This window comes from Scyliorhinus torazame, chromosome 2, assembly GCF_047496885.1.
Source record: "Scyliorhinus torazame isolate Kashiwa2021f chromosome 2, sScyTor2.1, whole genome shotgun sequence".
Classification (NCBI taxonomy): domain Eukaryota; kingdom Metazoa; phylum Chordata; class Chondrichthyes; order Carcharhiniformes; family Scyliorhinidae; genus Scyliorhinus; species Scyliorhinus torazame.
Window position 1 is genome coordinate 363,029,089 of NC_092708.1, and position 144,179 is coordinate 363,173,267.

Genomic DNA, 144,179 nt, shown 5'->3' on the forward strand with positions numbered 1-144,179 from the left:
GCCCTGCTCTGACAGTAGCCAACGCATCAAAAAAGTACCTAGAATTTATCGGTTATTGGCTTTAATCCCCCAACATGCAACACCTGTGGATTGCCAGGGAACTTAAATGAAGTAAAAGCCAGGTTTAGAGGCGGCCAAGTCGGGTACTTGTGAAAAGTACAGCACCAAGTTGGAGCAAGGGCAGATGGGAAGGGAAATGTGGGACCCATATTGTTTGGCAATGACAAGACCCCACCTCCCATAAAATACAGACCCGTTGGGACTGTTGGGATAATACTTGAACTACAGGTGTAAAATTAAAACATGCGTCAGATCTGGAAAATCAAAACCAACAGCAAGGACAAAAAATACACTGCAAGAGTTAGATCAAGGCATCTTTATTGTTAGAAGGAAAATCAGGTTTAAAAAAAGTTATTGGAAGATTGATATCTTAATTGTTGAGCATCAGTAGGCTATGTTTGCATTAGAAAAAGGAAGTTGGAAATCCATAAAAAGGCCAGATTTAAAACAATAAATTAAAAATAAATTACAAGGGTTAAGATGTCAATGTGAAAAAGTGAATAAAAGAATTACAAATTCCATTTTGCAAATTGAATTCCTGGAGCAAAGAGTACCAACCCATTGTTTTGCTGAAATTCCTTCTCAGTTATACACTTCAGCCCCATAGTTAACCAGAAATGTTTGGTTGAAATGGAATTTTTTAAAAAAAGTAGTTGAATTCCATTAGTTACAGTAGCCTGTATTTTGCAACAGTTATCAGCATTGGTTAAAAAACTGATATATTATACAACATACAGTATTGGGTATTAAATTTAGAAGTCTCCCCCCCAAATATTTAACTGTACAATTGTAGAAAAACATACTTGAATGTTATTCAATTAAGGACTTCAAAATTATGAATGCAACAAAAAAAAATAGCTGACTTATCACATGCTTAAAATTTGTTGGAATGGATTTATTTGTAGCTAACTAGCCTGCACGCGAAAGTTATCAAACTGAGCCAGTTCAAAGGTACGTGTTCCAATAGCTGCCCAGCCATTGTGCGGTTGGAGCACACGGACACCATTCCACAGCAGATTACCATTCAATAGTCCATATGCTGAATTGTCCTAGAGGGAGAATGAAATTAAAATGTGAACTATTGCCTCCTCACGGCAACCTTATAATAGGTGTAAATACAATTCCTGATTCATTATGAATACTGGTGATACATTTTAAATCAAACATTTGTAAAGTGAGAGTAGAATCCGACAAATGTCTAAACTTAAAAACCATGGTGATTTATTTCCTGCCAGAATAGCTCCAGATTTCTCATATCTCATTTCCATTGAACTGTTATGGCAGCATCTGCAAAATGGCAGTGACAGTAAATTCGCAAATAGCTCCAGAAAATCTATAATTGTTTAACTGTGTTGATCAGATAGGAACAAAGAGGGAAATACGGTATTGATAACTTCTTGATGTTGGCTGCTAGGTTTGCAATAGCAATTACTTAAACCGGAAGAGATGTTTTGGGAGGGGAAATAGTAGAAAGTAAATCACATTTTAAAAAAACATAGATTTTAGGCATGTTTGGGTTCGGGCAGGGATTTGTGGACTGGGTCCTGCTGTTATATCAGGCCCCAGTGGCAAATGTCAGAACCAACCGAACCCGGTCAGAATATTTTAATCTTGGGAGAGGGACAAGGCAGGGATTACTGTTTGCCCTGGCCAGAGCCTTTAGCAATGACCCTTAGAACATCGGGTGCATGGCGGGGAATAGTGGAGGGGGGGGGGGGGGGGGGGGCGGGGTGGAGCACAGGGTTTCTCTCTATGCGGATGATTTGCTTCTTTATGTTACAGATCCGGTGGGGGGACGGGGACTGAAATCATGGAGGTATTAAGAATTTGGCCGATTTTCAGGCTATAAGCTGAATATGGGAAAGAACGAGATGTTTGTGATCCAGGCACGGGGGCAGGAAAGGAGGCTGAGGGAGTTGTCTTTTAAAGTGGTGGCGGGGAGTTTCAGATATTTAGGGATTCAAGTGGCTAAAGAGTGGGGGCAGCTCCACAAGTTAAATCTGGGCAAAGCGGTCGACCAAATGAAAAGGGATTTCTACAGATGGGACATGCTCCCGCTGACGCTTGCGGGAAGGGTCCAGATGGTGAAGATGACCGTCCTCCCAAGACTGCTTTTCTTTTTTCAATGCCTTCCGATTTTTGTCCCAAAGGCTTTTTTTTAGAAAAATAAACGTGGTGGTTACAGGTTTTGTGTGGGCGGGGAAAACCCCGAGAGTAAAGAGGGCACTCCTGGAGCAGGGTCGCAAAGAGGGGAGCCTGGCCCTCCTGAGTTTTATTAATTATTACTGGACGGCCAACATATCGATGGTCAGGAAGTGGGTAGTGGGGGAGGAGTCGGCCTGGGAGAGAGTGGAAGCGGCATCCTGCAAAGGCACACGTTTGGAGGCTTTACCCTGCCGTTCTCGCCGGCTCGGTACTCTACAAGACCTGTGGTGGTGGCAGCCCCAAGGGTGTGGGGGCAATGGAGGCAGTGCATGGGATTGGAGGGGGTGTCAGTGTGGTCTCCGATTTGTAACAATTACCGGTTTGTCCCGGGGAGGCTGGATGGGGGCTTCATGAGGTGGCAGCAGGCAGGGATCGAGAAATTTGGGGAATATTTATCCAGGAGGGCTTTCCGACCTTGAAGGCACTAGAAGAGGAGTTTGAGCTATCGGGCGGGAATGGGTTATAATATCTTCAGGTCCTGGACTTTGTCCGGATGCAGGTTCCTGGCTTCTCTCGCCTCTCCTTGAGGGGACTACAGGATAAGGTGATGTCAAAAACTGGGGTTGGAGAGGGGAGGATTTTGGAGATATACAAGGAGTTGATGGAGTGGGAGGGGCCCCCGATCAGGGAGGTGAAGCGGAAGTGGGAAGAGGAGCTGGGAAGAGAGCTGGAAATGGAAAAGTGGGAAAAAGCCTTGGAGAGAGTCAATTCATCTTCGTCCTGTGCCAGACTTAGCCTGATCCATTTCAAAGTAGTCCACAGGGCCCACATGACAGTAGCCCGGATGAGCAGGTTCTTTGACAAGGTGGAGGACAGATGTGGGTGGTGTGAGTGTAGCCTGGCTAACCATGTACGTATGTTCTGGGCATGTCCAAAGTTGAGGGGATTCTGGCAGAGATTTACGGACGTTATGCCAGAAGTCCTGGAAGGGAGGGTAACCCCATGTTCAGAACTGGCAATATTTGGGATATCGGATGATCCGGGGAACAAGGGGGGAGCGAGGCCGATGTCCTGGCCTTCTCCACCCTGGTGGTCCGGAGACGGATTTTGCTGGGCTGAAGGGACCTGGAGCCCCCGAAGTCAGGCGTGTGGGTCAGCGATATGGCAGGGTTCCTCAGCCTGGAAAAAAATCAAGTTCGCCTTGAGAGGGTCAACTCAGGGGTTTGCCCGGAGATGGCAGCCGTTCATCCACTTCTTCAAAGAAAACTGAACGTCATCAGTAAGGGGGGGGGGGGGAGCGGAAAGAAAATAGGAGGCATGACAGTGTTAGATAAGGACAGGGAACTCAGTATACAGGTAATTAGGGAATAGGGCGTGGGCAGTAGGGGACGTTGTTTTTTAGGTTTTTGTGTGCGTTGGTCCACGCGGGTGTTTCTTTTAAGAAATGTTAATGTGTTAAACTATGAAAATTACAAATGCTTCAATAAAATATTTTCTAAAAAACAACAACTTTATTTTTAAACCTTCTCTCTTCCCTCTCTGCAATTTATGAATCACATAAGATACTGCAAAATTGAACAAATTAAAATGGTCTTGTGCGTGATAGCAACCATGGAAGTCAAACAAAATATTTGATGTTAGCAATCCTGTCATTTTGACAAAACAATTCCCGTAACAATTATTAAATTTGGCTGCTTAGAAACGTTAAAGCCTTAATGTTCTTCATTGCAAATACAAACTTGGTTATTAGATTGCCAGTTTAGAAGCAGAGAAGCGGTTACTGAATGTCAATATTGAGAGTGACAAGCTAAGAGTGTTAAAGTTGCTTAACAATGGTGAATCACCTCTGAATACTAAATATATAGGCCTGACGTTACTAAGATTCTGCAAATGCTTCAAGATAATTCTTAAGAGTTGGAACTAAAAAAAGAAATCTGTATTCTGCTCATCCTAGGTTTAATTTTCCTTTGAAAGACAAATAAAATTTGAAGTTGTGTTTATGATGCAGAACTCCATAAAGGAACAAACTCATTTAAAAAAAAAACCTATATTACCTTAATACTAAGGGTGAGAGTATGCCATGTTCCTGCACGTGTACCCGACAGACCTGAAGCCAACACTATTTTACCAGCTGCAAGATAAAAGTCATGTGTTAACTACCGACAAGAATGCAGCACTTGTCAGATATCAGCACCACATTAGTCTCAAGCCAGTTGAGACTCAAAGTTTTGTTTTATTAAAATGTTTCATGCTAAACCTTTCCAATAATGCTCATAGAAAAGTCTTTAGGTCGAGATGCAGATCGTTAGAATGAAAAGGGAATAATTCCCATTTTTCTCTTCATTATAGGTCAAGAATACAATGGGACGTTTTACTTCCATGCTTTTGTTAGTGGATCATTGTTAATGGAGGGGTAAAAAAGGCACTATTTTTTTGTTAAAAAGGAAATCCATTGCTTTAGTTCATTACCAGTCAGCAGCAAACATAATATGGGACATAGTTTCTCAGTAGGTTAGAAATATCCTCTCACCTCTCAAGTTAACGTCTAATCTGACTCTGACTGAGGAAGCAAATGCATGCAGTCCCAGATATTTTAAAATAAATTGTGCGAGTGAGAGATCACTTGAACAGTTGTACCCCTAGGTAAATAAAATTATAGGCAACAGTAGTGGCTGATGACTTAAATGGAAACATTTCAAGGTTGTAAGTAGGTCGTGTGAAAGGTTGTGAGAAAACTTCAGCGGCGGGATTCTTTGTTTCTGAGACTAAATGTTGAAGTATTGTAAGCTGTGAAGGGGACAGTGGAGAACTTCAAAAGAACATAGAAAAGTTGCTTGAGTGGGCAGATATATGACAGATGTAGTTTAATGTGGCAAGTGTTAGGTACTGCATTTTGGTAGGAAGAACATGGAGAAACAATACAAGATAAGGGGTAAAATACTTGCAGAAGTGCAGGAGCAGAGGGACCAGAGTGCATAACTACATAGATCAATGAGGTAGCAGAACAGATAGAAAAGCAGTTAATAAAGCACATCATATTCTGGGCTTTATTGACAGTGGCATAGAGTACGGGCACAAGGGAATCATCCTATACAGGCACTAATCAGACCTCATCATGACTGCTCTGCACGGTTCTGGGCACCGCATTATAGGAAGGCTGTGAATGCAATGGAGAGAGTGCAGAAGAGATTTACAAGATTGATTCCAGGGATCAGAAACTTCAGTAATGAGGATAGATCGGAAAAGTTGGGACTGTTCTCCTTGGAGAGAAGGCCGTGAAGAGGAGATTTGATAGAGATGTTCAAAATCATGAGGGGGCTGGACAGGGTAGATAGGGAGGAACCGCTCCCGCTTGTAAAAGGATCAAGAGCGAAAGAGCAGTTTTAAAGGTGTAAAAGGAGCAAATGTGATGTGACAAAAATCTTTTTCACACAAAGAGTGGTTTGGTCTGGAATGACTACCTGAAAATGTGGTGGAGGCAGGTTCAATCGAGGCATTCAAGAGGGCAATAGATGAATATCTGAATAGAAACAATGTGCAAGGGTAGGGGGAAAAGGGAGGGGAATGGCACCAAGTAATGATGGTCGTTTAGAGAACCAGTGTGGACACGCTGGGTCAAATGGCCTCCTTCTGTGCTGTAACAATTCTGCTAATGAAAGCTGCTGAATTCGGGGCATCTAATTTTGCTATAGATCTTGTTTAACAACAGATCCAGAATCTGAACTTCACAAACATCAAAGAGACCTTTATTTAAATTAACCTCTGGAGTTTGAGAAAAATAAAAAAAAGCACCCAAAAGATAGGAAACAATAGTAATAATGTGTCTGAAAATAAAACAAGAGAGTTACAGGTAGACAAAAAAGGACCATGCGAACATTAAAGTGTGACTAAAACCTAATCGATATCCACAACATTAATACCCGACCTTTGCTTCATATTAGGTTGCTGGGCCTGTTTTGCACTGCTAGTATTTTCTGAGTTGTTCTTTTAAAGTTTTTTGGGGGGGAACTGGAACTGATGATAATAATAATAATCGCTTGTCACGGAAAGAAAAGATGGCCAAGATGGTTATGAATAAAAATAGCCTAAAATGGCAAATTATGGTGGAAAGAATATCCTTGCCTGGTGACAGCAGGCATCTCGTTAAAAAAACTCAGAATATTGTGTTGTTCTGAATGGATTAAGGCCTATTCATTTATGCCATGGATATGGTGATACAGAAAAAAAAGGTTGTTGAACTGAAAAAAAGAGTTGAAGGATTTTTAAACTTTAGGAGCCACAAACATGAGTTATTCAGCACCTCATTTTCTTTTCCTGTGGAGAACGCTCCTACTGAACTACAAATGGAACTCCCCGATCTTCAATGTGACACGAAGCTGAAGGAAAAGTTTGCAAGGGTGAAAATCCAGGAGTTTTATGGCTACTTGGGAGTGAATTATATCCAAATGAAATTGTATGCCTCAAAAATACCATCACCTTTTGGCACAACATAAATTTTATGTGAGCAGCTTTTTCATTAAAGGATAGTAACAAATCCAAACTGTTCTAATTTGACTGACAAATCTTTGAACGCTGTACTAAAAGCTGCTTCCACTCAATCCTTGGACCTGGACACCGAGAAGTTGGTGATGGAAAAACGCAGTCAGTTGTCTGGTGCAGTCAGATCAACTTAATAGTCAATTTGTTACATTTGTCATCGATTCTTTCTTTGATAGTTAAATATTTCCTAATTTTATTTGCAATTCCAGAGCTATTGTAATGCACATACTCAGCGTGTTAAAGGTCTTAACTAGAATATCTGGGTCTCATGATCTACATCTTTAAGGATAACTCTTGTAAAACAGGGTCTGGCGTGCTACTGCTTGCCAAGAAATTTGGCCCTTTGCATCACTTGAGTTTGATATCCCTGATTCATGGAAGGAGGGTGTATGAACAGGGAAGCAATTTTCTTGAATGAGGTGATGAGGATTATAAACAAGCCCAACTAAACCAGAAGTTAAAGTGACTTACGGAGATCATTTGTAACTGTGTACTTCCCGTTTGCAAAGATCCAGAAGAATAAGCCTGGAGCATGTCGCACATCTTGGCCTCCTTCGTTTACCCTTCCAGCAACAAACACACCTCCCGTGTTGGCTTTCTCAATGAGTACGTCACAAGTTACATTCAGGTCTTTCCTAAAAAAAAGTTAGGTCACTGATTGCAGCAACACGGCAGTCAGATTTAAATATGTGTACTTATTATGGTTGCATCACGGGCACCAACAATTACAGTTACAGATTCTTTCTCAAGTACATGTGACAGCATTTTCTAAAAGATCATTAATATAATTCTGGTATCACCTCAAAAATATGCAGCTTTATACAGCTGCATACGTATACTTTAGTATATTCAGTGCAGCATGGTAGCACAGTGGTTAGCACTGTTGCTTCACAGCTCCAGGGTCCCAGGTTCGATTCCCGACTTGGGTCACTGTCTGGGCGGAGTCTGCACATTCTCCCCGTGCCTGTGTGCGTTTGCTCTGGTGCTCCAGTTTCCTCCCACAGTCCAAAGATGTGCAGGTTAGGTGGATTGGCCACGCTAAATTGCCTTTAGTGTCCAAGAAAGGTGGGGTTGCTGGGTTACAGGGATAGGGTAGAGATGTGGGCTTAAATGGGTACTCTTTCCAAACGCCGATTTGGTACAGACTCGATGGGTCGAATGGCCTCTTTCTGCACTGTAAATTCTGTGATTCTGTGCTTTTGACAATAGCAATAAACAGAACACAATTCTTTTTTTAAGCATCAGACTAAAAATCAAGTTGTACATGCGGTGGTAGTAAATTATTATTTATTGCATTGGCCTGCTCTTCACAGGGTATATAGGGTTACAATTAGTTACTACTCGCTATTTCTGCAGGTAGCAGAGAGTACATCAATTGCAAGTTGATGACTGCCCTCGTGCACAACAGGATTGTTTAATAAGGTGTCTGTTGAGTACACAGTCATGCTTGTAACTTTGTCCGTCAATGTCCCTAATGTAAGATGGGGCAATGCTAATTTCCAACAAACATAATTGCCTAAATATTGTAGAGTGTTGGATCAGGTGAGAAAAGCTATGTGAAAACCGCCAGCTTCAAAGACACCTTGTCTTACCTAATTTCACAGCACTCTGTGCAATTTCAAAGCGCTGATGAGGATCACAGCCAGCTGGAGGGGTGGGGGCTAAAGAAGCTGGTAATCTGAGATTGGGGTGCCATTTTTAAAGGGAGCACGAATTTCAAAGTTTAATTAAAGGACCCCCCAATCCCAAGGACATCTGCCGCCCATCCCAACCCCCACAGACATTGGATGCCCTTCCCTCCCCCTGGTTGGATAAGGGGAACACCCCCTATATGCAGAAGCGGACCCCCCCCCCCCCCCCCCCCCCCCCCCAATGGAGGAGGGTAATCCACCATTCCAGTGCCCTCTGGCATTACTCCTGGCAGTGCCAAGGTGTACTGCCAGGGTGCCATGCCCATACATGGCCCTCAACCCACAGGGGCTACAGGCACCTCTGTGCCCCGGGCATGGTCATCATTACTGACTGGTGTGCCGTCACGCCACCGTGGAGTTGAGGATACGTGGGTGTATGTTACGACGTCAAGTCTGATAATTATGTGCTAATATATTAAAATGTATGGAAATCAGGTTCATGCCTTTTCTGGGTGTGAACCTGATAACGTTACCAGAGGGGGAAGGTGGGGAAGATCTTAAAACTGAAATCACGCTGGCGGAAATCTAGTTTTTGGGTGCTGCTGCCATGATTTAGCAGCCATTACTTATGTTCTTATTACAGGATTTGCGATCAATGAGCTGGACGATTCCGCCTATTGAAACAAATCAATCGGCCAATTCAATTACAAACATTGTGGGGTTATTTACAATACTAATTTGTCAACGATATTTACGTAAAGTAATGCTGTTTTGAATCCTGCAAATGGTTGAGTATCTAAATGCAGTTTTGAGAAATACTTTCTTTCTGATGAATTATAGGCAGAAAGTAGACAGCCTGAGGCATTTAGGCATACAAATCGAATCAGACACATTAGAGTCTTTGGGATTTTTCTGTGCTGTAGACCTTTTTAGTCCAACACATCAGCATCAGTCAAAAACAACCAGCTAACCATTATAATCCCATTTTCCAGCACTTGGCCCATAACCTTCTACGCCTTGGCATCACAAGTGCACATCTTGAATGTTATGAGGGTCCCTGCCTCCACCACCCTTTTCAGGCAGTGAGTTCCAGACTCCTACCACTCTCTGGGTGAAAATGATTTTCCTCACATCCCTCTAAACCTCTTGCCCCTTACCTTAAATCTATGACCCCTGGCCATTGAGCCCTCCATAAATCAGAAAAGTTTCTTCCGGTCTACTCTATCTATGCCCCTCATAATGTCCCCCCATCTCAATCATGTCCCCCCTTAGTCTTGTTTGTTCCAAGGAAAACAATACAGGTCTATCCAATCTCTCTTCATAACTAAAACTCTCCAGCCCAGGCAACATCCTTTGCACCCTTTCCAGTGCTATCACATCCCTCTCATAATGTGGATTCCAGAACTGCACACATAGCTGTGGCCTAACCAACGTTTTATACAGTTACCTCCCTGCTCTCTAACTCTTTCAGCTAGTAATGGCAACTATACCATATGTCTTCTTAACCACTTTATCCACCTGCCCTGCTACTTTAAGGGACAAGTATACACGAACACTAACTCTGATCCTGTATTGTATTCCCTTGCCTTGTTTGTGCTGCCCAAGTGAACCACCTTACTGTACTGTAGATAATGACACCTATTATCCACCAATACCATTGTAATTCAATTTTACTACAATCACTTAACTGAGGTCCATCTGACAAATGGTATCCTCAATTCTCATTAATCATGATGATGCCTACTGGGGTTATTGAGCATGTAACTAACAGGATAGAAAAGGGTGAACTTTAGAGCCAGAAAGCTTTAGATAAAATCCCACATAAGAGGTTAGTATATAAACATTAAATTACATCCCCCCCAAAAAAAAAGGGCAGGTAGTCACTAGTGGGGGACCCTACTTATTCACAAATATACTTAGTCAGTGCTTGGACACTACTTATTCACAAATATACATCAATGATTTGGATGAGTGAACCAAAAATAATATTTCCAAGTTTGATGATGACACGAAACTTGGTGGGATGGTGAATAGTGAGGAGGATGTTAAGAGGCTTCAAGGTATTTAGCCAAGCTGAGTGAGTGGGCAAATATGTGATAGATGCAGTATAATGAGAATACATGTGAAGTTGTCCACGTTGGATGGAGAATCAGAATGGCAGAGTATTATTTAAAAGACGGTTTCTGATGGGGGGGGGGGGGGGGTGTCTCTGTAATAGCAGGCTCTGGTGGGGTGTCACGTCATGCTCGTTCTTGTTGGGGGGGGCGGTGACCAGAAAATCCCATGATGGGGGGGGTGGTGGGGGGGTTGAGAAATTCTATTGTGGAGACATTGGACATTGCTATTGGGCCGCCCACTCAAAATGAAGGCCCCATAGCGGGATTTGCGATGTAATCCCAATCATGCAATCCCTGCCGTGCATAAATCTGCATGGCAAGGGATAATGAATCGCCACTGGATTCTCACTCCCAGCGCGAGTGCAAATCAGAGGCGATTCATCTCCGGCGGAAGAACAATAGTCGTCCAAACGGAGAATTCCGGCCAGACAAAACTGTCCAGGTTTACATAGATTACATAGAACATACAGTGCAGAAGGAGGCCATTCGGCCCATCGAGTCTGCACCGACCCACATTAATCCCTCACTTCCATCCTATCCCCGCAACCCAATAACCCCTCCCAACCTTTATGGACACTACGGGTAATTTAGCATGGCCAATCCACCTAACCTGCACGTCTTTGGACTGTGGGAGGAAACCGGAGCACCCGGAGGAAACCCACGCGGACACGGGGAGAACGTGCAAACTCCGCACAGACAGTGACCCAGCGGGGAATCGAACCTGGGACCCTGGCGCTGTGAAGCCACAGTGATAATCACTTGTGCTACCGTGCTGCCCGTCGATTGTTGATAGTAGTAGATAGTTGTTGGATGAGCAAATCTGCTGACCCTCCATTGCACCAGGACAAGTCAATTCACTGAAATAGTGAGAGGCTTAAATAGATTGTTCAGGAATCGGAGCGCAATGAAAAGTTTAAGTGTCAACAGAATTTACCAATCAAAAAGATTATGCATGCAAAGAACGTTTTGTTCGTATTCATGTTTGGATATTTTAACAAAATTAAGCCTTACCATTTGTAGTCACCAATAATACTAATTGTTTGATCAGCATCACTTGCCCAAGTTATAGGTCTCTGCGTTACGACCTGGCGCAGGGTAAACACATGATCACCAGGATCTTGGTAGTTTATGAAGTATTCAAACACTCCTGTCTGGTCAGCAAAATTAGGTGCTTCACTGAATGGTGGAGTCTCTGAATCACAGGTAATTTGAACAAGATAAGGTTTATTTTTGAAATGCCATCCATATCAACATTCAGTATTTTAAAACCAAACTAGCTTCAAGCCAATTGAAAGTGATAAAATAATTGCTTGAAAGAAATGAAGAAAAACACAAAAGCACTGGCCTATGTTCTGCTGCATCTTGTATAAGTTCAAGACGCTAACCCAATACATCAGACCACTGGTCACACTTAAACAAGTGTTGTTAAACTTTTAACCATCACCAACTTGTTAACGTACATGGCAAGACCAGTCTCCATGTTTAAAAACAATTTTCTGAGTTCAGCCTCCAAGTTCCATATGCGTTTCTCAGTTGGATTTAGCAGTCTTATGAAATTAACTTGAAGTAAGCGAAAACTTAGACACCATTGTCTAAAATTACATTAAGATTAGTATGGCTGGAGACTACAGGCTATTTCCTCAGTTTATTTGTTCATGAGCAGAGGGATCATGATTAGCCTGTGCCTGGTCCCACTGAGGACTCATTTCACTGATATCAGTGTGCAGCCCAGCACCTATCACAATGCTGGCTAACTGCATGTTCAACAGTGGGCTCAGCAGTATGTGTAGTTAACATGCAGTTTAGCAAATCTGCAGCTCTTGAAGGCACCTCCTCAGTGCTTAGTCCTCCGAGGTGGTCGCTGAATTCCTGGTGGCAAGAGCTGCGCCCTCATGATAGCAAGGCTGTGGAGGATGCAGCAGATTATGACACCCTTGGACATCTATTCTGACGCACACTAGGGCCCTGAGCAGTCCAGGCAGCAGAACCTTTGCGTCAGTGCTCTGATGGTCTGTTGCACAATATTATTTTTGGCTGCCCAAAGTTGGTGTGGATGGCTGTCTGCCCCAGACAGGTATTGGGCTGCTGTCAGGGGTGTAGGTATTTCATCAACGTGATGATTGGTCTATGATTGCACACCAACAGTACATTGATGGAGTAGTAGGCAGAGAGCATTATCAGAGACCTCTCCCACCCAGGCATTGCCTTCTTCCAGATCCTTCCATCAGGCAGAAGGTACAGAAGTCTGAAGACCTGCACATCCAAACATAGGAACAGCTTCTTCCCCACAGCTACAAGACTCCTCAACGACTCCCCCTCAAACTGATCTGTTCCCTGTAAGAACACTATTCACGACGCCCTATGCTGCTCTTGTTCATGTATTTGCTTTGTTTGGCCCCTTGTTCTGCACTGTAACCAATCACTGTTTGTCGATGTACCATTTGTCAATGTAATCTGTTGATTATTCTTTTCGTCTACTATGTACGTATGGTGTATGTTCCCTCGGCCACAGAAAAATACTTTTCACTGTACTTCGGTACATGTGACAATAAATCAAATCAAATCAAAATAAACATCAAATCAGCTAAAGAGACCCTTTGATGTCACAATCTCCATATTCTGCAAGCCCATACCAGCGCACTCAAGCATGGTTACTGAGCAGGCTGCGCTAGTTGTGTCCAGACGTAGTGCACCTGCCAGTTTGATCTGCTCTAGCTTCCATAGCACTGGCTCCACTGAATTTTGCAGCCTTTGTTCCAAACCGTGGCAAGGAGAAACAGATCGCATGCCAAGACCAAAGACCCTTAAACTGGGAAGAAAAGAAGTGTTCACAACTGTACCGATCCTGCAACGTTATGTGAAGTGCTGGAAGAATGACGTGTGTGTGTGTGTGTACTAGGACTAGGTTTCGTTGGAAACTACCAAAATATGCCTAACTCCTAAAGTGTGCAGAGTACAAAATACTTCAATGTTTCAATTGTATTTATCTTGCTATACCAAAGTTGGGTACAGGCAACAAAAGATGGTTTAAAACCTTTGAAAATGTCCACTTACCAACATTAAAATCATCGCTATACTCTCTTGGAAATGGCTTGGAGGCTGGCGGCTCAGGAAAACTGCCTCGATTTCCTGTACTGATGGTGGTTATAGTGCAAATTTCATCCAACTTCAATTCCAGTGAAAACGATCCATTGACTAGCTGTCGAATTAGAGCAAACAACTTTAAAATCAAGAATTTCCCGAATTTGCAGTAAGTCTTAGAAAACAAGGATTTGGACATTCAACTGTGTACTTATCCCGGATTCTAGAAGGTAGACTGCTGAATATTTTACAAAATAAAATCCGAAGGGCAGGATTTTCCACCTCCACCCCCGCAGTGTGTTTTTTGCAGCAAGGTGTGGTGACTTATCATTGGCTACCAACGGGATCTTCCGATACTCTATGGTACTTTGCATGGTTCGCACCCTCCATCACTGGAGGGGGGGGGGGGGGGGTGGGGGGTGTTCTTAAAGTTGAGAAGGCAGTGGGACCGGATGAGATACAGCCAAGGATATTGAAGAAAGTGAGAATGGAAATTGTAGGGCTGCTGGTCATAATCTTCCAATCTTCTGTAGACTCAGGCAGGGTGCCCGAGGACTGGAGAATTGCAAACAATATACCGTTGTTCGAAAAAGGCTGTAAGGATAGTCCCAGCAATTACAGGCCAGTCAGTTTAACATCTGTGGTGGACAAGTCTCTAGAAACAGTTATTCGAGATAGAATAGTCACATGCAAAAACATAGGCTGATTACGACAGCCAGCATGGATTTCTAAAGGGAAGAAGGAACTGAGGGCCTTGTTGCTAAGTTTGCAGAAGATACAAAGATATATCGAGGAACAGGTTGTGTTGAGAAAGCAGAGAGGCTGCAGGAGGACCTGGCCTAGCTACGAGAGTGGGCAAAGAAGTGGCAGATGGAATACAATGTGGAAAAGTATGAGGTTATGCACTTTGATAGGAAGAATAGAGGTTAAGACTATTTTCTAAATGGGAAAAGGCTTCGGAAATCAGAAACACAAAGGGACTTGGGAGTCCTAGTTCAGGAATTCTCTTAAGGTTAACAGGTTCAGTTGGCAGTTAGGAAGGCAAATGCAATGCTAGCATTTATGTCGAGAGGGCTAGAATATGAGAGCAGGGGTGTACTGTTGAGGCCGTATAAGGCTCTGGTCACACCCCATTTGGAATAATATGAACAGTTTTGGACCCCGTATCTAAGGAAAGATATGCTGGCCTTTGAGAGGGTCCAGAGGAAGTTCACAAGAATGATTCCCGGAATGAAGAACTTTTTATAGGAGGAGCGGTTGAAGACTTTGGGTCTGTGTTCGATGAAGTTTAGAAGGATGAGGGGGTGAGGGGGATCTCATTGATCACTTGCCTCTTGTATGAGGCAAGTTTTTTTACACAGAGGGTAGTGGGTGCCTGGAACTCGCTGCCAGAGGTGGTGGTGGAAGCAGGGACAATAGTGACATTTAAGGGGCATCTTGACAAATACATGAATAGGATGGGAATAGAGGGATACGGACCCAGGAAGTGTAGAAGATTTTAGTTTAGGCAGGCAGCATGGTCGGCGCGGGCTTGGAGGGCCGAAGGGCCTGTTCCTGTGCTGTACTTTTCTTTGTTCTTTGAAACTTAAAGAATAGGCCTAGATAGAATGAAAGTGGAGAAGATGTTTCCACTAGTAGGAAAAATTAGAACCTGAGGGCACAGCTTCAGACTGAAGGGAGGATCTTTAAGACAGAGATTCTTTAAGACAGAGATTCTTTATTAATAAGGGGATCATGAGTTATGAGGAGGAGGCAAGAGAATGGGGAGGAGAAACAGATCAGCCATGATTGAATGGCGGAGCAGACACAAAGGGCCGAATGGCCTACGTCTGCTCCTTTATCTCATGGTCTTATAGACACAAAACCTGGACATCTCGTAACTGTGAAGAACCTCAAAAGGATATAGACAAGTTGCTGGAGTGGGCAGATAGGTGGCAGATGAAGTTCAAAGCAGAGAATTGGGACGCGATGTATTTTGTTAGGAAAAGCATGGGTAGATGATACAAACTAAGAGATAACATTTTTAAATGGGTGCAGGAACAGAAGGACCGGATTACAGGGCCTTGGCAGCACGGTGGCACAGTGGCAAGCACTGCTGCTTCACAGCGCCAGGGACCCAGGTTCAATCCCAACATTGGGTAACTGTCCGTGTGCAGTTTGTACATTCTACCCGTGCCTGCGTGGGTTTCCTCCGGAGCTCCACTTTCCTCACACAGTTCAAAGATGTGCAGGTTAGGTGGGTTGGCCATGCTGAATTACCTCTTAAGTGCCCAAAGACAATAGGTTTGGTGGGGTTACGAGGATAGGATTGGGACTTGGGCCTGGGTGGGGTGCTCCTTTGGAGGGCCGGTGCAGACTCGTTGGGCCACATGGGCTCTTTCTGCACTGTAGGGATTCTATGATTCTATATGTGCATAGGTCATTGAAAGTGGAAGGACAGGTGGATAGAGCAGTTACTAAAGCATTTCTGGGCTTTATTAATAGTGGCACCCATACAAGAGCAAGGAGATTTTGCTGAATTTATATAAGACACTAGTTCCTATTCTGGGCGCAATAGGAAGGATGTGAATGCATCGGAGAGTGAAGTGGAAGTTTACAAGAATGTTCCAGAGATGAGGAAATGCAGTTATGAGGATAGATTGGAGAGGTTGGGGGTGTTCTCCTAGGAGACAAGGTCAAAGCAGGTTTCATAAAGATGTTCAAAGTCAAAACAAGGTTGGACAGAACGGATGGGGATAAACTGCTCCTGCTCATAAAAGGATTAAGAACGAGAGGGCACAGATTTAAAGTGATTTGCAACAAAACCAAATGTGCTGGGGAGAAAAACCTTTTCACACAACGAGTGGTTCGGGTTTGGAATGCACTGCTTGGAATTGTGGTTCAATCAAGGCACTCAAGAGGGTATTGGAAGCTTATTTGAATAGAAACAGTGAGTAGAGGTACAGGGAAGATGAAGGAAAATGGCACAAAGCCACAATGCTCATTTGGCGAGCTGGTGCAGGAATGTTGGGCCCAATGGCCTCCTTATGAGCCGTAACAATTCTATGAATCATAGAATTTACAGTGGAGGAAGAGGCCATTTGACCCATCGAGTCTGCACCAGCCCTCGGAAAGAGCACCCTACCTAAGCCCACACCTCCACACTATCCCCGTAACCCAGTAACCCCACCCAGCCTTTTGTGGACACTAAGGGCAATTTACCATGGCCAATCCACCTAACCTGCACATCTTTGGACTGTGGGAGGAAACCGGAGCATCCGGAGGAAACCCACCCAGACACGGGGAGAACGTCTAGACTCCGCACAGTGACCCAAGCCGGGAATCAAACCTGGGACCCTGGAGCTGTGAAGCAATTGTGCTAATCACTGTGCTACCGTGCCACCCATGCTTTGTTGATTCTATGTTAATCATTCCTTTTAAAAAAAAATTTTGAGTACCCAATTCGTTTTTTCCAATTAAGGGGCAATTTAGCGTGGTCAATCCACCTACCCTGCACATCTGTGGATTGTGGGGGCGAAACCCACGCAAACACGGGGAGAATGGGCAAACTCCACACGGGCAGTGGCCCTGAGCTGGGATCGAACCTGGGACTTGGCGCCGTGAGGCAGCAGTGCTAACCACTGCACCACCGTGCTGCCCTTATGTTAATCGTTCCAACATAAATCATACTATAAAATCAGAACTTAAAAGTCTAGTATTAACTGTACAAGAACAGCAAACACATGAATTACCTTGATTTCATTCAGCTGCGTAAAGAAATTTGATGAATTCTTGAAAAAGTCAAATTTTGAATGCCATACTTTCAAAGTTTCAATGTGTTTCTGAAGGAAGTTACATGTACATTTAAATATAAATGCCAACATTCACAAGCTTAAACATCAAAAAATGCTACAAGAGAAAAAAAGTGATACTTCTCTTCTAAACTTGTTACTACAATCAAAAAAGTGATATTTCTCTTCTAAAGTTGTGACTACAATCCTAACAAAACTATTTTAAAACAAGTATTCCACTCCAAATGTAATAAGCAATGTAGGCTTAGGTCACGGATTATGCCTTAACCGTATTAATACTATCCCAGGAGTTCACTTCTCATTGAATGCATCGGTCTCTCATTTTGCCAGTTACACCTGTATCCTAAATCAGAACCCTGACTGAAAGCCATTAGGGGTGCAAGGGATCCTGTTATAATAACATGTTTTCACATTAGCACATCCTGCAATCCTGATCCATATGCCTTAAATGTGGCTACAAATTCGAAACATCCCAAAATGTTTCAATTTTGAGAAGTGTTAGAAAACCATACAATTTTGATTCATTTAAACTAAAATACATACATACAAAACAAATGCACTTTGTTAAATTTCCTCTTTTCATTGGTAACAGAACTGAGGAACGTTACTGGGAAGTAAGTTCCATTTCATTTACCTTCGTGAGAAACCAGCACATCCCCAATCTAGCAAATAGACCTATTTCTTTTTAGAGGAAGCGAGATTGGAACATATGAAATAGGAGCAGGGAAAAAAAAGCCATGCAGCCCTGAATCCAACTTATAAATCCAGGCACCTGCTCTGCCATTCAATAGGATTGTGGCTGACCTTGGACTTCAATTCAATTTTCCCACCCACTCCCTATGCCCCATGATTCCGACACACTAAAAATCTATCTACCCCCAACCTGAAATATATTCAATGGTGAAGCATCCAAAGCCCGTTAGGGTAGAGAATTCCAAAGAGTTGAGTGAAGTAGTGTTTCTTCATCTCAGTTCCAAACGATTGGAAATCATGAGACTTTTTAGAATTCCCTGACCAGCGGGAACAATCTCTCAGCATGCACTCTATCAAACCCTTTCAGAATTTTGTAGGGTTCAATGAGACCTCCTCTCATTCCTAAACTCCAGAAAATATAAATGCAATTTACTCAACCTTTCCTTATAGGACAACCCCCTCATCACACCGAGTAATTTAGTGAATCTTTGCTGCATCGCTTCCAATGCAAGTGTATCCTTTTTTAAATGTGGAGACCAACACTGCACACAGTACTCCAGATGCAGTCTCACCAAAACCATGTACAATTATAGTACAATTGTAGTAAGATGTTTTTACTCTTGTACTCCAATCTTCTTGTAATAAAGACCAGCATGTAATTTGTCTTCCTAAAGGCTTGGTGCACCCTGCATGCTTACTTTTAGCGTTCCTTGTACAAATACACCAAAGACTCTTTGAACATCAATACGTACAAGTTTCACACCATTTAAAAATAATTTGGCTTTTCTATTCTTGCAACCAAAGTGACTAACTTCCCTATACCCCTATATTTGTGCATTCTTGTTGCTCACTAATTTAACCTGTCTGCATCACTTTTCAGTCTCTCCTCCGCACAGCTTACCTTCCCACCTAGCTCAGTATCATTGGCAAACGTTGATATATTACTCCCTTGTCTCTTCATCCAAGTCATTAATATAGATTGTAAATAGCGGAGGGCACCAGCACTGACCCTTGCAGCACCCCACTATTCAACACTTGCCTTCTTGAAAAGCCCGGTTTATGTCCACCTGCTACTTTACATTTGTTAATCCTCTACCCATGCTAAAATATTACTCTCAACTACATGAACCCTTATCTTGCCCATTACCCTTTTGTGTGGCCTTTTGGAAATTCAGGTATACCACATCCATTGATTTCCCTTTACCCAGCCGACTAGTTACATCCTCAAAATTTCTAATACATTTGTCAAACAGGATTTCCCCAAGTAAAACCATGCTGATTTGTTGCGATCATACTTTACTTTTCCAAGCACATTGTTAAGACTTCCTTAATAGATTTCAGCATTTTCCCAACAACTGATGGTAGATTAACTAGATTGTAGTTCACTGGATTAGAGCTATTTTTCAGTAATATTTGTGACTTTGGGCACAAGTAGATTGAATCAGAATATTGCTGTCACTCACATTATTTTGTAACTTTCTCAAGATAATGATTTTCTACATCACATTTATAACCATTATTGAAATGGTAATGACAAAGTGTAACTTTCCACTCTCTCTCCCTCACATGCACAAAACAAACAACATGCATTGATTAACTATTGGTACTTACAAATGATCCTTGCAACATAAAAGTTACATTCTGCTGAGAGACATTGAAAGGTGGCAGTGTTGGCCGGATACATATTGAATGATCATGAGTCTAAATTTAGAAAAAAGACGCTTTAACATGCTGCACAATGTTAAAATGCATCAATTACATAAATGAGACAATGTGCAGAGAAATGTCTGAAACTTCAGGAGTCTAAATGCAGATTTATGAAGCGATCTCTATTATAAACTCAATCACTTAATTTTTCAGTATTATCACAGAAACAGGACATTCAGCCCAACAATTCTCTGCACGCAGCCAAACAAGTCCATGCCAATACATATACTCGACATGAGCCTCCTACCACCCTTCTTTATTTAACCTCATCAATGTATCCTTCTACTTCTTTCTCCCTCACGTTTCTATTTAGCTTCCACTTAAAAACACTTCCTCAGCTATTCCTTGTGGTACAGTTCCACATTCTAACCATTGGTTTGGGTAAGATTTCTCACCAATTCCCTGTAGGTTTTAAGAATGATTACTTTATACTTCTGACCGCAGTTCTGATCTCCCCTACGAGGGCAGATATCTTCTCTACGCCCATCCACTGAAACGTATTTTGCAATCTAACATTTATAAGATCACCCCTCAGCCTTTTATTTTGGACAAAGAAGAGCCCTAGCCTGTTCAATATTTCATGGTAAACATAGCCTTTCAGTTCTTTCACTGTCTTCAGTGCCCCCAAAGCCTTTTTGTAATATGGAAATCAGGTTTATTCAGAATACTATGAGCATGGTCGAAACCAAGCTTTTATACAAGTTTAATGTTTCTCTGCTTTCCAATTTGATCCATCTAGAAGTTACCCACGATGTCCATTTTGCAATTTTTTGTGCTTATTAATCTATGACCCTATCTCCAGTGATGTTTCTGGACCCCCAGATTGTTCTGTTCCTCTACTTCATTTAAACACTCATTCAAGGAGCGGCACGGTGGTACAGGCGTTAGCATTGCTACCTCACAGCGCCAGGGATCCGTCTTCAATTTCAACCTCAGGTGACTGTGTGGATTTTGCACCTTCACCCAATGTCTGCGTGGGCTTCCTTTGGGTGCTCCGGTTTCCTCCCACAGTCCAAAGGTATGCAGGTTAGGTGGATTTGCCATGCTAAATTGACTTTGTGTCCAAAGATGGCTATTGGGTTACAAGGATAGGACAGGAGAATGAGTATAGGTAGAGTGCTCTTTTGGAGCGTCGGTACAATCTTGGAAGGCCGAATGGCCTCCGTCTGCACTGTGATTCTAAGATTGTGATCTTCTTATTCTTTCTAAATTCTGAGAGAAAATCAAACCACCTCAATTAGAAATCAAACAGGGATCAAACTTACTAAATGAAACAATTAGTCAGATTTCAATCTGCAGAAAACGGCACCTGATTTTGAAGGAGCACCCTGATAATGTTTACAATTTCTACAGTGCAAAATGTCTGTTTCCAGTGGCAGGCCCTGTCAAGTCTTAATTGGATTGGATTTGTTTATTGTCACGTGTACCGAGGTACAGTGAAAAATATTTTTTTGCGTGCAGTTCCATCAGATTATTTAGTACATGAAAAGAAAATACGTAACAGGGTAACACCCAAACTTTATTAACTATCTGAACTATTCATATAGGTATCTCTAAATATGCAGGCTGGTTCCTTGTTACCCGACGGACACTAACTTTTCCAGCACCTATTATTGTGCAGAATGAAAAATGATGTCACCATTCTAATTTAAATTACAAACCTCAGTTTTAAAGAAGGGAAGTGAAATATGTAATATAGTTAATAATTACAGTTCAGATTTAGGTATCCAGTGCTTTGAAGTGATTTATAACATGATACAAGAAAATTTTTTGCGATAATTTTCATACAAATAAGGCAGTCATAAGTATAGATAAAAAGTTTTTTAAAATTATATTTTTATTAGAGTTTTTCCATTTTTACGAATAATGCAACAGACCCTCAAAACTGGTATGGTACAGTATAAATGCTACTGTATACACAAATACAGAAAAAGACACGAGAACGCCAACACAATTGGTTCAGCTCAATCGTTAAACTTGGTGTCTCCGGCTATATAATAAAAAAGAACAATGAGCAGATAAGGTAAGAATAGGGGAGAAGAGAATAAAGCCATGCAAACATGGGAGTGTGGCGCACACCATCTGGGATAGCAAGTTCAAGACGGTGCTATAAAACATATGGAAAACCAAGTCAGACATAGTGGAGCCTTTACATTTGAGATAAGGGTCTTTATACTTTTCGGAACACATTAGATTTAGAATAGAGCACGCAAGTTAGGAACTCCACAGGGATACACTCCATGATCAATTATGCTAATTCTGAATTGAAAGGTAATCGTCACTAATCCATGAACAAAGGATGTTCTTCCGTGCCGCAAAAGGATAATGGCCATGCCTTTCTGGTCCCTCTCTGGAGACAGAAATTCTTGACCATATAACTGCCCATCAGCACTGCCGCTAGCGGGCTTTTATAAAGCACCTGTATCCACTTAACATAGTCCCCTCCCAATGGCCTCCTACTGCACTGTAAAGTCTATGATCCTATGATTCTAACCCAAACATCTGCAGTGTATAAAATAAATAATTCCACTCTACCCGATCAAAAGCTTTCTCAGTATCTCAGGAGACTGCCACCACCCCCTGGGCTAGTGCACGGTCAATTCCAGGCCCACTTAACAGTAGTCATAACAGGAGTAAAATTCAATGTTATGTTTAAATACCTGAGGACCCTGGCTGAGCCCAATGAACTGCAGTCACCAGGTTTGTAAAGTTTAAATACAAGTAACCTTTTATTATGTACATTTTTAAACGGACACAAATCTAACTGACTTTTCTAACCCCCTCCCCCTTTCTAACTGCGCCCATTCTCTACAGCCACATACATGGACAAACAACAGAGTGAAAAGGGTGGTTGAGATGTAAAAAAAAATTAAAAGAAAAGGATCTTTGATGTAGTGGGATGACTTCCAGTTAGTGTCTTTCGGAAGTTCTGCTTTCATTTTGTTACTTCTTCCTTTTAGGCATGAGATTTTCTCTGTAGATTCAGCATAATTTCAAGTTAACAGCGAAGATGTGCCAGGCACTCACTGGTTTTAAAACAAGAAAGCAGTTCTTTACTTCGGTAGCAAAAGAGAGAGAGAATGAGAGATAGACAGTTCCTTTCACTTCCGAGGTCCAAACACTTCTGCCAAGCTCCCTCAAAAGTATCACGCAAGAACCAATCACTGACTGTTGTCAGGCAGAACACTGAGCCCGGCCATACCCCAACCTGCCAGTCAGCCAATGAAACCGACTTCCTCCAAAGCTGATTCCCAAGATCCACTCTGTGCCAAAGTGTCTGATTCCCCTCTTCAATACACAAAACCTGGAACAAAATGTCCTAACAAGCAAAGGCACATTCCGAATATGGATCCATGGACCAAAAATTATTAAATGGGAACAAAGGAAATAAACAGCAAGGACTCTTACAAAATCTCTATTCCACCCAACGCCTGTTTTGAAATACCGGAATAATATTCAGTAATCTCCTAACGAATACCGGCCCTTTATGAACCCAGTCTGATCGGCCTTCATGAGGAAAGGGAGAATTCCCTCCAGGCACTGTGTTAACCCTTAAGAAAAATTTCAAATCTACATTCAGGAGCAAAATTGACTTATAGGATACACACTTTTCAGGATTCTAGCCTGTCTTCAGAGTTAAGGAGATATCCGCTTCTTGAGAGTGTCTGCAGCAGACCTGCTTCAAATGAGTGACTATACATGCCAATCAGTGGGTCTATTAGCAAGTCTTTAAATTCACATATAAAATCATCAGTCCCCGAGGCCTGACCAGATTAAAGCTCCGCCAAGGCAAGAGCCACTTTCCCTTTAGGAATAGGAGCATTCAGGCCCACCCTTTGGTTCTCGGAGATTGCTGGGAGCTTAAAAGAGAAGAAGCGCTTCATTAGTGTCAGTGTATCACCAGACTGGTCGGATTTGTATAAATCGGTATAAAAAACCTTAAATGCTTTGCTGATATCCTCGGTTTTAATCAGTCTATTACTCTTGGAATCTAGAATAGAAGGAATAGCTGTAGAGTCAGCCTTCTTCCCAGTCAAAAAGGCCCGGTACCTACTTGTTTTGATCCAAATTCATATAACCGCTGTTTCACAAACGTTAAATTCCTCTCAGCCCACTGAGTCAGCAAGGAATCCAACGCAGTGCGAGTTGCACTAATTTCTTTCAACAACAAGCAGTTTAGGGATCCTGCCATACGCCCTCTGCGCTTCAGCAATTTTGCTTCCAACCGATGCTGCCGCTCGAGCAGTTTACACCTTCTGTTGGCCGTATATGAAATGACTAGCCCCCTAGTACAAGTCTTAAATGTTTCCCAGAGGATAGAGGGGCTCACATTAGAGAAGGAATTTACTGAGTTGAAGATTTTAGATTTAGATTTATTGTCATGTGTACAGCGGTATAGTGAAAGGTATTGTTCAGTGTACAGTCCAGGCAGATCGTTCCATACATGAAAAACATAGGACATATGATAAATACACAATTTAAAAGAGGTCAAATTCTGTCTTAATGTATGAGGTAAGAGAATTAACCCTGAGCAGAGACGCATCAAATCTTCACGACCTGGTTGTGGGGGTTGGCACACATCCAAGTATCCCACCTCCTTGCAAACCGATGCTAGTGCCCTTGCCTGTTGGGGGTCGGAGGAGGGGAGGGGGGGGTGTTGGTTTCTGGTTACTGGGCATTTGTCCATCAAGGGGCTAAGGTGACAATTGAAATCGTACCTATAAAGAAATTAGCCAATGCAAGTCAGCAGTATCTATGAAGACTTTTGTCACAAAATCAGGGGAATAATTTGGTGGATCAAACACATTCATTACAGAGACAAATTCCCCATATAAAAGTCCCTTTGCAATCACGTAACGACCCCCCTTATGCTTCACACAATTCTCTACTTTGAAGGCACATTTTTGTTGACTAATACTGCTACACTCAACTACTGGTTGAGAATGAGGCAAAAAAAACAAACAACTGCCCCACCCAGTTCCACCTCAACATTGGGTTCCTTGTCATCTAAATGAGTTTCCTGCAACAAAGCTATGTCAATTTCTGTTCTTTAAGGAATGACAATTGTTTTTCTCGCTTAATACGATTATGTATTCCCTGTACATTCTGGGTGCAAATTTTTAATGTTGCTAAAGCCATTGCTCAATCAGCCAGAGAAAATACAGGATAAAATTTTCACGTCACGTTCAGACGAGTACCAAAACATACCTCCCCCATCTCCAGTCGGGCATGACATACTCCAGATACAGTATAACATCTTTCTCTCAGAAAAAGACTGCATGCACCATTGCAGGATCCAGCTAACAATTCTTCTAAAAAATTTTTTTAGAGTACCCAATTCATTTTTTCCAATTAGGCGGCAATTTAGCATGACCAATCCACCGACCCTGCACATCTTTGGGTTGTGGGGGCGAAACCCATGCAAACACGGAGAATGTGCAAACTCCACACCCACAGTGATCCAGAGCCGGGATCGAACCTGGGACCTCGGCGCCATGAGGCAGCAATGCTAACCACTGCACCACCGTGTTACCCAGCCATCAATTCTTTAACCCAAAAACGAAAACATACAAAAAATTTGGTACACCACTAATTCTAAGGGAACCTTCCTGAACACTTGGGAGGACCTGTAGGGCTATCCCTACAACCATTCCTTCATTGCACTTAGGAGACAGACTCCCCAGAGAAGAGGAGAAAAGATATGCCAGAATGAGAATAGGAGCCAAATGCCCCTCTTGCATTTTGATGCCCCATGAAGACCTAAATCACTCGCCCAACTCACAGCAATGGTGCTATTCATACTTATCATGATTAAAGTAAGGAAGCATAAAGCATAGATTACCATGAAAAATGTATGGATAAGATGATGACGGATATCTATAATGCAGCTCCACTGTCATACCACCTACACAGCATATCCATTAGCTAGAAGGAGCACGTAAATGGCTGTTTTCTATTCAAGATAAATGGAAGTCCCCAAGATTTTCAAGGATAAAACCTTCAGTACAGTACTCAATTGGTAACATATCCCTGCTAACATGATAAATAGAAACATAAGATAAAGTAGGAAGCTTTGTAACCAAGGATAGAATCTGGATTTTACAGTGAGTTGCAGATTGTTACTCCCAAGTTTTGGCTTCCGTGGAATTCAGATAAGCAAAGGCCCAAGCCGGATTGTTGAATGTCTTTACGGAGTTATTGGATACCACCCTCATGGTTCGCATTATAAAGCAGGGCATAATTCACTCTCGTCAGCCTCAAGTCCCTTTCTAACTTCATTGAAGCCTCTACGCTTCGGTTGCGTTTCTGCTCAGAAATCTTGAAAGTAAAAGACCCTCACCCCCTCATTGAGTCAGGTCCGACATGCCACGCTTCTTCCAATACTCTTTGATGATCGCCGAAGTTATGAAAATGAAGAGTTATGGGTTGGGGAATGTTAACTGTCCCTCGGCTCAAAGATTCCAAGGGTTGCAAGCGGCCCTCAGCTGAGGAAGTTGTATTTTTGACAGTCAGGATTCTCTTCTCCATTTCATCGAGCATCTTATTTGTCTTCTGCAACTCAGTGTCTTGAGCACTAAAATTCTGTGCTAACAAGGCGAGTTTATCATCAATGACTTCACTGATATTCGCAGTCATCATCTGCAATGCCTTCGAGGGTGCCGGATCAAGAGCCCTCTCAAGGATCAGATCACCATATCGAGGAGTCAGCTTCACCCGAGTTGCATCTGATTGCTTCCTTTTGTGTTAGGATTCCTCAGCATTTTGTAGCCAATACTTAGCCAGAACTCTTCTAGGGACATACTATGGAGTATTCACTCCTGGATCAGGCAAGTATGTGCTGCGTAAACAGGATAAACGAGTGGATTGGAGGGTGCGTAGCGCCAGAACCCCCACGGAAACGCTGCTATTCCTGCACCTGCATCATGTGATCCCAACAAAATGTTTTAGATATGAAATAGAATCATCCTCTTATATATTCGTACCCAAAGTTTAAAGCAAAAGGCTCTCCATGAAAAAAATCTTAATATTTGTCCAGGCCACTCTTGTAGACCCAACATATGGGGTTTACATCACTGGACACAAATACAGTGACTGAGCAGCTACACAGAATCAGCAACATTTTGACTACAGATGCTGCCCAGCAGCTGTGACCTGCTGCTGGATTTCAAAATAGGTCAGTGCATTACATTCAGCAACACTGCTCTGTCAACTCTGTGTGGAGAACAATCAGAAATAGGGGGGAAAAAATGGTGTGAAAGAAAATGTCTGATTATGATGTCAAAGCAATGAATATGTAAAGATTCATACAAGAATACATTATGTAACATAAGAAAATGTAGATACCATTGTTTCTATGATAATGGTGATGTTCCCCTTCCCATCAGTAAGGGCCACATAACTGCCACCCTTCTGCAAGTGACCAACAGTCTTCAGGTAATGCCATCCTGGCTGAGTGAACTGTGTGGTATGTGCTGCAAAAGACAAAGGTGAATTTAGATAGCACTTCACACACTCAGCCCGGTTCCTTCAAGCTAACCAGGAAACTTGGAGTGAACATGCTCAGATCTGACAAAGCAATGAGTCACTCTTGAAAAACAGTGGTCAGTAGATTGGGTGGAATTTTCCCTTCCACATGCCCGCTGCGTTTATGGTGCAGGCGGCCTGCCGTAGGTTGATGGCGGGATCTTCCAGTCTTGCCGTTGTTCACCCTCACCCCCCCCCCCCCCCCCAAGTGCCCAGGGAACCCATGGCAGGTGGACTAGAAGATTCCGTCAGTGGGAACGGCTAGAAAATCCCACTCATGGAATTTAGCTGCTCATTGTTAAAAGACGTTGTTCCTTTTTATTTAAATTAAACGGTGTGAAAGAATGATATAATAAATCGAAAAGCTAACACATGGCTCATGCCAACAATATAAGTGTTGAAATGACTATTGAAATTTCTCAGGTATCTGATCTGTGGTGTCAGGTTTTCAATACGTTCATTAATGACTTGGCTGAATGGAGAGCCACTTATTCATGCTTGCTGATGGCACAAGGATAGGTAGCACAGATGGGAGTAGAAAGTCACGAAGTCAGATTGAATAAGTAAGACTCGCTGTGGTAGGTGGAGTTCAGTACAGCGAAGTAGCAACTTGCTGATTTTGGACCCAAGAAAGATAGATTATTTTCTAAATGGTGAGAAGTTAGAAGCAAAATCTATATAGCGTGAGTTAAGGAACAAAAAACAGATGCAATTACATTACTTGGTCTGCAGATCAACAACTAGTGTGAAGGATTAAGAAGAACAAATTTGTAAGGAAATTAGTGGTGCAGAAATTTGTTATGTTGTTCTTGGGAATTGAAGATAGAAGTGTTATCAACAGAAATTTAGATGAACTGGCCAGTACAGAGGTTTGGTTAGCTAACAGAAGCAGAGAGCAAGGATAAATAGTCCATTTTCAGATTGGCGAGCAGCAACTAGAGGAGTGCCACAGGGATCAATGCTGGGGCCTGAACTATTTACAATATACATCAATGGCCTGGAAGAAGGGATATAGTCTATGATTGCTAAATTTGCTGATGAAATAAAGATAGGTAGGAGTGGGTTTTAAAGATGATATAATGGACCTGCAAAGGGATATAGATAGGTTAAGTAAGCGGGCAAAATTTGGCAGATGGAATATAAATTCATGAAAATGTGAGGTTTCCCACTTCAGGATGAAGAATAAAAAAGCTGCATGTGACTTAAATGGAGAGAGATTGCAGAACTCTGCAGTACAGCTGGATCTGGGTGTCCTGGTGCATCAATCACAAAATGCTAGTATCCAGGAATAGCAAGTGATTAGGAAGGCAAATTGATGTTGTCATTCATTGCAAGAGGAATAGAGGAATGGAATATAAAGGTCGGGATGTTTTACTACAGTTTTTTAAAATAATCTTTGTCACAAGTAGGCTTACATTAACACTGCAATGGAGTTACTGTGAAAAGCCCCCAAGTTGCCACATTCCGGCACCTGTTCGGGTACACCGAGGGAGAATTTAGAATGCCCAATTCAACAAATAGCACGTCTTTCGTGACATGTGGAAGGAAACCGGAGCACCCGGAGGAAACCCACGCAGACCCGGGAAGAATGTGCGGACTCCACACAGACAGTGACCCAAGCCGGGAATCAAACCTAGGACCCTGGAGCCATGAAACAAAAGTGCTAACCACTGTGCTACCATGCTGCCCTGGTGTTGGTGAGACCACATTTGGAGTACTGCGTACAGTTTTGGCCTCCTTATTTGAGATAAATTACATCTGCATTTCAGAGAAGATTAACTCAAATGATTCCTGGGATGAAGGGGTTATCTTATGAAAAATATTGAACAATTTGGACCTGCATTCATTTGAGTTTCGAAGAATAGAAGGTGATCTTACTGAAACAAATAAAAGATACTGAGGGGTATTAACAGGTTGAATGCGAAGAGAATGTTAGGAGAATGTTGGGGCCGCACGGTAGCTCAGTGGTTAGCACAGTTGCATCACAGCTCCAGGGTCCTAGGTTCGATTCCCGGCTTGGTCACTGTCTGTGTGGAGTCTGCACATTCTCCCTGTGTCTGCGTGGATTTCCCCCGGGTGCTCCAGTTTCCGCGCACAGTCCAAAGATGTGCAGGTTAGGTGGATTGGCCATGCTAAATTGCCCTACGGTTAGGTGGGGTTACCGATTAATGGGGATAGGGTGGAGATGTGGGCTTAAGTGGGATGCTCTTTCCAAAAGCTGTGCAGACTCGATGGGCCGAATGGCCTCCTTTTGCACTGTAAATTCTGTTTCCCCTTTTGGGTGAGACTAGAACTAGGGAACTAAATGAGAAAAAACATTTTCTGTCGAAGGTCGTTAGTCTGTGGAGTTTTCTTCACCAGAAAACAGTGGGGAAGGTACATTGAATATCTTTAAGGCTGAGCTAGATAAATTCTTGATTGACAAGAGCAAAAATGGAAACAGGAAAGTAGAATTGAGGCCACAATTGGATCAATCATAAACTTGTCAAATGGTGGAGTAGGCTCAAGGAGCCGAATGGCCTATTCCTGCTCCTAATTTGCGTCGGGACAAGTGCAAAATACTGCAGATGCCAGAAACAGAATCAGAAAATGTTGGAAATACTCAGCAGGTTAGGCAGCATCTGTGGAGAGAAACAGAGTTAATTTCCTAAACAATGTTTAGGAAGCTGTATGCTTTTACAACTGCACTCTCAACTGGTTGTGCCACCTCCAATGACTTATGCAAATACCACCCAGGACCCTCTGCTCCTGCACTCCTTTTAGAACTGTACTGTTTGTTTTATATTGGTTCTCCAACTACCAGAAAGGGGAAAAACAGGAGGCATGAGGAGGATCTAGGAGAGGCAGAGAGAACAGTATTAAAAAGATGGAGGACAGTATAACATGAAGTGGAAATGATGGCTCAAGTTCACACTGGCAACTAAACTGTGCACATGAAAGGACATGGGAAAATCAGGCTTATGTAACATTGATTAGGAGTATATCCTTGCAATGTAGAATGAATAGAGAAGAGACGATAGGAGAGCGTACAGAGTTAAAGTCACGAGTCCTGTACTGGGTTAATGTTGATGGAGGAAGGTGGTGTCATCATGGAGTATGTTGCCCATTTCATACTTAACGCAGTTATATTTCCCCAAGTGTCGATCTGACTGGAGTTTTGTTCTGAAACAATGGACCTGAATTTCCGTGGACTGGCAATCAGGGTCAGATTGCCACTCCGTTCCTAGTTCCCTACCTGGAAATCCAGCAGCTCCTTTCTTACCTGATCTTGCGGGCAAAAAGTGTGCAGTGGTCGGCGGGGGATATCAGTACCATAGTTACCCAGGAGCTAGAAGGGGTTTTAATTCTTCCAACTTGCCCTGGGTAACTATCCTGGTAAACCAGTCAGAAGAATCCAAAGTTTGAATTTCTTGGGCAATCCGCCAGTCATTACTTACACTTGGGGAACGCTGGAAGATATCCCAAAAATGCACTGGGAAATCTCCCTTGGTTATGACGCTTGGAAGCTCAAAAGTTAAAGGCCATTATCTGTACTTTTTTTCAGATGCTGATAGGACCTATTCTGCATTTTATATATTTTTTAAATTTTGAGACTTTGTATTTGGTTCCTGACCAGGGATTGTGCATCAAGCGCATCATAGACTAATATTTTAAAACAATGCAAAAAATTTACAAAGCAATTGCATCAATTTGTAAATTCAGGTACGTTGGCAGCCTGGGCTTATTTTTGAGCTAATCTTTCAGACACCCTGGGCGAGATTCTCCGACCTCCCGCCGGGTCGGAGAATCGCCGGCAGCTGGCGTGAATCCCGCCCCCGCAGGTTGCTGAAGTCTCCGGCACCAGAGATTCGGCGGGGGCGGGAATCGCGCCGCGCCGGTTGGCGGGCCCCCCCCCCCCCCCCGCTCGATTCTCTGGGCCGAAGTCCCGCCGCTAAAATGCCTGTCCCGCGGGTGTAAATTAAACCACCTACCTTACCGGCGAGACAAGGCGGCACGGGCGGGCTCCGGGGTCCTGGGGGGGGGGGGGGCGGGCGCGGGGCGAACTGGCCCTGGGGGGTGCCTCCACGGTGGCCTGGCCCGCGATCGGGGCCCACCGATCCGCAGGCGGGCCTGTGCCGTGGGGGCAGTCTTTCCCTTCCGCCTCCGCCACGGTCTCCACCATGGTGGAGGCGGAAGAGACTCCCTCCACTGCGCAGGCGCGGGAATGCCGTCAGCGGCCGCTGACGCTCCTGCGCATGCGCCGCCCGGAGATGTCATTTCCGCGCCAGCTGGCAGGGCACCAAAGGCCTTTTCCGCCAGCTGGCGGGGCGGAAATTCGTCCGGCGCCGACCTAGCCCCTCAATGTTGGGGCTTGGCCCCCAAAGATGCGGAGCATTCCGCACCTTTGGGGCGTCTCGATGCCCGTCTGATTTGCGCCGTTTTGGGCGCCAGTCGGCGGACATCGCGCCTTTTCCGGAGAATTTCGCCACATGTCAGGATAATACATGCGGACATTGACACATCAAAATCTACAATCATACGAGTTTTAGCATTGTCATATTTAGGAGTAAACTGGGTAAGCACTGTGTTAACTGGGTTAGATGAAAAGGGTAGGATGACGTTTGAGTAGGATATAAACACGAGCCTAATATGCAAAATGGTCTATTTCTCTGCTATAAATTCTACACAGTTGATGACAAGATATGATTAACACTGGATGTTTGTCAGATTGCCTACCCTGTGACACCATTATTTGGTATACTGAGGACGCATGGTGCATGCTTAACTGCTCCATTATTATTGCATCTGCTATGTGCCACTAGAAACTCTTGGTGAGCTGTGCAATGTTTGTACAAGGTCATTTATCTTACCCGTTGATGATAAAGCTCGAATAATATGATTTACATAACCAGCTTGAGTTAAAATCTGAAGAAATAGTTTTTTTAAAATAAATTTACAGTACACAATTATTTTTTTTTCCAATTAAGGGGCAATTTAGCTTGGTCAATCGACTTAACCTGCACATCTTTGGGTTGTGGGGGTGAAACCCACGCAGACACGGGGAGAATGTGCAAACACCACACGGACAGCGACCCAGTCCCAGTGCTAACCAATGTGTTACGTGCCGCCCCTAGAAATATAGTTTATAACATCTCATTTAACAATTTCCTCAGCCCAAATGTTTTCCCAAAATAAGTTACATGATATAAGCATGTTCAACCAGTTAATAATCACCAATAGATGTATTTAGCTACAAGTAATAGAAATGAAAATGTATTCACCAACTTTTGACTTCTTATGAAAAAGAGCATTGAAATATTTCTCTGTGGATTATGTAGAAAATGTATCAATAAATGTACTCAACTATGTTGATTCAGCTATGTGGAAAACACCAGGGTGGTGGCACTAGGTAAATTGCTTCTACAGAGAGCCAGCACAGGCCCGGTAAGCCGAATGGACCCCTTCTGTGCTGCAACAATTCTGTGATTTTGTGATTAGGTTGGCTAAGCAGGATATACAATTTTTGGACACCATGTAGTTTGAATCTTAATGAATATTTATTTACCTGTAATCCAAATAGGTGACTGCACTTCATAATGTCCACTCCATGGTTCATCTGCAGTCATCAGTCCATCCCGACCAAATGGTAATTCTTTATAGTAACCTGCCACTAAGTTCCATGCGATAGTACTAGCAGAGGAAAATAAATGTATTTGAGACTGAATTTACCACAATCAGAGCCAAATTGACCACCACGACGAACACGGAATAAATTTTAACCTCATGAGATATGGCCATCTCCTCTTTAGGTCTGCGTATAGGCAACATCATAGTTTGGACAGCAAGTATCACATCGATTGCAACTTGAGAGCTTAACTTAACAGAGAAACATGAAAAACTAAGTTGAAAATTGCAAGACTTGGGCAACCTAAAAAATATTGAGAAAGCAGTTTACTTGTTTGGCCTCCCTGTCGTTGTGTGCAGTATCCACTTCTCCAAAACTGGCAACACTGACTGAAATTTATATCAACTTTCGCAACTCATTAAGATTACTTCAAGAGCATTACTCCTCTTGTAGTTTAGACAGGACAGTGAATGCCATGGAAACACACCAGCTCTAAGTTCCCCTCCAAATGATATGCCAAGCAAGTCTGGAGATCTATTGCCCGTCCTTCAGTGTCTCTTTGGACCCCCTCCGTAATAGCATCATGGCAACACCATCATCCCAGGAACTGCAATAATTTAAGAGGCAATACTTCAACACTACATCCGCAGAGCAACGAAGGATGAACAATAACTCCAGCCTTATTAGCATCTTTTACATCCCAAGAACAAATTTATTTCATATGTATTAGCGAGAGGCAGCACGGTTTTGTGAAGGGGAGGTCGTGTCTCACTAACTTGATAAGAGTTTTTCGAAGAGGTCACAAAGATGATTGATGCAGGTAGGGTAGTGGATGTTGTCTATATGGACTTCAGTAAGGCCTTTGACAAGGCCTCTCATGGCAGATTGGTACAAAAGGTGAAGTCACACAGGATCAGGGTGAGCTGGCAAGATGGATGCAGAACTGGCTAGGTTATAGACAGCAGAGAGTAGCAATGGAAGGATGTTTTTCTGATTGGAGGGTTGTGACTAGTGGTGTTCTGCAGGGATCAGTGCTAGGATCTTTGCTGTTCGCAGTATATATAAATGATTTGGAGGAAAATGTAACTGGTCTGATTAGTAAGTTTGCAGATGACACAAAGGTTGGTGGAATTGCGGATAGCGATGAGGACTGTCAGAGGATACGGCAGGATTTAGATCGTTTGGAGACTTGGGCGGAGAGATGGCAGATGGAGTTTAATCCGGACAAATGTGAGGTAATGCATTTTGGAAGGTCTAATGCAGGTAGGGAATATACAGTGAATGGTAGAACCCTCAAGTGTATTGACAGTCAGAGATTAGGTGTATAGGTCCACAGGTCACTGAAAGGGGCAACACAGGTGGAGAAGGTAGTCAAGAAGGCATACGGCATGCTTGCCTTCATTGGCCGGGGCACTGCATATAAGAATTGGCAAGTCATGTTGCAGCTGTATAGAACCTTAGTTAGGCCACACTTGGAGTATAGTGTTCAATTTTGGTCGCCACACTACCAGAAGGATGTGGAGGCTTTAGAGAGGGTGCAGAAGAGATTTACCAGGATGTTGCCTGGTATGGAGGGCATTAGCTATGAGGAGCGATTGAATAAACTCGGTTTGTTCTCACTGGAACGACAGAGGTTGAGGGGCGACCTGATAGAGGTCTACAAAATTATGAGGGGCATAGACAGAGTGGTTAGTCAGAGGCTTTTTCTCAGGGTAGAGGGGTCAATTACTAGGGAGCATAGGTTTAAGGTGCGAGAGGCAAGGTTTAGAGGAGGTGTACGAGGCAAGTTTTTTTTACTCAGAGGGTAGTGGGTGCCTGGAACTTGCTGCCGGAGGTGGTGGAAGCAGGGACGATAGTGACATTTAAGGGGCATCTTGACAAATACATGAATAGGATGGGAATAGAGGGATATGGACCCAGGAAGTGTAGAAGATTTTAGTTTAGAAGGGCAGCATGTTCGGCACAGGCATAGAGGGCCAAAGGGCCTGCTCCTGTGCTGTACTTTTCTTTGGTCTTTGTTCAGAATACTGCAGAGAGATATGCGGTTGATTTCTATTGGCCATATCCACGTATAGCACTTACGAAGTTATATTGCCATTGACATAATTCTGGTTAAGTATTCGAGCCCAGCAGCCGCCTCCAACGTTATCATTAACAGTACTGTAGTCTTCAGATGACCACAGCTTCTTCTGAGTCTTCTTAGCATTTGTGCTAGACAATGTACCAGGATAATGGGCCCTAAGATATAAAAATAAATATTTACAATAAACCCCCAAATTTTGTATTTCACTATTCATCTATTAAAAAAAAGGTTACATCTTCTCATTTGTTTTAAGAAGTAGGGAAACAAACTATTTTAAAAGCTAACAGCAATGTTGGTGTGCTATGAAAATCATGTCCCATCCCACCAATTGCAAGTTGAGAGCTAGACTTAACAGAGAAACATGAAAACTCTAGAAAAACTTTGAGTAATCCAAAACTTAAGCAAGCCAGAATCCAACATAGAAGAATTAAGCAAGTATGGCTCAACATACAATTTGGATTGGATTTATTACATTAAGGACAAAAATAATCACTAGATTACTTATAATCTTGTTTCCATTTCTTCCGACTTCAGCTGTGGACGAGGAAGATGCGCCTTCAGTGATCACTCGATAATGAGTTGTCCACCTAAGAGACGCCATGTTACTAGTCATGGGTTCTTGTGTGGCTGATGAGCCAGATCCTAGAGCCAAATCTTCGACTACACATTTGGCAGGTGTTTCCAGGAGGTGGGAACGATCCTTGGATTCTAGATCACTGGCATTCCTGTCTCAGGCTCCTTTTCCAGGCCTGCTCTTGCCACCGGGTGTCCTCGAAGAATTATGCCCCTTTAATCGGGCGATTCCTCCAATGAGGTCACTTTTGAGCAAGGGTCTCCTAGGCGTTGATGCTGCATTCCTCGAAGAAAGCTTTCAGGGTGTCTTTGGAGTGAATAATAATATAATAAGGGCAGCACGGTAGCACAGTGGTTAGCACTGTTGCTTCACAGCGCCAGGGACCCAGGTCTGACTCGGGTTACTATCTGTGCAGAGTCTGAACATTCTACCAGTGTCTGCGTGGGTTTCCTCCGGGTGCTCCGGTTTCCCCTCTCATGTCCTGAAAGACATGCTGGTTAGGCGAATTGGACATTCTGAATTCTCCCTCTGTGTACCCGACCAGGCACCGGAGTGTGGCGACTAGGGGGTTTTCAGAGTAATTCATTGCAGTGTTAATGTAAGCCTACTTGTGACACTAATAAAGATTATATTATAATCATCAAGAGCGATTGTCAGTGTTGTTTTCCTCTTGGATTTCAACCAGTGGAGATTGTACATTTTTCTGACCACCCTGTAGGTCAGCGGTTTTCAAACTCAGGGTCATGACCCACAGACAGGTTTCAGAGGGGGTTAGGGTGCGATTGGTCATGAGCTTTTAAAAATGCCAACCTCAACGGATCTCTGAGATTGCAAGCCATCCCACGCATGCGTGCCGGATCAAGCCATGCGCAGGCCCAGAGCCCAGTAGGGTGGACCGCCTCCTCCAGATGTCAGTGCGCTGTCCAGCTCCATTTCCCAGCAAACGACACACCCACCTGAAGAGGCGGCAGAGAGTAGGTTACACCGATGACACGTGTATTGGGTGCAAGAGAGATTCCTCCATTTTGCAGCTGCTAGCAGTGCTGGTGTTAACTCCAGCGTCTCCGGTAAACAGCCCATGAAGAAGGTGAACACAGGAACAAAGCAGCATAAAGATGATTACTTGAGGTAATTGTGCAAAGGCAAATCAGGATTCAAAGTTCATGTGTGTTATATGTAGAGAAGCACTGGCTAATGAAAGTTTAAAACCCTCAAAACTTCAAAGTCATTTGATGCCCAAGCATGGCAAGTTAGAGGACAAACCTCTTGATTTAAGATCTCACTGCGTCCATTGATAAAAAACATCAGTTGAAGTCATTATCAGAAATGTAACATTGAATAACAAAGCAGGTGGGATTGCGAGGACCAAGTAGGCTCACCTGTCACATTAAAGGCAAGTGAAAATGGTGGATCACGTAGGCCGACCGGTTGGTTAGTAAAAAAAATGGGTTCTGGGCAAAAAATACGGCTGTAGATATGTCCACTCCACTGGGAAGCTTGTTCTTGACAAGGTGAAGGATGGTGGTGATGCAGATGGGAGAAAAGCCTGGGGTCGAAGACACAATCGCTGCTTGACTTCGGTATTGATCACAAAGTTTTCTGTTTTATTTCAGTCAGTGAGGACTGTTGCCGACATCTTGTCGTGGAGTATTCGGAGGCTGTTGATGAATTCTTCTGGACAGCCGACCTTTGACAGGGTCTTCCATAGCATTTTCTGACTAACAGAATAAAAAGCCTTGGTCAGATCGTTGAAGTGGTTGATGTTGCTTCTGCCATTTTTCTTGAAGTTTCTGAGCAATGAAAATCATGTCCGCTGTTCCATGGTTTGGCAGGAAGCCACATGGAAGTAATTCTGGGAGAAGGTGGCCAGCAAGGATTCGGGCAATGATCTTCCCGGCGATGAAGAGTAGGCAGATGCCTTGGCAGTTCTCATGCTTTGTCTCCTTTCTTGAAGATGGTGGTGTTGACGACATTCTGGACGTCATCAGGAATTTCTTCTCTGTCCCAGATTTACAGGAACAGCTGATGGAGATGACAGGTGATCTCTTCTCTTCCCAAGTTTGAAAATCTTCGCTGGAATCCCATCCTGTACTATGGCTTTTCCATTCTTCAAGTGTTTAATGGCGGCTTCGACTTAGTTCAGGCTTGGTGGAAGCCCAAGACCATCTTTGATGGAGAGTTGGACAATTGGAGATTTTGAAGAAGACACTGTCGAAGTTTACTAGCATGCTCGTCTCTTGAAGCTGCTCAATGTTGATCTCTTTTCTGAGCAGTTTCTTCATTTTCCCCTGTTTCTAATGAAGTTTGATCGACATGGAGGAGATGATGAGTTACTGGTCTGTCCAGCAGTCATCTGAACTGGTCATGTCTTTGGTGATGAGGGCATTCTTCTGTTCTCCGGATCGGACGGTGACAAGAGTCTATCATGTGCCAGTGCTTTGATCGTGGATGTCTCCAGGAAGTCTTGAACTTGTCTTTTTTGCATAACAGTGCATGAATAATGACAAGCCAGTGTACCATGAATTTGAAAAGCAGGAGAAGTCCTTTGGAGCTGCAATTTCCAACTCTTTTTTCCCCCCAATTTCCTTTACAGAGTTTGCAGTGCTTTCCAATCCTGGCATTGAAGTCCCCAAGGAGGATGGTCATATTTTTCTTAGGAATGTTGGAGAGTATGGTGTCCAGGTTGGAATAGAAGTTTTCTTTGGACTCATCATGGCATCAAGAGTTGAGGCGTGGACACTCACGACTGTTGCCTGCTTGCTCTTGGCAAGTTGTAGACGGAGAGTCATGAGGCATTCTTTGATTCCGACAGGGAGCTCAGACAGTCAGTTGATGAATTTGTTCTTGATGGCAAAACCAATTCCATGCATCCTTGGCTGATCCTCGGGATTCCTGTCCAGAAAAATATGTAACCACCTCCATCAGCTACTCTTTGCCTGCTCGTCAAGTCTCTTGCAGGGCAGTGACGTCATTGTTGAAGCACTCGAGTACAGGGGCAACAAGTGCACTTCTCCTTTCCGGTCGATTGTTTTGCTCTTTATCCATGAACATAGAACATTACAGCGCAGTACAGGCCCTTCGGCCCTCGATGTTGCGCCGACCTGTGAAACCACTCTAAAGCCTATCTACACTATTCCCTTATCATCCATATGTCTATCCAATGACCATTTGAATGCCCTTAGTGTTGGCGAGTCCACTACTGTTGCAGGCAGGGCATTCCACACCCTTACTACTCTCTGAGTAAAGAACCTACCTCTGACATCTGTCCTATATCTATCTCCCCTCAATTTAAAGCTATGTCCTCTCGTGCTAGACATAACCATCCGAGGAAAAAGGCTCCACCCCATCCAATCCTCTGATCATCCTGTATGCCTCAATTAAGTCACCTCTTAACCTTCTTCTCGCTAACGAAAACAGCCTCAAGTCCCTCAGCCTTTCCTCATAAGATCTTCCCTCCATACCAGGCAACATTCTGGTAAATCTCCTCTGCACCCTTTCCAATGCTTCCACATCCTTCCTATAATGCGGTGACCAGAATTGCACTCAATACTCCAAATGTGGCGGCACCAGAGTTTTGTACAGCTGCAACATGACCTCATGGCTCCGAAACTCAATCCATCTGCCAATAAAAGCTAACACACCGTACGCCTTCTTAACAACACTCTCAACCTGGGTGGCAACATTCAGGGATCTATGTACATGGACACCGAGATCTCTCTGCTCATCCACACTGCCAAGAATCTTACCATTAGCCCAGTACTCTGTCTTCCTGTTATTCCTTCTAAAATGAGGGATGTACATTCCAGGTTAACTTTGATTTTTTCACTGCAGGAAGATGAGCCTGCTGGATTTGGTTTTCCAGCCAGGTTGGGGACGGGAAAGACCATTTTGAGGGCACCTTTTCCAGCCTTTTCCCCGTGCAGGCTGAGCAGAGTGGACCCTGAAGACGGCTGCTCAATTGTGAAAAAAATCTTCTGAAATGCTTGCCTTTTCCCAATACAATAGCGAGAAAACTGAATCAAATTCCACCGTCTATGTGCCGGTCCGAAACTAGGTACTTCCAAATCTCACGGCCCTGCCCCGTCACCTCTCGCCACAGGCTTACCTGTGTGCAAGGTGTGTTACTTTCCCCTCGGTAGATGCCTGGTGCAGGACATCTTTTAACATGGACATGCCGTTACACATAGTCCTTGACAGAGGGCAAATCCAGTTCAAATGACAAGTGAACCTCAATGACCTGGGGATGTCCCTACTGCTACAGCCTTCATCTCAGCTGTTGATAAAGAGTATCTTCTAACAGATCCACCATTCAGACCTTGTTTTGGATTGCATTTGTCTGGTTCCTCCCCTCTAAACCTGCCAGGAGTTTAAGACTTACGATGGCATTGCTCCAGGGAGCAACAGAGTGTCCCAAGTCGCCACACCATGGTGAGGTCGCAATCCAAATTTAAGCAAGCCAGAATCCTATGTAGAAGAATTAATAAGTATGGATCAACATACAATTTGGATTGGATTTACTACATTGTCAGAACACTCTGGGCTAGTGCATGGTCAATTCCAACCCAACTTGACCTGAGTTAAAACACAGATGAAATTTGATTTTATTTAAAATACCTGAGGTTCTTGGTTGAGCCTAATAAATTATAGTCACCAGGTTTGTAACTTTAAAACAGAAGTAGCCTTTATTATGTACAGTGTACAGTGTCATAATTAAACAGACAAAATGTAACTGACTATCTACTATCCTTTCCCAACACCCCCTCCTTCTAACACCCCACTCTCTACATACACACAGACAAAATCACGAGGGGAAAGGGTGACGGAAAGGGAAATAAAATATTAACAAAAATAAAAGGATAAGGATCTTTAATGCACTGAGATGGCTTCCAGTCAATGTCATTCTGAAGTTCAGGCTTTTGTTTTGGTACTTCATTTCTTCCATGCTCGAGATGATTTTCTCTGACAAGGTTGTCTCCCTTCTCTGTAAACTCAGCATCATTTCAGGTTCACAGCAAAGGGCGTGCTAGGCATTCACTGCTTTCAGAACAACGGAGTAATTACTTCACTTCAGCAAGCAGGAGAGAGAGAGAGAGAGAGAGGAACTGTTCCTTTCACTTCCAAGGTCAAATCACTTTTGCTAAGTTCTCTCAGAAAACCAATCAGTGACCAATGTCAGGTACAACAAGGTTCCTGGCCAAACCACTGGTTGCCAGTCAACCAATTAAACCGACTCCCTCCACAACCAGTTCCTAAGATCCACCTGGTGTTGAACAGTCTAGCCCTTCCTCTCCCAAACACAAAGCCTGGGAACACAGTGTCCTGACAAGCAGGCTGCTTCAACTTTGAGTCTTCTGTTTAATGTCACATCCCGACTATTAGCACACTGACAAAAAACATAAAATAAAAGAATTGGAAACAAAGGAAATAAACAGGAATAACTCTTATAACATTATAGACAAAAACAATCACCAGATCACTTAGCATCCTAATTTCTTCCCATTTCAGCTGTTGCTCAGCATGTCCAGGAAGATGTAAAGTAGGACTGCAGATGCACCCATTAACTGCACAAACGTGAGATAATTCAAACGTGAGATAATTCAAACGTCATATTTCAAATTCCAATATCAATAAAGGGACCACCCAAGCATGAAGAGACTGACTGTATTTTTTTTCTTCCCCAAAGTAGTATTTCATTAACGCTGTAAATCTAATAGATTTTAATACTATGTGAGAATGGAGCACATAAATGCCTACCCTATAATGTTGACCACATCATATAGTTCAGAATCCTGAAGCACAGACGAAGATATTGGTTCCCAAAGATTATCGCTGGCTATGATTTTCACCTGCTCTAGACCCATTTTGTCCATGGTGTATCTCAGCAGCTTGGAAGAAAAAGACAGAGAAAGTCATAGGAAATATTAATGTTTTATCATGCAGTTAAAGTTGAGAATGAAGAAAAGTTTCTAGGACAGAAAATCCAATTAGAAAGTGTCTGGCGATATTGGACTCCCATTTACAGCATTCAAATGTTCCAAAGATGTGGCATTTTGAACAACAATACAAGTGGTGTGAAGGTGCAATGTTCCTTTTCAAATTGATTACACTGCCGGGAAAATTCCCTGCAATGGCACTCACCCTTGTAATTTCAAGCAAAACTGCAAGCAGGTGCACAAGTACAAACAGCCCGAGGTCAGGCATGTTTCCATACGACAGAATGCTGAACACATCAGCATAGGAACAACAGATCAATTATAGCTTTAAAAAAAAAAACGATACATGCTGTCAAAGTTTTTTATCTTGCACTCATCAGGGCAGACACAAGAATGCTAAATTTCAAAGCGGACAGCAATTTATACTGCATAATAAAAGGGGTGCTGACTGGTTGGCAATCTGCGTTGATTCGTCATAACATCATGGCAAATGTACCAGGTAGCTATTACTCCCCCAAGTTTCTTTTTAATTTAAAAAAGGGTCAACGTCTGGATATATCCCTTTTGCCTGCATTTGAATATTCGTGGTGGATTTGGAACCATCCTGGATGTACTAAGAATTACGCCATCAACTAATTTAAGATTATTAGTCGGGCCCATAATGTAGCTCACTTTTCATTACGCTTGCTAGTAGGTACATATATTCATATGCAGGGACCTGTTCTCGGAGGCAAAAGGAATATATCTGGACACTGCACCTTTTATGAACAAATAAAAGCATGGAAGACAATAGCTACCTGGTGCATTCACCCTGGCAACACCTCTAAGAATTACAGCCAACTTGCCAATCAAGCAGCACCCCTTTCTCTTGAAGTTTGGTATTCATGCATCCATCCTGAGGAGTGCAAGGCAGAAGGTTTCGATAGTCTGTGTCTTCTTTTCTGCACTACTCTAGTTTTGTACTGCAAATGACTAGATCAATTATGGTAACTTGAAAGTTGGTAAGACATTCTTGCCTTCTGGAACAAACAAACATTTCTCTGGGGGTGTCCAGAGGCTGTTTACTTCATAGGTCTATTCTCAGCAAAGCACACTCCAAGACATCACACTGCCACTCCTCCCAACACAGATTTCAATGTTTAAGAACAAAGAACAATACAGCACAGGAACAGGCCCTTTGGCCCTCTAGGCCTGTACCAGTCATACCAACCTCGGCCAGAACCCTAAAGAACAAATATGTTCTCGCTCTTTCATCTTTAAACCCTTTATTCTCAACCTCTCTTTGGAAGTTTCCTTTCCCAGAACATAAACATCTTTCTTGTTTTTATGGCTACTACTGTTGGGAAAAATGAACATAATTACATTGCTTTAATCACTTATGACCACTGCCAGTTTTAAACATTCCTTTCATTTCTCTTTAGCAATTCAACAAGTCAACACAAACAAACTTTCTTTATCTTTTAATGCAAATTTCCATCCACGTTGTTTACTTCTCCCAGATCAGCTTTGCTCATTTCCATTTCAAAACACTTGCTTTTACATCTAACTATTTACTGATTTAAACTTGCAATCTGACTGCCTTCAGCTGAAATAAATTAATCTCACACACAAACATACATTGTTCTGTGCTGTTCTATGGCTTGATCTTGGATTCGGATAATGCTCGGCACAATATCGAGGGCCGAAGGGCATGTTCTGTGCTGTACTGTTCTATATATAGCCCCCAACGGCCCACCTCACAGTGAACCACAGTAAGGTTGGAAAAATTGATATTTCTTTACACATACTACTCTTTGAGTGATCCAAGGTAGCTCACAGACCAAAAACAATGGAGGACAGGGGGAAACATCAGTGGCAGTTCTTGGCCTCAGTATTTACCATAATAATAACTGAAATCATTTAGAAGTGAACAGGACACCTGCAATGCAACTAAACAGGTTAAAGAAAGAACACTACATCTAATTATGAAGAAGTATTCCATTTTGCTTTAGAAATTGCTAAGTAGACAAATCTAAAATCTCATAATATAAGCCTAACTCAAATCTTTTTTAAAAAAAAAAAACTGTTGGTCACAAAATTTCAACAATCTAGTTATATGCAAGGGTGTCAGTGGCATGGTAGTAATGTCATTGGACTAGTAATCTAGGGGCCAAGACTAATGGTCTGGGACAAGAATTCAAATTGGTGGAATTTAATTTGATTAATAAAATCTGGAATTGAAAGGTTATCTCAGTAATAGCGACCATGAACTATCAGCAATTGTCATAAAAGCCCATCACGGTGCACATCTGCTGTCCTTACCCAGTATGGCCTACAAGTGGCGAACATCATTATGGTTGACTCTCAACTAACTTCTGAAATGGCCTAGTAAGCTGCTCATCTCAGGCCAATTAGGAATTGGCAACAAATGCTTTGCCTTACCAGCGAAGCCAACATCCTATCAAATACAACAAATACAGGGTTGGCAGAACCATAACTGTTCTCATTTGAGAATATTAATCCAAAATACTTAACTTTGATGTTGTCGTTTGCAGCAATGGGACAGCGCACTCCACCAACCTCAGAAACGATGCCCACAAATATTTAGTGGGCTCTAGAGTGTTGAATTTTACATCCAGCGCGATTTTGAAACAGACACCCTCGGTAGGAGATCGGTGGCATCCCTCAAATATGAAATAATCAAGCAAGCTGATCAGAATGAGGATTCTCATAAAAAGCAAATCAAGATGGGATTTCCCGCTGTTCAGGCCAACAGGATATTCCCGTCCTGCTGACGGTGCACCCCCGACTTGGATTTCCCAGTGGTATGGGGTGGGTTCAATGGGAAGTTCAACTGACAGCGACAGGGCCTGAAGGCCCCCTCGGTGTGAACAGCTGGAAAATCCCCTCTTTGGTTTGCTGTTCGTGAGAATCACACTCCAAGAGGTAAAAAGCACAGATTACAACTAGTTTTTAATCGTTTTACAGGAAGCAGAATTATTGGGGGACACACAAGGCATTAAGATGCTACAATATCAAAAAACGTAGAAACATAAGACCATAAGACATAGGAGCAGAATTAGGCCACTTGGCCCATTGAGTCTGCTCCGCCATTCAATCATGGCTGATACTTTTCTCATCCCCATTCTCCTGCCTTCTCCCCACAACCCCTGATCCCCTTATTAATCAAGAAACAATTATAGAATAATGGAACTTTCAAATATTATGACAGAATAATTCTCCAGAATTGTAAATCTAGTTGCTCAGGGCCAGGACTTGTAATGTTTGCAATGGAACACCCTGTGGGGAAACAGGGCAACACTATTGGCACTTCCAGATTTCCACATTTAACTGCACATGTAGACAGACCAACGATGGTTCTCAACATTCCTCAGTTGGGAGTGGAAAATTGTTCCTCATCGAAATCTAGCCATCATGGAATTGTTCACACTTGACAGGATAGCAAGAAAAGATAAAAGGATCCGGTGTGATACTATGGAATTAATAGCCTGCTAGTGCTCATTATTGAAGTTCACATATAATGAACGGCCATTGGGCAAGTCAACATCTGTAGAAATCCTCTCCAAGAGGTCAATGGCCTCATACAACTGACAGGTAGGAAGAGGGGATCTGTAGCTGGGAAATCCTGTTGTAAGAGTTCCTTACAGGTCCCATCAAATTAATGGCAGGGCCAGTTTTAAATATTTTCTACTGGTTTCCTTTTCACAGCCAGCAAAATTATAGTTCACCTTGGAGCAGAGTTGCAATAAGTCCAACTTTTGGAAGTAAGCTTGGTTAGCTGAGGTGATGCACCTATGGCTCTCCTAGCTTACAGGGAATGGCCAGCTGCACCATATCCCAACAGCCAATCATGAGAAATACGAGTAGGTCATTTATCCCACCACGCTCTGTCATTGAATAAAATCATGGCTGATCTGATTGTGGAATTTACCATGCAACAGCCTGTCTTGCATTGTCCTCAAACTTCCTCATCAATCAAAAATCTAGCCTTGATAATATCCTCTCACATAACCCAGTTTCCACCGCTCCCGGAGGCTTACAAATCTCAGAAATACATTTTTAATTTCAATCTTCAAAAGGAGACCCCTTATTTTTTAAACTGTGGCACTAGTTCCAGAATTCCCAACGAGAAGAAACATCCTCTCACATCTGCCCAGTCACTTCTCCTCAAAATCTTACACGGCCCAGTTAGATAATCTCATTCTAAACTCCAATGCGTATAAGCCCAACCTGCTCAACTTTTTCTCCTAAGACAACTCCTTCATCCCAGGAATCAGTCCAGTGAACCTTCTCTGAACTGCTTTTAACACATGCATAGCCCACCACAAATCATTGGTATTTCTTCAGGGACTAAAATCTTTGGAAGGTTGCATTTTCCTTCTCATCGTTTGCAGTCCTGTTGGTTGTCAATCAGATCTATCCACGACCGGTAGATTCTCCCATAGAGGGAGCAGGTGAAAGTGTGGTCACTGCTGAGGGCATTTGGATCAATCATTCCCCTCCTGCTCTTTCATGTTGGCTCTTCACTCAGTCTCAAAAGGTGCCTGTAGCACTCATCATGCAGCATCTCCATGCATCACCATATACGGACTGTATTTGTCACTGGCGATGGTTGATGTGGTACACAGAGAGGAACTTCTTCAGGGAGCTCTTGAAACATTTGCTTGGGCCCCTCTGTTCTGTTTACCAGTGGTCAATTCTCTGTCCAAAACCATCTGGGGCAGATGATTGTTGTCCATCCAGGTAATGTCACCTGCCCAACGCAGTTGGGAGGTTGGCCTTAACACTGGTGATGTTGGCTATTTCCAGGACTTATTTGTGATGCAGTCCTGCCAGCAGATGGTGAAGTTGCTCTGGAGGTGTTGCTGATGAAACTGCTCTAGAAGGCGTACATGACTGCAATACAAGACCCATGATCAGTGCCATACAAAAGAGTGGTGAACACTAAGGTTTTGTACACTTTGAGTTTGGTCTGTGCTCTGAGGCTATGGTTGCTCCACATTCGCGTGTAGAGTTTGCCGAATGTGCTGTTTGCTTTCCTAAGTCTATTGTTCAAATCCTCGTCTATGGTGGCATCAAACAAGATGACGTTCCTCAAATGGGTAAACTGCTTGACGACATTCAGCTCTGTTTCCTCGATGACAATGCTTGGTGGTCTACATTCTCGGGGTGCAGGTTGATCAGGACTTCAGTTTTCTTTAAACTTACTTTTAGTCCAAAGCGTTGTGCCGCTTGGAAAAATATGTTGTTATATCTTGCAGGTCAGACTAACGGCAGGCCAGCAGAGCGCAGTAGTCAGCAAAAAGAAGTTAATGGATGAGTTTGGCTTGTGTCTTTGTGTGAGCCTGAAGACACCAGAGGTTGAAAAGACCAGGTCTCAGCTGGAGTGCTGTGCCTTATACAGCTGTGGGAAGACCTCCCTACTTTTATACTCCATTCCCCTCGCAATAAAGCAAACATTCCACAAATAAGATATAAAATGAATAAACTATGAGACAGCCCAATTCCCCGACATAATAAAACACAAATAACATGCAACCTGACAGCATGATTTTTGGACTTCAATACAAAATGTTGAATGCAGCCACATTTGTATTCTGTAAGTTAAGGAGGCCTGCATTTTGCAAAATATTGCAATTATTTGTACACTGAATTGTTCATGATTGTGAAATCAATTTATTACTATATACTTTATATTAATTTTAATGATAGTCTATAAATAGATCATGAATTATGATTACTTGTTTGATTTTAATCGTCATCACAATTCAGCATATGCCACTACAATGATTTTTGAATAAAGCAGTTATCTCTGTAACACTTCATTTGCCTTCCTAATTACTTGCAGTACCTGCATGTTAACTTTGTGATTCGTGTACAAGTTCACCCAGACCCCTCTGTACTGCAGCATTCTGCAATCTCTCTCGCCATTTATATAATACTGCTTTTCTTTTCTTTCTGCCAAAGTTGACAACCCTAAAATTTTCCACAATGCACTTCATCTGACAATTTCCTGCTCCCTCACTTAACCTAACTATATCCCTCTGCAGATCTTAGTATCTCCTCATACCTTGCTTCCATCTTCATAACTTGCTTTCCTCACTATTTTTGTGCATCAGCAAATATTGCTATGATATAGTCTATCCCTTCATCCAAGTCATTAACATAGAATGTAAATAGTTGAGGCTCCAGCACTGATCCCTGCAGTACTCCACTAGTTGCAGTTTGTAAACCTGAAAATTACCCAATTCTTTGTTTCTTGTTTGTTAGCCAAATCCTCTGTCCATGCTAATATGTCACCCACACCACCATGAGCTCTTTTCTTGTGCAGTAACCCTTTAAGAGGCAACTTAATGCTTTTTGGATATCCGAATAGACTGTGGGCATTATTCACGGAAACATTTCAAAGTACTGTTTTGGACGTATTTGTTGGGGTGTTTCTCGACAGCCGCACTGGCGAGATCGCAGCCTATATTCATCGGCACTTAGTGCCAAAAAATAAGCCCCCATGAGTTTTCACCATTACTGGCTCCCTTGCTGTCTGATTCCCCCGACTCGCGCCTCAGCAGCTCGCTGACCAGGGAGAGCTGCTTTTAATGTGCAGGGTAGGTGTATTGGCCATGCTAAATTGCCCCTTAATTGGAAAAAATAATTAGGTACTCTAAAACTTAGAAAAAAAAAAAAAAATTTGACCTCTGCTACGAAAACCACAAGTACCTAGCTTCACGAGCTGCTGAAAATTCATCTATTTGAGGGAGTTCTGCAACAATTTGGATATCTAACTACAGTTTTGTGACCCAGTCTGAATTCAATTCAAGAATGGAAAAAGGCACTTTTTTTCCCCTGGCCTGCAACAAAGGCTTCCCTATAATAAGCCAAACATGTGAACACTTTACAATTCTTTTGGTTTACACTTGTAGAAGTGCATTATATTCTTTAATTGCATCTTTTTTGAGTGAGTGGTGTGCAGGTGACGTAACGTTTACATTTTCAGGGTGTTTGTACGAATAAATAATCCTCTTTATTAAACCCACAAATATTGCTGCTGATTCTTTTAACTGGCCACACATTAAAGGGAGCTTAGAAATGAACAAAACTACCTTTCCAAGAAACCATATTGATTACAGACAATAAGGGCAGGGAATGAATATATCAGTTCATCTCTCCTCCCCTGGCCCTAACAGATAGGTGACAACACGATGCAACGCAAGTGTAATTTATTTATGCATACATATATGATCCAATTATTTGTCATAAGAGCCTCTGATCTTGTGCACATAAATGCTGAATGCTAAGGTTTTGTGGGATATTTGGTGCTGCAAAAACTGTTGGGTGAGGTTGCTGGGTTGTGGGGATAGGGTGGAGGCGTTGACCTTGGGTTAGGGTGCTCTTTCCAAGAGCTGGTGCAGACTCGATGGGCCGAATGGCCTCCTTCTGCACTGTAAATTCTATGACAACTATGATAACTGATTAGAAAAACAGAATTAAGCCAAGAATAAGGCGGGAGAGATAATAATTTTGACAGGACCTCAGGCCCATTTTAGCTGGCTTTGTTTTCACGTGAATAATACAATCTCTTCATTTCTTACTACTCTACCAAAATTTGAGTTTCAAAATAGGTTCTGAAGTTTCCCTTTGGAGATTCTAACCGGTTACTAATCCATTTGACAGGCTTACAGGAATACAGTTAAAGGGCAACAGATTCGCATCCATGCTGTCAGAAACATTGGCCAACTCGGGAGAACCATACGGGGCCAACTATTTATTTCTGCATTTGTCATGGAGTTAGGTGGGAAAACAACCCATTTAAAAATGCAACCATGAAGCCACTCCTTTAATGTTTAATCTGGTTTTCCATTTTTGATGCATGCATTGGTATTTTTTAAAATCCCTTTCCATTCAACGAAAAAAAAAAGGAAAAGGAGGAATATTTTTACCACTTGGGTAGAACAGGATCTTGAAAGGTATATTAAAACAAACAATTTTTCTAATATTAGGAATTAAATGAGATATCCCATATGCAAAATAGGTTTTAACTTTCATCCTGCAGAGTTTGATATAAAACTGGACCATGGGCTATATGAAAAAAAAAAAAATGCAATTTAGGCCCCAAAACTTACCCTATAATTTCAACTGCACCATTTAGATATGGGTCAACTAACATATCATTTGCGATCACCCAAGTTCCATCAGCAGCAATAATACCAACATTCTTTAAACCAGTTTTATCCAGAGACTGGCGTAGCACCTTTGCAACAGATAAAGACAAAAAGAATCACTGGACTACATCGGAAAATACACAAAACAACCATCCTAAAATCTCACACAATGTTAACTAACGCCTGAGCCACATGCATGCCAGTTCACTGCAGAAAGGACAATGCTAGAAAACATTTTTAGTCTTCAATTCAGTTTACTAATGAATGCTAGTAAAATATTTTTGCATAATCTAATCAAATGAGATATGCTCTGTAGATCTCAATAAATGTATGGGGAAAATAGCCAGATGACCAGTTAATTTTGTACTGTGCTTTCTTTTGTAGTGAAGAGCCAAGACAGGACACCACCACCGATAGAGGAGAAAAACGCATGAGCTGGGATCCAATCTTCTGAAGCTCAACTGCTCCCGCCAAAGGAGAACTGGGATTGGTCTCCACCGGTGCTGTGAATGTGGCTCAGGTGCGAGTCTCTCTCCTTAGTCAGACAGAATTATGCATGGTGGAGAGCTCATGTTGCCTTCTTTTCCTGTGTGGCTCTGCTCTAACTACAGCAATCAGTGGGTTTGCCCTTCTTCCTTTGATATCTATATTCTAATGCTCAGAGTCGCCATGTAACAAATGATACCACCACAAGGTTCAACCGGCTATCGATCAAAGAGCCAAACACCAGTTAGTTAGTTCAAGGTCAAGGGTACTTTATTTACACACAAATACTCATGCAACATAAACACTACTAGTTAACTACGCCTATCGACGAAGACAATCTGTACTTAACTTCAAGCACCCGTCTTAGGTCAGAGGAACAGTGGCCGTTGTTCGATTCTGGATCTATCGGGTCTGGGGAAGTAACTGCTGCTCATCTAGCTCATCCGCCTGGTAGCGAGCGTTGAACTTGGACTTGCTTCTGGTGTTGCTGCACTTGGAAATGGCCGTGGCCAGGGCATCAGGTCCAAGAGAGGACGAACATAAGGCGGACTCTCTTCTTATACTTGGGGGTTTTCGCGCTGTTTTGCGCGGTCCTTCAGTTTGGACCCCACTAATTGGATGATCCCTGATTACTCTGTTCGATTCCTAACTAATAAATGGGCGGGGGCCTGGATGGCTGGGCGTGTCCCAAGCGGTCACTGACCCCATTGTTTACGCTTCCCTCGAACAGGGAGTGGCGCCGAAATGTCTGGGACTGTACCGGTTGCTCGAGTACCAGTCCTTTGTCTTGGTGAAGATGGGCTATCAAATGCTAATCGGCCCATCAAAATGCTAATTGGTCAGAGTTTCAATACGGTCTGGTCTCCTTGCTTGCAAATATACATCTCAGGCTTTGAGCCTGCCTGAATCTTGCTGTGTCCATTTTACCCGCCAGGCTTTGTGAGTTTCTCTGTTCCTGGTTGTAAGTGGCCATCCCAGATGGCTACACTCACCAGATTCCGTTGGAATCCCAGTATCGGGCAGCCATTTTTAATGGAGCCCCCCCCCACCCGCCCAAGTGGGGCCATCCTCCCTGCCACCACGGGACTAGCGGGTCACCCTCATCCCACAGCAAGGGTGACCTGACCCCCTTCCCCCAGACTCCTCCATCAGAGACCCCGCTCCAATCAGAGACTCCCCTAAATCACAGTTTGGGGGAGGTGGGGGGGGGGGAAGAAAGAGGGAGGGGTTTCCGGACGGGGGTTCTGAAGGGGAGTACTGGTTGGAGAACCAACTGCAGGATTCTTGGGGGGGCCCCCTCTGCTACCTTGCAGCAGTAGAGGGGCACTTGTGTGCCCTGGCTCCCTTGACCACTCCCCTCAGGTTCCTCTACAGTAAGACTGCGCTTGGTTAACCTCACACCAAAGCCTGCCCAGTGGAGTTCCCGATTTGGGGAGTTTGGGGGAGGGGGGGGGGGGGGGTGTTGGGAAAGAGAGAGACTCAGACTTTAAGCCCATTAATTGCATGCGTGTAAAGGTTTTCTTTAGTTTAATTTACATATTCCCGCCGGCGAGGGGCGGGTAGCGCAATGCCGCCACTAGACAGGGATTGAATCACAGGAACGGGTTTGGCGCCCCTTTGGGGGACGCACCATTCTCCACACCATCAGGATTCCTGATTGGAGCAGAGGTTAATGGAGAATTCCGGTAAATTAGAAGTAGCAATTAGGCAAGGCATGGAACCTAAAAGGCTGACAATTGTAGGAACAAGGAAAAAATAGGAGTCTCATAATTGCGGGATACCAGGCGCAAAAGAAGTTTACAATGGAGATATCCTGGAAGCCAGAAATAAGTGTAGCATGACATATTCAACAAGACTTTTCACTGTATTTTTCAGTAGTGCGGTGAAGTTTTAGTAGAGTTTCCAAAGATACAACAGCTGTACTCAAGACTTTTACAGTCTTGAGTTTTTATGGTGAACTGAGTTGATGAGGAGGAAATGGGTATTTTTAGCACTTAGGCAGCTTTAGCAGAAGAGACATGGGCTCTCCATTTCAGATGAGGGAAGGTTGCAGGGCCAGAACAGTAGCTAGGTGAAAAATACTTCAAGGGGGTAGCTGTGTTCCAACAAAGGCTATGTGCCTTGAAAGCAACCCAGCTGCTGTGCTTGTTCCAGAACAAGCTGAACCGCTCACCAGGATATTCCAATAAAACTGTAACACTGGCACCTAGCCAAGAAAGTGGAAAATTGATCAGGTTAGTTACCTTCCCATAAGTCTCAATCATCAGCAAAGCGCAGAAAAGTGTCATCGATAAACTTATTCATCAATTTGGATTCCGCCAGAAACCTTTCGTGGAATGCAGCAATAACTAGGCAACAATCATCTCCAACAAGAGAGAATTTCATCACTGTAAATCAATGGCACTGTCAAAAAACCCCACCATCTGTATCCTGATGGTCACCATCGAACAAAAAAAATAAAAATCAACTGGGCCAGTCATACAAATACAATGGCTACAAGAACAGTTCAGAAGCTGGATACTGTGCGGTTAGCCACTCACCTTCGGACTCTCCTAACCCTTTCCCTCAGCCACAATGCAAACTGTGCTTGTCTGGATGAATGCAGCTCAAACAATATTCAAGAGGTCTGACATCATTCAAGATAAAGCAGCTTGATTGATTAGCACCCCCCAATTTATCATCCACAACCATAAAACATTTGCTTCCTCCATCTCCGATGCAATGCAGTGCAGTGCGTACTATCATCAAGATATACAGCAGCAACTCAGCAGGGCTTCTTCGATAAGTTCATAAGATATAGGAGCAGAATTAGGCCATTCAGCCCATCGAGTCTGCTCTGCCATTCTAACATAGCTGATATGTTTCTCATCTGCTACCTACAATGTTACAGACCAAGAGCTGGATTGTGAAATCAGCCAGAGCATCTCCTCCCTAGAACACATGACCTGGGATAGCACTGTACAAACCTGCAACCCACTCCCACCTAGAAAGACAAGAGCAGTATGGGCGTGAAGTTCCCCTTCAAGTCACATATACTGCACATATACTTGAAAATATACTGCTATTCCTTCATCATTGTGGAGTCAAATTCCTGTAAGAATACCGAACAGGACTGTGGGGTATACCTCCACCACACAGATTGCAGCAATTTAAAACGGCAGCTAACCACCATCTTTTGAAGGGAAATTTGAGATGGATAATAAATGCTGGCCTGGCTGTCTCGATACACACATAACGTGAATGAATGAATTATAAAAATTAAATAATGGTGACATGAAGATTTGAAATATTTTCACTGAGGAGATAAAGGTGTAGAGGTTCAATGAGAAGCAGAGTTTCAACAGAAGTTTGACAAGCCATCACCAATACAAGGTGTTAACACCGTTTTTCTCTCCACAGATGCGGTGGAGTATTTCCAACAAACTCTGTCTTACTTGCAGCATCAAGTATTTTGCTGTTGTAGGGATTCAGCCATTGTTGTACATAGAATGGGTCATCCCAAAATCTGGACAAGTTTAGATTATTAGCAGATGTCAACATTCATGTGTAAAAAAAGAGAACACTAGGAGATCTAGTTCCACCAACTCAGCCAATTTGTCTTTACTACAATTCCATTTGAAATAGTTTGTTTGTCTTTAAACATAATACCACCAGAACACATTCCCAATTATTGGATTTCCTTTTCTCACTTATCATGATTTCCCAACATTATCCAGTAAATTTTGTGATCCACACAAAAGTTTTAGAACTTCCCAGTGATGCAGATCATCATTTGTAAGCATGACTAAGTTCAAAAGATGGTACCATAACCAACAAATAAAGTAAAGGGCTTTGGTTAACTATCATAGTGCACTAACCGGTAGGTTTTGTCAGGAAAACACAGGTAGTTTAAAGTGGTTTATATTTGCATTGGTAAACATTAGACATGAGGCAGTTTAATTTAATTTTTCTAGGCTTGGAAGGATAAAACCCATAGTTCGATTCATGCTGGACAAAGGTGTTTGTATGTGTGTGGGTTGATTTAAGTTCCAACTGTGTTTCTTTGGGCTTGAGAAAGGACCACAGAGAGGGCAACTGGTGCCTTGCTAGATAGAGAAGCTTTTAAGTTTTAGTTTAGCTAATTTGATGGCAGTTGGAGATGCAGGTTCGATTTCTGCTTGGGTCACCGTCTGTGCAGAGTCTGCACGTTCTTCCCGTGTCTGCGTGGGTTTCCTCCGGGTGCTCCAGTTTCCTCTCACAAGTCCCGAAAGACGTGCTGTTTTGTGAATTGGACATTCTGAATTCTCCCTCTGTGTACCTGAACAGGCACCGGAGTGTGGCGACTAGGGGCTTTTCACAGTAACTTCACAGTGTTAGTGCAAGCCTACTTGCAACAATAAAGATTATTTAAAGAAGCTAGTTAAGGATACAAGAGAAATGAAGAAGGTTTCCAAGAAGTCTGAGGTTAAAGGAACCAGAACAATAAAGACAGACAGAGCTGAGAAGAAAGTTGTAATGCCAGAAAGATATCTGAAGTGAAGTTCAGGTTTGTGGGATTTTACGACGGTCTGTGGAATGAGAGTTGAAATAACTTGGAAAATCTGTGGCTGGATCTCGGAGTTTGTGTAAAAGTAGTTAAGGCAAAAGGAGCCTACAAGGGGGTAGTGTAACATCCGGGATTGTAGTTGTTGTTAAAAGTGGAGCAGAAGCTTGGGTTAAAAGTGTCATTTGTAAAACCTGGACCAGATTTGGAAACAAAACACTCAGGGAAAGTATTATGATGAGAGAAGTTTTTAAAAGTATGTTTTGGGAGTGGAGTTTTGAAACTCTTATATGATCATCTGGGGGGATTCCGAGGAGAAATCCACAGACTTGCGTTCAGAGCAGAGTGCGTGTATTTTACACAATCATCTTGAGCACATAAATGGAACTTTTTGTGTTAATGGGAGCCTCGTAGTTTAAGATGCACTTTATAATCCCTGTTATTCTTTAAATTTGTGTGTATTTGTTAAGCTAAGGAGGGAGAGTAAAGGAATATTGTATAATAATCCAACTTTTCAGGTTTAATAAATATGTTTCCTGGTTGTTAAAACTAATTAGCATACCTGTTCCTCCATATTTTATTAAATAAAAGTAAAAGTTATAGTCTTTTGAGCCAGGGTTCCATTCTGGGATCTTTCGGTCCAGTTATATCAACTGGGATCGTCACAGATCACAACACAAAAGATTAGCTCCGAGTCTTCCGGTGGCAGCCATGGAGTGAGTGGTCGCACATTTGGCAGCTCCCGCTCGAGGCTTTTTTTTGGGACATTTTCTCCGCTTGTTGGGTGGATGTTTTGCTGGAAAAAGGTGCTGAAGTGACTGGAGAAAGCTATACTTCGCTGGTGTGACTGGTGGATGGATCCACGGACCAGAAGTGGGCAGAGAAGAAGGGATCAGTTGGAGCAAGAGAGTCTTCATGCACCACAGCTCAAGATCGCGGAGGGGGCCTGCTCTGCCCGCCCAGCGGTCGATGGAACACCTAGTGGACTTTTTGAATGAGAAGTTCAGCCAGCAGAGGAGAGAAGCCCAGGAGGACCTGGCCTAGATGGTGGAACCGCTAAAGGCTGGAATTGACCGCGTGGAAAAGAGGCTTACAGTCTCAGGGCCAGGCTATTCGGAAAGTGAAGGAGACGCTGGGGGAGTAGGAGGAACCTCGTTGGCGGCCGAAGTAGGTGTGATGCGGGAGACTCAGAAGCGGTTAAAGGAGAAGGACTTGGAGAATCTTTCCTGGAGACAGAAGTTATGGGGCGAAATTCTCCGGAAACGGCGCGATGTCCGCCGACTGGCGCCCAAAACGGCGCAAATCAGTCGGGCATCGCGCCGCCCCAAAGGTGCGGAATGCACGCATCTTTGGGGGCCGAGCCCAACCTTAAGTGGCTAGGCCGGCGCCGGACTGACTTCCGCCCCGCCAGCTGGCGGAAAAGGCCTTTGGTGCCCCGCCAGCTGGCGCGGAAATGACATCTGATGGCATTCCCGCGCATGCGCAGTGGAGGGAGTCTCTTCTGCCTCCGTTATGGTGGAGGCCATGGCGAAGGCGGAAGGAAAAGAGTGCCCCCACTGCACAGGCCCGCCCGCGGATCGGTGGGCCCCGAACGCGGCCCAGGCCACCGTGGGGGCACCCCCCGGGGCCAGATCGCCCCGCGCCCCCCCCAGGACCCCGGAGCCCACCTGCGCCGTCTTGTCCCGCCGGTAAGGTAGGTGGTTTAATCTACGCCGGCGGGACAGGCATTTTAGCGGTGGGACTTCGGCCCATACGGGCCGGAGAATCGCGCGGGGGGCCCGCCAACTGGCGCGGCGCGATTCCCGCCCCCGCCGAACATCCGGTGCCGGAGACTTGGGCAACCGGCGGGGGCGGGATTCACGCCAGCCCCCGGCGATTCTCCGACCCAGCGGGGATCGGAGAATCTTGCACATGAATCGTGGGGATGCCTGAAGGCATCGAGGGAGCGGCTAGCGGCATATATGTTGCCAAGATCTTGGAGAGGTTGATGAGGGAGGGGGCCTTCGACCAACTCTGGAGGTTCACCGAATGCACAGGGCGCTGATGAGGAAGCCACAGGCAAATGAGCCATGGTGGTAGTCTCCACCGATTCCTGGATAAGGAAAAGATATTGAGATAGGCAAGGCAGATGAGAAGGTGCACCTAGGAAGAGTTTGAGCTTCGGGTGTACCAGGACCTGGCCGCGGACCTGGCAAAGAGAGCTGGGTTCAATCGGGTGAAGGCTGCCCTCTTTAAGAAGGGGTGAAGTTTGGGATGTTGTACCCAGCCCACTTCTAGATGACTTTTAACAGCAGAGAACACTATTTTGGAACACCAGAGGAGGCAATGGATTTTTTGGGAGACAATGGACTGACGGGAGAAGGAGGACAGTGAACTTTGGAGTAAGTGTGGGATGTTTGTTTTTTCTGTCTTTTCATTCGATGGTTGCTGGGGAAGTTTCTCCTCAGATGTTTTGTTGGGTTTGGTGGCAGGATGCTTGGGGAGCGGACGGTGAGTGCACCAGACCAGCCGGGGTTTGTAAAGGGGAGACAATTGTCGCTGCATGTTAGGAGACTATTAAACGTGATGATGTCCCCAGAGGGAGAGGATGTGGAGATGGCATTGGTAATGGATGCAGAGAAGGCTTTCAATTGTGCGGAGTGGGAGTATCTGTGGGAAGTGTTAGGGTGGTTTGGATTCGGCAGGGGTTTGTGGATTGAGTCCAGCTGTTGTACAGCCAACGAGCGTGCGGATGAATCGGGTGAGTTTGGGGTACTTTGGATTACAAAGTGAAACAAGGCAGGGGAGCCCACTCTCCCCGTTGCTTTTTGCCTTGGTAAAGAGCCGCTGGCAATGGCACTTAGAGCGTCAAGGAGTTGGAGAGAGATTGTGCAGGGGTTTGGGAATCGAGCACAGGATCTTGCTGTATGCAGATGACTTGTTGTTGTACATTTTGGACCCATTGGGGGAAATCATGAGTATCCTGGAGGAGTTTGGCCACTTTTCCAGATACAAGTTACATATGCGGAAGAGTGAGGTATTCCCGATCGGAGCCAGGAGAGGAGGCCGAGAGAGCTGCCGTTCAAGGTGGTGGTAGGGAGCCTCAGGTACTTGGGCATCCAGGTGGCGCAGGGATGGGCACAGCTGCATCAGCTGAATCTAGCTCGGTTGGTGGAACAGATGAAGGGAGACTCACGAGGTGAGTTGTGTTGCCACTGGCGCTGACGGGGCGGGTGCAGACAGTGAAAATGACGCTGCTGCCAAGGCTCTTATTTGTCTTTCAGAAACTCCTGATCTTCGTCCCAATCATTTTTTAAGAAATGCAACTTTTGATTTTGGGGTTTGTGTGGGAGGGGGAAACCCCGCCGGTTAAGAAGGTGTTGTTGGAGCGGCAGCCGGGGGGAGCAGGCTTGCCTTGGCAAATATAATGAATTATTACTGGGCAGCTAATGTAGCCATAGTTAGGAAATGGGTGGTGTGGGGGAGGGGGAGGCGTGTGATGGATGGAGGCAGCCTCTTGTAGGGGAACAGGTTTAGGAGCACTGTTGACCGTGCCTCTGCCGTTCTTGTCGGCCAGGTACTGCACAAGTCCAGTGGTGGTAGCGGCCCTGAGGGTATGGGAGCAGTGGCAGCAGCATCGGAGGTTGGAATGTGCCTCAGTGTGGGCACTGATTTGCGACAATCACAGGTTTGTACCGGGGTGGCTGGACACGAGGTTTTGGGGTGGCAGCAGGCTGGGATCAAGCAATTTGGGGACCTGCTTGTGCGGGGCAGCTTTGTGAGCTTAGAGGACCTGGAGGAGGAATATCAGTTGCCCAGCAGGAGTGGGTTTAGATACTTACAGGTTCGGGATTTTGTGAGGAACCCAGGTGCTGTCCTTGAGATTGCAGGATAAGGTGCTATCAAGGGAAGGAGTGGGTTAGGGTAAGGTGTCCGAGATTTATAAGGAGCTAATGAACTGGGAGGGAGCCCAGATAGGAGAAGTCAAACCGAAATGGGAGGAGGAGTTGGGTGGGGGGTGGGAGTAGGAACGCGGGAATGAAATGAGGAGTCCCTGAGGAGGGTGAATGCGTCCTGTGTGTGAGGTTTAGACTTATCCAGTTCAAGGTAATTCATAGAGCTCACATGGCGGTGGCCAGGAGTAGATTTTTCTTTGAGGGGGTAGAGGATAGGTGTGCATGAGGAAGCCCGCAAAACATGCTCACATGTTCTGGGCAGGTTTGAAATTGAAGAGATCCTGGCAGAGGTTCGTGGATGTAATGCCGAGTGTCGGAAGTCCCAGGAGTCCAGGTGACGAGAGGTGCCGACATCGTGGCCTTTGCCTACTTGATAGCCAGAGAAGGATTTTGCTTGGGTGGAGGGACTCAGAGCCAAGAAACCAGGTGTATGGGTGAGCGAGTTGGCGGAGTTTCTAAGGTTGGGAAAAATCAAGTTCGTCTTGAGAAGGTCGGTCAATGGATTTTCCCGGAGGTGGAAGCAGTTCATCGACTTCTTCAAGGAGGATTGAGGTTGAGGTGTCCGGGGGTGGGGGGAGAAAAGAGGATAAAGGGGTTAAAATGGGCAAGGCAGGATGAGAGGAGGTAAGGACAGGGGATTGGGGTGTTGCTTAGCTAGTTATTTATTATGATGTTTCTGTTTGTTCTCATCATGTTTTTGTATTTACTGTTTTTATAAATGCCTTAATAAAAATATTTAAAAAAATGATTTGCCGATTCTAAGCCAAGTTAGGGTTCTTTGTTAAGTCACAAAGCCAAATCAATATCAAATAATTATGCACTTGATTCCATTATAATTCCAAGCAAGTACAGAACTATAATGTGATAAGTCACTTCCTTTCATAACTGCAATACCCATTACTTAAGGCAGTGTTCTTCAAACTCGGGGGCGCGACCCGGGGGTGGGTCGCGGGCGGGTGTCGGGAGGGTCGCGGAGCCGTCTTTCAAGGCGCTCCCGATCGCGCAAATCCCCACGCAGCAGCTGGCTTTTAATAACGCCGGCTGCAAGCGGCCATTAAAATGGCCGCGAAAATGTAAAACAAATTCGGCCGCAGTGCGCATGCGCGCACGATCATCGGCACGCATGCGTAAAACTATGTGCATGCGCGCCGATGATCGGGCGCGCATGCGCAGTGCGGCCGCTATTTTTTTTTAAACGGTTGCAGCTTTTTGTTTTACAAGTTCGGGGGGGGGGGGGGTTTATTCATTTATTTTATTTATTTTAATTTTTTTCATTTATTTTATTCATTTTATTTTTTATACAAGTTCGGGGGGGGGGGGGTTTATTTGATAAAATTTTACAGGAAAAAATGCCGAACTTTGGACAGATGGAGACTCCATACTTTCCGACACCGGAAGTCTTCACCTTCATCCAACAGGTTCCATTGGAGGAGCGTGTACGAGGGTCAAAGGGACCCAAAACCATTTCTTCCATTTTTATCAGTAGCAAACAAGATAAGAGAAAATGGTGGGTCGCTCACGCCGAGTTGGGTCCCGAAGGTTGGCCGGTTGGTAAAAATGGGTCCCCGGAATAAATGTTTGAAGAACACCGATTTAAGGCACAGAAATGGTCCAACTTGTTTTGACTTCATTATGCATGGTAGGGATTTTGCACTCTAGGGATTCTAGTAGAGTTAATCAAGAGTTTTATCTGTTTAGTTACTCTGAAAGCAAGAGTCAAAACAAATAACAATAAGTTGCCTCGTCCATTCCACTAATCCTCATGAAGTATTTGATGAATGAAGATTCAACAAATTGACTTATAATATTCATGCATATCTCTTGAAAACACAAGTGTAATATTCCTCACAAATTATACCAACTTTTTTTAATATTGATACGTAGTCAAACAAAGGTAGGAAAAATCCATGGGAAATCTAGTTTAGTACAACTATAAAGAGGTTCCCCAAGTTAAAGTGGTCTGCTCATGAAGACAGGACAAACTCTGTTTATTCAAACTCAAAATTTACCAAAAGTAAACTCTTATTAAGTCTCAAACAGCATCACGTCATTCTAAGCATGAATGGCAACCATATTGAAAATTTCTCATTTGCGGAACAAAAAGCCAAATTTAGAGAGACACTTCAACATGTTACTTCGAGGTCATGAACTGAGCTTACGCGTTTCTATAAATCTAACAAAAAAGATCAATTCCACATGTCAATGAAGGAAGCAAAAGCAGCGAGTGCTCTTTTGCCACATCAAAACAGAAATGCTAGTCACAACTTTATCACATCAATGACAATTTTTCATCAAACAAATTCAAAACCAATTTTATTTATTTTATAAGTGCTAAGATTGATTATATATTTTGTTTATTGAGCCTAAATATTACAATTTTAAAAAATCCTCACCAGGCAGTATCATATTAAACCTCCACCGACAAATCTTAAACAGTTGAGTGGTGTGTGTGCTTTGTGAAGTTAATTTTCTATTCGACATTAGGTCATAAAACCTAATGCGTTACTTATAAAAATTAAGTTGGAGATATGTATAGATGTTTACCATCAAAAACTGGTCTCCATGAAGCCCTGTCCTTTGGTGTTTTGGATGTGCCAGAACTACAGACAGGTGCAGGGGCAGATGTTCTCGTCTTCGCCTCATTGGTAGTGCAGAGGCAGATCCCGTTGAGCTGGAGGCTAACAATGCCGCTGAATGCTTTGGTGTGGCTAGGGGATTTAATGGAGTTTTTGCACCTCAAATAAGGTCAAATACACCGCGAGGGGGTCAATTGAAGGCTTCTACCGACGATGGCGGCCATTTATATTGTATTTCAGAGAATTGGTCACTGTTAGCTGCGAGAGGGGCATGGAAGAAGGTATAAACAGTGGGGGAGGAGTGGAAAGAGTAGGTAAGAAAGGGTGTTCTTGTTCCTGGATTGAGGGGTCGTTTTGGGGGTTTGTGTTTAGTTTAAAGGTTGTGGTTTGTATTGTTTTGTAATTTTGTATAAAATGTTAAAACTTGAATAAAGACATTTTCAAAAAAAAAAAATGTTTTCCACGTACCTGGATATATTTTTTGTTATAAGCTCTCTCATTCCAAATCTGGAACAGAAATGCAAACAAAGTTTAATTTACATCGATAAATTAGTTTTCAAAGTCAAAATAACAAGATGTTCTTAAAAACAAAGTGGTACCAAGTCTACTAACAAGAGAAACAATATTTGTTCAGAATTGCAGACAAAACTAAAAGCATCAATGATGCACAATTATGTGTTGGCCATATCCTTTGAAACAAAATTAACATGCACAGTCATTATGCTCGACAATTGGCAATTGACCGTTTGCCCTGTATCCCTGCTGGAGTCGCATCAGAAGGTACAAATCTAGAAGTTTAAATCGCAGTCAGCATTTGACGGTACCGTCTCTGACACTGACTGGAAGATCTGGACCTTTGTAATGTAAGAAATATAGCAGCCAATTTTCCCCACAGCAAGCTCCCACAAATAACAATGTGGTAAAGACCAGAATTTGCTTTCCTTGATGTTGATTGAGTGATAAATATTGTCGGATAATTCCTCTGCTCTTCTTCAAAATAGTGCCATGGCATCTTTTACATTTGAGAGGCAGGAGTGTGAATAGGGCTTTGATCTCATCGAAAGGGCAGTACCTCCAGCAATATAACACTACTTAAACACTGCACTAATATCATTCGCAAGCTTCAAAATTGTACTTCCTCCACCCAATTGTGATCATTTACATACAAAAGGAAAAGCAACGGTCCTAATATCTACCCTCGGGGATTCCAAATCACTTTGGCCAGAGAGATGTCTATTCATCACTAATCTCTGCCTCCTTGGTCAATTAGTCACCCAATTTACCATTGACCCTTTGATGTCATCTGATTCTATTATCTGACAAATCCATTAAGATGCACTTTATCAAATGCCTTTTGAAAGTTCATATGTATGCACAACACTACTGCATGCTATCAACTCTCTATCTGAATCATATAACCAAAGATTTCATCATTACCAACAGCTTTTGAACGAAATGTGAAGTATAAACTCCATTAGCTGATAATGAAAGCCTTTGAGCTGTGTAAATAATCAAGATTAACTGTCTTTTATGTCCCTTGTAGTTTCATGATGTACAAAATGAACAGCTATATTCATTGACGTTTTTCTGAATTTACCCTAGGTTTTTAGGTGCAAATACGCTCCCTCCCCCTGTCCCCCCAACCCACCCCAAACCATTTCTGCAGAATTCCCCCCAAAAATGATCTAAGTTTAACGATCCTTAACTGCTTTTTGTATCCACCTGCCTGGTTCATGTTTCAAAATGGCTCACTGGAACTTTGAATTACAACAAGTGACAGCAACTTCCATTTATATAAAGCCTGTAATGTAATAAAATGCTCCAAGGCAATTCACATAAGCATTATAAGATCAGATAGGACACCAAACTACAGGAGGGGTTATTATGACAGATGACTAAATGTTTGGTCAATAAAGTTGGTTCTAAGGAGTGTCTTAAGGGGGGGGGTAAGCAAAGTCAAGCGCAGAGAAGGGTAGGGAGCATATTCCAGAGCTTGGGTGCTAGGGAACTGAAGAAGTGGCCAATCTTGGAGGAGCGATTAAAATTGGGAAGTACAAGAGTCGAGCATTAGACATGTGCAGGTATTTAAGAGGGTTGTGCTGTTAGAGAAATTACAAGAAAGGAGGGGTGAGGCCATGGAAGGATCTGAAAAAAAAAGAGAGGATTTTCAAATCAAGGCATTGCCTACGTAGGTGTCAATGTAGGTCAGCCAGCACAGGTGATTGGGGAGTGGAATATAGTGTGTTATGATACCGGCAGTGGAGCTGTCATTATGGAGGAATGTGGGGGATCAACCAGGGGTATGCTGGAATAGTCAAACATAGAGGCAACAAAGGCATGATTGAGGATTGCAGCAGACGATGAATCAAGATAGGATTGAAGTTGAGCGATGTTACAGAGGTAGAAATAGTCAGGCATAGTGATGGTAGGAATGAGGTTGGAAGCTCATCCCAGGGCCAAATGTGACACAAAAGGTTAGATGGTCTTAATCTCATACCGTTGCAGGAAGAGGGGTGAAGTCGGTATTTTTGGAATAGAATTTGGTGTGGGACACCGAAAACAATGGCTTCAGTCTTCCCAATATTTAATTGGAAGAGATTTCTGCTGTCCAGCACATTTTTCCCATTATTTCATGGGATGTGGATGTCACGGCCAAAGCCTGCCTTTGTGGCCCATTCCTAATTACGCTTGAACTGAACATTTGAGAGGTCAGTTAAGAGTCAAACACATTGCTATGGCTCTGGAGGCACATGTAGGTCAGACCAAGTAAGGATGACAGATTTCCTTCCCTAATGAACATTATTGAACCAGATGTATTTTAAGACAATCGATGATAGTTATCATGGTCTTCCAACCTCATATTCCTACCATCATCATTACGGAGGCTAGTTTTATATTCCAGATTTATTAATTTAATTGAATTCCCACCAGCTGTCATTGTGGGAAATCAGTTATTAGATAAGCAGTCTGGTAATTTAGCAACAGTGGAGGAATTGGGAGAAGTGGTAGTGAAGCTGGGTTTGTCAGCATAAATTTGAAAACTAACGCTGAGCTTTCCGATGATGTTGGCAAGTGGCAGCATGTAGATGAGAAATAGGAGGGGGACAAGGATAGATCCTTGGGGTGCAGTTGAGGTAGTCTGGAAAGAGAAGCCACTGCAAGTACTTTTCTGATTACGATTAGATAGATAAGAAAAGAACCAGGTGAGAAGAATCCTGCCCAATTGGATGACAGTGGAGAGGCTTTGGAGGAGGATGGTCTGGTCAACCATGTCAAAGGTTACAGGCAGGTAAATGATGGGTAGGAAAAGTGTACCTGTGTCACAGTCACAAAGGATATAATTTTTGACTTGTATAAGAATTGCTACAGAACGGTGAGAAGGACATAAAGCTAATTGGAGAAATTCAAACAGGGAATTCCAGAAAGATGGGAACAAATTTGGGAGGCAGCAACACATGCAAGGATTTTGGAGAGGAGTGGGAGTTTGGAAATGCGACAGTAGTTTGCAATGATGTTGGGGGTCAAAGGTTGTTTTTTTGAGGAGAGGGGTAATGATGGCATATTAAGTCGAGAAGGGCAATACCAGAACATAGAACATAGGACATACAGTGCAGAAGGAGGCCATTCGGCCCATCGAGTCTGCAAAGACCCACTTAAGCCCTCACTTCCACTCTATCGCCGTAACCCAAGAACCCCTCCTAACCGTTTTGGACACTAAGGGCAATTTAGCATGGCCAATCCACCTAACCTGCACGTCTTTGGACTGTGGGAGGAAACCACAGCACCTGGAGGAAACCCATGCAGACACGGGGAGAATGTGCAGACTCTGCTCAGACAGTGACCCAGTTGGGAATCGAACCTGGGACCCTGGCGCTGTGAAGCCACAGTGCTATCCACCTGTGCTGCCCAACACTATCTGCTAACATGGGGCAAGGAGAAGTTGGGCGATCCCAAATGGGAACAGGATCAAGTGGTGGATCTTGTGGATAGGTTGAGCTCAGGGAAGGCATGAGGGGGATTGGAAAAAATAGAGAAAGACGAGTTCAGGGTTAGGACGGGGGATGCATTAGAGGAAGACTGGCCAGGTGGGCTCATGGGAGAGACCTGACTGGATAGAGTTAATATGAATGACAAAGAACCCCATGAGTTTCTCGCTCTTGTTATTCAGTGAGGATGGAGGGCATAGGAAAGGATTCATTATTCTAACAGCTGCAGCATCATCTATAACAGATTCAACAACATTCGGTAACACAAGTCAAAAGACAATGTTTTATTAAATATTTGTACTAACCCCAACATAATCAATATCAAGATTATGATAGACTTTGGCACCATGAATCCATAAAGCGACATAGTAGGCCGTTTTGTCTGGACAGGTATAAGGCCAGTCGTCCCCACAACCAATCCAACCAGGAAAGGCCCAAGGTAACCCTGACAAGAAAATACACATTCACTAAAAATGCAGTTGATAATTAAAGCAAAATTAAAAGTCTTTCAAGTTCATTTTGGTTGAGTTTAAGTTTTGGAATTTCTTTTGAATGTGGCGACATGTCGGGATAAATTTCCAAAGCTCCAGTCGGCCTCAATTAAGTGTGTTCTTCATGCTCGAGTCTAATTGACAATAGACTATGCCTTATCCTTGCTGACCATACATCCCAATTTTCAGCACATATCATGAAATACTCTTTGGTAATAGAATGCATTTTAACCATCTGCTTTACCCCCCACTCAGGAGTGCGGAGCTAAATTGCAAAACCCACGATATCACTGTAGATGTAGGGTGGCATAGTGGTTAGCACTGCTGCCTCATGGCACCGAGGACCCGGGTTTGTTCCAGGCCCAGGTCACTGTCCGTGTGGAGTTTGCACATTCTCCCAGAGCCTGTGTGGGTCTCACCCCTACAACCCAAAGATGTGCAGAGTAGGTGGATTGGCCACACTAAATTGTCCCTTAATTGGGAATTTAAAAAAAAAAATCACTGCAGTTGTAAGCTAACTTACTCTAAAACATGGAAACAAAGACATCCTTGGTTTTTTTTTGTGACTCAGTATCTGAGCACTAAGAGAACTCAGTCTGAGAAAAATGATCAGAAAGATCACTCACTAATTTCCTCTATCCACAGAGTTGATTGTTTCTTTGCAGCATAAGTGGCTGCATTTATAACCAAAGAGATAACAACTAAAGTGTTAAAAATCACAAAAATAGATCTTGTTTTTGCATTGCCTCAATTCTTTGCAGCGGTGGGGCAGGAACTGGAAGGTGCACTTTATACTGAAGTATATACTGAAAAGTATTATACTGAAAAATAAAAAAAGTACCCAATTCATTTTTTCCAATTAAGGAGCAATTTTAGCGTGCCCAATCCATCTACCCTGCACATCTTTGGGTTGTGAGGGCGAAACCCACGCAGACATGGGGGGAATGTGCAAACTCCACATGGACAGTGACCCAGAGCTGGGATTGAACCTGGGACCTCGGCGTCATGAGGCCGCAGTGCTAACCACTGCACCGCCGTGCTGCCCACTACTCTGGCTATTTTTAACCTTTTATTAATTTACTCATAATGCACACATAAAAACAAAAAGTATTACATAACTTATGTTGTATTTGTATTGAATATTGTCTTTCCATTATCCTTCTCTTGCAATTGTAAGTTCTCAGTTTACTGACCAGTTTCCTCTTAACCCTTTACTGAATGCCCTTTACACGTCAGAAAATATTTTTTCTCATTTCCCTGAATAGAAGGGAAATGGACACTCCAATATGTTATAAATGCTGACCAGGAGGATAAAGCATTAAAAAGCAGTAATTTTAAGAACCAGGATGTTAATTTCTATTGGAAAGACGTTGAGCGGGATTTTCCAGGCCCGCTTGCTGCCAGGATCGTGCGGTGACATTGAAAGACAATGGACTTTTGGCTAGGCCGCCCATCTCCAGCGTAAGGTCCCGCACGATAGGACAGAAAAACGCTAGCCTTTGTCACAAATATTGAAAAAATAGAGCAACTCGAGCAGCGATATTCCGTAATTTAAAATTCAAATAACTTAGAACATTCTACAATAGAAGACTTTCTCTTCTTCGTGGTCCATGTGATCATCAGCTATAGAATTTTCAAATAGATGCCAATTTTCCGTTTGGTTTCATTTGAATGGTTGGGTTAAATGATAATAAGTTCAAGGCCCACCTGAGGGTATCCTGTCCATGCAATTTGACATCTCTACCCACTTCAGAACCTTCCAGGGATTGGGGGGGGGGGGTTAAGATTCTGGCCATTGTTGTACTGTATGCTAGTGGTGGAGGGAGTGAATGTTGAAGATGCTGGATGTGATGCTAATTAGACAGGCCGCTTTATCCTGGATTGTGTCGAACCTCTTGATTGTTGTTGGAACTGCACTCATTCAGGTGAGTGGAGAGTATTCCATCACATTCCTGACTTGTGCCTTGTAGATGATGGACTGGTTTGGGGGAATCAGGAGGTTGGGTTATTCACCACAGAATTTCCAGTCTCTGACTTGCTCTTGTAATCACAGTATTTATATGGCTGGTGGTCAGGATGTTGATGGTGGGAGATTCAGCAATGTAATGCTGTTAAATATCAAGACAATTAGATTTGTTCTTGTTCATGAGAACCCCAGCCAGAATATTGTCCAGGTCTTACTGCTTCAGTGGTTAAGAGTGGCAAATAGTGCTGAACATTGCGCAATAATCAGCAACATGCCCACTACTGATCTCATGATGGAGGGAAGAATGTGGTGCTTAATAAAATCTGCTGCCCCGGTTCAATCCCTGTAACCTGCTGAGCTGGTTCTTCAGGTCTGCCTCTTTTACTTACCCTATTGTGACATTATAATATCATTGAGTTGTGATTAGAAACACCCAGAAAACGAGGATGTTACATGAAGAGAGGGAGAGAGAAATGGAGGGAAGATCATTGGTAAAGCAGCGAAGGTGGTTGATACTAGGACACTACCCTAATACACTTCTGCAGCAGTGTCTTGGACGGAAATCCAACAAGGACAATCTTTTGTGCTAGGCAACCAGTGGAGAAATTCCCCCCTGATTTTCTTTGCTTCAGAATTGATGGGGCTCCCTGTTGCGACACTCGGTCAGGCGCTGCCTTGAGATCAATAGCAGATGCTCTCGCCTCATCTGTGGAATTCGCCCAAGCTTGGACCAAGGTTGTGATGAGTCTGGAGCCAAATGGTCCTGATGGATTCAAAACGGAGCATTGGTGAACCGGTTATTGCTGAGCAGGTTCCATGTGTGTGTTGCATTGTTGCACAGTTGATGACATCTTCCATTAGTTTATTATTGATCAAGAATAGATTGAAGGTACAATAACTTAATTTGAGTAACTCAGACGCCAGTGTTGCAGCTGGGTTAGCTTCGCTAGGGGTGCAGCTAGTTCTGGAGCACAACTCTTCAGCATTACCGCTGGGATGTTATCAGGGCCCAATACCTTTTCTGTTTTGCTGTATCCAGAGCCATTCAAAAACTCTTCAAAAAATATTTGCAATGAACCACTTAATTTTTATCTTATTTTAAACCTACATGTGCATCATTAGATGTTATAGAAAGGGTTCACCAATATCAAGAATAATCTCAGGTCACATAAATTGCGTAATCCCCTAGTCACCACGCTGTGGCACCTGTTCGGGTACACGGAGGAAGAATTCAAAATGTCCAATTCACCTAACAAGCACGTCTTTCGGGACTTGTGGGAGGAAGGGAGGAAACCTACACAGACACAAAGAGAACGTGCAGACTCCACACAGACAGTGACCCAAGCCAGGAATCAAACCCGGGTCCCTGGCGTTGTGAAGCAACAGTGCTAACCACTATGCTACTGTGCCGCCCTAATTACAAGTAAACTACAATGGAACCCAACTTCAGATGATTATTACAACAGAGCAATAAGCTACAGATACTTACCATGTATGTGGTACACTATAAGCTGTAGTCTCTGTTTGGCATTTATATCATACGTGGTTGTAAATGAAGGTCATGGTCATCCATGTGCCAAGCAGCCCCATTTTATGAATAAGGATGTTCACTATTATCACTAGAAAGTAATCTAGTTTTACAAAAAATTCCAAAGCCTAAAAGGCACCATGTGATTTAGCATATTGATAAGAAAATCTATTATGTTGAATCTGTTGTTCTCAGACAAAGTCACTTGGGAGATTAACATTGACCTTAGCGTTGCTGGGTTAGGAACAGAGGGAAAAGTGACAACATAAACAGAACTGCCAATGGGTATCCAACAGTCATTGCACGAAAGCGCTTGGCAGTTCAGAAACTGACTTAGCCAAAATAAATTACAAATAAATAGCCTCCCAACACCTATTTGGTCTAGGTTCCTACATAAAGAACTACCGCATGGGCATAGCACTGAAGTCTGCTGGCCTTCACTATCTACGCAGAATAGAGAAAAAATTGATTAAATAGATTTTAGAACAAAAAGGGATAAACAATTGAGAAGTTAAATATATACCTATTAATTTAATATTAGGATTCCTTTTCTTAGCTTCTTTCATCAGCCACCACTCATATCCACGGAAATAGTTTTCATCATTTTCATAGTGCATGTGTGAAGATTCTGTCCCATCTATTAAGTAAAATAATTGTAAACTCATGCAAATATGTTATATATTAAGTTAGTAGTCTCAATTACCAAGGTGGCAAAAACAGATGGGGGCCATAAATGTGACAGATGAAAACAATTAGGTTCAATGGCAGCCCGTAACATGCCCCTTAGTGAAACAGAGTGCACAATAGCGATAGAGAAATCATAGCCTCCCAACTGAATAAAACTTGTCAAAATTCATCACTATTCAGAGCTCAATGAGGAATGCAAAGATAATCATTAGCTTCTCTTCCGCACGAGTAACCATCTTTTTAAACTACCCCCGCCCTCACCTTTACCCTCACTTCTTACAATAAGTGAGGATCTAAGTGGACTTTCTTGTTACAAAGATCAAGACCATCCTATCTGCTGCCTCTGTTGCTTTCCTTACACCCTCCCCAAAGTGCCACAAGTCCTAGCCCTGAACTGACGTCTTTCACTGGATTCTATTCCATACTTCCTGCGATGTTCTCTCCCAACTTCACTTCATGCAGAAGGCCCACCTCCTGCGTCCTCAATCTTATCCCAACCAAATTGTTGACTACTCAAATCTCCTTCTAGTGAGGAAACCACCATGAAGGAAAATGATCAGCAAGGTATAGCAGTTGAAGGAAACCCTAAACTTAAAAATTGTCACAACCTCTTTCCATGACCAATAATCTGCATCAGCCCTGTAATTTCTATTAATATTTGTAACTACCCCAGCATGTACTAATAGCAAATTACATCCTTTCCCCTGCCTCCCCATTTTACTCCTCCTCCTTGCCCTCCAACTTCTCTACAACATTCTCTTCCAGATTTGTCTCTTCCCTTGCTACATTCTTCCATCTGCCTTCTTCTTCCCTCTCACTTCTACGCTAATTCAATTATTTCCCACACTTTAACACTGCTTGATCCGAATTCTACATACGGTCTTCGACTACCAAAATGAAATGTCACAGAAGATCGAGGAGTACTGCAAAAATTGAATAAGCAACTAAACATAAGATCTCACAAACAGTTCCATACTTAGTCATAAAGATTATACATAAAGACTTAACTATGGGGGTTAAACGACTGTAAGAATTCTTCACTATGAACTTTCTAATTGTTTGACATTGAAAGATAAGGCTTCCTACCTGTTGTTTGTGCATCACCACCAATCTCCACTTTCAAGATATGCAAGGAGGCACCGAAGTTTGGCTGACACCAGAAGGGAGATTATATTAACAAGCGATGGCGACGTTTTGGGCAAGAACAGAAACATTCATTTCAATAATTAATAAAGGTTGTTGCAAAACTTGCATTTCGTGTCTTTAACATTTAAATTGGTTGTATAATGGAAAAACACACCAAGCAGTGGCAAATACATTGCTGGTGACTTGAGATGGCTTTTGACAAGGTTTTTAAAAGGAAGTAAAAGAATTGGCAAAGTGAAGAGATAAGGGGAACAGTACGACTCCATAAGTACAAGAACATCTGCAGCTGCCAGATTAATTTCTCGGCAGTATCAATATGCAAGGCTACTGGTGTTCTATCTTTACAGAAAAATTAATAAAATTCATCAAGATAAAAACCAGAATCACACATTATAATATTGAATTTAACTTATTTAACTACAGTAAATCTGTGGCTTACCTAATTACATTAATGGCTATGTTCACTTCAATGCTCCATTATTATACATTTCAAACCTTGTTTTTTACCGGAAAATTATAAACACTTCAAAAGGGTGAAACTTTCTAGTCAAATATCTAAGTCATTTTTTAAAAATTCATTTATGCGATGTAGGCGTCACTGGTAAGGCCAGCATTTATTGCCCATCCCTAGTTGCCCTTCAGAAGGTGGTGGAGAGTTGCCTTCTTGAACTACTGCAATCCCCGAGGTGTAGATACACCCACAGTGTTGTTAAGGAAGGAGTTCCAGGATTTTGACCATCGACAGTAAAAGGAATGGTGGTATATTTCCAAGTCAGGGTGGTGAATGTCATGGAGGGTAACCTCCAGGCGGTGGGGTCCTAAGTATCTGCTGCTCTTGTCCTTCTAAATGGTAGTGGTCATAGGTTTGGAAGGTGCTGCCTAAGGAACCTTGGCGAGTTCCTGCAGTGCATCTTGTAGACAGTACACACGGCTGCCACTGTTTGTCGGTGGTGGAAGGATTGAAGTTTTGTGGAAGGGGTAACTATCAAGTGGCTGCTTTGTCCTGGATGGTGTCAAGCTCCAGGAGCGCTGTTGGAGCTGCACTCGTGCAGCTATGTGGAGATTATTCCATTACACACCTGACTTGTGCCTTGTAAATGGTAGACAGGCTTTATGGGGGTCAGGAGATGAATTACTCGCCGTAGGATTCCTAGCCATTGTCCTGCTCTGGTAGACCACTGTATTAATGTAGCAAGTCCAGTTCAGTTTCTGATCAATGCTAACCCCAGGATGCCGATTGTGCGGGATTCAGCGATAGTAATGGCATTGAATGTCAAGCGGCGCTGGTTAGATACTCTCTTGTAGGAGATCGTTATTGCCTGCCTCTTGTGTGGTGTGAATGTAATATTATTTTAAATGTTTCAATTTCTAACATGCTGAGCTCTCTTACACAGCAGGCAAAGATAGATTTAAATGTGCAAAGATGTAAATGTACAAATGCTCAAACATGGTATATGCAATGACAGCTGAAGACAAACGATTTTAACACACAAAGGTACGATGCAATACTCATTTCGGAGAAATGGGATGCTTTAGGCAGTGTGTACCAAAAACTGACTTCATGGATTACATTGACAAATACCACTGGCTTTCAAAATGCAGGCCTTTTTCAAAAGAAAAGTGCACATAGAGTGTTGAGATGTCCACCAATTGTTCACCAGAAGCCACTTAGCACTTGTCATACTATTGCTAACAGTTGCTCCATCGTAGGTTTGAATCAGGCAGTATCTTCCTCAATGAATTCCGAAAGTCTAAAATGTCAGGTTCTCTGTTCACCCAGCCAGTCGAGATGTGTGTGCACATATGTCAATACACATGGGCAGAGCACATTTAAGTGTATGGAATACATAGGTGGAACCCTTAACCACATTATTTGACACTGCACTAGTTACACTGACAAAGCAGTCAAAGCAGACAAAGCAGTATAAATACAACCTTCCTGTATCCAAAGAGAAAAATGAACAATAGCATGACTATCCTTTTTTTAAAAAGTGCATCTTCACATACATGCTGTTTTTTTTAACCCTTTTGGGGAATTGGGGGGGGGGAATAGGGGGGAATAAGTGCTGGAAGCATTCCTGAGCTGATTATCAGCCCACTGAACCGCATTATGAATGCTCCTTTGGTGGCCAACAAGCCCTGGCGTCTCAAACCCAGACTTTGTGGTCCAGTGACAGTGGTGATACCTCTATGCCACAAGGCTTCCTATAGCTACCCTTAACAGTGCATTGTTAAGTATTGGGAACATAGTTCCGCACTCAATGTCAACACTAATACATTCCAAATATATTCATTTGCATATAAATTCTACCTTGAATAAGTAGTCCAAGATCTGGCTGCGATATGGCTCTGGGTAGTTCACAAGAAGTCGGGAAGTTGCCTAAATAGAAAAATTGTGCAATTCTCAATGGATATTCAAAATAAAAATTGTGCAAACGCACTGCTGATAATTTGATGTCCAGCTCAGTGCACTTAGAACACATGACAGCACATAGTTATTACTCGACATAGAGTCAAAGTAAGCAATAACTAGGGTCAATTGAATTTAGCTGTTGTTCTGAAAGTAAAAAAGTGTTGTTTGTTGAAAACTGCTTGTCCAACATTTTCCACTTTTATTTTAGATTTCAGCACTTATATTCTGCGTATTTAGATACCATTAGCTTAGCTGCATCAGAATTTAAGTTATTAAGTACTGGCTGGATAGGTATTGTCAGGACATAGGGGCCAGTGGCACATGTCTAACTGGGTTTTAATAATCTTATTTCTCTCCCACGAGACTGTCACTTTTGTATAGGGGAGGGGGCTTGCAGGTCAGGAGAGCAGGGAAGTGGAACCAATTGGATGGGGCTAGCAGGGGCCCGCCGGGCCGAATGGCCATCTGCGTTGCTGTCGCTCGACGGGAGGATTCCGCTGGAGCCTCATGTCCCAGATACTCACCCCGCCGCCGCTCAGGCCGCCAATGCCGTCGAACTCTGAACCCAGGCCTCTTTTGTCGTCCAGGACGTGGACGGCGGCCCCCAGCCCGGCACTAAGGCAGGCCCAGGACAGGAGGAGGTGGAGGTGAGGCCGGGCTTGGTGCTGCAGTGCTCGGCCGGACCAAACCGCCGCCGCCATGGTTACAGAAGCCGGCTGCCAGCCGGTCAGCTGATCACAGACGTCAGAATGGGCAGGGCGCGCGAGCCGGCAGTGGCGGCGCTTCATTCATAAGAATCGAAGCCGAGTGGAGTAACAATGGTGATCAGCTCTTCAGTGCAACACCACCCATGTTGTTTCAAAGTAACACCATGCTTCCGGGTACCCGCTGCACTTCCGCATCATGAATAGAAACAGCCAATTATTGCAAACGGTTCCCACTGTTCTTCCGTCTTCCCTGAGGAAGGAGGATGACTTTCCACCCTGGGCTTCTGAGTTGAGTGATAAGCCCAATGTTCAAAATGCAATGATTCCTTGAAGGGTTGAGTAAGGTGGGTTGTTTGGAGATTTGTGCGTTCTCTCCAATGCCTTGATTTCGCCTCTGCGCATTCCCGACAAAGTCCCTCACTGTGGTACTGATGCGGGATCAATTACACTCAAACCAAAGTGATTCCATAACTGAAGTCTTTAATCTACTAGAACTTGTTCCCCAGCAGCTTCGGTACAGAAAGTGAAGGCGGCTGGGACGGCACCGTTTCTTATACTCCGCCGGTCAGGACGGAGCTACGTAACAACAGCCAATGGTAAACTCCTGGGTTTAACCAATGGTCATCAACCTCTTATCAGAGAGAATTTACAGTGTAGAAGGAGGCCATTCGGCCCATCGAGTCTGCACCGGCTCTTGGAAAGAGCACCCCACCCAAGGTCAACACCTCCACCCTGTCCCCATAATCCAGCAACCCCACCCAGCACTAAGGGCAATTTTGGACACTAAGGGCAATTTATCATGGCCAATCCACCTAACCTGCACATCTTTGGACTGTGGGAGGAAACCGGAGCACCCGGAGGAAACCCACGCACAAACGGGGAGGATGTGCAGACTCCGCACAGACAGTGACCCAAGCCGGAACCGAACCTGGGACCCTGGAGCTGTGAAGCAATTGTGCTATCCACAATGCTACCGTGCTGCCCTAAGGTACCGCAATACCTGGTACTACCACATTCACCCCCTGTTAAAAAGGAGTCCGGCGGGGGTGGCGGCCAGTGGTAACAGTCGCCTTGAACCTGGTATGATCAGGTATGGAGGTACCGTGCTGTTGAAGGATATTTACAAAGTGTTTGTTCACAGGTAAAGTCACAGCAAAGCAATCAGTCGATCGGGTGGCCTGGTCGTCCTTCTGGAGCCTCTGGGCTTCGGTGGTGATTCTGGTGGGGGTCCCGTGGTTGCGACGCATGGTTTCGGCCTCCCTGGCAGCTTTGTCACCCCTAGGCGGCGCTGTTGGGGCAAAATGTTGACACGGGGGGGGGGGGGGGGGGGGCCAGTAGGGGGCGACGGTGGGTGGGTGGGTCTAGACAGGAGCGGCGGGAGTACTGACCCTCCAGTGAGGTGCTGTGGGGGAGGTGGGGATAATGGTTTGGGTGCGCGTGGGGTTCCGGCAGGCGCCAGGTCCCGAAGGGAGACTGTATCTTGCCGGCCGTCAGGGAACGCCACGTCGGCGTACTGGGGGTTAGCATGCAGCAGGTGGACCCTCTCGACCAACGGGTCCGACTTGTGCACCCGCACGTGCTTCCGAAGCAGGATGGGCCCGGGTGTCGCTAGCCAGATTGGGAGCGAGGTCCCGGAGGAGGACTTCCTGGGGAAAACAAGGAGACGTTCATGAGGTGTCTGATTTGTGGTTGTACAGAGCAGCGACCGGATGGCGTGGAGGGCCATCGGGAGGACTTCTTGCCAGCGGGAGACTGGGAGATTCCTGGACCGTAGGGCCAGTAGATCAGTCTTCCAGACCGTTCCGTTCTCCCTCTCCACCTGTCCGTTTCCCCGGGGGTTGTAACTGGTCGTTCTGCTCGAGGCGATGCCCTTGCTGAGCAGGAATTGACGCAGTTCGTCGCTCATAAAGGAGGACCCCCTATCACTGTGTATGTACGCGGGGAAACCGAACAGTGTAAAGATACCCTGGAGGACCTTGATGACGGTGGTTGTGGTCATGTCTGGGCAGGGGATGGCGAATGGGAACCGGGAGTACTCGTCAATCACGTTAAGGAAGTACGTGTTGCGGTCAGTGGAGGGGAGGGGGCCTTTGAAATCCATGCTGAGGCGTTCAAAGGGACGGGAAGCCTTTATCAGGTGCGCCCTCTCTGGCTGGTAGAAGTGCGGTTTGCACTCCGCTCAGATTTGGCAGTCCCTGGTGACGGTCCTGACCTCCTCGATGGAGTAGGGCAGGTTGCGGGTCTTGATGAAGTGGAAGAAACGAGTGACCCCCGGGTGGCAGAGGTCCTCGTGGAGGGCTCAGAGGCGGTCCACTTGTGCAGTGGCACAAGTGCCGCGGGACAGGGCATCAGGAGGCTCGTTTAGCTTCCCCGGACGGTACAAGATCTCGTAGTTGAAGGTGGAGAGTTCTATCCTCCACCGCAAGATCTTGTTGTTTTTAATCTTGCCCCACTGTGCATTATCGAACATGAAGGCAACCGACCGTTGGTCCATGAGGACAGTGAATCTCCTGCCGGCCAGGTAATGCCTCCAATGTCGCGCAGCTTCTACGATGGCTTGTGCCTCTCTTTCGACCGAGGAATGGCGAATTTCGAAAGCATGGAGGGTACGGGAGAAGAAAGCCAGGGGCCTGCCCGCTTGGTTGAGGGTGGCCGCCAGAGCTACGTCGGACGTATCGCTCTCGACCGGGAAGGGGAGGGACTTGTCGATGGCGCACATCGTGGCCTTTGCAATGTCTGCTTTGATGCGGCTGAAGGCCTGGCGGGCCTCCGTCGACAGGGGAAAGGTGGTGGACTGGATTAGGGGTCGGGCTTTGTCTGTGTAGTTGGGGACCCACTGTGCGTAATAGCTGAAAAACCCGAGGCAGCGCTTCAGGGCCTTGGGGCAGTGAGGGAGGAGGAACTCCATAAGGGGGCGCATGCGTTCAGGGTCGGGGCCTATAACTCCACTTCGCACTAGGTAGCCTAGGATGGCTCGACGGTCGGTGCTAAATACGCATTTATCCTTATTGTATGTCAGGTTAAGGATCTGCGCGGCCTGGAGAAATTTGTGAAGGTTGGTGTTGTGGTCCTGCTAGTCATGGCCGCAGATGGTGACGTTATCCAGATACGGGAACGTTACGCGTAAGCCGTACCGGTCAACCATTCGGTCCATCTCTCGCTGGAAGACCGAGACCCCATTAGTGAAACCAAAGGGAACTCTTAAAAATTGATAGAGCCGCCCATCTGCTTCGAAGGCAGTGTACTTGCGGTCACTATTACGGAGGGCTAGCTGGTGGTAGGCGGACTTTAGATCCACCGTGGAGAAGACCTTGTATTGTGCGATCCTGTTTACCAGCTCGGCTAAACAGGGGAGAGGGTACGCGTCCAGCTGCGTAAACCTGTTGATGATCTGGCTGTAGTCAATGACCATCCTATGTTTCTCCCCGGTCTTTACCACCACTACTTGAGCTCTCCAGGGACTGTTGCTTGCTTCGATGACCCCTTCCCTCAGCAGCCTTTGGACCTCTGACCTGATGAAGGTCTGATCCTGGGCACTGTACCGCCTGCTCCTGGTGACGACGGGTTTGCAATCCGGGGTGAGGTTCGCAAACAGGGAAGCCGGGTTGACCTTAGGGGTCGCGAGGCCGCAGACAGTAACGGGGTATAGGGACGCCGAATTTAAAGGTCAGGCTTTGCAAATTGCATTGGAAGTCCAGCCCCAGGAGGGTAGCCGCGCAGAGGTGCGGCAGGACATACAGGCGGAAATTGTCGAATTTCCTGCCTTGGACAGTGAGGTTCGCTAGGCAGAACCCCTTTATCTCCACCGAGTGTGACACGGAGGCCAGGGAGATCCTTTGGTTTACAGGGTGGGTTACAAGTGAACAGCGCCTTACCGTGTCGGGGTGAACAAAGCTTTCCGTGCTCCCAGAGTCAATCAGGCAAGATGTCGCGTGGCTGTTGACGAAGACCGTCGTTGTAGCTGTTGCGAGTGTCCGGGGTCGACTTTGGTCCAGTGTCACTGAGGCCAGATGAAGCAGTTGCGAGTTCAGATCGGGCAGCGTGTAGTCGGCCGTGCTGGGGGCCTGGGGCGACATCCAAGATGGCGTCACCCATGGGTCGCACATGGTGTCCGGGGATGAACAAGATGGCGGCGGGGATGGACAAAATGGCGGCGCCCACCCGTCCAGCATAGTGTCCAGGGGGCAAGATGGCCGCGCCCGTGGGTCGCACGTAGTCCTGGGATAGGGGGGTGACGGTGAGCGCTGGCCGGTCGGGGCCTGAAGGGGGGGTTGCCTGGGCGGTCCACAGTCGCTGGAGACCGCGGCCACGGCGCGGGCCTGGCAGACCCCCACAAAGTGGCCCTTTTTGCCGCACCCTTTGCAGGCGGTGGTGCGGGCCGGGCAGCGCGGGTGGGGATGATTCACCTGCCCGCAGAAGAAACAGCGGGGCCCGGCGGCGTTAGCGGGCCGTCTCGTAGCACAGGCCTGCGGGGTCAGGGGGAAGGTCTGTGGGGCTGCCACTGCGGGGTGCCACACAGCCCAGGGGGCCGCCGCGCGGTCGGGCGCATAGGACTGCGCATTTTTGTAAGCTACGTCCATGGACCCTGCCAGGGCCCGTGCCACTCTAAGTCCCAGAGTGTCCTTTTCTAGGAGTCTTTGGCGGATATCTGAGGAGCTCATACCTGCTACGAAGGCATCCCTGATTAAAAGTTCTGTATGCTCGCTCCCCGAAACTTGCGGGCAGCCACAGTTTCGGCCCAGCACCAGTAGCGCCCGGTAGAAATCCTCCAACGATTCCCTGGGGCATTGCCGTCTAGTTGCAAGCAGGTGACGTGCGTAGACCTAATTTACAGGGAGGATATATTGTCCTTTTAGCAGTTCGATCGCGGAATCATAGACCTCCGCCTCCTCGATAAGGGGGTAGATCCCAGGGCTGACCCTTGAGCGCAGGAGGTGCATTGTCTGTCCTTCTGAGGGGATGCCTCCGGCCTTCTCGAGGTAGCCCTAAAAGCACGCCCAGTGTTTAAATATTGCAGCCGAGTTCTCCGCGTGGGGGCTGAGTTGAAGGCACTCTGGTTTGATTCGGAGATCCATCCTTCCAGCTTAAGTCTAGTAGATTAAATTGATGTGCGATCAATTACACTCAAGACGAAGTGATTCCATAACTGAAGGCTTTAATCTACTAGAACTTGTTCCCCAGCAGCTTCGGTACAGAAAGTGAAGGCTGCTGGGACGGCACCGTTTCTTATACTCCGCCGGTCAGGGCGGAGCTACGTAACAACAGCCAATGGTAAACTCCTGGGTTTAACCAATGGTCATCAGCCTCTTAGGTACTGCAATACCTGGTACTACCACAGGTACCTTCCCGAATGAGCTTTCACCATTTTGATCGATCACAAGCCAAAGTCCCCCATGAGTTGGTGGGTATGTTTGACCCTTTCAGGGTGCTTTGAAGACATCCCGAACGAGTCTGTGCAGTCCTCCTGGGAGGCTCCTGTTGCGACCAACTTTCAAGTAGATCATTTGCTTCAGAGGTCTGGTGTCAGATCATAGGTCATTTGGAGTTAGGGACCAAGTGTAATGTGTCAAAATTTGCAGATGACGCTTGTCATGATATCCACATCAGCATATCATGGTGCAATCACACACACACTGATGGACAGGTAGTTGGACCAACCAACACACACACAACATCACAGCCAATCACCAGTGAGAGCACACGCACTATAAAACAGGGAACACCACAGTTTCCGCTCATTCTACCAGTGATTGCTCTGAGCATAGAGCTCACAGCATGCCACTCAGACATAGACCATGTGCTGAGTTCCTCACCAAGACAGTGATAGGGCTGGGTCCACAGGTTAGCTGGTGAAGCATGAACCTAAGCCAGCAGTTAGTAGTTGTCATTGTTTAAGCAATAAAACAGAGTTGTACCACCTACAGCCGTGTTGGATCATTTGTGCATTGGAACACCCAACATGACAATGTTAAGATGAGTGATAGAGCAAAGTGTCCATTAGACACAGTCTGCAGAGGGACATAGATAGTTTAAGTGCATGTGTAAAGGTCTGGCAGATGTAGTACAATGTTGGTAAAGTGAGGTCATCCATTTGTTGAATAGTAGCAAAATGGACTATTATTAAAATGATAAAAAATTGCAGCATGCTGCTGTGCAGAGGGACCTGGGTGCCTTTGTGCATGAATTGCAAAATGTTGACTTGCAGGTGCAGCAGGTAATTAAGAACGCAAATGGAAATTTGTCCTTCATTGTGAAGTAAAAAACTCACCACTCTTCTTCGAATTCCCCCTATACAAAAAGGGTCAAGATATTCTAAATGGTGAACAGGGATTCTCACTCCCTGACTGCTATGCAGACTTAGGTGGGTGCTATTCGGGTCAAACTAGTGTTTCAAGTATTCCCCTGGTATAACCCATATCTTCATCAAAGATTTCATCTACTTAACACTTAGTAGCATCGATACTGGGTCCCGCGTTGCTAAGTAAGTAAAGTAGACTTTGTAATAACCACTGTTTCAGGTTAAAACTTTAAGTTATTTTATTATTTTTTTTTCTTTTAAAAGATAAAATCATTAGGCGGGATTCTCCCCTACCCGGCGGGGCGGGGGGTTCCGGCGTAATGGAGTGGTGGGAACCACTCCGGTGTCGGGCCGCCCCAAAAGTGCGGAATTCTCCGCACCTTTAGGGGCCAAGCCCTCACCTTGAGGGGCTAGGCCCGCGCCGGAGTGGTTTCCGCTCCGCCGGCTGGCGGGAAAGGCCTTTGGCGCCACCGGCACCGAAAGGTCTTCGCCGGGCGACGCATGCGCGGGAGCGTCAGCAGCCGCTCATAGCATCCCCGCGCATGTGCAGGGGAGGGGGTCTCTTCCACCTCCGCCATAGTGAAGACCATGGCGAAGGCGGAAGAAAAAGACTGTCCCCACGGCACAGGCCCGCCCGCGGATCGGTGGGCCCCGATCGCGGGCCAGGCCACCGTGGGGACATCCCCCGGGGCCAGATTGTCCCGCGCCCTCCCCCCCAGGACCCCGGAGCCTGCCCGCGCTGCCTTGTCCCGCCGTTCAGAAGGAGGTTTAATCCACGCCGGCGGGCGAGGGTTGACAGCGGCGGGACTTCGGCCCATCGCTGGCCGGAGAATCGCCGGGGGTGGGCCCGCCGACCGGCGCGGCGCGATTCCCGCCCCCGCCGAATCTCTGGTGGCGGAGAATTCGGGACACGGCGAGGGCGGGATTCACGCCAGCCCCCGGCGATTCTCCGACCCGGTGGGGGGGTCGGAGAATCGCGCCCCTGGTCTTTACAGAAAAATAAAAAGATCTTGCTTCTGGATTCTCCTGGTTGGCTGATCAGACCTTCCTCGTCTACCTTGACAATCTCTCTTCTTTATCTTTTGGTTTTCTCCTGATGAATTCACTGTTCTGCTCGGTTTTCGTGTTCAGTCCTTCCCATGACCGAGATCACTCTACTAGCTGAGAGTGTGTGCCTGGCTGAGAGCGATTCAGGGTATATATCACCCTTCTAACAGCCTTGCTGATTACATGACATTATTTTAAAGTATTGTCTTCTGCTCATTAACATAATACTTTTTTTGTCCATTTGTTTCTACGTCTAGTTTCCGTAATGTCTAATATGATAATGCTTTAATGTTAAACTTGACCTTAGTTTGTCAGGTCACTGGCAGGGAGCCTTCCTGCTAATTATTCTGTGGCATACCAGCCTCTTATTCACTTATCATTTTTAAGCATTGTATTTTCTTGTATTCTTAAATGTTTCAAGCTATATTCTTCCCATTTTACAATTTTACAAAAAGGTTTTGACTGCTTTTTGAAAAGAAGCAGTTAGCTGCGGTGGATTGTCCCGTATTAAAATCAACTGTTCTCTCCAGATTTCCACTTTTAACTGGTGTCATTAAGTTTCTATCATTCACAAATAAATTTTATTTCAAGTAATTCAAACTTAAGGTTCTGGCAATTCCAATCAATTGCTTGCTGAACAAATTAACTTCTATTAAAGGGTAGAAAACTCGTTCCCTTTATGCAACTTAAAACTTAACTTTTATAAACATTTCTCCGACTTGAATTAAAGGTATCAGGTTACAGCATGAGCTGCTTTGTTATCTCAAGGCCTGTGGAATAATGGTTGTCTGCATTCTAAAGAATTTTTGTCTGCAGTTAACCCTTCGAGGGCCTTTTGCTATATCATTTTTTTAGCATTTCATTACATTTACGTTTATAGGATCTTTTCTATTACTTTGCCTTTTTCTCATGTTCCTTGGGTTTTATCATCAGATCTTCATGTTTCAAGTGACCTCTTTCCCATTTTATTTTACAATTGCTAGAGGGTTGGAGTTCATAAACAGGAAGGTTATGTTGCAGCTGTGTAGGGTGCTGGTGAGGCCACACCTAGAGTACTTTGTATCGATTTGGTCTCCTTACTTGAGAAACTGGCGGGTGAAACTAGAACGAGGGGGAATAGCCTCAAAATAAGGGAGAGCAGATTTAGGACTGATTGAAGAGGAACTTCTTCACCCAAAGGGTTGTGAATCTGTGGAATTCCCTGCCCAGTGAAACAGTTTAGGCTACCTAGTTGAATGTTAAAAGGCAAAGATAGATTTTTGAACAGCAAAGGAATTAAGGGTCATGGTGAGCAGGTGGGTAAATGGATCTGAGTCCACAAAAAGATCAGCCATGATCTTGTTGAATAGCGGAGCAGGCTCGAGGGACCAGATGGCCTACTGCTCCTAGTTCTTATGTTAATGACATGTCCCGCCCACTGGAGCTGTTTTTGAGTGAGCATCGCCTTGATGCTGGCAGATTTGCTTGTGCGAGGATCCTGCTGTTGGACTGCCTTTCTTGCCACTGCATTTGGAGGACTTAAGAAGGCACTGCTGGTGGTACTTGTCCAATGCTTTGAGGTGTTTGCACTACGCTGTTCAAGTCTTCGAAGCATATAGGGGTGCGGGGATCCCTGCTGCCCTGTAAATCATGCCCCGAGTCTCAAGTTTAATATCCAGATCCTCAAATAATTTTTGTAGACAGAAAGAACCATGTATACACATTGCGTTGTTTCAGCTAAACATAATGAAAGTGACAGCCATTGGCTGGTTCATTCCTCAGGACAATGCGTTGACCAATCAGTGATATGTTGCTTGGTTTAAATTTCAACCAATGCTTGGCAATTAACTGTCAGTCACCATCAACTGGTACATTCTCCATGGCAGCACCTCTGTCAATAAGAGTCAATTTGCTGACCAATCTCTTCTCATATAGTACAAATTGTTGTTCCCTTTACATTCGATATTCTTGCAAATTGTCCTAACCAGTGCAAAACAAAAAACTTCAACAAAAAATGTATTTTTTTAGCTATATCCTTTTATAATAATAATAATCTTTATTGTCACAAGTAGGCTTACATTAACACTGCAATGAAGTTACTATGAAAAGCCCCGAGTTGCCATATTCCGGCACCTGTTCAGGTATTCAGAGGGAGAATTCATAATGTCCAATTCATTTAACAGCACGTCTTTCGGGACTTATTTGAAGAAATCGGAACACCCGGAGAAAACCCACGCAGACACAGGGAGAATGTGCAGACTCCGCACAGACAGTGATCCAAGCCGGAATCGAACCTGGGACCCTGGAGCTGTGAAGCAATTGTGCTATCCACAATGCTACCGTGCTGCCCTTAAGAACAAATAAATCTACACTATATCATTTTACCGTAATCCATGTACCTATCCAATAGCTGCTTGAAGGTCCCTAATGTTTCTGACTCAACTACTTCCACAGGCAGTGCATTCCATGCCCCCACTACTCTCTGGGTAAAGAACCTACCTCTGATATCCCTCCTATATCTTCCACCTTTCACCTTAAATTTATGTCCCCTCGTAATGGTTTGTTCCACCCGGGGAAAAAGTCTCTGACTGTCTACTCTATCTATTCCCCTGATCATCTTATAAACCTCTATTAAGTCGCCCCTCATCCTTCTCCGTTCTAATGAGAAAAGGCCTAGCACCCTCAACCTTTCCTCGTAAGACCTACTCTCCATTCCAGGCAACATCCTGGTAAATCTCCTTTGCACCTTTTCCAAAGCTTCCACATCCTTCCTAAAATGAGGCGACCAGAACTGTACACAGTACTCCAAATGTGGCCTTACCAAAGTTTTGTACAGCTGCATCATCACCTCAGGGCTCTTAAATTCAATCCCTCTGTTAATGAACGCGAGCACACCATAGGCCTTCTTCACAGCTCTATCCACTTGAGTGGCAACTTTCAAAGATGTATGAACATAGACCCCAAGATCTCTCTGCTCCTCCACATTGCCAAGAACTCTACCGTTAACCCTGTATTCCGCATTCATAAAATGGACAACCTCACACTTTTCAGGGTTAAACTCCATCTGCCACTTCTCAGCCCAGCTCTGCATCCTATCTATGTCTCTTTGCAGCCGACAACAGCCCTCCTTACTATCCACAACTCCACCAATCTTCGTATCGTCTGCAAATTTACTGACCCACCCTTCAACTCCCTCATCCAAGTCATTAATGAAAATCACAAACAGCAGAGGACCCAGAACTGATCCCTGCGGTACGCTACTGGTAACTGGGATCCAGGCTGAATATTTGCCATCCACCACCACTCTCTGACTTCTATCGGTTAGCCAGTTCGTTATCCAACTGGCCAAATTTCCCACTATCCCATGCCTCCTTACTTTCTGCAGAAGCCTACCATGGGGAACCTTATCAAATGCCTTACAAAAATCCATGTACACTACATCCACTGCTTTACCTTCATCCACATGCTTGGTCACCTCCTCAAAGAATTCAATAAGACTTGTAAGGCAAGACATACCCCTCACAAATCCGTGCTGACTATCCCTAATCAAGCAGTGTCTTTCCAGATGCTCAGAAATCCTATCCTTCAGTACCCTTTCCATTACTTTGCCTACCACCGAAGTAAGACGAACTGGCCTGTAATTCCCAGGGTTATCCCTACTCCCTTTTTTGAACAGGGGCACGACATTCGCCACTCTCCAATCCCCTGGTACCACCCCTGTTGACAGTGAGGACGAAAAGATCATTGCCAACGGCTCTGCAATTTCATCTCTTGCTTCCCATAGAATCCTTGGATATATCCCGTCAGGCCCGGGGGATTTGTCTATCCTCAAGTTTTTCAAAATGCCCAACACATCTTCCTTCCTAACAAGTATTTCCTCGAGCTTACCAATCTGTTTCACACTGTCCTCTCCAACAATATCGCCCCTCTCATTTGTAAGTACAGAAGAAAAGTACTCGTTCAAGACCTCTCCTATCTCTTCAGACTCAATACACAATCTCCCGCTACTGTCCTTGATCGGACCTACCCTCGCTCTAGTCATTCTCATATTTCTCACATATGTGTAAAAGGCCTTGGGGTTTTCCTTGATCCTACCTGTCAAAGATTGTTCATGCCCTCTCTTAGCTCTCCTAATCCCTTTCTTCAGTTCCCTCCTGGCTATCTTGTATCCCTCCAATGCCCTGTCTGAACCTTGTTTCCTCAGCCTTACATAAGTCTCCTTTTTCCTCTTAACAAGACATTCAACCTCTCTTGTCAACCATGGTTCCCTCACTCGACCATCTCTTCCCTGCCTGACAGGGACATACATATCAAGGACACGTAGTACCTGTTCCTTGAACAAGTTCCACATTTCACTTGTGTCCTTCCCTGACAGCCTATGTTCCCAACTTATGCACTTCAATTCTTGTCTGACAACATCGTATTTACCCTTCCCCCAATTGTAAACCTTGCCCTGTTGCACGCACCTATCCCTCTCCATTACTAAAGTGAAAGTCACAGAATTGTGGTCACTATCACCAAAATGCTCCCCCACTAACAAATCTATCACTTGCCCTGGTTCATTACCAAGTACTAAATCCAATATTGCCCTTCCTCTGGTCGGACAATCTACATACTGTGTTAGAAAAGCTTCCTGGACACACTGCACAAAACACCACCCCATCCAAACTATTTGATCTAAAGAGTTTCCACTCAATATTTGGGAAGTTAAAGTCACCCATGACTACTACCCTGTGACTTCTGCACCTTTCCAAAATCTGTTTCCCAATCTGTTCCTCCACATCTCTGCTACTATTGGGGGGCCTATAGAAAACTCCTAACAAGGTGACTGCTCCTTTCCTATTTCTGACCTCAACCCACACTATCTCAGTAGGGTGATACTCCTCGAACTGCCTTTCTGCAGCTGTTATACTATCTCTAATTAACAATGGACCCCCCCCCCCCCACCTCTTTTACCACCCTCCCTAATCTTATTGAAACATCTATAACCAGGGACCTCCAACAACCATTTCTGCCCCTCTTCTATCCAAGTTTCCGTGATGGCCACCACATCGTAGTCCCAAGTACCGATCCATGCCTTAAGTTCACCCACCTTATTCCTGATGCTTCTTGCGTTGAAGTATACACACTTCAACCCATCTCCGTGCCTGCAAGTACTCTCCTTTGTCAGTGTTCCCTTCCCCACTGCCTCATTACACGCTTTGGCGTCTACTATGCTTTTTTTTGCGGGGGAGCAAAATTTGACTCTGGCCTCCACCCGAGGCATTTGGACCATACGTGGAGAGATATGCAATAACATTGAGTTCTTTTGATAGGATCACAAAAAGTTCACGAATGTGTGATGTGACTCTTGGGGCACTGCATAAGTGTGAAGATGAGTAATGTGTGGCAGTAACAAATATGCAGGAAACCAGTTCAAAATAGACCCATTTGGGGGCAGCACGGTAGCACAAGTGATTAGCACTGTGGCTTCACAACGCCAGGGTCCCAGGTTCGATTCCCTGCTGGCGCACTGTCTGTGCGGAGTCTGCACTTTCTCCCCGTGTCTGCGTGGGTTTCCTCCGGGTGCTCCGGTTTCCTCCCACAGGCCAAAGACGTGCAGGTTAGGTGGATTGGCCATAATAAATTGCCCTTAGTGTCCAAAAAAGGTTAGGAGGGGTTATTGGGTTACGGGGATAGGGTGGAAGTGAGGGCTTAATGGGTCGGTGCAGACTCGATGGGCTGAATGGCCCCCTTCTGCACTGTATGTTCTATATTCTATTAGGTCGTTGCAGACTCGATGGGCCGAATGGCCCCCTTCTGCACTGTATGTTCTATATTCTATGTTCTAAGGCTTTGGAAGTACTTGCAATTATGCATTGCAGAGAAAGTCTCAGGCACACTGCTTGACAACAACATGGCATGAAATGGTTAACAAGGAAAATAGAGTGAATCAGTACCATTAAATAATCCAGGCTCTGACATATGCTCCAAAGAGAAACTGATTTTAAAACAATTGGGATAGAATCAAATCAAACACACCGATAACTGTCAATACAAGCAAAATTAAAGTGTGAGGGTAAATTATTTGGATTGGAATAATTAAAGGCATGGTAGCAAGTAAACATGGTGAATTTTATCCAAAAGATGGATACAGATGAATGGAGAGCTGGAGAATATTGCAACTCCATGCATGATGTTATTTTGAATAAAGTTGAGTGAAGTGATCTGAAGGTGGTGAGTGTCAGTGAGAAAGGAGCATCATAAATCCCTACAGCGCAGAAGGAGGCCATTTGGACCATCGAGTCTGCACCAACCCTCCAAAATAGCATCCCACCTAGGCCCATACCCCCACCCTGTCCCCGTAACCTCACATAACCTTCAGACACTAAGGGGCAATTTAGCATGGCCAATCCACCTAACCTGCACATCTTTGGATTGTGGGAGGAAACCCATGCAGACACAGGGAGAATGTGCAAACGCCACACAGATAGTCACCCGAGGTCAGAATTGCACCTGGGTCCCTGGCGCTGTGAAGCAACAGTACTAACCACTGTGCCATCTAATTATCCAGAGATAACATTCAAGTTACAATAGATTATGGAATGTACTGGAGTTTAACGCTAATTATGGGAAGAGGAGACTGAAATCTAAAAAAGTTGAATTTTCTTTTGCACAGACCACCCCATGCAAGGGCGAGAGAAAAGAACCTTCTTTGATTTTGTAACTTTAGAATTAAGTTCTGTAATTAGTATTAGTAACTCTTTAGTTCTTAAAATATTGATATGTTAGCTGAATGTACTGTGTTATATTTAGCAGACCGATCACTTTCAAGCATTGTCATGTATTTTAAGTACAAAGTCTTACAACACCAGGTTAAAGTCCAACAGGTTTGTTTCGATGTCACTAGCTTTCGGAGCGCTGCTCCTTCCTCACCTGAGGAAGGAGCAGCGCTCCGAAAGCTAGTGACATCGAAACAAACCTGTTGGACTTTAACCTGGTGTTATAAGACTTCGTACTGTGCTCACCCCAGTCCAACGCCGGCATCTCCACATCATGTATTTTAAGGTTATAAGCAACTTTACTACTCTATCCTTTGTTTTTAAAGTAAAGTAACTTATTCCAAGTAACCAAAGATGAATAATCGCAACCTTCAAATTACGTGTCCAAAACATAAAGTCACTGATAGAATCATAGAATTTACAGTGCAGAAGGAGGCCACTCGGCCCATCGAGTCTGCACCGGCCCTTGGAAAGAGCACCCTACCCAATCCCACACCTTCACCCTATCCCGTAACACAGTAACCCCACCCAACTGAGGGGTCTGATTTAACACCAATTTTGATTTTGAGACAAGGGGCTCAAGATATCAATCATGGCGGCATGACAGCATATTTCCCCCATCCTAACAAATGGGCAAGGGAGATACCAAAACATTATTTTATCTTAGCAAGAAGTAACAGTAACAAATTTTAATGAGGGGGATAGTCCCACAAATAATGGGAGAGGGGGGGGGGGGGGGGGGGAACAGTCAAGGGACTATGGAATCCTTGAGTTTATTTGATTTGGGGGACTATGGGAAATTATATTAATAGATGACCATCACCTCGAGAAGCCTATTAGGCCAATTACAGATTGATTATGCACTCCTTAAGCTAATTAAGAATTAGTCCCACCTCATTTAGATCAATTAGAATGCAATTAAAATCATTGACCAGATTGATGTGGTATGTAAATAGTTAATAAGTAGCATCTTTCACTGATCAGGTTATGCATTGAGTATGGATCTGAAGTTTTATTTATCGTGCCTGCTGTTCAGAAGGAAGAGATTCGTGGAGAGGAACTTTAAGCTGCTAATTTGGCAGTTTGGGTAACTAAAAGGGGGGACTGAAAGGGTTAAAGAGATCGAATGACACAAACAGCTAACGACTGAAGTCTCACAGACTGCAGAGACAGAGGGCGCGATTCTCCACTCCCACGCCGAAGTGACCGCGCCGGCGTGAACGGCGTTGAGGTTCACGACGGCGCGGAACGGCCTCGGTCACGACCGATTCAGGCCCTGACAATGGGCCAGGATCGGGGCCGCGTCATCTACACGCGCCAGGCCTTGTCGCCCGTGTAAAAGCGGCGCCGCATAGATGACGCAGCCTGCGCCGCATAACGGGCGTCTTCCGCGCATGCGCGGTTGCCGTCCTCTCTAAGTCCGCCCCGCAAGAAGATGTCTGACGGATCTTGCGGGGCCGCGGAAGGAAGGAGGTCCTCCTTCAGAGAGGACGGCCCGACGATCGGTGGACACCGATCGCGGGCCACCCCACATTTCATGTAGACCCCGGTGCAGGATCCCCCCTCGCCCCCCCCACAGGCCGCCCCCCCAGCGTTCACGCACCGCTCACGACTGCAGCGACCAGGTGTGGACGGCGCCGGGGGGGACCCCGCCGTTTTGGCCTGGCCGCTCGGCCCATCCGGGCCTCAGAATAGCGGGGGTGCCGGAGAATCGCCATTTTCTGTGTCTCCGGCGATCCTCCGGCCTGCAGCCCGCGAAACTCGACCGGGCCGTTGCCACCGCTTGGGAGAATTGCGGGAGGGCGTCAGACCGGCGTCCCCGGAAATTTTGGCGGCCCAGGCAATTCTCCCAGCCGGCGTGGGAGTGGAGAATCGCGCCCAGAGAATGGTTAAAAAGGCATTAGGTGCCTTAGTTTCAAGTTGCCTACAGATAGTCCAAGAATCATCAGGAAGCTTAATTAAAGGGGAGGCTTTAGTCACACTGTCAGTACACGGATAGTCAATTGGACACGGTGCAACTGCAGCTCTATTAAAACAAGGGACAACGGAAAGGGAGTTTTGGTCACCACTGGTCAAAGATATTCCTCGCATACTTATGTCTGGAAATTAGTAGATAAATAGAGAAAATACATACTTGGTGATATAATTAAGCATACGTGCCCAAATTGTGATTGTATAACTTTACTCTTATGTTATACATTATGTAATCCTAATTATTAGTTGAAAGTAAATTAGTTACAATTAAAATGTCATTAATGCCATTTATTTCTATTATCTGCTATTATTAGACAGAGTCCTAGCAAAAAAGCAGAGATCACCCAATTGTATTACTACTTCATTCAGCAATTTTGGCCGGGATTCTCCAATCCCGCGGCCAAGTTCAGGCGCCAGAGTGAAAAGTGGCATGAGCCACTCCGGCCTCAACGGGCCTCACCTGGCAGCTATCCACCCCTTCCTAGGGGGCTAGTACGGCACCGGAGTGGTCTCCGCAGCTCCGGCGCCCGAAAGCCGGTGCGCCACGGCCGGCGCAAGTTCGCGTATGCGCGCTACGGCCGACGCGAGTTCACTCATGCGCGTGGGTTCCCATCTCCGCGCTAGCCCCCGGGCAATATGGCGGAACCCTACAGGAGCCTGGCGCGGAGGAACATAGGCCCCCACGGAACTAGCCCGCCCGCCAATCGGTCGGCCCCGATCGCGGGCCAGAACACCGTGGAGGCCCCCCCCGGGGTCCGATCCCCCGCGCCCCACCAAGACATCCCCCGTGCCCCACCAGGACAGCCCCGCAGACAGAACTCCGAGGTTCCGCCAGGTGGGACCATACGTAACCCACACCGGCGGGTCTCGGCCGAACTCGGTGGGCACTCGGCCAGTCGAGGCCCGGAGAATCGCCTGGGGGCCGCTTTCAACGAGTTTTGAACAAACAAAAATAAACATTACCATACAAGGTCAGAAAGATAAAACAATTTACAATATCTATCTCATACCCGAACACTCAGGGTAAGTACGGTGTGGATGTGAATTGACAGGCGAACTGTGGTGTAAGAGTTTGACAATTCTACTAATTTTAAATTTTGTTGTTGGTTTTGTAACATCTTAGGATTTTATTCCTTAACCACTTTTTATTGGTTCAGATTCAATTTCTGCTAGTTGGGGGAACAGAAAGGCTGTTGGTTGTGGGAAATATACATTTAATTATTGTACAACTTAATTTGCCTGAGACTGTATTTAGCAGTTCTGTGTGAAGAAATGGCTAAACGTAATTTGTTCTTCGAATCACAGCTTAGGTTTAAACAAATTATGCATTAGCTGAATCGATCTGTACCAGAAGGAAACCTTTATGTACTGATAAGAGGATACAGCATTGTTTATGCACTGGCAACCTGTACCTAGAGGATGTTGCATTTGTTTGCAATGAAATGTGAACTTTTCGGGCCTAAGGGAGGAAGAGATGGAGCCTTATCTCAGTTCACAGACCATGGAGCAGAGGTTGCAGAAGTGGGGTGACAGGAGATGACTTGATCCTAAGCCAATGGAAGAGGTGAACTGGGACTATTTTCAAATAAGGGAGGAGAAATAATGGAAGTGGAATAAAAGCTTGGAAATCTTTGTTGGCACAGTGTTTTTAAAAAAAATATTTTTATTCTCCTTTTTCACATTTTCTCCCAATTTTACACCCACCAACAATAAACAATAATCAGTAACAAATATGTCAATCACCATATCAATAACAACGATCCCATCCTCCTACCAAACCCCAAACATTAGCCTGCATGTTCATATAAACAAATGACAAAAAGGAATCAGGAATCACCCACAGTCGCCATTAACACACACAGCCCCCCTCCCCCCCAACCCACCCACCCACCCCACCCCAACTAATGTTCGATGTTATCCAGTTCTTGAAAGTGCATAATGAATAATGCCCATGAATTGTAGAACCCCTCCGTCCTTCCCCTCAGTTCAAACTTAACCTTCTCAAGAGTCAAGAATTCCAACATGTCCCCCCGCCACGCCAGGGCACAGGGTGGAGAGGTTGCTCTCCAACCTACCCCGACACCCCAAATATGGCCTCCCGGGGGCCCGGGTCCAGTTTCACGTGCCCCACTTTATAAATTACCCTAAAAACCTCCTTCCAGTAATCCTCTAGCTTTGGACAGGACCAAAACATATGAATGTAATTAGCGCCCTCCCCCCCCGCAACGTTCACACACATCTTCTACGCCTTCAAAGAATCGGCTCATCCTCGCCCTCGTGAGGTGTGCTCTGTATACCACCTTCAGCTGTATCAGCCCCAAGCTCGCGCACAAGGTGGAGGCGTTCACTCTCCGGAGCACCTCACACCAGAACCCCTCCTCCATATCCTCTCCCAACTCTTCCTCCCACTTTGCTTTGATCCCTTCCAGTGGTACCTTCTCCTCTTCCAAAATAGCTCTGTAAACTGCCGACACTATCCCCTTCTCCAGTCCCCCTGTCGTCAGCACCTCCTCCAGCAATGTGGAGGCCGGCTCCACTGGGGAGCTCTGTATCTCCTTTCTGGCAAAATCCCAAACCTGCATGTGAAAATGAAATGAAATGAAAATCGCTTATTGTCACAAGTAGGCTTCAAATGCAGTTACTGTGAAAAGCCCCTAGTCGCCACATTCTGGCACCTGTTCGGGGAGGCTCGTACGGGAATTGAACCGTGCTGCTGGCCTACCTTGGTCTGCTTTAAAAGCCAGCTCTTTAGCCCTGTGCTAAACCAGCATGTATCTAAACATTTCCCCCTGCTCCAGCCCATACTTCGATTCCAGCTCCTTCAATCCTGCAAACCGACCCCTAAGAAACAAATCTTTCAGTATCTTAATCCCCTTCTCCTGCTATTTCCGAAAATTTCCATCCCACTTCCCTGGCTCAAATCTGTGGTTCCTCCGAATCGGCATTTCCCTTGACCCTGCTCCCAACCCGAAGTGTTGGCGAAACTGCCTCCAAATTCTCCATGAAGCTATTATTACCGGACTCCCTGAGTATTTCCCCGGGGCCATCGGGAGCGGCGCTGTTGCTAGTGCTTTCAATCCCGACCCCCTGCATAAACTCTCCTCCATTCTGACCCACTGGGAATCAACCCCTCTGACCCAGCTCCGCACCTTCTCCACATTCGCCTCCCAGTAATAATACATCAGGTTTGGAAGACCCAAACCTCCTGCCTGCCTTCCCCTCTGTAGCAGAACCTTTCTAACTCTGGCCACCTTCCCTCCCCATATGAACAAAGTAATCATTCCCTCAATCTCTCTGAAAAGACGTTTGGCAGGAAAATCGGCAGGTATTGGAAAATAAACAGAAATGGCGGCAACACGTTCATTTTAACTGCCTGTACCCAACCCACCAGTGACAGAGGGAGACCATCCCACCTTGCCAGATCAGCTTTCACTCTCCCCATCAAACTAGAAATGTTTTACCTGCCCCCCCACCCACTCCCGGGCAACCTGCACCCCCAGGTACCTAAAGTGAGTCCCTGCCCTACGGAAGTTGACACAGTGTTGCCATGGCGTCTGGGCTATGACTCTTCTGGACACTGTTCAAAATCACTTCAAAGGCAGAGAAGGAAAGGCATCGCCTGCGCTTGCAATGCTCAAGGACTCTAAGGAACTTGAGGGATGTGGGGCATCTATGTTGTCTTCGCTGCTTTGTGCATATGTAAAATCTTGCGTAATAAATTCTATTCTGTTCAATAATACTAGCTGTTCATACCTTGTGAGTCAAGCACAACTGAGGATCCTAGTGTTAGAAATGAAGAATTCGGACCGTAGAATTTTTAATGAGAAGGATTTTATACCATGAAACCGAAAATCCTACAGTGGCCAGTTACACCACACTCCAGAGCAAACGACAGGTGCGACCAAGGCAGAGTCCATGCATTGCTCAACAAGCCACCCACTATGGGTCAACCAATCTCACTGAAACTTTGTCTTTCCCATGAGGTTTTCCAATCTCTACCTTTGAAGATTCTAACCTGGAATTCTCTCCAAACGTTGCTCCCACTTGGACAGCTTTAACAAAGACCCACCTTGCAGGGTTTCAATCGCGCCTTCTGAATACCTTCTCCCTGGATTCCCGACAACACTAGCTTACAAGCACACTTTTAGATCTATGGCCATGCCAAGCAGAACACCACTTCTCCAAAGGGGTATATTTTCCCACCAGCACCCTTTTCTTATAGTTAGCTCTCTGCAGCCCTTTCTCTAAACTTCTAACTCAACTTAAGTGGGAGCTCTGTCTGTCCCTGCCTCTGTGGCACTTGTTGGCTGGCAGACTTCCCAAAACTGATTACCTCAAGAAGAGCTGATTCACTGACACTTGAACTGATCTGGTGACCTATCAAAACACTCCCAGAAGCTACCACCCTTGTTACTAGACAGAAACCAATGTAACAAGCATTGGAACATCTTGCACATTAAATGTTACAGTCTCCTCAGACTGCTGATTTATCACCCAGGGACACAAAGATCAATGGATTTCATGACCTATTAATGATTCGAACTTGGGAACATTTCAACTCATCCATTACTCATTGCTACGGTGATGTCGTGACAGTGCAGCTGTGTTTTCACTAAATTGCTCCATTGTAATATCACCGCAGAATGGGTTTCTAATTTCAGTACACTGTACTATTGCGATCCCATTGCAGATTAGCTGTGATGTCTCTTACTGTTTTAATCAACCCTGCTCAATTGCAACACTGGCACTCCCTTTTGTCCCCCAGGAACTTGCCATTCAGACAATATTAAACAGCATTTTTAACAGTGTACAACCCAAGTCCCCAAAGGTTAAAACCATTAAATGAACTTCAGCAGATTCACATTTTCATTTCAACAAATGTGGATCCTGTGAGTGAAGCACTCACATCTGCTAATGCAGTAATGGGTCAGATACAACTTTGATTAAATGGTGCTTAGAATGTATTAACTGTAGTCACACTAGCCAGCAGTTTCGCAATTAAAGTAAGTATACAGGGAGGAATCAATGCCTAAGGGTCAAATTATGGTTAAATAGACGGCCCCTTTAAACAAATAAAATTTGACCATCTTATTTGATGATTGTCATGTAACAGAAGCAAAAGTAAATAAAATGATACTGCGAATGCATAGGCTGTACTTTATCTACAAGTATATATCAATACTTCCCATGAGAGTGATCTATATTGGAACCTCTGATCAGTATTATATGTTAGAACATAGAACATAAAGTGCAGAAGGAGGCCATTCGGCCCATCGAGTCTGCACCGACCCACTTAAGCCCTCACTTCCCCCTATCCCCGTAACCCAATAATCCCTCCGAACATTCTTTGGACACTAAGGGCAATTTAGCATGGCCAATCCACATAACCTGCACGTCTTTGGGCTGTAGGAGGAAACCGGAGCACCCGGAGGAAACCCACGCAGACACGGGGAGACCGTGCAGACTCCACACAGACAGTGACCCAGTGGGGAATCGAACCTGGGACCCTGGCGCTGTGAAGCTACAGTGCTAACCACTTGTGCTACCGTGCTGCCCATTATGTTCTTTAAGTATATTTTCTTTATGTTCTTTAAGTATATTTATTAGAACATATTTCATTACTTTGACTGAAGAAGGAAAATGTATGCATGACGAGATATTGGTAACTTGTAGCAGAACTTAACCTGTGCAACCCAACCAGCGGGATTTCCCGTTCCTGAGGCTCAATGTTGACGGCGGGGCAGGATTCATGGAGTTCCACGGCAGCAAAACTGGCGCTGCACCGGGAACGGTTCAGCTGCTGTTAAGGGGCTAGCACCGGCGTCACATGGAACACAATCGATTCAAATGAGAAACGGTGTCCGAATCGCCGGATTCGCAATTGACACTCAGGAGAAGCTACAGCCGCAGATACACACTTCACTCCCCACACACACCACCCCAGCCAACAAGATGGCAGCAAGGAGAGTGGCCACTCGATTCACCAACGGCGAGCTTGAGACCCTCCTGAACGACATGGAGGAGAGGTGGGCCAACATGTACCTCAACCCGAGGAGGAGGCTGCCAACTGCCGCTGTTTGCCGTGCCTGGGTGCAGGTGGCAGAGGCGGTCAACACCACAAGCAACACCATCCGGGCAAGCCTACAGTGTCATAAAAACTGCACAACCTCCTCAAGATGGCCAGGGCGAGTAGGCAGCACTGTGTCCCTGGCACCAGCGCCTGTCCCACACACCAGTAATCGGGGTGGATATTGGCTGCGGGCGAGGAAGTGAGACCCCCTGAGTTACGGTCCCCAGTGCTATGTGTGTCAACCCTCTAACACCACACTCACCCCCACACCACCTTCACACCATCCCCACACCATGCTCATCCCCATACCACCCTCACCCCATACCACCCTCGCCCCCTCACCCCCCCCATACCTCAATCCCACATCACCCTCACCCCCACACTGCCCTCATTCTGCACCACCTTCACACCGCCCTCACCCCCACACCACCATCACCCTCACCCCCACACCACCACCACCCCCACAACCCCACTACCACCTGGCCCACGCAGTCTAATCATGCGTCTTGTCTTGCGTCTTGCAGGACCCGCTGGTGATGGAGTGGGCCCTTTCCCCCACCCCCAGCCACAGCCACAGCCTGTACCCCAGGAGCTGAGCAGCGATGACGGAACCGACACGGAGGTGACCCATATGCTCGAAACCCAGGGCACCCCAGAGCTCGAGTCTGATGTTGACACTGATTTCCCGTCACTGCTGTCTCCAACACCCTCCACCATCCCAGAGACACTCACCTCGGTTGGGCATTTTAGTGAAGAGGTTCCTGGGACACAATCGGGTGCTCACACCACAGATGCTCCTGTACATCAGGTGGAGGTAGGAACTCTTGAGGGGCCGGATGGTTGAAGGGCAGGCTGACCCCAGGGACTGGCTGCCATTTAGACGGGTTTTGGGCTTCTGGAACGGACAGTCCCATCGATCGTGGAGATGCAGTCGCAGAACCAGGGACTACATAGGGGTTGTTGGCGAGCATCCAGCACCTGCAGGCGCAGGTGGAGGAGTCCATCCATGTGCAGCAGCAGGAGGTGGTGCCGGTCATGCATGCCACTCAGGCCAAAACGGCATGGGTGGCGTCCGGGATGGAGGCCTTGGGGCAAAGGTTGCAGCTAGCGATCAACATGTCCACGGCCTCGGGCATTTTGTGCAGGCCATGATCGAGGCCCAGGACAGGGCTGCCCTCTCACAGGCAGCCAAGTGCCGGAGTACATTGCAGCAGCGCTCCTGAGCATGGCCCAGGCGCTGGTCAACGTGGCACAGATGCAGAGGGAGATTGCACAGTCCTATGTAGAGGTGGTCCACACCTGGTGCTCCATGGCCAGGCGCAAGCAGACCCTGGCCGAGAGAGCAGCGGGCCTTCAGGACTGACAGGGACAGGTGGTGGGGGAGCCACAAGGGATAGCTCCGTCCCATGGAGTACTCCAGGAGCCACCGAGCATCCCGAAGGAAGAGGTGATGGAGCCTGTGCCGATGACTAATGCAGGGGAGGTGCTGGAACACCGCAACACCTCGGACACCCTTCCACTCCCCACCTTTCCTGTCCCTGGCACACCTGGTGGGCAGCGGGCAGAACAGGTGGCACCACGCCTCCTGGGACACCGGAGCAGCAGCCGGGCCAATCCAGGTCTGGACGCCCCAGAAGACGGCCGCCCACAGGGACCCAGGTCACAGGGCAGGAATTCCAATAGGCCGCCTCCACTACTGATGTGCCATCTGGGGATCCACCGTAGCATTAGGGCCCGTGAGGCCAGAAAGTTAGACACCAGTTAGAGTGGCACAGGTGCAGGGCACAATTTGGTGATGGAGACTCGAGCACATATCTGAATATATGTTGTCACATTAAACACCTGTTCACACTATTACAACCTGCCTCAGTGTTCTGTCAGATCGGCGTGAGTGGTGGGCTGGTCTGGCAGACATTTGGGGTTGGGTTTGGCGTCGGGACCGCAGTCCAGCCAGCGCTCACCGCTCCGTTGTCCCTCCCCTCACTGTCCCCACGTTCACACCCCAGGGATACGATGGAACTGTATACGATGGAATATCTAGCTCGCATGCAGAGATCATCCACTTGGACAGTGCTACCGTGGGCAGAGGTCAGACCTTATCAAACGATGTGGAGCACCAAAGCTCATTGCAGAGCAGGTTGTCAACATCCTCAATCCCATAGGGCAGACTCGCTGTTACTGCCAACCCAGGGCCCGCACTCCTGTAGTGCGACAGGTAGGTTTCACTGAGGGCATTGTTGACGGAGTTGGGGGGGGTTTCGTTGGCCGGGAGGGTGCGGGTGGGATGCAGTGTCCATGCCCCTGGCCAGTATCCCCCCAGCCGGTGAACCTGAAAGTGATCAGAGCGTCCTGTACATGTTGGCCTTCGCGCACACGTCGGGTTGCCTGCCCGGGCTCCATGTCTTGCCCATCCTTGCCCTCCCCTGCATCCTCCTCATCGGACGAGGACTGGTGTTCATCCTTCTCCTCCAGCATGTTGTCCCCTCTGCTGCCACGTTGTGGGTGGCCTTCCCAGCGTCATACTGGAGGGCCCCTCCAGAGCGGCCCAGGCACCTGAACCATATCTTCAGGAGGCCGAAGCATCGCTTGATCATGCCCCTGGTCGCTGCATGGGCTTCATTGTTGTGGATCTCCGTGTCAGTTTGTCGCATTTAGATAGGTGTTATCAGCCATGACCGCAGTGGATAACCCCTGTCGCCCAGGAACCAACCTCCCAGCTAGGGATGTGTCTTGAATTGGCCAGGAATCGTTGAGTGAGCCAGGATGAAAGTGTCATGCCAACTGCCCCGGTATTGGGCGCAGACGTGCATGATATGCATCTGATGGTCACACACCAGCTACATGTTCATCGAGTGGAACCCCTTTCGGTTTGTGTAGAGTGACCTGTCACCTGCAGGTGCTTCTAGGGGGACATGCATCGCATCGATCACCCCCTGGACCCGGGACATATCGGCAATGGCGACGAACCCTGCTGCCCGGACATCCTGGTAGTTTGGTCCACATTGAAATGGATGTATTGTGCTGACTGGGCATATTGGGCCTCCATGATGGCATGGATGCACCTGTGCACCTATCTCTGTGAGATCATGGACAGGTCCCCACTCAATGCCTGGGAGGACCCCGTGGTGTAGAAGTTCAGGGCGACTGTCACCTTAACGGTGCCCTCTCCTATACCCCCATGGTGCCAGGTGTGCCATGATCGGGCAGATATGTCACACTGTCCCCTACTCAGCCAGAGTCTTCGGCATGCCTGGTCTGGCGAGTCTTTGAAAGACAGGTGTTGCCAGTACATGCGAGGCCTCATGCGGCGCCTCCTTTGCACTTCCTCCTCAGCCTGTTGGGCGGCTGGCTCTCCATCCTCACCAGTCGTCTCCTGTTCTGTTGCTGCACATTCCGCTGCTACAGCTTCCTCCTACTCGAGCAGCTCCAGCTCGCACAGCCACAGGGCATCCCTCAGGGCTGAGGCGACCAGGAGGAAGGCCACTATTGCTGGTTGAATTCCAATATCCATTGTCTGCAGTGGGTGAAAGGCCGACATGTTAACATGGTGCATACCCCTGTGCTCAACCAGGCCCAACAGGCTACATGGTGGCCCTTGTTGGCACTGCAGACTCTGCCACGCATTTCCCCCTCCCACCCTCCTCTCTGTACCCCAGGCCCAGTTGGTGCCTGGCCCCGTACGAGCCTCTGGCCCTGGCACCCGTCCCTGCTGCCGGGGTACCATCGGCTGGCACTGCTCTTTCCAGTGGCACGCTTCGCGGCCCCCGTCCAGCGCCCCCACCTATGGAGCTACTGTGGGCATTGCTCTTGGGTGGGCTGCGTGATACCCTGCCGGTGGTGCTGATTTTTTGGGGGGGTTGGTATAGAGGAGTGTGTGTTGTGTTGCTGGTGGGTGGGGGCATCCGAATGGCCGGGGTCACTCTGCAGAATCAGGGGCCAAATGGGTTGTCATTGGGGTGTGCAGAAAGGTGGCTGCCTTGCAGGTTGCGACAATGGCGGTCCCTGCCTGTTAGACGTTTAGCTGCTGTTGTATAAAGAGTCAAAGGTTCTGCTCCTTTTCTATGAACACCTTTAATTTCCTTCAACAGACGCTGCACAAAACTCTAACATCACATCACCTGACACAAAGGCCACCTGAAACCTCTTCATATATCAGTGCCAATTATTGGATACTTTACATAAATGAGACAACTAATTGGAATGTCTCTTAACCCATTACTTAACAGTCTCCCCTTCCTTGGAGAAAAAAAAAAATTAGGTGAAAACAAAATTACAAGAAACTCAGAAACACGCATCAATTTCCCCTCTTCTCTTTGTTTTTCATTTTTTATTTGGAAAGTAAACAGTCACAGAAACAGGCGCCCTTCATTAACAATATCCAAACGTTTCTGTGAGCTAGTCCTTCTTTTTGTAAAACAGTCTGACAATTGATAGCTACTGTCTATCCATTTAATTTTTGCTATTTCTCCTCTGTCCAACATCTGCTTCAAACTTGCGATGTCTATCCTTAACCTTTTTTCATTGACACTTTTTGTAGAGTGCACACTCTCCCACAGGGATTTATTGTCAATGTGACATTCATTAGGTATATTACCCAAATCCCCTAATCCCAAAATTTCTGTCAATATCTGAGATATATAAAAGGCCATATCCACTGCCTCTACAAGGCTTAATGTCTCAGCAGCCAAAGTGCTTTTGACCACTCTCCTTATTTTCTTTGTATCCCACACAAGAGGGCAACATTTACCATTGTTCCCCAAAAGGTAAATTATAAAATCTCCTGCGCTTGAAACTGCATCACATAAATTTGCATAGGACGCATCACTATAAACTGTGAGTTTCAAGTGCCTAAAGTCACCTAAAACCGGGAAACTTAGAACACACTCCTGCATTTTTAGTTTGACCAACTGTTTATTTGCTCTTATTATGTCTTCCACTTTGGGATCATTCATTTTTGTACTCAACTCTAAGACATCAAAACTCACGTCCGGTCTAGTCTGTCCACCTAACCAATTCAGTTGCCCAACCATCTTTCAGTTAAACTTCGCAGTTGCTCTTGCTCTTTTTCCATCTTTGAAACCATTGCGTCTTTTTGTGAAACCCGGCCACGACTAATTACTATTGGGCTGATTCTTTCCAAATAAGATTGCTGACGTAAAGTTGCCCCTAACTTAGTCTGTCTGATTTCCAGTCCAATATATTTAAATGCCCCAGAAGCCTGACTTCCAACCCTGAATTCTTTCCTCAAACAGGAGATTACAATAGCTTCGAAATCACTAGACCCACCCCACAAAAAATCATTGACATGCATCATAAAGATGCCAGAAAGATTTCCTTTATAGTGACAGTAAAACATTGCCGGATGTGCTTTCAACTGGCAACAGCATAACTTTAACAAAACTGATCTTTTAAAAAAATATATATTTTATTGAAATTTTTTTTCCCTGAGCAACATTTTTCCCGCTTACAAAACAAGCGAAACGATAACAGTAACAAAACAGAAATTTTTAAACTTTTTAACAATAATAATAATAATAATAATATACAAGTAACAAAACCTCGTACTCTATTGACCTATACTCAACTGAGCCTCCTCCCCCCTCCCCCCCCCTCCCCCCTGGGTTGCTGCTGCTGGTCATCCGTCTTCCCTCTAACGTTCCCCTAGGTAGTCGAGAAATGGCTGCCACCGCCTGGTGAACCCTTGAGCCGATCCTCTCAGGGCAAACTTTATCTGCTCCAGTTTAATAAACCCCGCCATATCATTTACCCAGGCCTCCAGTCCGGGGGGTTTCGCCTCCTTACACATGAGTAGGATCCTGCGCCGGGCTACTAGGGACGCAAAGGCCACAACGTCGGCCTCTTTCGCCTCCTGCACTCCCGGCTCTTCCGCAACTCCAAATAGAGCTAACCCCCAGCCTGGTTTGACCCGGGCCTTCACCACCTGCGAAATCACTCCCGTCACTCCCTTCCAATACCCTTCCAGTGCTGGGCACGCCCAAAACATATGTGCGTGGTTTGCCGGGCTCCCGCCACACCTCCCACATTTGTCCTCCACTCCAAAGAACCTGCTCAATCTTGCCCCCGTTATGTGTGCTCTTATGTAGCACCTTAAATTGAATCAGGCTAAGCCTGGCGCATGAGGAAGAGGAATTTACCCTGCTTAGGGCATCAGCCCACATACCCTCCTCTATCTCCTCCCCTAATTCTTCTTCCCACTTTCTTTTTAGTTCGCCCACCAACTCCTCCCCCTCTTCCCTCATCTCACTATAAATCTCTGACACCTTGCCCTCTCCGACCCACACCCCTGAAAGCACCCTGTCCCGTATCCCCTGTGTCGGGAGCCGCGGAAATTCCCTCACCTGTTGTCTAGTAAACGCCCTCACCTGCATATATCTCAAAAAATTCCCCCGGGGTAACTGATACTTTTCCTCCAGTGCTCCCAAGCTCGCAAAAGTCCCATCTATGAATAAATCTCCCACCTTCCTAATTCCCAACTGGTACCAGCTTTGAAATCCTCCATCCATTCTTCCTGGGGCGAACCTATGGTTGTTCCTGATAGGGGACCCCACCAGGGCTCCCCGCACCCCTCTCTGTCGCCTCCACTGTCCCCATATGTTCAGTGTTGCCGCCACCACCGGGTTCGTGGTGTACTTTTTCGGTGAGAACGGTAGCGGCGCCGTCACCAGCGCCTCTAGACTCGTCCCTTTACAGGACCTTCTCTCCAGCCTTTTCCACGCCGCTCCCTCACCCTCCATCATCCATCTACATATCATTGCCACATTGGCAGCCCAATAATAATCTCCCAAGTTCGGTAGTGCCAGTCCTCCTCTGTCCCTACTGCGCTGAAGGAACCCCCTCCTTACTCTCGGAACTTTCCCTGCCCACACAAAGCTCGTAATGCTCCGATCTATTTTATTAAAAAAGGTCCTGGTGATTAAAATAGGGAGACATTGAAATACAAATAAGAACCTCGGGAGGACCATCATCTTAATTGCTTGCACCCTGCCCGCCAGCGATAAAGGCTGCATGTCCCATCTCTTAAAGTCCTCCTCCATTTGTTCTACCAGCCGTGTCAGATTAAGTCTGTGCAAGGTTCCCCAGCTCCTAGCGATCTGAATCCCCAAGTATCGGAAGTTTCTTTCCACTTTCCTTAGCGGTAAGCCTTCTATCTCTCTACTCTGGTCCCCTGGATGTATCACATATAATTCACTCTTCCCCATGTTTAATCTATACCCCGAAAATTCCCCGAACCTCCTCAAGATTCGCATAACCTCTGTCATCCCCCCCGCTGGGTCCGACACGTATAGCAATAGGTCATCCGCGTATAACGAGACTCGGTGTTCTTCTCCCCCTCTAGTCACCCCTCTCCATTTCCTGGAGTCTCTCAGCGCCATGGCCAGAGGTTCAATTGCCAGCGCAAACAACAATGGAGACTGCGGGCATCCCTGTCTTGTTCCCCTATATAATCGGAAATACTCCGATCTATGTCGACCTGTAACTACGCTTGCCGTCGGTGCCCCATAAAGTAGTCTAACCCAGCGAATAAATCCGTTCCCAAACCCAAACCTCCTTAACACTTCCCATAAATACCCCCACTCCACCCTATCAAATGCCTTCTCTGCGTCCATTGCCGCCACTATCTCTGCCTCCCCCTCCACTGAGGGCATCATTAGCACCCCTAATAGCCGTCGCACGTTAACATTCAATTGTCTCCCTTTTACGAACCCTGTCTGGTCTTCGTGCACCACCCCTGGGACACAGTCCTCTATCCTCGATGCCAACACCTTTGCTAGCAGTTTGGCGTCCACGTTCAATAGTGAAATAGGTCTATAGGACCCACACTGCATCGGATCTTTGTCCCTCTTCAAAATTAGCGATATCGTCGCCTCCGACATTGTCGGGGGTAGTGTCCCCCCTTCCCTGGCCTCATTGAACGTCCTCGCCAACAACGGGGCCAACAAGTCCACATATTTTCTGTAGAATTCCACCGGGAACCCGTCCGGCCCCGGGGCCTTCCCTGCTTGCATGCTTCCCAGTCCCTTAATAACCTCGTCCACCTCAATCGGCGCCCCCAGGCCTGCCACCGCCTGCTCCTCCACTTTCGGGAACCTCAACTGGTCCAGGAACTGCCGCATCCCCTCCTCTCCCTCTCGGGGCTGAGACCTATACAGTTCTTCATAAAAGGTCTTAAACACCTCATTTATCTTTCCTGCCCTTCGCACAGTGTCTCCCCTTTCATCCCTAATTCCTCCTATCTCCCTCGCTGCTGCCCTCTTTCGCAGTTGGTGCGCCAACAGGCGACTAGCCTTTTCCCCATATTCATACCTCCTCCCCTGTGCCTTCCTCCACAGTACCTCCGCCTTTCTGGTGGTCAGAAGGTCAAACTCGGTCTGGTGTCGTCTCCTCTCCCTGTACAGCTCCTCCTCCGGGGTCTCTGCAAATTCCCTGTCCACCCTTAAAATCTCCCCCAGTAATCTATCCCTTTCCTTGGCCTCTGTTTTCCTTTTGTGGGCCCCAATAGAAATCAGCTCTCCTCTGACCACCGCTTTTAGTGCTTCCCAGACCACTCCCACAGGGACGTCGCCGTCGTCATTGACCTCCAGGTATCTCTCGATACACCCCCTCACTCTTGCACACACTCCCTCATCCGCCATCAGTCCCACATCTAATCGCCAGAGTGTTCTCTGCTCCCTGTCCTCTCCTACTTCCAGGTCCACCCAATGTGGGGCATGATCCGAAACCGCTATGGCTGAGTATTCAGCTTCTTCCACCCTAGAGATCAACGACCTTCCTAAAACAAAAAAATCTATCCGGGAGTGCACTTTATGGACGTGGGAGAAGAAGGAATACTCCCTAGCCCTGGGTCTAAGAAATCGCCATGGATCCACTCCCCCCATTTGGTCCATAAACCCCTTAAGTACCTTGGCCGCTGCCGGCCTTCTTCCAGTCCTTGAGCTGGATCTATCTAGCCCCGGGTCCAGCACCGTATTGAAGTCCCCTCCTGAAATCAAATTTCCTGCCTCCAGGTCCGGAATACGCCCCAGCATCCGTCTCATGAACCCCGCATCGTCCCAATTTGGGGCATACACATTAACCAACACGACCTCCATTCCCTCCAGCCTACCACTCACCATTACATATCTACCTCCACTATCTGCTACGATGTTCTTTGCTTCAAATGCTACCCGTTTCCCCACCAAAATGGCCACCCCTCTGTTCTTTGCGTCCAGTCCTGAGTGGAACACCTGTCCCACCCATCCTTTCCTTAGCCTAACTTGGTCCGCCACCTTTAGGTGCGTCTCTTGGAGCATAACCACGTCTGCCCTTAGTCCTTTCAAATGCGCGAGCGCTCGGGCCCTTTTTATCGGTCCATTCAGGCCTCTCACGTTCCACGTGATCAGCCTCACTGGGGGGCTACCTGCCCCCCTCCCGTGTCGACTAGCCATTACCTTCTCTAGGCCAGTCCCATATCCCGCCTCCGCGCTCCCGCTCGCTCCCCCAGCGTCGCATTCCGCCCCCGACCACCCTCTCTTTAGCCATTTCCTTTTGAATTTCCGCAGCAGCAACCCAGTTGTCCCCTCCCCCCCCCCCCCCCCCCCCCCCGGCTAGATCCCTATCTAGCTTGATTGCTCCCCCCATATCACTTCCGTAAGTCAGCTGACTTCAACTGACCCCGGCTACTCCTGCTCGCTCCTCGGCCCCCCCGGTGTGAGGGAACTCCCATCCGCCTTGTGCCTGTTTTCCCGCCTTATTCTTTCTGGCGCGGGAACATCCCTTTACCTGATCCGCCTCTTATGGCGCAGCTCCCTTTCCCCTCCCCCTCTCCTTCCCCATTCTCTGACTATGTCCCGCCTCTCCCCCCTCACCGGCGCCCACATTTCCCCAGTGTCCCCCCCCTTCGCTGTTTACTTCTCGATTAACTTTCATCATCCCATTAACAAAAACAATAATAACAACAATAACAGTTCCCTGCAGCATCAGTCCCTCAGTTCCGGTCCAGTTTCTCTTCATTGATGAAGGACCATGCTTCCTCCGCCGTCTCGAAATAATAGTGTCTCTCCTGATGCGTGACCCATAGTCTTGCCGGCTGCAGCATCCCAAACTTCACCTTCCTTTTGTGCAAAACCTCTTTGGCTCGGTTGAAGCTCGCCCTCCTTCTCGCCACCTCCGCACTCCAATCCTGGTAGATCCTTACCACCGCATTCTCCCATCTGCTACTCCGCACCTTTTTAGCCCATCTCAGGACCTCTTCTCTGTCCTTAAGGCGGTAGAATCGCACGATTATCGCCCTCGGTGGTTCTCCCGCTTTTGGTCTTCTCGCCGGGATCCGATTTGCCCACTCCACCTCCATGGGGCCCGCAGGGGCCTCAGCACCCATCAGTGAGCTCAGCATCTTACTTGCGTACGCTCCACAGTCCACTCCTTCCACACCCTCCGGGAGACCTAGTATCCTGAGGTTCTTCCTTCGCGCTCCATTTTCAAGGGCCTCAATCCTATCAGCACACTTTTTATGAAGTGCCTCGTGCGTCTGAGTCTTGACCGCCAGGCCCAGGACCTCGTCCTCAATACCTGATACCTTCTGCTCCACCACGCGAAGTTCAATCTCCTGGGTCTTTAAAGTCTCCTTAAGCCCCTCAATTGCCTGTAACAACGGGGTCATTACCTCCTTCTTCGGCAGGTCCACGCACCGTCTCACCACCTCGTCCTGCTCAGGCCCCCATGTCACCTGTGGTTTCTCCGCCGCCATTTTGCTCCACTCCCTCTGACCTTCTGGCTGCAGATCCTTCGGGCTGCAGCCGCCGCCGCCGGTTTTTCCCTCCGTCGTTCGGGGGGGGACTTCCTTCCCTCGCGCCTCGCACCGGGTTTTACGGCCGTCCAAGTCCCCGTTGGGGCTCTTAAAAGAGCCCGAAGTTCCGTCGGAGCTGGAGCCGCCGAAACGTGCGGCTAGCTCATCCCTGCCGCAACCGGAAGTCATCAACAAAACTGATCTTACCGAAAAGTATCAGATGCTAGACGCATCATTCAATCCATATACACATTTGTTCAACTTCCAGAGTACCCCTTCTGTGTTAGCTGCCTCATTAGGAGGACGGAGAAAAATGTTTCTCTGGAGCTGATGCCCCTGCAAAAAGGCAGCTTTTCTATCTATAGATTTGCATTCCCATGCCTTTGTGGCTACTAGAGCCAAGAAGATCTTTAAAATAACCTTTCCTGCTGTAGGTGAATCTACCCTTAAATCCTGATCTTCTAAGTTTTCTTCACATCCCCTTGCCACAAGCCTGGCCTTTGCCTAAGTTCCATCTGGAAGAACCTTTTCTGTGCAAATCCACCTGTGGGATCGAGCTCTTTGTCCCCTATCCAGCACTTCCGTGGATACCCCAAATTCACTCCAACTCAGCAGTTCTTGCTGTTTGGCATCTTTGATAACATTTTCATGTAATTTATTGGAAGGCAGCAAAATCTCATGTGCATGTAGGCTTCTACTCCTATTAGTATTTGTAGTCTTACTCATGTTCCGAGATCTTGATAAACTACGTCCCCTCTCCCGCCTGGTTTCTCGTTCTGTACTGCTACTGCTTGATTTTTCCCTTCTGCTGTGGGATGTTCTTTCAATAGTTCTCGTCCTTTTCCTGTGGACCTGGTCAGCATCCAATGTACTATCTGAACTGGCACTGTGTTTCTGTGCCCTCCACGTTTGAACTTTGTGTTCCCAATCCATTGTCTTGACTCCTTCCCCTGAACCCTGTACATTCAACCAATGTTTCTACTTTCCAGTGGCCTTCCCTGCTCTACTAATAACAGTTGCATCCTTCCATTGACTATACCCTTTAGGCAAGTATTATACTTTTGTACCAACTTTTGGCAGTTGTCCTTTTGGAAAAATGGCCTGTTGTAATTTATCAGAAGTGTTGTGTTCCTCTACAGAAACCCTGTCTATATCAGTTAACTGGTCCTCATAGTTCTGTGACACGTGTGTACCAAATGACTCTGGTTCCTCATCATGTCTGTCTGCTATGTCTACATTTGAAAATTTGTAATCTGTACTCATATCCTTGATGAATGTACCCGAACAGTTTGATTGCCATGTTGCAAAATAATTGTTTCGTATCTATGCCTATGATCTTCCCTGGGCCTTTCCATTCATTAAAATTGTCTCTCTTATCGTATTCTATGTCTCCTTGCTAAAAAACGGTATTTGATGGCCGTACATTATGTCTTAAAGCTCTGCGAATTCTTTCAGAGATTTCTGCTTCCAAAAAAGCTTTTCTACTGCTATGTAATGCATTTCGGGGTGGGGGAATCCCAGTGGACGGCGGGGAGGTCCGGCTAGGAGGGGGGGTTGTTGTTGGAGAGGGTGAGGGTGAGGGATTCAGGGGGTTGGCCAGACCGGGAAGGGAAGCTGGGCATCATACTGGGAGGGGGTGGTCAGAAATTGGAGGGAGGAGCGGGAGAGGGGGATATGGGGTTTGACCGGGAGAGGAAGAAGAGGTAGGGGGGTCGGTACCGAGAAAGGGAGGGTGGTGTCATACGGGGAGCGGGGTGGTCAGAATTGGGGTGAGGGGAGGGAGGGTTGTGTGTGGGGTCGGACAGGGAGGGGTGTGTGTAGGGTCGGACAGGGTGGGTGTGTGTGGGGTTGGACAGGGAGGGGTGTGTGTGGGGTCAGACGTGGAGTAGAGTGTGGAGGGTTGGGCTGGGTGAGGAGGGGCTGTTCGGAGATGGGACTGGGAGAGGAAGGAGTTCGAATTGGGAGGGGGGGTGTCGGGTCAGGAGAGGGCACGGAGATTAGGGAGTTGGGATCTGACCAGGAAGAGGTTTCGGGGGTTGGACTGGGAGGCTCAGACCGGGAGAGTGGAGGGGTGGGGGGATGGGGCTGGGGTCAGACATGATGGCTGGATTAGGGGAGGATGGGTGAGTGTTGAACCGGGAGGGATTACCCAGCGCATCATTAGGGTACTCCCTGAATGCCATGTGGATGAGGTCATGGATCTTTCTGATAGTTTCCGTATCCAAGATATCACCTCGACCATATATACCCAGGTGTCATGCAAACGTGCTTATTTCAAAGTGATTTTTGATCACTTAGCTGGGAAATCTATGGACTTGAATTTCTAACAACCGACTCTTTAAACAACAGGCTGAAAAGGATAACTGGAAATAGCAGCCAAAAATGGTAGCCCTAGTTTGCATCACTGTGCATTTCACATTCTATTTCATATGAGACACCAGGCCTGCGAAGACCCCACCAGAGACGATAAACCCCTGGGTCATATGAAAGTCCCTATCTCCTGTGCCAAGGTATTAAAACAAGCACCTGAGATTCAATTGTTGGAGACAAGACATCCTAATCAGTTGAGCCATGAGACAATGGTAAAGCTAACTTTACCGACATGAGCTAATCAAGCTGCCTTTTCGAATACACAGTTTTATTTGGATTCCCCCCTTCCGACAGTGGAGAAAGCAAGTCATTCGACCAACAAATCTGAAAAGATACATTTTGCAGAAAGTTGAAGCTCAGAAGCTGAGGAATTGAGGACAAGCGGTGAAGCTGTTGTTGAGCCTGCTCTCCAACCTTACCGCCCAAAGGCATAACTATGGTAAACGGGGGCCTTTTAAAACGGAAATTCTGCTCAACCTGACCGTCTCCAGAGAAACAACAAAATTAACCGGCTGCAAATTTTAATTAAAAGATCGGGTCCACCAAAGGACCGTCTGTCTAGTCGTCACCGAGCCACTGGACAGTATATTATTTTTAACTGTCAGCACGGTAGCATTGTGGATAGCACAATTGCTTCACAGCTCCAGGGTACCAGGTTCGATTCCGGCTTGGGTCACTGTCTGTGCGGAGTCTGCAGATCCTCCCCGTGTGTGCGTGGGTTTCCTCCGGGTGCTCCGGTTTCCTCCCACAGTCCAAAGATATGCAGGTTAGGTGAATTGGCCATGATAAATTGCCCTTAGTGTCCAAAATTGCCCTTAGTGTTGGGTGGGGTTGCTGGGTTATGGGGATAGGGTGGAGGTGTTGACCTTGGGTAGGGTGCTATTTTTAAGAGCCGGTTCGGACTCGATGGGCCGAATGGCCTCCTTCTGCACTGTATATTCTATGATAATCTATGATTTTTACTTATGGTCTCTGATTCCATCAACCTATCATTCCTCACTCTATAATATGTATTTATGTGTGTGTGTGCACCGAGTGTGTCTATTCGTGTGAAGATTGGAGTGGTTCGATTCCATATGACGTGAAAAGAAATTCAGAACTTTGGTTCTTTTGTCATTAATAAAAATAAACTTTCTGCTGAACTAAAAAAGGATGGCTACTATAAGTCACATGACTACAGGGTGGGCCCTTTGTTCTGTGAGTGACCAATAGACGCTACGAGAGCAGAACAATTATTTTCTCAGCTGGTGGCATCTCACACCTCATTTTCAGATCCCTTGGAATCACGAAAAGCAGGAGACTCGAACATCAAAATGCATTATACTTACAGAAAATCTGACACTCGTATCACGCATGGGACTGTCCAGACTCATTTCAAAGGCAAACCAAAGGGACGTTATTTGAATCTGATAAGCTCACCTCACCTGCAGAGTCAGTGAGTCTGCCTAGACAATGGCTTCCTGACACCCAATACGGATGATAACTCTTTCAACAAATAATAACTGGGACGTTATCAGTACTTAAACCAATGTCAGTTCCAAACACTAGATAAATATCTCTTTTGGAAGACAGTGTGGAGAAAGACGCTCGAATGACTGTTTTGAAATTTTTATATGCTTTGAGAACTGTGTAACCGCAGCCTGCTCTTGTAACATCAACTGGAAAAAGACTCCAGTTGCTCGGTTGAGCAAACAATCAGTTACCATCTTTCAGCTCCTCCAAGCCTGTCTCTGCTGGAAGATTTCCTGCTGCATAAGCGACTCAATCTCTGTGTACAAACCTCATCTTCAGTATCCACCTCAACTACAAGATGGACCTTCGGGTCGGAGAATCGCCGGGGGGTGGGGGGGGGGGGCGTGAATCCCACCACGCCGCTCCGACGCCGGACCGCCGATTCTCCGGCGACCGGAGAATCAGCGCCTGCGCGATTGCCGTGGCACCGGTCGAGGGCCATTGAAAGCGACCCCCGCGTCGATTTTCCGTGCTTGGTGGGTTGAGTCCCGCCAGCGTGGTTAACATATGGTCCCACCCGGCGGGACCTCGGTGTTCTGCCTGCGGGGGCCGTCCTGGTGGGGGTGCGGGGGATCCGACTCCAGGGGGGCCTCCACAATGGCCAGGCCCGCGATCGGGGGCTACCAATCGGTGGGGGCGCTCATTCCGGGAGGGGGGCCTATGTTCCTCCGCACCAGGTCCCTGTAGGCTTCCGCCATCTTTGTCCGGGGGCCGGCGCGGAGACAGCAACCACGCGTATGCGCTGATGCGGAGACGGCCGTGGCACACATGCGCGGACCCATGCTGGCTGTGGCGCGCATGCGCGGACCTGCGCTGGCCCGGTGCCGGAGCAGCGCACAGCACTCCGGCACCGTTCTCGCCCCCGAAGAAGAGGAGAATTACTGGGCCTGGAGGCCCATTGACGTTGGCGTCATTCGCGCCGGTTTTAACTCTGGCGTCAACACTTGGCCGCGATATCGGTGAATCCTGGCCATGAACTCTGATAATTCCTCATTGGACTCTGTTGAAACCAACTATTTTCTAATACACCTGATAGGTAAAAGATAGCTATTTAGCATAAATAGTAAGCCCCAGTTTTAAATACCTATTTTAAATTAAGGATTTCAGCACTCATAACCTCAGGTCATGATTAAAACACATAATTCAACAGAGACACAAAATGCATGACACACGCATAAGCAGTAGTGATTAAAACAACACATTTATTGGGAAAGATGAGAAAGCCATTGTTCTAACAAATATAATTTCAAAGGCAGTTTGACACTATACGTGTGCTGTACCATTTATCAGATCAAGGACATAGCAACACCATAGCAACATTAAGGCGCTATTGTCCACAATGTGGATAATAGCGAAGTCAGCAGAAGACCAGTTTGAACTGGATTTGATCATGGCACAGAATCACATTCCATAACATGCACAAGTATTCAAACATAAAACATTTAAAACTAATGTTGCACATTGAAGATTGGCAGCTAACCGTCAAACAAAATCATTTGATTCTAACCCAAACCAATTAGGATGACTTAGAGGTGTAGATAGATGGCTAAAGACTGATATGATTTTGTATAACTGTGAAGGTCTGTACAGCCATCTTTATTCTGGAATTATCCTATACTTTGACCTAAACTATTCGCTGTCTCTATTTTTCATACTTTCACTTTTCCACTCTAACTCTTGAAGTAAATGCAAGCTGCTTTGCCGTAATTAAGAAATCATTTCTGTATTATTTTATAAGTTAAATTGTGTACAACTTACTTCTCTTTAAGTCCTCTTTGCTCGCCGGACTTATTAGAGAATGAGATTTAAGTGACTCTCAATTGTAATCAAATAGAGGCAATAAACAATTCTTATTTGCACCCGAGAAGTTTTAACTCAAATTTCTACTGAGTTTTAATGTTGCAAGCTCCTCACTAAATCCGCATGGTAGATTTCTTTCAATTGGCGTAGTCGGCAGGATGGCCAGGAAGAAATCAGAAGACCAAAAAAAGACCAGCAGGACGGAAGACCCAAAGACAAACGGCTAGACTGGGGTAATAAACATCTTTTTCAGCCATTAAAAGTCTTAAAGCCGCATCAAGCCGTGCTTTGACTCCTTAGAAAGGACCTTTTTCAGACTGTGTTAATTCAATCGGGTGCCGGTCATTGAAACTAAAATAAAACAGGACAGAAAGAATAGTCGCGGTAGTGTACACAGATTACACATATAGTTGACGACCAAAAAATTGGGTGTAAGGTTGAATTTATGGCGGAAATGAATCCTAAAATGGATTCAGAACCTTCAAATGGTAGAGAACTACTTCCCACAACTTCCAAGGGAGGTCGCGCTGTACCGGATGTCTCTATTGACAATATATTGGGTGATCTTGGATCTTTGATTTGTAGACAATTTGGACTGTCTGAAGTAGCCACAAAAATTGAATCAAAATATGACATCCCCAAAGGGCAGTGGTCCCTTGACAATATCAAGAGGGCATGGGGAAAAACCACACGCTTAAATAGAGGAAAACGTATGAAATGGTCTTTTGCAGTAATGGCATAGCTCCACAAACATCAAGAGACAATTGCAAAAACTAAATTCAATCATGACCTTAAGTCCACTAAAGACCAACTAGCAGCAGTTGTTGAAGAATTACAAGATGTAAAATCTAAACTTGAAAATGAAACCTTTAAAGTTCAACAACAATCATTTCAAATTGGTGAATTACAATGTGAAAATACTGACTCAGAATCCAAACTTCAACAGTTAATATCAGAAAATGACGGTCTTAAAAGTCAAAATTGCCAGTAACATGAGGAAAAATGTATTTTGGACAGTGACATGGACACCATGAAATGTCATAACAAATTACTGACAGACAAATTAACAGCTCAAAAACCTTCAAATCTGTCTTAAAAAATTAGCTGAACTCTCCAAAGCAAACAGTGCCACCAACGGGAAGAGTTGAAATGATTTTAACTAAAGTCTTCGATGTACCAGTGATATCTAAACCAAATCCTACATTATTGTAAGCTGCTACTGACATGAAAACAATCAATACACTGATCAACGTTCCACAGGGGGAGTATGGCCAAATTAACTATCTGTCTGTTCTGGGTTCAAGGAACCTTTTACCCCAGAACTTACTCTGAGAGCGACAACGAAATGCTGCTGGCCCTGATCCAAAAGCCTCTCATGGCAGCTTTAATAGACTGTGAGATTTTTAAACAAGAAAAGCCTATTGGGTTGAGCAACGAGCCTCGTGGCAAACAAAGTGTAATACAACTTAACCCATTAAGCACCAAACAGCTTGGAGTTGAAGTGATAAAGCCAACAGCCTGGGTTTTAAACCATTTAAAAGATCTAGCAAAAACCCATTTTATTACTGGTTTAAAACCAGAACTGTCTGCAGCTTTAAACTTGATCCTACCCAGGCCTCAGTCCGAAACCGCAACTGCTAAAAAAAGCATGTCAATCATTGCCTCTCCTCCTCCGTTAATGACAAATCCAACCCTTGTACTCACTTCGAGGAGGAATTCCAGAAGAGATATGAAATTCCTTTCTCGTGTTGAAGACGTCCATTTTGCGAGTTTCAGATTTCATGATTACAAACTGGTCTCCAACGATGAAGGCCTCCCTCCTGGCTACAGGGATACGCCCCAAGTCACGTAACGCTAAAAAGTTGCCAAAAATTTTTACCGATAAAACTGTCATTATTTTGAATGTTGCTTTATTAATTTTAAGAAATTAGCAAATCTTGTTAGCTGTGTTTCCTTCAACAGTGTCGACGAATTTATCTACAGAAAACCAAGTTCATTCAGCGCAAGATTGGTTCAGTCATATGTTCAATATGTTATTGTGTTTGAAATTTGAAAATAAATTTTTAAAATTAGCTTGAAAATTAAAACTTCAGACAATGTGAAAGCTGTTTTTTTTAAAAAACACAATTTTTATTAAAAGTAAATCTATGTTCCAAGAGAACACATTGTTCTAAGACAATTGATAATGGGAATTTGGCAGCAATCCAACTTTTACTCCCAGTCCAGTTGAGTGACAAATATTGAAAAAAAACTTTTGAGAAAGATGCGAATGGCATCATTCTAAGCTCTACGCCCCCTTTGTTTTTGCAGGAAAAGTAACCATTTCAATAGGCTTTTGTGTATAATCCAGAAGATGTCAAAGACTTGGCAATTCACATCCAATACAAAGTTGAAAAAAAAACTTGACCAACCCTTTGATTACACTCTTTGGGGTTGACTTTCCAATTGGTTGGGTGGCACAGGAATTAACATCATTAAGGGACTTTTCCTATTTTGCATATTTGGACTTATCATTTATGTACTAATGTTGCTGATCAGATACTTTGGTTAATGCATGCTTACCCATAGTGCCCCACCAATCCACATGGTTCATATTTATTCATATGCACCACTAGCCAATAACATCAAAATGGAAAGTTTCTGTTGAACTATTATTTACTGCATTATTATTCATTTATTAGTGAATTATAATTAATAATTTATTACTAAATCATATACTAAATTTCAGTTATTTTATTGTATAATAATTTTATTTGTGTACATGAAATTATTATTATTAATTGTTTATTACTGAATTATGTAATCATGATATCAATTTTTTTAAATCAGTATTTCAATGTTTTAAGCAATACTAAGGAAAAAAAAGTTGGATCCACGCATCACACGTGAAGCGCGTGTATAAATATAAGATCTGTAAAATGTTTACCGTATTATTCATTCTCAGTTATTTGATTTGTAAATGTTGTACCAGAACTGAATACGAACACATTCCTTTACACATCTAAGATATATGCTAAAAATTTCAACATTTCCAGTTGTTGGGTATGACTCTGGAAATCATGTGAACTGATATTAAGTTTTTGTGGTTATTGCATTGTAAAATTTCTTTATCTACACCCCTCCCTCCACACCCATACTGTGTGTGTGTGCAGTGGAGTGGGAAGTTGTTGATACTCCTCCTCCCTCGCTTGTTTGAATGTGAAATAAACTAACCTTCCGAGCAAACCATAATGCGAGTTTGCCGCAGATCATTAGTAAATTGGATCATGCAAATTGAGGGATTGGGAACCATGCCACCACATGCTGTGAAAATAATTTGGAACACCGTTTGTGTACGGGAGAGGTGATGAGAAGAAATCAATGCAGTTTGTCTCTTTCCTGTTTGTAACACAGCCTATTTTATTATTTTACCCAGATTGATGTAAGTACAATAAAACCAACCTATTTCTTTGTTAAACTTAAGGAAACTGTCTATTAGTCCATTTATGATCATAGCATGTAAGCAAATAATCTGTTGGTCGTACTGAACTTGAGTATTGCTGAAAAAAGAGATATTTTTGTTGAAGCTTTTCACCTTATACTCATCAGAGCAATTCGCAGGAATACTAAATATAAAGGGAACAAGTTATACTATGTGCAAAGAGTGTGCTGATTGGTTGGTAAATGGACTCCGATGATGAAAGTGTTGCCATGGAGAATGCGCCAGCTGATGGTGACTAACAGTTAACTGCTAAGCATTGTTTAAAATTTAAACAAGGCAGCTTTACTCTGATTGGTCAAGGTATTGTCCTGAGGAATGAAACAGTGAATGGCGGTCACTTATTTTGTTTAACTGAAAAAGTACATGTCCTTTCTGTCTGCAAAGAACAGGGCCCTATGTATTAGTATATGTAACTTAGACTTTCACAAATGCACCTCACTGTGAGCCCTCCTGGCAATCTTAAATTGCTCGTCAGCATAATTCTTAGCACACTGAGGATTATTTAGTAATAGTTAACCAATTACGAAATCACATCTAATATTGGACAATGGTTTAGATTTTGCAAGCACGGGCTGGTTAGGTACTGTCTATACCTTGTCAATTGCAAACAACAGAAAACATGCTGTTCGATATGATATTTTTACAGTCCCACGTGCTGTAATATTGGCCTTATTGGCAACCTTGTGAATAGAGCCAGAGCCAATTTTTCACCAGCAAGCTTGACGCTGAAATGGTGCACAATAAAGACATCCTACGGGATAATGGTGATCAGGTAATTTTGCGCTGTATATCGCGAAAACTCACAAATGGTCCTAATGCCATGCCTCCGGCCCTGAAAGGTGTCCAGTCTACCTCAGATTGTCCTGGAATGGAAGGCTATCTTAAAAGTTTGAGCAACAGGTGAAGCTCACTTTTTCATGTCTGTTATAACCTGCCCGGATCCTGTTGGTTGGGGAAAATTGGTTACTCCATGTCACTTGGGGAATATGAGCTACCCCATTAGCAGTGCAGCTGTATTAGCAGAGCTGACCAGTGTGATACCGGCTAGTGAGGGAATCAGTGGTGAAAATGGTGTGGGCGGCACAGTGGCACAATGGTTAGCACTGCTGCCTCACAGCTCCAGGGTCCCAGGTTCAATTCCGACCTCGGGTGACTGTTTGCGTGGAGTTTGTACTTTCCCTCTGTGTCTGCGTGGGTTTCCTCCGGGTGCACAAGAGCCTGCCTTTCAGGTGTTATTCAACTGAGTTATGAGGCACTTTTAATCAAAAAAACAAGCTTTATTCTACAAATTTAGTTAACATTTGCATAAACACACACAGTACGAATATTTATTAACTACAAACTTAAAGTTCCCACACAGCTACAGTAATCTATGTATAACCCTTAATGAATACCCCTTTAACCAATTCGATAACAAAATCCAAATAAAACCAGAAACCCCTTTTCAAAGGTGTGGCCCAGCACACGGCCTTCTTACTGGTATAAGACTTGTTATTGATATTCTGTTCCCCTTTTCAAACAGCAGGTTTGAATTCCTTCCAAAAAGCAATTATCTCTTTTAAGTTATCAAGCAGTCTGGAAACAGCTTTTAAAATGAAGATAGAGAGACACTTCTTTCTCCCTGTGCAGTTCAAAACCAGTCTAAAAACTCAAAGCAAAAGTAAAAACTCACAGAGCTACAGCCCAGCTCCACCCACACAAATGACATCACTGAAGCCATGAGATAAGACAAAAAGCCTTTCTTGAAGGGACACTCCCATGACATAATGAAGATGTGATATGCTGCATTATGGGTATAAATGAGACGCAATAGATACGTGTATGTGCGGTGTTGATATAGATGAGCAGTAAATTTGGAAAGGACTGACAGACAATGCTATGCGGAATGATATTTTAGAACACATCGGCTGGGATTCTCTGATACGATCTTACCCCAACACCGCTGCCAAAATGAGATGGCCCCTGTAACATGCACACCGTTCATCCAGCTGGATGTCCATTTTGCGGGCTGTGAAATATGTACTGCACCAATATCTCGTTTAACCACAATCCATTTTATCTGATTGTGACTCACCTGCACCCCCCCCCCCCCCCCTCCACTCTGAAACCTAGATTTTCTGATCCTCCAAAGTGATTCTATTTAGCCTACAAGTCAACTTAATTTCAGCAGAGTACCTCAGACTTTAATTGTGGCCATAATTTTCTCCAGTTAAACATTGGAAAGACAAGAGGCAGAGCCGGTGACGTAGTGATATTGTCACTGGACGAGTAAACCTGAGACCCAGGTTCAAATCCCGCCCCCGCAGGTGGTGAAATTTGAATTCAATAAAAATCTGGAATTAAAAGTCTAACGAGGATCATGAAACCATTGCCGATAGTTGTAAAGGCCCATCTGGTTCACTAATGTCCTGTCAGGAAAAAGATCTGCCATCCTTACTTGGTTTGGCCTACATGTGACTCCAGACCCACAGCAATCTGGTTGACTCTTAACTGCCCCTTCAAGGACAATTAAGGGTGGGCAATAAATGCTGGCACAGCCTGTGATGCCCATGTCCCATGAACAAATTTTTGAAAAGCCATTGTATTTCGGCCATATCACAAATTATGCACCCTCAGCTGCCAGCACCTTCTGCGGCCACTTTCTCAGGTTGAACCAGATTGTTTGCAACTTCAGTGTCCTATCTGACTCTAAATTGGACTTTCATTCCCCATATGCTCTCTATCACAATAAACATTCACTTGTATTACCGTAACGTGGTTCATCTCTATCCTTGAATCAGCTCATTGGCTGATGGGACCCTCACACATGATTGTGTTATTGCCAAACTCAACTATTCCAATGCTTTTCTGGCTGTATCCCTGTCCAGCACTCTCCAAACACCAGCTCATACAGAATTCCTTTGCCCTTGTCCTACCCTGCACCAAGCCCCACTCACCCCTGTGCGTGCCGATCCCTGTAACTATCAACAGCCCTCAGAGAGCGTTGCATTCCTTTCACAAGGGCCCCCACCTCACCATTGGCTGCGGTACCTTGAGCCGTCTAAGGCCTAAGAATCCTTCCCTAAACTATGCTTCGAAAGCAATCTCTCCTCCTTTAAAAACCTTTTCAAACCTCCCATTTATCCACTCTTCCAAGACTTGCTTTTGCGGCTCAGCGTTGATTTACACTTCTCTGATAAATTTGCCGAGTATTTATTTGTCAAAGGTACAGTATTGTAGTTTATTGTTGTTGCCTCCATTTTGATACCCTCCTAAATCGTTTCGCCACCTTTGTCTTCCATAACATCCATGCAAGCTTCAGAAAAGGGTGGGAAAGTTTTAATAGTCATAAAGGATGAAACAATATTTGTCTCCGTATGCAAGAATTTACATTTAGGTGTGCTGTTGTGCCAGCAGTAAAATAAACAAACCTCAATTTAGCTGGAGTGGAAAATCAGGCTTAATACTTCTATCCTCTTAAAAGTGAAAACAAGCTAAAAATGTTCCCTGCCTATGTTCACCTCGATTTATGCAATGGAAACAGATAATTAAATTTCAATTCAAGCCTTCTCTGGGCTGCTGCCCAAGCCTTTCCAATTGCTCTTGGCTGGATCTCCCTAGACTCCTAATGCTCTCCAATTTCAGTGCTAAAATATAATATTCAATTCTATTATCATCTGCACAATGCGTGGCACAGAATTACATAGAAACTACAGCACAGCGACAGGCTAATGGGCCCAAAACTTCAATGTAAGTGTTTATAGTCCACAAGAACCTCTTTCCATTCCTCTTCATCTAACCCAATCAAATTTGGGCGGCACGGTAGCCCAGTGGTTATCACTGTTGCTGCACAGCTCCAGAGTCCCAGGTTCGATTCCCCGCTGGGTCACTGCCTGTGCGGAGTCTGCACGTTCTCCCCGTGTGTGCGTGGGTTTCCTCCGGGTGCTTCGGTTCCCTCCCACAGTCCAAAGATGTGCAGGTTAGGTGGATTGGCCGTGCTAAATTGCCCTTAGTCTCCAAAAAGGTTAGGTGGGGTTACTGGGTTACAGGGTTAGGGTGGAGGTGTGGGCTTGAGTAGGGTGCTCTTTCCAAGGGCCGGTGCAGGGCCGAATGGCCTCCTTCTCCACTGTAAATGATTTGATCTTCACCTTCTTTTGAGAATCTGATCAATACTATAGTTCAGCGGTGACTGGGATTCTAACCTCCAGCATGTACTGTGCCAATGTAATGCGTGATCCTTTATTCTGTGCCTGATTAAAGGATTATTTCTTGAAATAGTGAGGTTGCATTTTAAACAGTCAGAGCAGGAGGGTTTCAGCGCAAGCTGTATGTTAAAACATCAGAAACTATGGGCCAGTCAGGGGGTCTGACAGGGACTTAACAATTTCTACACTGTCTATGGCAGGCAAGGACACCACAGCACTTAATTTCATTGCCTCTGGCTTTTCTTCCAGGGATTTGCAGGTGATATTTATAAAATCTCACAACCCGCCACCTTCAGGTTTATCTCTGATGTCACATTTGGAAGGGCTGACACTTATGCGCACTTATTTGGGCAGCACGGGGGCACAGTGGTCAGCACTGCTGCCTCACAGTGCCAGAGACCCGGGTTCAATTCCAGCCTTGGGTCACTGTCTATGTGGAGTTTGCACTTTCTCCCCGTGTCTGTATGCGTTTCCTCCAGGTGCTCCGGTTTCCTCCCACAGTACAAAGATGTGCAGGTTAGGTGGATTAGCCATGATAAATTGCCCCTTAGTGTCCAAACACGATGTGTAGGTTAGGCTAAGGGGTTATTGGGCTAGGGCGGGGGAGTGAGCTTGGGTGGAATACTCTTTCAGAGGGTTGGTGCAGACACGATGGGCCGAATGGCCTCCTCCTGCACTGTAGTGATTCTATGGTTCAGGAGAATGGGATAACCCTCAGGTTTTCTACATTGCCACAGGGAGTCATAGCAGTATTCATGTGGCTTAGCCTCGAGAGTCCTGCGCCCTCCCGTTGTGGTCTCTCCACCTCTGTGCCTGTCTCCACTGCTTGAACCTGTTCAGTTGCGTTGTGAGCTTCACCATCAGACAACCCAACTACCTGCCTTGGTGATCCCTCCTGGGTCTGTGTATCTGAGCTGGCGGAGGCAGTGCATGAGTCCTGCTCACAGTGCACTCTCAAAGTGGACCACCTCCTCTCCAGAATCTTGACTCTCCTCCTCCAGCAGCAGCTGCTCGGTAACGCTTCTGGGTCTTTTGGGAGTTAGTTGAAAGACAGAATTGGAACTTAAGGCGAGAGGGTTCGAAGTCATCACTGGTGTTCATTGCCAAAGGATTGCACCAGGGGGCACTGTGCACCAGAGATAAAAGTATCCAGTGGAATAATGTTGCAGCAAAGTATTGCTGATAACGGTCAACAGATGACAGTGTAGTGCAACTTTCATGCAAAATGTTGTGTGTCTGTCACTACAAGACCTAATAGATTAAACTTATTGTATTTGTGTCAAATTTAATCTAATGTGTGCTGGCTGCATGTGAGGACTCTGATGCAATTAATGCTCTTGCCTGAAAAGCAAATCGTGCAAGTAGTGGTTGAAAAATAGACAGAGATTCCTTTCAGTTGAGTGAATTTCATTCTGCACTCCTATATAAATGCACATTTTCTCGGAATACATATTCCCTTTCAGCGATGTATTCATGCAGACACACTGTAGCGCTTTAAAAATGCACATGCCAAATGTCTATTTCACTGTGTCTCAGCTGAAATTCTCCACGACTATATAAATCACCCATGGTCAGTAAAACTGTAATGTTTCCATGTCGTCTCTTTTTTCTTCGTATGATATACGTGTCTTGCTATAGTGAGTGCTTTACTCATTACAGAGCTTCAGAAATAACTGGCTTATCATTTACAAAGAGGTGACACCTCGAAAACCTTTGTGTCCCTTATTTCAAAGGTGTCTGATCATATTTGGCTCATTATGAATGACAGATTTCTTCATATCTGAAGTTCATATCTTGCCTCCCCTCCTAATAGCAAAAAGGTATTGCACACCATTTTAATGTATTTTGAGCTTAATAAACATTAAGGGCCCCCTGTTTGCCTGCTGTGCTTTTTTTGTTTATCGTCAATGTATATCAGTTGTTGAGACAATTGAGCAGTAATGAGGTTGCAGTGTTCCTCATTCGTCATGGGGAAAATAATACATGATAATGGTGATGTTGAGCTTTCAGTTCTCAATCCATTCTAATTACATTCTTCAGTGACGATCTCTTAGGACTCACAAAAGAAATGGCGCTTATCTACAAAGCCAGAGTTTCGATGTGAATGCAACTCGAGTGCAATACTTCAGAAATTGTTTCCAACGTGTTCAAATCTAGGCCAATCCTTAAAAGGGGAAAATGAAAAACTATTTTTTGTCTTCTCTCAGCGTTCCGTGAAAAATATAATTTTGCAAATGTGATTGAAGGCATAAAAAAATAATTACGTTAAGGTCTCCTATATTTCAGAGCTAATCTTGGGATATTCTTTTTTTATAAAGTTTGCAAACATTATATCAGGTGAGATAGTTTACTGTGCTTCAGATTACAATGTAGATTACTATGGTTAATTTTATCCCAGAAAACAAAGCGTGGGATTTCAATAAATACCATTTACTTTGCTCATATTCTTCAATCACCATTCTTAATATATATTTTCACATGTGTGGCACTATTCGCTTCATTGCTTTTTGGGCCGTTCATTTCAAAGTTCTCTTTTGGAGTAGATCTTCACTGTGCCCTGAGATTTTAAGGAATGAGAGGAATTACACCTGAATGTCCCATTTTGTGAAGCCAAAGTACTTGGGACAAGGGGACAAAGAAGGGAGTATAATAATAATAATCTTTATTAGTGTCACAAGTAGGCTTACATTAACACTGCAATGAAGTTACTGTGAAAATCCCCTAGTTGCCCCACTCCGGCGCCTGTTCGGGTACACTGAGGGAGAATTTAGAATGTCCAATTCACCGAACAAGCACGTCTTTCGGGACTTGTGGGAGGAAACCCGAGCACCCAGAGGAAACCCATGCAGACACTGGGAGAACGTGCAGACTCCACACAGACAGTGACCCAAGCCAGGAATCAAAACCCGGTCCCTGGCGCTGTGAAGCAACAGTGCTAACCATGATGATGGCTACATCCCGATTAGCCATCCCCTCTCTTTAAATATATTTCAGCTATCGTTCAGCTGGTAGCAGTCCTGCCTCTAGGTCTCTGAGCTTAGGTTCCACTCGGGCTTAAGCATAAAAGCCTGCACCGACGCTCCAGTGCAGTAGTGAGGGAGTGCTGCGCTGTCAGAAGTGCCATCTTTTAGAAGTGACATTAAATTGAGTCCCCGTCCATGCTGCTCGGGAATATGTAAAGGATCTTATGACACTGTTTTGAAGGAGAGCTGGGGAGTTATCTTCACTGTCCTGGATAATATTTATCCCTCAACCAACATCGCATAAATAGATGATCTGGTCATTATCGTATTACTGCTTGTGGGATGGTGGGAGTTTGCTGTGCACAGCTGGTCCGCTACCTTGTCTGCTACAGTGTAAAGATGTGCAGGTTAGGTGGATTGGCCACACTAAAATTGCCCGTTAGTGTCCAAAGTTGTGCACGTTAGATGGGATTACGGGGGTAGGGCAGAGGATTGGGCCTAGGCAGGGTGTTCTTTCAGAGGATCAGTGCAGACTTGGTGGGCCAATGGCCTCCCATTGGTGACTATAGGAATTCTATGAATACATTTCCTACAATAGTGACTCCACTTTTAAAAGTACTTCATTGGCCGTAAAGCACTTTGTGATATCTGGTGGCCATGAAAGGCACCTTCTAATTGCAAGTCTTTCTTTCCATGTAGGGGAATTGTCCCTGATATCTGTACCTTTCTACCGAAATTATATATACATAATGCCAAAATGCAAGCGGGTGAGCTGCAGGCTGACATAAAGAATGACTCAATTGCTGGATACATAATTTCATTTTTCTGGTTTTAATTTTAAAGGACAATAGTCTTTTTGAGCGGGTAGGGCCAATTGAAACAAGTTCATTTGATTTTCATCCATGACTACAAGGCAGGGAGATCTTTCATTAATTCAATGTCCAGCTCTTTGCGTTTAAGGAAAAAGCCGCCATGCTAATTTATAGAGTGGACATCATCTCAAATAAAGGTTGTGAAATTAACAACTGTGAGCAGCCTCATTTCAATATATCGATACATTATTAACTAGGTTAATTTGAACCAAGGAACATTGAGGAGGAATACCCTAGCTCCTAGGTGCGGCACGTGGCACATGGTGGCACAGTGGTTGGCACTGCTGCCTCACAGCACCAGAGATCTGGGGCGGGATTCTCCCCTACCCGGCGGGACGGGGGGGTTCCGGCGTAATGGAGTGGCGGGAACCACTCCGGCGTCGGGCCGCCCCAAAGGTGCGGAGGTCTCCGCACCTTTAGGGGCCAAGCCCTCACCTTGAGGGGCTAGGCCCGCGCCGGAGCGGTTTCCGCTCCACTGGCTGGCGGGAAAGGCCTTTGGCGCAACGCCAGCCGGGGCCAAAAGGTCTTCGTCGGGCGACGCGGGTCGGCGCATGCGCGGGAGCGTCAGCAGCTGCTGACGTCATCCCCGCGCATGCGCAGGGGAGGGGGTCTCTTCCGCCTCTGCCATAGTGAAGACCATGGCAAAGGCGGAAGAAAAAGAGTGCCCCCACGGCACAGGCCCGCCCGCGGATCGGTGGGTCCCGATCGCGGGCCAGGTCACTGTGGGGGCACTCCCCGGGACCAGATCGCCCCGCGCCCCCCCCCCCCCCCCCAGGATCCCGGAGCCTGCCCGCGCCGCCTTGTCCCGCCGTTCAAAAGGAGGTTTAATCCACGCTGGCGGGACAGGCATTCCAGCAGCAGGACTTTGGCCCATCGCAGGCCGGAGAATCGGCGGGGATGGGCCCGCCGACCGGCGCGGTGCGATTCCCGCTCCCGCCGACCGGCGCGGCGTGATTCCCGCCCCCGCCGAATCTCTGGTGACGGAGACTTCGGGACACTGCGGGGGTGGGATTCACGCCAGCCCCTCGCGAATTCCCCGACCCGGAGGGGGGGGGGGGTCGGAGAATCCCGCCTCTGGGTTCAATTCTGGCCTTGTCTGTGTGGAGTTTGTAAGCTCTCCCCATGTCTGCGTGGGTTTCCTCTGGGTGCTCCGGTTTCCTCCAACAGCCCAAAAATGTGCAGGTTAGCTGAATTGGCCGTGCTAAATTGCGCCTTAGTGTCCAAAGATGTGCAGGTACAATGGGGGAGTGGGGCTTATGTGGGGTGCTCTTTCGGAGGGTTGGTACAGACACGCTGGGCCGAATGTCCTCCTGCACTGTAGGGATTCTATGGGATTAGATGATTCCATCTCTTTCCTTGACAACGTTCTGAAGTTGAGTGAGACTTTGCGTCAAAATTGAAGTTGCGATGTACTTCCAACTGCATATCACGTCATCATTAAGACTACCTTATTCCACCTCCATAACATCGGCAACTCTACACCCACCTCAACTTATTTGCTGCTGAATTCCTCATTCAGGCTTTGCTATCTCCAGACATGACTATTTGTACTGCTGGCCAGCCTCATGTCCTTTCTGTAAACTTGAGGTCACCCAAAACTCTGCCCATGTCCTAAAGTGGACCAAGAGCCGTTTAGCCATTATCTCTCTGCTCACTGGTGTACACTGGCTTCAGGTTCAGCAAGGCCTCAATTTTAAACCTCTTAACCTTGTTTTCAAATCCTCCCATGGCCTCACCCCTCATATCTTTGTAATCTCCCTCAGCCCAACACCCTTCCTGGATACTTTCACTCCTCCAATTCTGGATTCTTGAACCCCTCCCACGTCAGTTTTAATTGCTCCACCATTGATGACTGCACCTCAGTTGCCTCAGCTGTAAATTCTGGAATCTTCAGTTTTAAATGCTCCACCATTGACGACTGCGCCTCAGTTGCCTCAGCTGTAAATTCTGGAATTTCTTCCTTCAGCCTCTGCTGTCTCAACCTAACTTCCCTCCTTTACGACTGCCTCACAGCTTTGACCAAGGTTTTGGGCATCTGTCTTAATATTTACTTATGTGGCTTAATGTCCTGCTGTGTTTTTATAATTCCCCTGCAAAGCACTTTGGGATGTTTATTAACATCAAACGTGCTATATAAATGCAAGTTGTTTTTGTTGTTGAATTGCAATTCAGAAATCCAGGACGTGTGCAGTTCTTGGCAACATGGGTAAAAAAAGGTAGTGAGAAATGTCACCTTTTTTCCTTTAGATATGGCCTTCTCTGGCTGTTAAGTGAAGTATCGCATGGTGCATTATACGCATCTTGTGCAGAATAATAATAACATTGAAAATGTATTTACATGATGATCATGGTCGTTGCAGTTTAAGAGTATCAGAACACCAGTGATTGTGGGCACTAGGTGTTCCCGTTTCTTAGTATCCAAAGGCTGTCGGTTTTCATTTGTATTTTCATCACTCATGTGTTATTGACCTTTAACACTCATAAAAGGGCATTTGTAATTCAATATCCTCGGTGACTCTATTTTAAACATGCGTTGAATTGTCATTCTAACCATTGTTATGTCATCAGTGGAGCAATGTAGATTTTTTGAAAAAGAATAGATTTGGAAATATCATCCATATTATTAATTAAAATGGAAAAACTGTGGGTGAAACATGTCAGGCTGATCAGCATCTGAAAGAGAAAATACATGATTGTGTTTTGTTGTGTTTTCAGTGTGATCCCTTATCAAAATATTAAGTGGCAAGTTGTCGACCATATTGTTCCTGCATGGATGTTTAACATGCTTGTATTATAATAATATTCTTTTATTGTCACAAGTAGGCTTCCATTAACACTGCAATGACGTTTCTGTGAAGCGCCCCTAGTCACCACACTCCGGCGCCTGTTCGGGTACATGGAGGGAGAATTCAGAATGTCTAATTCACCAACAGGCACGTCTTTCGGGACTTGTGGGAGGAAACCGGAGCACCCGGAGGAAACCCATGCAGACACAGGGAGAACGTGCAGACTCCGCACAGACAGTGACCCAAGCCAGGAATCGAACCTGGGACCCTGGCGCTGTGAAGCAACAGTGCTAACCACTGTGCTACCATGTTTGTATCAAAAGTGTTAATTCCACGGCCCTGTGCTTCCAGCAAGGAACAGGGTTAGAAAGTGTCAGAGATAAGACTGCAATACCAGAACTCTGCTCTTCTGATCTCTGGGCTCCTGGAAACTGGGCTCCTTGTTCAGAACATAGGATCAATGAATTGATTCAACAGAGTGCTTCCTTTACCGTGGGAATTAATCCAGTTCTTTTAAATTGGTTAACAGTGTGGTAAAATGGTGTACAAAGGAACTAATCAGCTGTTCATTGCACATTTGCATGGGAATAGCAACAGTTATTAAATATACATCCATTAAAGTTCTCATGATGCACTCCTCCGCAAATTGTAAACCTGTTATGCTTTGGGACAGTGAATTCAGTTTGAGCCCTTAGCTCCAAATGGAATTTTCTAGATAGGATTCCACAGGATATTTGGCATAGAACAGGCCATTCAGCCCAACCAGCCCTTGCCAGTGTTTATGCTCCATTTTCCTCATCTAGATCTACTTGCCTGGAGGTGATGGTGTAGTGGGATTGTCACTGGACTACTAACCCAGTGATCTGGGGATATGGTCTGCGGATCCAGCTTTGAATCCCATCATGACAGATGGTGGAATTTGAATTCTGCAAAAATTATAAAGTCTAACAATGGCCATGAAACCATTGTTGACTTTGTCATGTGAGAGTACCTTTAATAAATGGATGTTTAAGCAATGTACCTTTAAGAAATGGAGCTGATCATATTACTGAAGTGATTTCAGAGGGTGGGGGGGAGCTGAGCTCACTTCTGCTTTTTTGAGTTTCAGTTTGAGAAAGCAGCTGGGAGTGTCTGTGTGTTTTGCTGAGAAGTGCAGGAAGAAACACAGAGCTGGTCTGTTGATTTCTGAAATCCAAAGACAATAAATATATTCAATGTAACCTAATGTGTTCCAATTTTTGAAGGTTTGAAGTCTTTTAGATGTTTAAAGGAACAGTTTGAAGGATGATTTAGTGTTGTAGTCTTTTGGGGTTATCTTTGAAGTAATGAGTGTTAAGATATTCAATGTTTGTTTTTAAAAGGTTAACTTGAGTTCATAGAATAAACATTATTTTGTTTTAAAAACCATTTGTCCATTTCTGCTGTATCACACCTGGAGAGTACGCCGTGTGCTTCCCGCACCACAATCTATTAAAATTTGTGGGTCGGTTGAACTCCATGAAACACTTTGGGGTTCTGTAAACCCGGACCCATAACAATTGGGGGCTCGAGGGGGATAAAAGTCTATCGATTGGATTGGCTTAACAAACTTAAAGACAGTGAGGGGTGAGCATATTGTGGTTGCTTTTCAGGTGTGGTATTTTAGTTTAAATGGGGAGTGTATTGTGGACAATAGCTCTTTCAGAGGCTCAGGAGTTTCTGGGGGTGGACACGGTAACACGCAATACCTTACGGACAGAGACTAAAAGCAGACTGTTAGATTTGGCAAAAGCATTGTAGTTAACATTGCCTGGCAAAATGCGAATAGATGAGGTACTTACCGCGGTAGCTGAGCATTTAAATTTGCCTGAGATACATTCTGACTCATTAGAAATGGCAAAGCTCCAGTTGCAGAATAAGCAATTTGAACATGAAAAATAATTAAATCAGCTTGAATATGCAATGAGAGAAAAAGAAAAGGAGAGAGAAGAAAGAAACAAAGAAAAAGATAGGGAGGAAAGGGAAAAAGAGAGAGAGTTTGAACTTCATAAAATGGCTATGAAACATGAAAATCAGTTAAAATTGGCAGATGAAAAGGGAAACATACAGTTGGATGAGATTGATGAGGAAAGTGAGACAGAGTGTCAGAGACGAAGACGTGGTGGGGATCTATTTAAATATGTCCAAGCATTGCCAAGGTTTGATGAGAAGGAGGTAGAAACCTTTTTCATTTCATTTGAGAAGGTAGCTAAACAAATGAAATGGCCACAGGACATGTGGGTATTACTGATTCAAACAAAGCTGGTAGGTAGAGCGAGTGAAGTGTTTGCATCACTACCGGAGGAGATATCTGGAACGTATGAGGAGGTGAAAAAACCCATCTTAGGTGCATATGAACCAGTGTCTGAAGCTTACAGACAAAGGTTTAGAAATTTAAGGAAAGAATTTGGTCAAACATACATGGAGTTTGAAAGGCTCAAACAGAGTAATTTTGATAGGTGGATAAGGGCTTTGAAAATAGACCAAATGTATGAAGCTCTCAGAGAAATTATACTTTTGGAGGAGTTTAAAAATTCAATTCCTGATGTAGTGAGAACTCATGTGGAAGAGCAGAGGGTTAAAACTGAGCGATTAGCAGCAGAAATGGCAGATGATTATGAATTAGTTCATAAATCAAGGCTTGGTTTCCGACATCACTTTCAACCGGTGAGGGATAGAAACCGGGGACATGAGAAATACTCAAGTGGGAAAGGTAAAGGTGATCTGATGGGAGACAATAAAGAGAGTGTACCTCAGATTAAAAAAGAAAATCCGGAGGGTGGAAGAGAAATGAAAAGTTTCAAATGTTTTCACTGTAATAAACTAGGCCATGTAAAGTCACAGTATTGGTGGTTGAAGAAAAGCACTGGGAAGGCTGATGTGGTAAAACAGGATAAGACAGTGGGGGTTGTTAGAATGGTAAAGGAAAGCCCAAGGGAAGCAAAGGAGGTGCAAATGATTGTACAGCCTGTTCAAGAAGTAATTGATAAGAAGGTGCCAGATGTCTTTAAAGAAGTTAGTTGTGTGGGTAAAGTTTACTCATGTGTATCAGGAGGAGCAGGTAAAGAAGTCACAATTTTAAGAGGTACAGGGGCTAGTCAATCTTTAATGGTAAGAGGTGAGGAATTATGTAGTTTGGGAAGAATGTTGCCAGAAAAGGTGGTGATATGTGGAATTCAGGGTGAGAGGAGTAGCGTTCCATTATATAAGGTAAGGTTGGAAAGTCCAGTGAAGAGTGGTGAAGTGGTAGTAGGAGTAATAGATAAACTATCTTGTCCAGGAATACAGTTTATCTTGGGTAATGATATAGCTGGACCGCAGGTGGGAGTGATGCCTACTGTGGTTGATAAGCCAGTGGAAAATCAATCAACTGAAGTGTTGAAGGACGGATATCCTGGGGTTTTCCGGATTGTGTAGTAACAAGGTCGCAAAGTCACAGGTTAAGACAAGAGGAGAAATCAAAGAGTGAAGATGAAGTTGAAGTGCAATTATCAGAAACGATTTTTGATCAGATGGTTGAAAAAGACCAAGAACAGGTGGAGGATGAGGCAGATATTTTTAGTTCAGGAAAATTGGCGGAGTTACAACAGAAAGATGTAGAAATAAAACGGATATATCAGAAAGCATATAAGGAAGAGGAATCTGAGAGTATACCAGAGTGTTATTACTGTAAAAATGATGTCTTGATGAGAAAATAGAGACTTGTACATATGCAAGCGGATGAAAAGTGGGCAGAAGTTCATCAAGTAGTATTGCCGGTAGGGTATAGAAAGGAGGCGTTGCGAGTTGCACATGAGGTACCAGTGGGAGGTCATTTGGGAATAAGGAAAACTCAAGCTAAAATCCAGAAACATTTTTATTGGCCTGGACTACATAAAGATGTAGTTAAATTTTATCAATCATGTCACACATGTCAAGTGATAGGGAAACCTCAAGCAGTGATAAAACCAGCACCCTTAATACCCATTCCAGCATTTGAGGAACCTTTTACAAGGGTCCTAATCGATTGTGCAGGACCGCTTCCTAAAATAAAAAGTGGGAATCAATATCTTTTGACTGTAATGGATGTGTCTACTAGGTTTCCAGAGGCCATTCCAGTTCGTAATGTTACAGCTAAAAGGATTGTGGAGGAGTTACTTAAATTCTTTACTAGATATGGACTACCCACAGAAATTCAATCGGATCAAGGAACAAATTTTACTTCAAAGTTATTCAAAGAAGTTATGGATAGCTTAGGAATAAAACATTTGAAATCAATTGCGTACCATCCAGAATCGCAGGGAGCGTTAGAAAGGTGGCATCAGACATTAAAGACAATGTTGAGGGCGTATTGTCAAGATTATCCAGAGGATTGGGATAAAGGAATTCCAGTCGTATTGTTTGCAATTAGTGATGCACCTAATGAGTCTACCAAATTTAGTCCTTTTGGACTAATTTTTGGTCATGAGGTAAGAGGACCACTTAAATTGATTAAGGAAAAATTGGTGGATGAGAAATCGGAAATTACACTATTGGATTACGTGTCAAATTTTAGGGAACGATTAAATAGAGCAGGTGAATTGGCTAGACAACATTTGAAAGTTGCACAAAATGTGATGAAACGGACAAGAAATCCAAAGTTCGTAGTCTTGCCAATGGAGATAAAGTTTTAGTGTTGTTACCAGTGGTAGGTGAGCCTTTAAAAGCTAGGTTTTGTGGACCTTATCAGATTGAAAGGAATTTAAGTGAGGTGAATTATGTGGTAAAAACACCAGATAGAAGGAAGACTCACCGAGTGTGTCATGTGAATATGCTTAAAAGGTACTTTGAAAAGGAAGGAGAGAAAAGGGAGGTTTTAATGATTCTAACTCAAAGTGGCGAACCAAATCCAGATGACTGTGAATTTGACATACCTCAAATTAAATTGGAAAATGAGGATGTTCTTAAAAATTGGGATGAATTGTTAAGTTATCTTCCAGAGGAAAAACAAACTGACCTGAAAGAGTTATTGATATCACATGGGCAAGTTTGTAGAGATAAATTGGGAAGCACTAAAATGGCTATACATGATGTAGATGTGGGAAATGCTGTTCCTATCAAACAACATTCATATAGACTTAATCCTTTAAAATTGGCACAGGTTAACAAAGAAATTGAGAGTATGCTTAAAAATGGCATAATTGAAGAGGGTTGTGGCCAATGGAGCTCACCCATAGTGATGGCACCTAAACCAGTCGGTACCCAATGGTTGTGTGTGGACTATGGAAAGGTGAATGCAGTTACAAGAACGGACTCTTATCCTATCCCACGTTTGGAGGATTACATTGAGAAAGTGGGACAATCTGCTTATATTTCCAAATTGGATTTACTTAAAATTTACTGGCAGGTACCTTTATCCGAAAGGGCGAAGGAGATTTCAGCTTTTGTGACTCCAGATGGTATATACCAATTCAAAGTTATGCCATTTGGCATGAAAAACACCCGAGCCACATTTCAACGGTTAACTAATACAGTTGTTTCAGGATTCCCAATTGTGCGGTATATAGCGACAATCTGGTAGTTTTCAGCAAGACATGGAAAGAACATTTAAAACATCTTTTGGAATTATTCGATCAACTTCAGGAGGCGGGTTTGGTGATAAACCTAGCCAAAAGTGAATTTGGAAAAGTCCAAGTCACGTTCCTTGGCCATACAATCGGACAGGGTCGAATGGTCCCACGGGATGTGAAAACGAAAGTTATTAGGGAGTTTCCGATACCCTCGACACGACCGGAAATTTCTACCAAATGTTAGCAGTGTGGTCGCTCCACTGACGGACTTGCTCAAGAAGCGTAGCAAATTCCAGTGGACAGCGGAGTGTCAACAGGCATTTGAAGGCCTGAAGGCTGTGTGAACCACTGCTCCTGTGTTAGTCATCCCAAATTATACCAAACCATTCTAAGTGGCTGTTGATGCGAGTGATGTGGGCGTAGGTACGGTGCTTCTACAAGATGACGACGAAGGGCTAAAGCGGCCTGTTGGTTATTTTTCAAAGAAATTGAATTTTCACCAGAAAAAGTATTCAACGATTGAGAAGGAGACTTTGAGTTTGGTGCTGGCTTTGCAATATTTTCACAGTTATGTGACCAGCAATCCGTCTGACACCATTATGTGTACTGATCAAAATCCGTTGACGTTTTTGGAGCGATTCCGGAATAACAATGCAAGGCTGTTTCACTGGAGTTTATTGTTACAGCCATTTCATTTAAAAATAGTACATGTGGAAGGATGGGAAAACGCAATAGCTGATGCTTTGTCACGAATGTGATGAACGGAAGGATTTCGGTTGGAGGAAGAAGAACGAAAAAAAAACAAATGGTCTATATTATTATACCTGTTTGCGTGTGTTGTTTTTACTATTTGCATTTCTTAATTGATGGTGCAAAGGTGAAAAAAAAATTTTCTTGGGGGGAGGTGTCATGTGAGAGTACCTTTAAGAAATGGAGCTGATCATATTATTGAAGTGATGTTAAAGGGTGGGGGGAGCTGAGCTCACTTCTGCTTTTTTGAGTTTCAGTTTGAGAAGGCAGCTGGGAAGTGTCTGTGTGTTTTGCTGAGAGCTGCAGGAAGAGACACAGAGCTGGTCTGTTGATTTCTGAAATCCAAAGACTATAAATATATTGAATGTAACCTAATGAGTTCCAATTTTTGAAGGTTTGAAGTCTTTTGGATGTTTAAAAGAACAGTTTGAAGGATTATTTAATGTTGTAGTCTTTTGGGGTTATCTTTGAAGTAATGGGTGTTAAGATATTCAATGTTTGTTTTTAAAAGGTTAACTTGAGTTCATAGAATAAACATTGTTTTGTTTTAAAAACCATTTGTCCATTTCTGCTTTATCAGCCATTTTGAAACAAAGTGTGGTGGTGGGTGGCTCCAATGGCAGCTGCCTGTTGACCAGAATGGCGAGATCCAGTGGCAGATTCTGCACTTGGAACCTCATTAAATATGCGCAAGTGATGGACAGAAAGGTGCACAGTGGTTAGCACTTCTGCCTTATGGCACCGAGGACCCGCGTTTGATCCCGGTCCCAGGTCACTATACGTGTGGAGTTTGCACATTCTCCCCGTGTCTGCGTGGGTCGCACCCCCACAACCCAAGGATAGAATCATAGAATTTACAGTGCAGAAGGAGGCCATTTGGCCCATCGGGTCTACACTGGCCTTTGGAAAAAGCATCCCCACTGAAGCCCACAGCTCCCCCCATCCCCGTAACCCAGTAACCACACCTCACCTCTTTGGACACTAAGGGGCAATTTAGCATGTCCAATCCCCCTAACCTGCACATCTTTGGACTGTGGGAGGCACCCGGAAGAAACCCACGCAGACACTGAGGGAACGTACAAACTCAATGTACAGGGTAGGTGGACTGACCAAGCTAAATTGCCCCTTAATTGGGCAATTTAAAAAAAGATAAAATATGCACAAGTGCATTCCACTCCGACTCTCCTGTCAGGCCGGCAGCTGACCACCCGCCCTCAACTGACGGGTTCAAAGGTCCTGCCGCCATATATAAATACCAGTCCAGCAAACTCATATCATTCTTCCCAGCCGACCTATCTTCACCAGACTGTGCAGGATGCCAGTAACCCAGAGGGAAAAGGCTAGCAGCCTCAAAAGGAAGTCCATTCCTCGATTCATTCACCCTCCCCCCTGAGCCCATCACCTGCGAGGTGCCCATGCCCCACCTAGACCTTAGCCACTGAATCTGGAGTCTTCACCCACCCCTTGTTTGGGTGCTTTTCATGCAGCTTCGTTGGGGTTCAGCTTCCTCCCCTCGATCTTCACTCTGCCTTCCTTAGAATCCCTGCAGTGCACAATGAGGCCATTCAGCCCATTGAGTCTGCACCTACCCTTTGAAAGAGGACTCCACCCAAGCCCACTTCGCTACCCAATTCTTATAACCCTTTAACCTAACTGAACATCCATGGACACTAATGTGCAATTTAGCATGGCCAATCCACCTAACCAGCACATCTTTGGACTTTGGGAGGAAACCGGAGCATCCGGAGGAAACCGGAGCATCCGGAGTGATGTGTTGGGTGCTCTGGATCCGTGGAACACATACAGGCCACCAACACTTAAAATAGTGCAACACTATTTTATTAAGTTAGAAACTGTTGAACATACTTTCACTGTGAGTTAACACGATGTTAGATTAAACTAAAGACCTATGCCTGTCTGAACCAGTCTATACACTCAGCACATGGTGAGAATCTGTGCTGTAAGCTCTGTCCTTGTAGGAGGCTGCATCCCGAATGAGCAGGAACTTTGATGATCCCTGTCTTTATAGTGCGTGTGCTCTAACTGGTGATTGGCTGCGGTGTTGTGTGTGTTGATTGGTCTCACTGTGTGTCCATCAGTGTGTGTATCTGCACCATGATATACTGGTGTATATTATGACATCCCCCTTTTATAAAAGAATGTATGTGTGTGGCAATAAATAATGTATGGTGAGAATGTTCCTAACTCCGTGTGGGGTGCGAAGACATATTTACAGGACTACGTACATGAGAACTAAGCTATTTACATGGGAAGGTGCCTGGTGCAGGGAAGCAGTATGCAACAAGAATAACGAGATCAACACTATATACAAACCAGGGAAACGATCAAACAAAGCAACAAAACAATTCAGAGAGACTATAAGTCCGCAAAGTTCATAAATTAAGTCTCTGAGGTGGGCGACGAATTCTGGTTAACCGCCTCAAGGGTGTGTCGAGAGCCGCCGGATCAGGAGCGGGCTGGACTGTGTCAGAGTCAGGGGGATGCAGAGTGACAGGGATCTCTGCATAGTCCATGGCAGGGTCAGCAGGAGGGCGAGGCGACGTGGCGAGCATGGAACGAGACGAAGGGTGCGTCGATTGCGACGCAGAATAGATCCATCCAGTGGATGAACCAGGAACGAGCGGGGGGCCATCTGCCGAAGGACAACAGCGGTTGCAGACCAGCCCCCACCCGGAAATTGGAAGCGGACGTTGTCACCTGGAGCTAGAGCAGGGAGATCAGCTGCACGGGAGTCATGAGCCGCCTTGTGCTGTGCACAAGACAGCTGCATCCGGCAAAGGACCGGAACGTGGTCGAGGTCTGGGACATGGATGAACAGCGCCGTCGGCCTCAGGGTACGACCCATGAGTAACTGGGCTGACGACAGGCCAGTGGACGGCGGGGTGGAGTGATAGGCCAGCAAGACAAGGTAGAAACCGGACCCAGCATCGGCAGCCTTGAATAGGAGCCGTTTGACTATATGTACTCCCTTCTTCGCTTTGCCGTTGGATTGGGGGTACAGGGGACTGGATGTCACATGGGCAAAATTGTACCGCCTGGCAAAGTTGGACCATTCCTGGCTGGCGAAGCAAGGGCCATTGTCCGACATAACTGTGAGCGGAATGCCGTGTCGAGCAAATGTTTCTTTACATGCACGAATGACTGCAGACGAGGTGATGTCGTGCAACCATATCACCTCCGGGTGATTCGAAAAGTAGTCCACGATCAGGACATAGTCTCTACCCAGCACGTGGAACAGGTCGATGCCCACCTTGGTCCATGGTGACGTGACCAACTCATGGGGCTGCAGGGTCTCACGTGGTTGGGCCGGCTGGAAGCGCTGACAAGTGGGGCAGTTGAGCACTCTGTTGGCTATGTCCTCATTAACGCTGGGCCAGTACACTGCCTCTCGGGTCCATCGGCGGCACTTTTCCACGCCAAGGTGGCCCTCGTGTAGTTGTTCCAGGACAAGTTGGCGCATGCTATGCGGGATGACAATGCGGTCCAGTTTTAGAAGAACTCCGTCTACTACCGCCAGATCATCTCTGATATTATAGAACTGAGGGCATTGGTCCTTGAGCCACCTGTCCGTTAGGTGGCACATGACACGCTGTAGCAAAGGGTCAGCCGCCGTCTCGCGGTGAATTTGGACGAGGCATTCAGCCGTGGCAGGTAGATTGGAGGCCGCGAATGCCACATGGGCGTCAACCTGGCAGACAAATCCCGCTGGGTCACATGGAGTGTTGACTGCCCTGGAGAGAGCGTCAGCAATGATGAGGTCTTTGCCTGGGGTGTATACCAGCCGGAAGGCATATCGCCGGAGCTTAAGTAGAATACGCTGGAGGCAAGGCGTCATATCGTTCGTTCAAGTCTTTCTATATTATATTGACCAGCGGGCGATGGTCGGTCTCGACAGTGAATTGAGGAAGTCCGTAGACATAATCGTGAAACTTGACCACATCGGTCAGAAGGCCCAGGTACTCCTTTTCTATCTGCGCGTAGCGCTGCTTCGTGGGGGTCATCACACATGACGCATATGCAACGGGGGCCCATGATGAGGCCTCATCAGGTGAAGGAGCACTGCCCCAATGCCGGATTGACTGGCATCGGTCGAAATTTTGGTCTCCTTTGCTGGATCAAAGAAAGCTAAGACCGGGGCTGTGGTCAGTTTTGCTTTGAGTTCTCTCCATTCGCGCTCGTGGGCGGGGAGCCATTGGAAGTCTGGCGTCTTCCTGACCAGGTTCCTGAGAGCCGTGGTATGTTAGGGATAAATTTCCCTAAGAAATTGGCCATGCCCAGAAATCGGAGGACCGCCTTCTTGTCCTCTGGTGTTTTCATAGCTGTGATGGCAGCTACCTTGTCCGCATCCGGCTGCACACCCAATTGAGAGATGTGGTCCTCGAGGAACTTGAGTTCCGTCTGACCAAAAGAGCATTTGGCCCTGTTGAGGCGTAGGCCATGCTCATGTATATGTCTGAATACGCGCTGGAGGCGACTAACATGCTCCTGCGGGGTGGTGGACCAAATGATTATGTCATCGACATAGACGCGAACACCTTCAATGCCTTCCATCATTTGTTCCATAACCCTATGGAACACTTCTGATGCAGATATGATCCCGAGCGGCATCCTATTGTAACAATATCTGTCAAAGGGGGTATTAAATGTGCAAAGTTTCCTGCTGGATTTATCGAGCTGGATTTGCCAGAATCCTTTTGAGGTGTTGAGTTTGGTGAAGAGCTTGGCGCGAGCCATCTCACATGTGAGCTCTTCGCGCTTGGGAATTGGATAATGCTCCCTCATGATATTGCGATTCAGATTCTTGGGATCAATGCAAATTCTCAATCGCCGGAAGGCTTTTTTTACACATACCATGGAACTGACCCAGTCGGTCGGTTCTGTGACTTTGGAAATCACTCTTTGGTCCTGGAGGTCCTGCAGCTGCTGCTTGAGGCGGTCCTTAAGGGGTGCTGGGACCCTGCGAGGTGCGTGCACCACAGGCGTGGCATTCGGTTTTAATAAAATCTTGTAGGTGTACGGGAGTGTGCCCATGCCCTCGAAGACATCGTGGTGCTGGTTGATGATGGCGTCGAGCTGCGCACTGAAGTTGGTGTCCTGGAAGGCAGATGCATCAGCAGGAGAGAGAGAGTGAACTCTCTGAACTAGGTTCAACAGCTTGCATGCCTGCGCGCCAAGCAGGGAGGCTTTCGAGGAGCCCATGATTTCAAAGGGAAGGATGGCTTTGCGTGACCTGTGCATCACTTCAGGTTTTCACGAGCCGCTGGCAGCAATGGCATTGCCATTATAATTTAATAGCTGGCAGGTTGATGGGAGGATGGCTGGTTTGACACGAAGGCTTTGGAAGTCTGACTGCGCAATGAGATTGGCGGAGGCACCAGTGTCCAGGCAGACCGGTTGACCGTAAGGGTGGCACACCACTCATCGTCTGGATCGATGCTGTATACCGATAGAGGCTGGATTCTTTGCTTCGGGGACACCCTGTTTTTTGTAACGATACCGACTCGAAAAGGTGCCTTTGGGTCCTCGGTGTCAATATCGCGTACTAGGTCCGCATCGGACTCGGTGACCGTGGATTGAATGGCCCGGACATTCCTGCGAGGCTGGCCGGAGCGATACGAATTGGCAGGCCGAGCTGATCTGCATAAAGCTGCATAGTGGCCAAGTTTGCCACATCTCAGGCATTGTGGGGATTTGGCAGGGCATTGCCGCTTTAGGTGGGCAGAGCCACAGCTGCCGCATGTTGTAGAGTCAGTACGTTTGCTGCACCACTGCGTATGCGCAGTGCGGCCGTACGTGGTGCGCGCCTGCGCAGTATGTTCGTCGACGTCCCCTCCTTTAGTGCGCACAAGCGCGGGTCCGCGAAAAGCGCGCAAAATGCCGCCCTCATCCAGGCTGTGGCCCTGGAGTTGCTCGATTGCTTGGACCCGTTCTGCCTCGTGGGGACCTTGCCGCGCCGTTTCAGCCGTTTGGATGTGGGAATACCGACTAGTGGCGTTTTCGTGCAGCACGCAGGTCTCGATGGCGGTCGCTAGGGTGAGCTGCTTTACCTTGAGGAGCTGCTGGCGTAGGGGGTCCGGCTGAACACCGAAAATGATCTGGTCGCGTATCATGGAGTCGGAGGTGGGCCCGTAATTACAGGACTGTGCAAGGATGCGGAGGTGGGTGAGAAAGGACTGGAAAGGTTCATCCTTACCCTGCAAATGCTGCTGGAATATATAGTGCTTGAAACTTTCATTCACCTCTGTGTTGCAGTGAGTGTCAAACTTGAGGAGGACCATCTTGAATTTTGATTTATCTTCATCATCAGCAAAGGTGAGAGAATTGAAAATGTGGATGGCATGTTCCCCGGCTGTGGATAGGAAGAGACCGATCTTCCTGATGTCCGAGGCATCTTCCCGGTCTGTGGCTTCCAGGTAGAGCTGGAAGTGTTGTTTGAATATCTTCCAGTTGGCCCCCAGGTTACTGGTGATGCGGAGCGGCGGCGGCGGGCGGACGCTGTCCATTTTGCAGGATGGATGTGTGCTGGTGGAAGGCAGATCACTTGCAGGTAGGTCTGAGAAGTTCTAATATCCCTCAACTCCTGGTATCATGATGTGTTGGGTGCTCTGGATCCGTGGAACACATACAGGCCACCAACACTTAAAATAGTGCAACACTATTTTATTAAGTTAGAAACTGTTGAACATACTTTCACTGTGGGTTAACACAATGTTAGATTAAACTAAAGACCTATGCCTGTCTGAACCAGTCTATGCACTCAGCACATGGTGAGAATCTGTGCTGTAAGCTGTAAGCTCTGTCCTTGTAGGAGGCTGCATCCCGAATGAGCGGGAACTCTGATGCCCCCTGTCTGTATAGTGAGTGTGCTCTAACTGGTGATTGGCTGCGTTGTTGTGTGTGTTGATTGGTCTTGCTGTGTGTCCATCAGTGTGTGTGTCTGCACCATGATATACTGGTGTATATTATGACACGGAGGAAACCCAAGCGGACTCGGGGAGAACGTACAAACTCCACACAGTCACCCGAGGCTGGAATTGAACCCCTGTCTGTGAGGCATCCTCATTGCCCCTCTGTCTGCCATCACCAGTCCTTGCCCCATCCCCCTCCTTGCACAGGCCTCCATCCTTATTGTCCCCTTTGTGTTAGAACATAGAACATAGAACAATACAGCGCAGTACAGGCCCTTCGGCCCACGATGTTGCACCGAAACAAAAGCCATCCGACCTACACTATGCCATTATCATCCATATGTTTATCCAATAAACTTTTAAATGCCCTCAATGTTGGCGAGTTCACCACTGTAGCAGGTAGGGCATTCCACGGCCTCACTACTCTTTGCGTAAAGAACCTACCTCTGACCTCTGTCCTATATCTATTACCCCTCAGTTTAAAGTTATGTCCCCTCGTGCCAGCCATATCCATCCGCGGGAGAAGGCTCTCACTGTCCACCCTATCCAACCCCCTGATCATTTTGTATGCCACTATTAAGTCTCCTCTTAACCTTCTTCTCTCCAACGAAAACAACCTCAAGTCCATCAGCCTTTCCTCATAAGATTTTCCCTCCATACCAGGCAACATCCTGGTAAATCTCCTCTGCACCCGCTCCAAAGCCTCCACGTCCTTCCTATAATGCGGTGACCAGAACTGTACGCAATACTCCAAATGCGGCCGTACCAGAGTTCTGTACAGCTGCAACATGACCTCCCGACTCCGGAACTCAATCCCTCTACCAATAAAGGCCAACACTCCATAGGCCTTCTTCACAACCCTATCAACCTGGGTGGCAACTTTCAGGGATCTATGTACATGGACACCTAGATCCCTCTGCTCATCCACACTTTCAAGAACTTTACCATTAGCCAAATATTCCGCATTCCTGTTATTCCTTCCAAAGTGAATCACCTCACACTTCTCTACATTAAACTCCATTTGCCACCTCTCGGCCCAGCTCTGCAGCTTATCTATATCCCTCTGTAATCTGCTACATCCTTCCACACTATCGACAACACCACCGACTTTAGTATCGTCTGCAAATTTACTCACCCACCCTTCTGCGCCTTCCTCTAGGTCATTGATAAAAATGACAAACAGAAACGGCCCCAGAACAGATCCTTGTGGTACTCCACTTGTGACTGTACTCCATTCTGAACATTTCCCATCAACCACCACCCTCTGTCTTCTTTCAGCTAGCCAATTTCTGATCCACATCTCTAAATCACCCTCAATCCCCAGCCTCCGTATTTTTTGCAATAGCCTACCGTGGGGAACCTTATCAAACGCTTTGCTGAAATCCATATACACCACATCAACTGCTCTACCCTCGTCTACCTGTTCAGTCACCTTCTCAAAGAACTCAATAAGGTTTGTGAGGCATGACCTACCCTTCACAAAGCCATGCTGACTATCCCTGATCATATTATTCCTATCTAGATGATTATAAATCTTGTCTCTTATAATCCCCTCCAAGACTTTACCCACTACAGACGTGAGGCTCACCGGTCTATAGTTGCCGGGGTTGTCTCTGCTCCCCTTTTTGAACAAAGGGACCACATTTGCTGTCCTCCAGTCCTCTGGCACTATTCCTGTAGCCAATGATGACATAAAAATCAAAGCCAAAGGTCCAGCAATCTCTTCCCTGGCCTCCCATAGAATCCTAGGATAAATCCCATCAGGTCCCGGGGACTTATCTATTTTCAGCCTGTCCAGAATTGCCAACACCTCTTCCCTACGTACCTCAATGCCATCTATTCTATTAGCCTGGGGCTCAGCATTCTCCTCCACAACATTATCTTTTTCCTGAGTGAATACTGACGAAAAATATTCATTTAGTATCTCGCCTATCTCTTCAGACTCCACACACAATTTCCCATCCCTGTCCTTGACTGGTCCTACTCTTTCCCTAGTCATTCGCTTATTCCTGACATACCTATAGAAAGCTTTTGGGTTTTCCTTGATCCTTCCTGCCAAATACTTCTCATGTCCCCTCCTTGCTCGTCTTAGCTCTCTCTTTAGATCCTTCCTCGCTACCTTGTAACTATCCATCGCCCCAACCGAAACTTCACACTTCATCTTCACATAGGCCTCCTTCTTCCTCTTAACAAGAGATTCCACTTCCTTGGTAAACCACGGTTCCCTCGCTCGACGCCTTCCTCCCTGTCTGACCGGTACATACTTATCAAGAACACGCAGTAGCTGATCCTTGAACAAGCCCCACTTATCCAGTGTGCCCAACACTTGCAGCCTACTTCTCCACCTTATCCCCCCCAAGTCACGTCTAATGGCATCATAATTGCCCTTCCCCCAGCTATAACTCTTGCCCTGCGGTGTATACTTATCCCTTTCCATCATTAACGTAAACGTCACCGAATTGTGGTCACTGTCCCCAAAGTGCTCTCCTACCTCCAAATCCAACACCTGGCCTGGTTCATTACCCAAAACCAAATCCAACGTGGCCTCGCCTCTTGTTGGCCTGTCAACATATTGTTTCAGGAAACCCTCCTGCACACACTGTACAAAAAACGACCCATCTATTGTACTCGAACTATATCTTTTCCAGTCAATATTTGGAAAGTTAAAATCTCCCATAATAACTACCCTGTTACTTTCGCTCATATCCAGAATCATCTTCGCCATCCTTTCCTCTACATCCCTAGAACTATTAGGAGGCCTATAAAAAACTCCCAACAGGGTGACCTCTCCTTTCCTGTTTCTAACTTCAGCCCATACTACCTCGGCAGAAGAGTCCCCATCTAGCATCCTCTCCGCCACCGTAATACTGCTCTTGACTAGCAGCGCCACACCTCCCCCTCTTTTGCCTCCTTCTCTGAGCTTACTAAAACACCTAAACCCCGGAACCTGCAACATCCATTCCTGTCCCTGCTCTATCCATGTCTCCGAAATGGCCACAACATCGAAGTCCCAGGTACCAACCCACGCTGCCAGCTCCCCTACCTTGTTTCGTATACTCCTGGCATTGAAGTAGACACACTTCAAACCACCTACCTGAACACTGGCCCCCTCCTGCGATGTCAAATCTGTGCTCCTGACCTCTATACTCTCATTCTCCCTTACCCTAAAACTACAATCCAGGTTCCCATGCCCCTGCTGCATTAGTTTAAACCCCCCCAAAGAGCACTAACAAATCTCCCCCCCAGGATATTTGTGCCCCTCAGGTTCAGATGTAGACCATCCTGTCTGTAGAGGTCCCACCTTCCCCAGAAAGAGCCCCAGTTATCCAAAAATCTGAATCCCTCCCGCCTGCACCATCCCTGTAGCCACGTGTTTAAATGCTCTCTCTCCTTATTCCTCATCTCACTATCACGTGGCACGGGCAACAACCCAGAGATAACAACTCTGTTTGTTCTAGTTCTGAGCTTCCATCCTAGCTCCCTGAAAGCCTGCCTGACATCCTTGTCCCCTTTCCTACCTATGTCGTTAGTGCCAATGTGGACTACGACTTGGGGCTGCTCCCCCTCCCCCTAAGGACCCGGAAAACACGATCCGAGACATCACGTACCCTTGCACCTGGGAGGCAACATACCAAACGTGAGTCTCTCACGCTCCCACAAAATCTCCTATCTGTGCCCCTGACTATAGAGTCCCCAATTACTAATGCTCTGCTCCTCTCCCCCCTTCCCTTCTGAGCAACAGGGACAGACTCCATGCCAGAGGCCCGTACCCCATGGCTTACCCCTGGTAAGTCGTCCCCCCCACAAGTATCCAAAGCGGTATACTTGTTTCTCAGGGGTACGACCGCAGGGGATCCCTGCACTGACTGTTTTTTCCCAGTCCCTCTTACAGTTACCCACCTATCTCCAATCTTTGGTGTAACTAATTCCCTGAAGCTGCTATCTATGACCCCTTCTGCCTCCCGAATGATCCGAAGTTCTTCCAA

At 45.5% G+C, this 144,179-nt stretch overlaps 1 protein-coding gene across 4 annotated transcripts; it reads right to left on the bottom strand.

The window, feature by feature from the left end:
• Positions 1-361: 361 nt before the first annotated feature.
• Positions 362-74,243, bottom strand: LOC140404363 (galactocerebrosidase-like). Of its 4 annotated transcripts, none has more exons than XM_072492802.1 (17): positions 73,903-74,243; positions 73,277-73,345; positions 70,906-70,969; positions 69,656-69,769; positions 65,453-65,592; positions 61,630-61,668; positions 49,604-49,731; positions 34,976-35,131; positions 32,834-32,958; positions 27,109-27,236; positions 19,669-19,758; positions 17,305-17,394; positions 13,547-13,691; positions 11,504-11,684; positions 7,216-7,379; positions 4,260-4,336; positions 362-1,109 (listed from the first exon to the last, which is right to left on the bottom strand). In XM_072492802.1, exons 1-17 carry the CDS (start codon positions 74,164-74,166, stop codon positions 966-968), a joined length of 2,118 nt encoding a protein of 705 aa, XP_072348903.1. In that variant the 5' UTR covers positions 74,167-74,243; the 3' UTR covers positions 362-965. The 4 variants fall into 4 exon arrangements, with proteins under 4 accessions (XP_072348903.1, XP_072348894.1, XP_072348912.1 ...); XM_072492793.1 differs by lacking the exon at positions 49,604-49,731 and adding an exon at positions 41,305-41,435 and having other exon boundaries at positions 73,903-74,242; XM_072492811.1 differs by lacking the exons at positions 17,305-17,394; positions 49,604-49,731 and adding an exon at positions 41,305-41,435.
• Between the last annotated feature and the right edge of the window lie 69,936 nt (positions 74,244-144,179).

Coding starts and splice junctions, on each gene's coding strand:
- LOC140404363 (XM_072492793.1), bottom strand. CDS start 74,166: ATGAAGCGCCGCCACTGCCGGCTCGCGCGCCCTGCCCATTCTGACGTC. Junction 65,593..69,655: donor TCCTAATATTAAATTAATAG/GTATATATTTAA, acceptor TTTTCTTGTCAG/GGTTACCTTGGGCCTTTCCT. Junction 13,692..17,304: donor CGCAGCTGAATGAAATCAAG/GTAATTCATGTG, acceptor CTAATTCGACAG/CTAGTCAATGGATCGTTTTC.